Genomic DNA, 144,179 nt, shown 5'->3' with positions numbered 1-144,179 from the left:
CTCCAGCTCGTCTGCGCTAATCGCAGGTTTCAACCAAAAGGACCTGCCATTATAGCATTCCAAAAAGGAATCCCATACCTGCAAGTCCGCCCGATGGTCCTGGCTCAATCGAATGAAATGGTGCGGAGCCTTCACCCTAGACGCCTGCAAAAAACCCTCCCCATGGGCATAATTCTGCACGCAAAATTCAGCTTGCCTAACAGTGACTGCAAGTCCCGTAACTGGATCTTGGACCGTCGCGCAGCCGAAGCCACGGCCGCCCAAAGGTCCACCAGCTTGTCGCTGGGCAAGCGGCATTCCATCCGACCAGAGTCGATGACAATGCCCAAAAACTTCAGAACCGTGACAGGTCCTTCCATCTTATCCTGAGCCAATGGAACCCCAAAAACCCGACAGACATGCTGCAAGGTTGACAACAGAATGCGACAAGTCCGCTCGCCCGGCAGACCAACCCCAAAAAGTCATCCAGATAGTGCAGCACCGAACGAAGGCCAGACAAGTCCTTGACGACCCACTCCAAAAAGGAGCTGAACATCTCGAAGTAGGAGCAGGAAATCGCGCAACGCATCAGGAGGCAGCGGTCCGCAAAAAATTGGCCCTCCCAATGACAGCCCAGTAACCGAACACTGTCCGGATGCACCGGCAAGAGACGAAACGCCGACTCAATGTCGGTCTTCGCCAAAAGCGACCCCTTCCCGAACTCCTGAACCCACCGCACTACCTCATCGAAAGAAGCATACGAAACAGTGCAGAGGGCCGGATCAATCGCATCGTTCACCGACCCCCCCTTTGGATGAGACAAATGGTATACAAAAAATTGTGGCGCTAAAATGTAAATATTGATATAACACTGAAAGTCTGTATCGAAAGTGTAATCGGGTGAAAAGTCCATATAAATGTGAAACCGTTGACAAATGAATGATCATATGCAGTAAATGATTCCAAATACCACGGTGATTCAGAGTAAATCAATTGTGTGAAAACAACCACCACCAGAAGGGGAGGCTTACCGGAGGTATTGAACCCAAATAAGCGTACGCTTAGAGGGTCAATAAGAGCTGAAAATGAATTGATGAAAGACACATCAACAGGATCTGGATGTATGATCAGTAGGATACCCCGAAGACATCACTTGAACCAGGACAGGGGGAAGTAACAGCGACTTGGAGGTGACTCTCAAAGGATCAGACCATATCCAAAGTGCGTAAAGGAAAACGAGAGGCACATAGTGTAATACCGTAACAACTTTGAAATTTAATAACGGTTAAAAACACTTAGGCCCCGCTACAGAAAAAGGGGGAGTGGCTTAATGGCGGTGGAGTAGAGGCACACTAGCTCCAGAGCTCCTCTTACCTCCGTCCGCCTCCCGACCAATATTGGAAGCCAAGTGAATACCCACAGCCTCGACCTAAAAACGGCGTTTACAGCGGGAGCGGCCCAGGCGGGTGTTGTCGGTTACGAGCGGCGTGCACCTGGGATGAAGAAGGAGGAGGTGCTATCCAAAGTCCGCGTCCAGGCTGAGATTCAGCAATATTTCCCACAGACCAGAGCAGCTGCAAGCCGGAATCGATCCGCGGCACCACGTGTCACTACAAGTGCGGACACACACACATCTAGCGTGTCAGGGAAGTGTGATACGGAGACACATCGAAAACTGTTTTACAGCAAACAATTGAAGCAATATGTAACCAACTGATGAACCCCCCTATCTCTCAGCCCCTTGAATTTGAGAGGTTGCATAGAGCCTTGGGGCCTCCATCAGAAAATTTGAACAGGCCAAGAGATGTAATTTGTTGTTTCCATTATTTCTCACATAAGGAACTTATAAGTCGGAAGGCCTGGGCAGCAGGAGAGATCACATTTGAGGGGTCCCGGATACAGATATTGCCAGATCTCTCCCGCGCCACTCTACAGAGAAGGGCAATGTTGCGTACAGTACTGGACAGAGTTAAGCAAGCAAGAGGGACTTATCGATGGGGGTACCCAATCGCGGTTATAATAAAAAGGAACTCACAGACATTCCATCTACAACAACCCCTAGAACTCCCAGAGATGTTTAAGTTTATGGAGATAGAGGCGATAGAGGTACCAAATTGGCTACAACACCTACCAGGGATCTCAAGAGGTATAGCCAAGCCTATAGGACCGAGGAGGCCAGAGCGGAGAAAGGAGAGTGATATAGTTCCTCCTTAAAGAAGAAGGCCAGGTTGTATACTCTATCTTTGCCTTTCTCCCCCTTTTTTTTTCCTTTTTGGTGAATGTGCTTCATTGTTCCCTAGATAAATATGATTCCCTGTGGAAGGGGCACCCCCCCGGTTTTTCTTTTTTTTTTTTTTTTTGCCCCTCGTTCTCTCTTTTATATATATTTTTTCGCTCCCCCCTTCCGTTTTATAGATGAGTATGAAGAGGGCACTCCTTCCCTGTCCTGCCATGCCCCCGTGCCCAGACCATATGAGGGAGGCCCATCCACTTAATTAATTAATCAATTTTTTTGGAATTTTATTTCTTTTGTTGGTTTTTTGAATCACTGCTCTCCTTAGGAGGAGGGGTGGGTTTGGAGGTTTAGGTTTTAAAATTCTCCCTTTTTTTTGGACGAGAATTCATAAGTCCCCCATGATTGAGGGACACTACACGGATGTAGATATTAAGTTTGAATATATATGCACTAGAATGTAGGGGTACAGATAAGGTACCTCAGAATGTGATTATGTGACATATGGTGTTTTTTTGCCTTTTTTTGGGTCTTTTTTATTTTTTCACCTGTGTGATTATTACTTTCATTTTTTATTTTATTGGATCATGGTGAGATTAACCGTGATAATAAGAAGTAGCACTATGCACAAAGTGACACAATGTAATGCGTTGAAATATATATAAACACATTATGCACTAGGCCTGGGGTTAGGGGGGGGGAGGTTTCCCCCCTCCCCACGACCCCCGGCTGACCAAGGAGCACAGAATACACTTATAGGGATGGAGCTGGGAGATAGTTGGGTAAGGGCTGGGGGGGGGGCTGGGGGAGGGGAGGGGAAGTGAGGGTCAGGGGGACAGAGGATGACGAGGAGGAGGGGAGGAGTTAGTAGGGGGGGAAAGAAAAAGAAAATTCAGGGACAATATAGCACATGAGAGTAAGGAAGGAAGGAAGGAGTAAGAGAAAAAGTGGAAATTCTTCAAATCTGGTAGAAAAGAAGACTGTAGGGTAACAAAGATGGTCGGGGGGTGGGGGGAGGGAGAGGAGTAGACTGGGGTGTCTTATTTTTTTGTTTTATCTTTATTTTCTTCATTTTGTATGTTTAAGCTGTCTTTTTTTCTTTTTCTCCTTTTTTTTTTGGGTTTGTGCCGAGCCACCCAATTGGACCAGTCCCCAGATTAGGTTATTGCCCACCAGACTATTGGGGGGGGTTTAAAGTGGGCAACTTCCCTAGGGGGTAATTAGAAGTGGGGGGGGGAAACGGGTGGGTAAGTAAAAGTAGAGTGGGGGGGGGGGGGTTAAAGGTTTTTTTTTTTTTCTCTCCCTTTCCCTACTGGGTTTTTCGGTCCTTCCTTCCCCCTCCTCCTTCCCTCAACGCCGGAGATGGAGGGATTAAAAATAACCTCCATGAACGTTAAGGGACTTAACGTTCCTGAAAAACGCAGGATGTTGATGAATGACCTGCGGATAGCAGGAACAGACATAGCCTACATTCAGGAGACGCATTTTAAAACGGAGGGGTATCCCCTATTGCAAAATAGGTTCTTCCCATTAGCTTATCACGCAGGAAACCAGGAAGCAAAATCCAAAGGGGTCTCTATATTGATATCAAATAGAATCCCTTGGACTTTGGAAGATAGATATCAAGACCCAAAAGGAAGATACCTCTTCCTGAAAGGGACGATAGGAGGAATTAAAGTAACTCTAGCTACGGTCTATCTACCTAATGTGCATACCTTTACGAGGAAAATCTTGAAAGAGTTGATGGAATTTTCAGAAGGGAAATTAATCCTGGGAGGAGATTTTAACATCCCCCTGAACCCAAAAATGGACACCTCGAAGGGAACCTCGTCTACCACAGAGGGGGTTAGACGGGGGGTCTTGCGCAGTCTTTACGAAGTTCAATTGGTGGACGCATGGAGGACGATGAATGGAGAGGAAAGGGATTACACTTTTTACTCCAATCCACATCAGGTGTATTCTAGGATAGATCTGTTCATGATCCCCCACTACCTGATCTCCTCTGTGGTAGAGGTATCCATTGGTAGTATAACATGGTCGGACCATGCTCCGGTCAGTTTACGTATCATATTGTTTAATACAGGGCCCGCCCAGGAGAGAAGGTGGCGACTAAATGAAAGCCTTCTGCAGAATAAGGAAGTGAGGGAAGACGTCGCTCGGGAAATTACAGAATATTTCCAAATAAATGATACCCCCGGGAGCAATCCAGGGATGGTATGGGAAGCGCATAAGGCGGTGATTAGGGGGGTCCTGATTAGACATGGAACGAATTTAAAAAGGAAGCGAGAACAACAGGTTAAAAACATACTAGCAGAAATTCAGGAACTGGAACTCCAACATAAAAAATCACATACCCCCCAGATAGGCAGAGAACTGAGCCACCTGAGAAGACAGATTACAGATATCTTACGGTATAAAGCCAAAGCAAGCATACAAAGAGGAAGGAAAATAAACTATGAATTTGGAGATAAGTGCAGTAAATTGCTAGCCGGGAAACTGAAAGAGAAGAGCCAACAGACATATGTCCCACAAATCAAGGGGAAGGAGGGTCAATTAAAACGGAAACCAAAGGACATAGTGGAGGAGTTTGGTAGATATTACTCCTCTCTATATAATCTGAAACAGTCATCAGTAGTGCCATCAAAAATAGAAGAATATCTCTCAGCAACAGAAGTAGCTAGGCTCTCACCAATTGCCCGGGACAGTCTAGAAACCCCGATTTCGACAGAAGAATTAGAGGCCGCATTAAAAACTATGGCGGACGGGAAAGCCCCAGGCCCAGATGGCTATACAATAAGATACTATAAAGAATTTGGAACATTATTGGGAGGGCAGTTAACAAAGCTCTTTAATGAGGTGGGCCAGATAGCTGCTTTCCCGCCGGACTCTTTATTGGCCCATATTACAGTTATCCACAAAGAGGGGAAGGATCCGGCGGAGTGTAGCAGCTATAGGCCGATTTCGCTACTAAACTCCGATTTAAAACTTTTTACGAAAGTATTAGCAAGACGAATTCAGGTTTGGCTACCCGAGCTAGTTGATAGGGATCAAGTAGGGTTTGTCCCCACAAGAGAGGCAAGAGATGGCACAATAAGGGTTCTCAACTTGGTGCATGGGGCGGACGACGGGGATATCCCTTGCGTGTTCCTAAATACCGATGCCGAGAAGGCCTTTGATAGAGTGAGTTGGAAGTTCCTGTTTTCAGTGCTGAGACATGTTGGGATGGGGGAAAATATGTGAAGATGGATTGGGAGTGTATACACGGACATACGTGCGGCAGTGAGAGTGAATGGGATATTTTCCAAAAAATTTCAAATTACAAATGGAACGCGCCAGGGATGTCCCCTGTCGCCGCTACTATTTGTGCTATCTCTGGAGCCCTTATTAAACAAAATACGCCAAAACCCAGATATACAGGGTATCCAGATAGGGGAGGGGAGACATAAAGTAACAGCTTTTGCAGATGACATGCTGTTTACAATATCAAACCCACATGTTTCTCTTCCCAATCTCGTCAAAGAAATAACTAAATTTGGAGAGTTCTCTAACTTAAAAAGAAATCAAGCAAAATCTGAAGCAATGAGCGTGTCAATGACATCTCAGAAACGGGCGATTATACAACAAAACTTTGGTTTTAAATGGAGGACCGCACTTAAATACTTGGGTACCCTGATCCCAGCAAACTTAAAAGAAGTTTTTAAAATAAATTTTCCACCGCTTTTTAACTCAGTAAGAATATTACTTGAGAAATGGCAACATGGATTTCATTCATGGTTCGGTAGAAACAACATAATTAAAATGAATATCTTGCCAAAAATTACATATTTGTTTCAAACTCTGCCAACGAATATACCGCAGACCTTTCTCCGACAAATGGAGTCTCTTTTGATGAGATTTATTTGGGTGGGGAAAAAGGCAAGGATAAAAAAAGAGGTGATGAGGGTACCCAGGTGCTTTGGGGGATGGCAGTTCCAGATATCGCCAAATATTATCAGGCGGCACACCTGACGAGATTAATAGACTGATTGTAGAAACGGGCACTATAAAAGGTGGGTAGAAGTTGAACAGCAGTCTTGCTCAATAGCACTAAGTAGGGCCCCTTGGTGTTATAAAATATTACCAAGCAAGATGAGGAAACATCCCATAATTGGCCCAACGCTGTTAATTGCAGCTAAAATATGCAAAAATCCAAAATTTTCTACAAAATGTTCCCCCCTGTTTCCCATATTGGGGAACCCAGGATTTATACCAGGCACAGGAGGAATAGTTTTTAACAAACTCAAAGAAAGGGGCAAGGTGCAGGTATCACACTTTTTACAAATAAACACATGGCCATCAATAGAGGATTTGACGAGGAGAGGGGGGAATTATGAGTTAAGTGCCTGGCAAGCACTTCAATTAAGTTACTTCTTAAGATCCTTGGGACAACCATCTAATTTTCGGCGACAATTAACTAAGTTTGAACAATATTGTGATGAGGAGGAACCAATACAAAGAGTAAGTTCAAAGATGTATAGAATACTGAATACCCCTCAAGAAGACTTTGAGTTGCCGGGATTGGGAAAATGGGAGAGAGATCTGGGAAGAAATTTTTCACAGACCCAACGTAAACACATAATACATTTAGCATTACAGTCCTCAATTTCCACACGTATACAGAAATCCAACTACAAACTATTGACCCAATGGTACTATACACCAGAAAAGCTGCACAAATTTAGCAAGGAAAATTCAGAGTACTGTTGGAGATGTGGGCTGGAGCAGGGAACTTTATTACACATTTTCTGGTCATGTGCAAAAGTAAGAGATTACTGGAAAGAAGTCCAGAGAATTGTTCAAAAATTTACGGAGCACCAGATTCCGGATGATCCGGCCTTTTTCCTGCTCCATTGCTCACAAATCCCAATGCGAGAATATAAAAAATCGGTGATATGTCATCTGATAAACACGGCCAAGCAAGGGATAACACTACAGTGGAGAGATAGTATACCACCATCTATTGCGAGATGGCTTAACAGAGTGAGAGAGACTGGAGCTATAGAAGACTTAATACTCTCAGCTAGGAATAAAAAGGAACAATATGTAGAAACATGGACAGGGTGGAATCAGTATATGAAAACGGAAGAAGGGAAGAGGATGTTAGAGGAATAGAGAAAGAGCAGAATTTGCTATGATGGGAATAAACTGAGAGGAGTTGAAGAGGAGAAATGAGAGGACATATCCGTCTCCGGCGGGGAGGGGATGGGAGGAGGGGGAAGAGAAGGGAGGGGGGGATTGGTTTTTAGGGGTTTTCCACCCTTTTTTTTTTTTTTTTTTTTTTTGGGAGGTTTGTTTTGATTATTAGAATAAAGGGGAGTTAGGTAGGGAATAAGGAAGGTTAAGGGAACAGAGTATGTATGATGTAATACAGTGGTTTGGAGGAAATTGGAAAGCAGGCTTCGGATAGGAAGATGGGTAATATAGGAATAGGGGAGGGGAACCAGGAAGGTATAAATCCGAGTTCTCTCTCCTTTATTTTTTTTTTTTTCTTTTTTTTTTTCATATTTAAATCTTTTATTTTATTTTTCTTTTATGGTAAGGTTCACAGAAGGTTAACATATCTTATACAATGGATACATAATCATATAGTTCTTATCACTACACACTTATGATGGGCTAGCAGATAAACAGGTGGGGATTCAGAAACTTAAGAAGAATAAACCATAAGCAGTACCTCCCCGGTCCTCTTGCTCTGTTCCCATGCCCGCCTGCTTTTTATCAGTAACTTCTTTTCCCGTTTCCTAATACCACTGTATTGACCTCACACTTCTTCCTCCCCTCTGTTCCCTTGTCCATTCCTATACCCCACCTAACCCCCCCTTAAACCTAGAATCAACATAATCCTCAACAAAACAAAACAACAAAAAAAAAAAAAAAAAAAAGAGAAAACCCCGCCAACCCCCTCCCCTCCTCTCCCTCGCCGGAGACGGACGGATCCTCCCTTACTTCAACCCTTCGGCCTCTCCCATTTCACTTCTACCCAAAAAGGATTCTTCTCTCCCCTATCTATTCCTCCAGTAATCTCTTCCCCTCTTCCGTACTCATAAACTCATTCCAACCTGTCCAAGTTTCTACATACTGTTCCCTTTTGTTCCGGGCTGAGAGGATCAGGTCTTCTATAGCTCCAGTCTCTCTCACTCTATTGAGCCATCTCGCAATAGAGGGTGATCTACTGTCTCTCCATTGTAATGTTATTCCATTTCTGGCAGTATTTATCATGTGACATATCACCATCTTTTTGTACTCTCGCACTGGGATTTGTGAGCAATGGAGCAGAAAAAAAGCTGGATCCTCCTGGATCTGGTACTCCGTAAATTTTTGAACAATTCTCTGGACTTCCTTCCAGTAATCTCTTACTTTTGCACAGGACCAAAATATATGCAGCAAGGTTCCCTGCTCCACACCACATCTCCAGCAATACTCTGAGTAGCCTTTAGAAAATTTATGTAACCTTACTGGTGTATAATACCATTGGAACAATAGTTTATAATTGGATTCCTGTATTCGCGTAGATATTGAGGAGTTTAGTGCTAAGTGAATTATGTGTTTACGTTGAGTCTGTGAGAAATTTCTCCCCAGATCTCTTTCCCATTTCCCCAGTCCCGGCAACTCAAAATCCTCCTGAGGGGAATTCAATAGTCTATACATCTTTGAACTCACTCTTTGTATTGGTTCCTCCTCGTCGCAGTATTGTTCAAATTTTGTTAGTTGTCGCCGAAAATTAGATGGTTGTCCCAGGGATCTTAAAAAGTTGCTTATTTGAAATGCTTGCCAAAAGGATAACTCATAGTTCCCTCCTCTCTTTGTTAGGGCCTCCAATGATGGCCACATACCAGTTTGCAGAAAATGTGATACCTGTACTTTACCCCTTTGTTTTAATTTATTAAAAACTGCTCCTGCTGTACCTGGTATGAAGCCTGGGTTCCCTAATATAGGGAACAGGGGAGAACACTTCGATGAGAATTTTGGATTTTTACATATTTTAGCTGCGATTGACAACGTTGGGCCAATTATGGGATGTTTCTTCATCTTACTTGGCAATAACTTATAACACCAAGGGGCTCTACTTAGTGTTATTGGACAGGTCTGCTGTTCTACCTCAACCCACCTTTTATAGTGTCCGTTTCTACACCAGTCTATCAATCTCGTCAAATGTGCCGCTTGATAATTTTTGGCAATATCCGGGACTGCCATCCCCCCAAAACACTTGGGTAACCTCATCACCTCTTTCTTAATTCTTGCCTTTTTCCCTGCCCAGATGAATTTCATCAGGAGGGCACTAATTTGCCGTAGGAAGGCCGATGGTATCAATATCGGCAGTGTTTGAAACAAATACGTAATCTTTGGCAAGATGCTCATCTTGACTATATTATTTCTGCCGAACCATGAATGTAGTCCATGTTGCCATTTCTCAAGTAGCATTCTTATTGAAGTAAGAAGAGGTGGAAAATTTATTTTAAAAACTTCTTTTATGTTTGCTGGAATCAGGGTACCCAAGTATTTTAGCGCAGTCTTCCACTTAAAACCAAAGTTTTGTTGTATAATTGACTGTTTCTGGGGTGACATTGACACACTCATTGCTTCAGATTTTGCTTGGTTTATTTTTAGGTTGGAGAGCTCTCCGAATTTAGCGATTTCTTTGACGAGATTGGGAAGAGATACGTGAGGGTTTGATATAGTAAACAGCAAGTCATCTGCAAATGCGGTTATTTTATGCCTTCTCCCCCCTATCTGTATACCCTGTATATCCGGATTTTGGCGTATTTTATTTAATAAGGGCTCCAAAGATAGCACAAATAGTAGCGGTGACAGGGGACATCCCTGGCGCGTTCCGTTTGTGATTTGGAAAGTTTTAGAGAACATCCCGTTAACTCTCACTGAGGCACGTGGGTCTGTATAAACACTTCCTATCCACCTTAACATATTCTCCCCCAGGCCCACGTGTCTCAGTACTGAGAACAGGAAATTCCAGCTCACTCTGTCAAAAGCCTTCTCGGCATCAGTATTTAGGAACACGCAAGGGATGTCCCCGTCAGTGGCCTCCTGCACCAGATTAAGAACCCTTATTGTACCATCTCTTGCCTCCCGTGTAGGAACGAATCCGACTTGATCCATATCGACTAGCTCGGGTAACCATACTTGGATCCGTCTTGCTAATAACTTCGTAAATAGTTTTAAATCGGAGTTTAACAATGAAATCGGCCTATAGCTGCCGCACTCCGCCGGATCTTTCCCATCTTTGGGAATGACTATAATTTGAGCTAGTAATGCGTCCGGCGGGAACCCAGCCGTCTGGCCTACTGCATTGAGAAACTCTGCTAACTGCCCTCTCAGCAGTGTTACAAATTCTTTATAGTATCTTATCGTATAGCCATCCGGTCCCGGGGCTTTCCCTTCCTTCATAGTTTTTAACGTTGCCTCTATTTCTTCTATCGAGATGGGGGTGTCTAAACTAGCCTGAGCTATTGATGGTAACCTAGCTAAGTCCATTGCTGAAAGATATTCTTCTATTTTGGGTGGGGCTACTGGTAGCTGTGCCAAATTATATAGATAGGAGTAATATCTCCCAAACTCCTCCACTATCTCTTTTGGCGTACGTTTTAATTGTCCCTTCTTCCCCTTAATTTGCGGGACATACGTTTGTTGACTCTTCTCTTTCAATTTCCCAGCTAGTAGTTTACTACATTTGTCTCCAAATTCGTAATTTATTTTCCTTCCCCTTTGTATTATTGCTTTGGCCTTATAGCGTAGGATCTCTGTCAACTGCCTTCTCAGGTGGCTCAATTCTCTGCCTGTTTGAGGGGTATGTGTCTTTTTATGTTGTAGTTCTAATTCCTGGATCTCTGTTAGTAGATTTTTAACCTGCTGTTCTCGCTTCCTTTTTAGAATCGATCCATGTCTGATAAGGACCCCCCTGATCACCGCTTTGTGCGCTTCCCACACCATCCCTAGATTACTCCCGGGGGTAGCATTCATTTGGAAATATTCTGTGATTTCCCGAGCAACATCTTCTCTCACTTCCCTATTCTGCAAGAGGCTTTCATTTAGACGCCACCTTCTCTCCTGTGCAAGCCCTATGCCAGATAGTGAGATACGCAGGCTAACTGGGGCATGATCCGACCATGTAATACTACCAATGGACACCTCCTTCACAGAGGAGATCAGATAGTGAGGTATCATGAAGAGATCTATCCTGGAGTACACCTGGTGGGGATTGGAGAAAAAGGTGTAATCCCTCTCTTCCCCGTGTAACATCCTCCATGCATCCACCAGCTGGATTTCGTACAGTCTACGTAGGACCTCCCGTCTGACCCCCTCTGTGATAGACGAAGTTCCCCTTGAGGTATCTATCTTTGGATTCAGGGGGATATTAAAATCCCCCCCCAAAATCAATTTGCCTTCTGAAAACTCCATCAATTCTTTGAGAGTCTTCCTCATAAAGGTATCTTGATGTACATTAGGCACATACACTGTAGCTAAAGTCACTTTTGTTTCTCCTATCTTCCCTTTTAAAAAAAGGTATCTCCCTTTTGGGTCTCGATAGCAATTTTCTAATGTCCATGGGATCCTATTAGAAATCAAAATAGAGACCCCCTTGGATTTTGCTTCCTGGTTCCCTGCGTGGTAGGCCGAAGGGAAGAACCTATTTTGCAATTTTTTTTTTTTCTATACGGCCTGCTTACCTGATGGTTTCCTTCAGACTGTATGTTTGATAGCAATATGTTAAAGCATATAAGATATATGTTATGTGAATTCTCTGTAACCCTGATTATTTAAAATAAAGAAAAAGATTTAAATATGAAAAAAAAAAACACTTAGGCCCCATACACATGATAGAATCCATCCGCAGATAAATCCCAGCAAATGGGTTTCTGCGGATAGATCCTATGGTGTGTACACGCCAGCGGATCTGTTTCCGCGGAGAAATCTCCTCTGGGATGGATTCCAGCAGATCGGATATTTGCTGACATGCACAACAAATCCATCTGCTGGAATCCATCCCAACAGATGGATCCGCTCGTCTGTACAGACTCACCGGATCCATCCGTCCAAAGGGATTCCCCGCACGCGTCGTAATGATTTGACGCATGCGTGGAATTCCTTATATGACAGCGTCGCGCCCGTCGCCGCGTCATAATCGCGGTGACGGCGCGACACGTCATCGCCAGAGGATTTCCGCGCGGATTTCAATGCGATGGTGTGTACACTCCATCGCATAGAAATCTGCGGAAATCTTTGAGAGCATTTATCCGTGGAAACGGTCCGCTGGACCGTATCCGCGGATAAATTCTCTCGTGTGTATGGGGCCTTACAGTTTCGATGAATAAAAAGGACATCAATAAAAAATTGCGCATGGCAGCAGCAAAGTCCTGACGCGTTTCGCAATAGTTTGCATCATCTGGGGTAAAACTCTGCTGGTGCCACCATGCTTAAATATAAAATATGACCCCACCAAGCCATTTCCTGGGAGCTCACCCAATCCGAGATCACTTCCGGGTTAGTACATTAAGTAATGAACATGTCCATAGGTGATTGCTGACCTAAACACAAATATAAATGTAAAACCAAGAGAGCTACAAAGGTCTAAAAAGCTCCTCTCCTTTCAAGACTGTAAAAATAAAATAAAAGGGGGAAACATTTTTTAATAAGGATGGTCGGACCGAATGTGTTGACATTATGTGGTATATATGGTCATGTGACTCATCATGTGAGTCATGACCCCACATCTTGGCCAATGAAATGAGGACGTGTGGATCACAAGTGAAGTGACCCCACGTCAGCTTCTACCATATAAATATACGCCGTAAGATGTAATTGTTGAAATCCCCATATCTTACCCGGGGATGTGGCTGACCAGCGTATGAAAGGGGCGTGTCTCCGACGGGCCGCATCACACAGCACGTCCCACCGAACCGCCTGTCTGGGGACGTGTGTACACTACGTCCCAGACTAGATGGGCGGAACGGGGCGTACACATGGCGGCTCACGTCACGAGACACGTCGCGCCACGCTCCAAGCTGGATAAAGCAAAGCGGAGCGCGCGCACGAAGGCTCGCGTCACGAAACGCCTCCCCTTACTACGCATGCATGAGACTGAGCGCACTCTGCAGTTCAAGGTGGAGAGCAGGGGAAAATGGGGGCGAGACCATACATCCCAATGTAAACGGACAAGATGGTCAAAACAAAAGTTTTATGGACCTGATATAAATCAGAAGAGCGTCCAAAGAGCACTATTGGGTATATTTTGTTTATAGTCACTTGGGATGAACCAAAATAATTTTAATTTTAAACATATAAGCTTATCTATGATTGATAACTAGACAAGCATATGAATAATGGACTACAAAGCTGAAAAAAAAAAATAGATGTTGATCTAGATGTCCCCATGCAATTATGTTTAATAAAAACACAGGGAAAAGGGGGAATTTTTTGCACTAGAAAAATCTAGAAAATATATATAAAAAAATATATATAGTCCAGAAAGTGACCTCAAATTGGACGAACCCCTATATCTATAACATTTGTGCAGGATTGTAATGCAACATACATGTATTATTAAAAATAAAAACATGTTAAAAACATATTAAAAAACATGTTATTGGTATATTTTAAAAAGGGAGAAAAGAATAAGATGATAATAAAAAACAAAGGAATATTAATTCCAAACTGACCAGTATACCTATATCATGGAGTGGCATTTAAAACATAAGGTAAGGTGCAGGCATCCCTGGGATGCAAGGTATGGCATCCCTGGACTGCCACTCCAGGGGCACTATCTCCACAGGATTTTCAATGGACCCGGACCCCCGGCCTGGACCAGCAGCACCCTTCCCAGCCAGGAAGGTAGGAGCTCTGAGAGATTGGGGAGAGCCCACGCCAATAGGCTACTCCCATCACTCCCACCTAATCACATTCGGGAAATACTAACCGCTCCCCCCAAGGGGAAGGAGGAGCAAGGGTTCTCTCCTGAACAACTTACTGGGGCAGGCACCACCAAATCCAAGCCAAAGGCCAGGGGCCCGGCCCCTCAGCTTCGACCTCACGTTTCTCCGTCCAAATCAGAAGCCTTCCACCTCCACGCCAGGAGGTTTAGCATCTGCCAACCGCCATCCCTTTCCACCTCGCCGTGTACTCAGGACGGTTAGCATAGCACCACCTACTGGCAACTGATAAGAACAGATACTACACTTGATCTTAGCCAAAAGGCCGAGAAGCAATATATGTATATCGTTTTGGAGTATTCCATACAATTCCTTATCCCTATCCAAGTTACTTAAAAATAAATAATAATAAAAAAAATACCCCTAGAGACTGTTCATTGAGCCAGTTGGAGTGACTGTTGCTGTGTGCCTGGATGCCTCTGCACTACTTGGAAAATAATCCCGACAATTTATCAGCTGCTCCTATGGAGGTGAGTGCTCCACTTATTTCAGCATAAGGGGGCCTTGAGAAGTAAGAAAGTCCCAAGCAAAGTTTTGTAGGATAACAGAATTGTCACATGTCTGTATTTGAATATTAGGCATCCCAAGCTTTTCAATTGTTTAAGGAGGATCAAGATTGCACCCACATTCTCCTTTTCAGTCCATAAAATCTTATAGCATTGTCCATGAGAATGCACCTAAACTTGTCTGAAGTCATCACTGTTTATAAACCCGGAAGGAATCTCCTAGATGGCAATTTAAAGAATGTGACCCAATGTGATTTCCCAACAGCTGATACTATAATCTGCTTCTGTGCAACTGCCAAGTATATATAGCATCAGGAGCAATATTTGTGCTATCTTAGAAACCATCTTTGCACCATCTGTTTGACAATTCCTAGTGTCTGAAGCAAACCACTGATGAATGAAAATTGACATGAACTGTCGCTTGTATTTCTTGATCTGTAAAAGGAGTGATTTTCCCAGCTGTCACACTAGGTTTACGTGACACATTTTACTGCTCCCATATTGCGTTACTTTTTTTCCTGGTATGTAACTGTTATGCCGCGTACACACGATCCGACATTCCGACATCAAAACCGTGGATTTTTGTCCAACGGATGGTCGCTCAAACTTGTCTTGCATACACATGGTCACACAAATGTTGTCGGAAATTGCGAACGTCAAAAACGCGGTGACGTACAACACTATGACAAGCCGAGAAAAAAGAAGTTCAATGATTCCAAATTATGTTGAATTGATTCCAAGAATGCGTAGGATTTTTGTGCGTTGAATTGTGTACACACCGTCTGACTTTCCGACAAGAACTTTTGTTGTTGGAAAATTTGGAACCAGCTCTCAAACATTTGTTGTCGGAATGTCCGGCAGAAAATGTCCGATGGAGCATATACACGGTCGGATTTTGCAACAACAAGAGCACATCGAGCATTTGTTGTCGGAATGTACGATTGTGTGTACACGATATTACTGTATGTATTCATCTGTATTAATTGTTTGAATAAAAAGGATATTAAAGGAGAATTTTATTATCAGCAACATCAACAGCTTAGAGCAGCATCAATTATAAGCCTTCATTCACACTTGCAATTAGGGGCAGACTATGAATTCCTGAAACTCAGTGGGGTTTATACTGTTTCTGTAAGCAATTAATTGCCCAATCCACCATGTAATAGAGATGAACTAAGGCGGACACAGGTTAGTAGGACAGCATGGGTTACAACAATGGCTCCCTCCATAGATACAGTAGAGGCACGAGCATAGCCACCCAGAGACAGGAAATGTGTTATTAGAAGGATTACCAGATGAAAATAAAGGGAAAAAATATGAATCCAGACACTTTATTCATTTTGTTAAAAACAAACCTATAATGAAAACCTACCTGCATGTTAGGTACCCCACCTACCCCTTTGGCTTTTAATGTCCCATCACTTCCCCAAAAATGTCAGTAACAATTACTAAATACCCAGTATTTCTGTTAATTGTGCATTCTATAGTACAGCCGCATCCTTAATGTGACAGTACTGGGGCCAAGAGATTGGTCTATCAGGTCCCATTGCATTCTGGGGACCCAGGGGGACCAAAGTATAGATACAGTTGCAATAAAAAGTATGTGAACCCTTTTGAAATGATATGTATTTCTGCACAAATTCGTCATAAAATGTGATCTGATCTTTATCTAAGTCACAACAATAGACAATCACAGTCTGCTTAAACTAATAACACACAAATAATTAAATGTTACCATGTTTTTATTGGACACACCATGTAAACATTCACAGTGCAGGTGGAAAAAGTATGTGAACCCTTGGATTGAAAGTGGAGGTTCACCCGGAAATGTTAATTTTTAACCTTATGCCGCATACACACCATCACTTTATGTGATGAAAAAAAACGACACTTTCTGTGAAGTAAAAAATGACGTTTTTGAAACCTCAATTTTCAAAGACGAAGTTGCCTACACACCATCGTTTTTCTCACAATGTTCTTGCAAAGTGAGGTTACGTTCCACCACGTTTTACCATTGAAGCTTGCTTCATAAGTAGCTTCTGGGCATGCGTGGATGAAAAAACGTCTTAGAAAACGACGTTTTTTGCTACACACGGTCAATTTCTGTGAAGTAAAAAGTGCACTTTTGAAAAACGACACATAAAATTAAAGCATGCTTCAATTTTTTTTGGTCGTTTTTTACAAGACATAAAACGACGTTTTTCCCCACACACAGTCAATTAAAGTGACGTTTTTAAAAACGTCATTTTTTTTCATCACATAAAGTGATGGTGTGTACGCGGCATTAGATTCATGCTCATTTTGTCTAGGGGAATCGGCTAGTTTTTTTAAAATCGAAGCTGTACTTACCGTTTTAGAGAGCGATCTTCTCCGCCGCTTCCGGGTATGGGCTGCGGGACTGGGCGTTCCTATTTTGATTGACAGTCTTCCGACTGTTGCATCCATCGCGTCACGATTTTCCGGAAGTAGCCGAACGTCGGTGCGCAGGCGCCGTATAGAGCCGCACCGACGTTCGGCTTCTTTCGGCTACTCGTGACGCGATGGATGCAACCGTCGGAAGCCTGTCAATCAAAATAGGAACGCCCAGTCCCGAAGACCATACCCGGAAGCGGTGGAGAAGATTGATCTCTAAAACGGTAAGTACAGCTTCGATTTTAAAAAAACTAGCCGATTCCCCTAGACAAAATGAGCATCGATCTAAGGTTAAAAAATTTTTTTAGGGTGAACTCCCGCTTTAATAACTGGTTGAACCTCCTTTGGCAGCAATAACTTCAACCAAACGTTTCCTGTAGTTGCAGATCAGCCGTGCACAACGGTCAGGAGTAATTCTTGACCATTCCTCTTTACAGAACTGTTTCAGTTCAACAATATTCTTGGGATGTCTGTTGTGAATTGCTTTCTTGAGGTCATGCCACAGCATCTCAATCAGGTTGAGGTCAGGACTCTGACTGGGCCACTCCAGAAGGCGTATTTTCTTCTGTTTAAGCCATTCTGTTGTTGATTTACTTCTATGCTTTGGGTCGTTGTCCTGTTGCAACACCCATCTTCTGTTGAGCTTCAGCTGGTGGACAGATGGCCTTAACCACTTCAGATCCGCGCTATAGTAAAAATACGTCTGCAGCGCGGACCTGAAGTGCCAAGTGGCCGTGTTTAAACGGCCTGCCATTTCTCTGCTGAAAGCGCGTCCCCGCGAGCGCGCTTCTGCAGAAAACTGTGTTGGCCGTGTCCCTCGGACACAGCCAATCACAGATCGTGCTGAATGGCCAATCACAGCGGCCATTCAGCACTCGATCTAGCTGTCCAATGAGAGATGATCTCAAATGTAAACAAATGAGATCATCTCTCATCGCCGGCTATCTCTCCTCACACACAGACCGCGTGTGAGGAGAGAGAGATCTACAGTAAAGATACAGTGAAAAAAAAACCTAGTGAGTGACACAAACACTGCCCACAGTCCCTGCCAGTGCCACCTTCCAGTGCCATCAGCCAGTGCCACCAGCCAGTGCATTCTCATCAGTGCCACCTGCCCCTGCCATCAGAGCCACCTGCCCCTGCCATCAGAGCCACCTGCCCCTGCCATCAGTGCCACCTGCCCCTGCCATCAGTGCCACCTGCCAGTGCCGCCTGCTCGTGCCATCTGCCATCAGTGCAATCTGCCATCAGTGCAATCTGCCATCAGTGCCACCTGCCAGTGCAATCTGCCATCAGTGCCACCTGCCAGTGCCATCTGCCCGTGCCATCTGCCCGTGCCATCTGCCATCAGTGCCATCTGGCATCAGTGCCATCAGTGCCATCTGCCCGTGCCACCTGCCATCAGTGCCACCTGCCATCAGTGCCACCTGCCATCAGTGCTACCTGCCATCAGTGCTACCTGCCATCAGTGCCATCTGCCCGTGCCATCTGCCAGTCCCATTTGCCATCAGTGCCACCTGTCAGTGCCATCAGTGCCACGTGCCATCTTTTGTCATTGCCAACGATGGCTAAAAGATCTTTTTCACTTAAGGAGGCATCCGAAATTATTGCGGCCGACGAGAGCAACGGGGAGCTCTGCGATTCGGATTCCTTCGCAAGGTCAGACGCCGAATCTGATGTTGACTATGAGCCGGTAGTTAGCAGTCAAGAGGAAGAGGAGGAAGAGGAAGAAGAGGAAGAAGAGGAAGAGGAAGAAGAGGAGGAAGAGGAGGAAGACGAGGAAGAGGGTCCGCCCGCCAGACGAAGGCGTATTGCTAAGGAGGCAGTGCCATCCACCAGCACTGCTGTGCCATCCACCAGAACCGCTGTGCCATCCACCAGAACCGCAACACCTCGTCAAGCAAGGTCACGTACCAGTAGGTCCCATGCCAGCCTTCCCTATTCCCTTCAGAACCCCTTGTGGCTTCCTCCTAATTCAGGAGAAGCCAACATTCCCCCTTTCACTGCCCAGCCAGGAGTCCAGGTGGACACAGAAAATTTTGCCCCAATAGATTTTTTCAATTTAATTTTTACTGAGGACATGCTTGCCTCAATTGTTTCCCAGTCCAATCTCTATGCCGAACAATTTATTTCCAGTCACCCCACATCCTATTATGCCCGTCCCTTCCAATGGAGACCCCTAACAGTGGAAGAGTTTAAAAAAATTTTGGGCCTTGTATTCTGTATGGGACTAAATCATAAAAGCCAAGTACGATCATATTGGTCAAAACGCCCCATCTACCACATGCCCATCTTTTCCTCAAAAATGCCCAGGTCCAGATACCAAATGATCATGCGATTCCTACACTACAGTGATAATACCCAGTGCCCTCCCCGAAATGACCCAAATTTTGACAAACTTTATAAAATTCGGCCACTACTTGATTATTTTTCCCAAATTTTCCCCCAGTTGTTTACCCCGGACCAAAACATATGCGTGGATGAGTCCCTTATAAAATTTTCTGGCAGGCTCGGCATAAAGCAATTTATTCCCTCCAAAAGGGCCCGCTATGGAGTGAAGCTCTATAAATTGTGTGACCGAGCCACCGGAAATACGTATGCCTTCAATGAATACGAAGGAAAGGACAGCCAGCTACACCCCCCTAATTGCCCAGACTATGTAGGAACCAGCGGGAAAATTGTTTGGCAACTCCTAAACCCACTCATGGAGAAAGGCTACCACTTGTATGTGGACAATTTCTATACAAGTTTGCCCCTTTTTCGAAACCTGTATAGAAAGAAGACACCAGCATGTGGCACAGTACGGACGAACCGGAAGGGCTTTCCTCAAAGCCTCGTCACCAAGAAGCTAAGAAAAGGGGAGATGGCGAGTTTACGGAATGAGGAAGTTCTGGCCGTGAAATGGAGGGACAAAAGGGATGTGTACGTGCTTTCTACCATCCACAACAATACATGCGTTACCATCAGAAGGAGGAATGGGCAAATCCAGAAACCTAAATGTATCCACCAATACAATAAGTTCATGGGGGGTGTCGATTTCAATGATCAAATGATCGAGCCCTACCTTTCCACAAGACGATCATACCAGTGGTATAAAAAAGTTTCCATTTACTCATTCAATTTGGCCATATACAACACCTACGTATTATATCGAAAATCCACTCCAAGACCCAAATCCTACCTTTATTACCAGGAGGAAGTCACCACTGCCCTTTTATACCCCAGCAACCCACCAGCAACCATTCGATCCGATGTGGTAAGCCGACTCTACGAGCGCCACTTCCCAGATAAAATCCCTCCCGGACCAACAGGCCGAAATTCCCAAAAGAAATGCCGGGTGTGCTCCAAAGAAGGAGTGAGAAGGGACACCCGTTTTTATTGTGCCCAATGCCCTTCCCAACCAGGCCTCTGCATAGTTGACTGTTTCCGCCGTTATCATTCCTTACTAAATTATTAGTCATTTCCTGCCATTTACCTTTACACCCCTTATGCCTCTGCTTGCTCTGTATTTGACCCTGGCTTGTTATTTGACCACGCTTCTGCCTACCGATTCTGTTTATACCTCTGCCTGATATGGAACTGACCCTGGACTGTTATTTGACCACGCTTCTGCCTACCGATTCTGTTTATACCTCTGCCTGATATGGAACTGACCCTGGACTGTTATTTGACCACGCTTATGCCTACCGATTCTGTTTATACCTCTGCCTGATCTGGAACTGACCCTGGACCGTTTGACCATTCTTTTTGCCTGCCTCTTGGACTGATCTTTTACCCTGCCAGTGGACTAGTGGGATTCATAGCACAGGGGTCTCACATGTGAGGGGATCCAGAATTGTTTTTCTGGATGAAGAAAACTATTGTTTTTGTTTTCTCATTCCAGATTAGGGTCTGGTTGCCCGGAGGCTTCAAAGAGATTTGGGTGGGAGAAGCCTCTACCCCTGTCCCCATTCTGTCCTGAACGAGGCCCTACTTCTGCCTGCTGCCTGTAGGACCTATGCCATCATGCCTGTTGCCTGGACAATTGCATTTTCTTTTGCTGACCAAGTCCCTGCCTGCTGCCTGGACCAGTGCTATCCTCCCGTGGACAACTGCGCTACTAAAACCACAGGTACATTTTTTGTTTACCCTTTGCTTAGCATAATGTATTTTGGGGTGTAATTCTTGTCATGTGTATGCTATGTGTCCCTAGAACACCTGTTGGTGTTCCTTGCATGTTGGGCCTCTGTATGTGGTCAGGCTGTGAAAAAGTCCCACACATGTGGTATCGCCATACTCAGGAGGAGTAGCAGAATGTATTTTGGGGTGTAATTTTTGCTATGTACAGGCTATGTGTTGGCAATATCTTATAAATGGACAACTTTGCATAAAAAAATGGCGTTTTAATTTTTTTCCCACATTTTCCAGAAACGTTTGGAAAAAAATGAATCGTTCAAAAGACTCATTATGCCTCTTAGATTATACGTTGGGGTGTTAGCTTTCCAAAATGGGGTCACTTTGTGGGCATTTCTATTGTCCAGGTGCTCCAGGGCCTTCAAAAGTGTAATAGGTAGTCAACAAGTTAGATGTGTAATTTATGCTCCTAGAACACCTGATGGTGCTCCCTGCATATTGGGGCTCTGTATGTGGCCAGGCTGTGAAAAAGTCCCACATATGTGGTATCGCCATACTCAGGAGGAGTAGCAGAATGTATTTTGGGGTGTAATGTTTGCTATGTACAGGCTATGTGTTGGCAATATCTTATAAATGGACAACTTTGCATAAAAAAATGGCGTTTTCATTTTTTTCCCACATTTTCCAGAAACGTTTGGAAAAAAATGAATCGTTCAAAAGACTCATTATGCCTCTTAGATTATACGTTGGGGTGTTAGCTTTCCAAAATGGGGTCACTTTGTGGGCATTTCCATTGTCCAGGTGCTCCAGGGCCTTCAAAAGTGTAATAGGTAGTCAACAAGTTAGATGTGTAATTTATGCTCCTAGAACACCTGATGGTGCTCCCTGCATATTGGGGCTCTGTATGTGGCCAGGCTGTGAAAAAGTCCCACATATGTGGTATCGCCATACTCAGGAGGAGTAGCAGAATGTATTTTGGGGTGTAATTTTTGCTATGTACAGGCTATGTGTTGGCAATATCTTATAAATGGACAACTTTGCATAAAAAAATAGCGTTTTCATTTTTTTTCCACATTTTCCAGAAACGTTTGGAAAAAAATGAATCGTTCAAAAGACTCATTATGCCTCTTAGATTATACGTTGGGGTGTTAGCTTTCCAAAATGGGGTCACTTTGTGGGCATTTCCATTGTCCAGGTGCTCCAGGGCCTTCAAAAGTGTAATAGGTAGTCAACAAGTTAGATGTGTAATTTATGCTCCTAAAACCCCTGATAGTGCTCCCTGCATATTGGGGCTCTGTATGTGGCCAGGCTGTGAAAAAGTCCCACATATGTGGTATCGCCATACTCAGGAGGAGTAGCAGAATGTATTTTGGGTTGTCATTTGTGGTATACACATGCCATGTGAGAGAAATAACCTATTACAATGACAATTTTGTGAGGGGGAAAAAATAAATAAAAAAAATATTAATTTTGCAAAGAATTGTGGGAAACATCAAAAACCTCATCATGCATCTTACTAAATACCTTGGAATGTCTACTTTCTAAAAAGGGGTCATTTGGGGGGTATTTGTACTTTCCTGGCGTGTTCAGGGCCCCAAGAAATTAGATAGGCACCGGTACAACAGGTGTGATAATTTTTTTATGATTTGCACCATAGCTCGTAGACTCTCTAACTTTCACAAAGAGCAAATAATATCCACTAATTTGGGTTATTTTTACCAAAGATATGTAGCAGTATAAATTGTGGGCAAAATTTATGAAGAAAAATTAATATTTTGCTAAATTTTATCGCATAAACTAAGAAAAATGAATTTTTTTTCAAAATTTTCCGTCTTTTTTCATTTATAGCGCAAAAAAAAAAAAGTCTAGAGGTGATCAAATACCACCAAAAGAAAGCTCTGTTTGTATGAAAAAAAGGACAACAAATTCATTTGGATACAATGTTGTATGACTGAGTAATTAACATTCAAAGTGTGAGAGTGCTGAAAGCTGAAAATTGGTCCGGGAACGAAGGGGGTTTAAGTGCCCAGTAAGCAAGTAGTTAAGTTCTCCTGCAATGTCTTGATAAACTTGGGAATTCATTTTTCCTTCGATGATGGCAATCCATCCAGGCCCTGACGCAGCAAAGCAGCCCCAAACCATGATGCCCCACCACCATACTTTTGGGATGAGGTTTTGTTGTTGGTGTGCTGTGCCTCTTTTTCTCCACACATAGTGTTGTGTGTTTCCAAAGGCGGCTCTCTAATTAGGCAAATTAGGTGGTCGCCCTAGACCTTGCCTCCAAAGGGGCCCCGCGGCCGCCTAATTTGCCCATACCGCAACCTCGATGATTCGCCGGGACCGTCCTGCAATGTGATCCAGAGTCCCGGCGAATCAGAGTCCTGCAATGCCCGCAGCTTGTGCAGGGTGTCTCCGTTCCCGCACACTGCAAACTCCACTCCACTCCACTGTGCATTGCAGCGGGCCCGGCATCTGATTCTCTCCCCAGCTGCTTGACACACACACAGTGCAGTGAGTGCCCTGCGGAGCGGAGCGAACTGAACCCACTCCTCCTCATGTGCTGTAATGATTTCCTGTGTACAGAGGAGGAGGAAGGAGGCACACCACGAGTGCGCTGGTCTGACCATCTGAGTAATTTAAAAGTGAGTCTTACAGAGGAGGGAAGGGGGGCATGATGATGAAGAAGAGGGTGAGGGACAGGGACAAGCAAAGTGATTTGGAGCGATTTTGGTGGAGAGGATATCCATCCATCCTCCCCCTCGATCCAATTCCAGCTCCATCCACCCCCCATCCCATCTCCATCCACCCCCCATCCCAGCTCCACCCCATCCCCCCTCATCCCATCCCGGCTCCATCCAACTCACCCCAATACCATCCCGGCTCCATCCACCCGCCATCCCAGCTCCATCCACCCTCATCCCATCCCGGCTCCATCCAACCCACCCCAATACCATCCCAGCTCCATCCCAATTCATCCCCATCCACCCCCCATTTCATCCTGGTCCAATCTACCCCCCATCCCCATCACAGCTCCATCCACTCCCATCCCATCCATTTCCCCAATCCAATCCCAGATTCATCCATCCCCCATACCATCCCAGCTCCATCCACCCCCCATCCCACCCCGGCTCCATCCACCCAGCCCCAATCCCATTCTGGCTCCATCCATCCCCCCGATCCCATCCCAGCTCCATCCACCCAACCCCATCCCGGTTCCATCCATTCGCCCCGATCCCATCCCAGCTTTATCCTTCCCCATCCCCCTCATTCCCATCCCTACTCCATCCATTGTGGCAGGTTAATGGGGGAAAGCCACACCGACGCACTAGTCTGCTAAGTGCAGGGGGGTGACACCAACCCTAGTGATGCCACTGTGTGCTAGGGGGCACTTTAGGACTTGTACTACAAGGGGGCTTGGATATGATATCCACCCCCAGCACGTCTTCTCCCCTCCCAAAGCCCCTCTAGGACATATTCTCCCCCCCAAACAGATGCTCTTTGCCACAAAGAGGGTAGCTCTAGGCACCCCACAAGAGATGTGGATAAATGGGGGCACAGTGGCTGAAATTGATGGGCGCAGTGGCTGCATTTGATGGGTGCAGTGGCTGCATTTGATGGGCACAGTGGCTGCACTTGATGGGCACAGTGGCTGCTATTGAGGGCACAGTGGCTGCGTTTGATGGACACAGTGTCTGCACTTGATGGGCACAGTGTCTGCACTTGATGGGCACAGTGTCTCCACTTGATGGGCACAGTGTCTGCTATTGAGGGCACAGTGGCTGCATTTGATGGGCGCAGTGGCTGCAGTTGATGGGTGCAGTGTCTGCACTTGATGGGCGCAGTGTCTGCACTTGGGCAGTGTCTGCACTTGGTGGGCAAAGTGGCTGCACTTGATGGGCACAGTGGCTGCTATTGAGGGCACATTGGCTGCATTTGATGGTCACAGTGTCTGCATTTGATGGGCACAGTGGCTGCACTTGATGGGCACAGTGGCTGCACTTGAGGGGCACAGTGGCTGCATCTGATGGGCACAGTGGCTGCGTCTAAAGGGGCCCAGTGGCTGTAATTGATGTTTTTATTTTTGAATTTTTCAGTTTGTTTGCACCCCCCCAAGAATTGTGAGCACCAGCTGCCACTGATCTCTTGTATCATGTCTGCAGCCTCTGACCATCTTTTATATCATCTCTGCGCAGTCTCTGACCATCTCTTGTACTATGTCTGCAGTCTCTGATCATCTCCTGTAGTATGTCAGCACAGTCTCTGCCCATCTTGTGTATCATGTCTGCAGTCTCTGACCATCTCTTGTATCACGTCTGTAGTCTCTGACCATCTCTTGTATCATGTCTGCAGTCTCCGGCCATCGACTGTATCACGTCTGTGACTCTCCCACTCTACGGAAGGTGCTCCTGAGCCCCCTCTACATTAGAGTTCCCATTTTAAATGCAAATTGGAACTCTGTGACGTGAAGGGGAATGCAGTGGACTCTGATATAAAGGTAATCTTTGGTCACCAGAGCTCCCCCTCCCTTACATTAGAGGTCCCCTTTACACCAGTCTGCAGGTTCCCCCTTAGATCATGATCTGCAGAATTCCCCTTTATATCAGAGTTCCCTTGCACTGCAAGGGGGAATCATGCAGACTCTGATATATGGGGGAACTCTGTGCTGGCTGGGTTATATTAACCTGCCCTTCATGTAAATAGACAAATATGCGTGTAATATATATGTAATATATTTGATTAAAGTATTGGTTAGAGAAAATTCTATAAACTTTGAATTCATAGTTCATAGAATTGAAAACTCTTAATATGTGCAATTTATACAGTTTTTATTGCTTGAATTATTTTTCCCATTATGGGCGATTGGGCGTCAGTGGGGCCTCATATCTCAGATTTGCCTAAGGCCTCACAAAGCCTAGAGCCGCCTCTGTGTGTTTCTTCCAAACAACTCAACTTTGGTTTCATCTGTCCACAGAATATTTTGCCAGTACTGCTGTGGAACATCCAGGTGCTCTTGTGCAAACTGTAAACGTGCAGCAATGTTTTTTTTGGACAGCAGTGCCACTTCCTCTGTGGTATCCTCCCTAGAAATCCATTCTTGTTTAATGTTTTACAGGGATGTTAGCATATGCCAGAGACTTTTGTAAGTCTTTAGCTGACACTCTAGGATTCTTCTTCACCTCATTGATGAACAGCAAGGCTTTCGGAGATACTTTTATAAGTCAACAATTCTTAATTGTAGGTCTTCTGAGAGCTCTTTTGTGTGAGGCATCATTCACATCAGGCAATGCTTCTTGTGAAAAGCAAACCCAGAACTGGTGTGTGTTTTTTATAGGGCAGGGCAGCTGTAACCAACACCTCCAATCTCATCTCATTGATTGATGGGCTGACACCTCACTCCAATTAGCTCTTGGAGATGTCATTAGTATAGGGGTTCACATACTTTTTCCACATGCACTGTGAATGTTTACATGGTGTGTTCAAAAAAACATGGTAACATGTAATTCTTTGTGTGTTATTAGTTTAAGCAGACTGTGATTGTCTATTGTTGTGACTTAGATGAAGATCAGATCACATTTTATGACCAATTTGTGCAGAAATCCATATCATTTCAAAAGGGTTTACATACTTTTTATTGCAACTGTAGCAGCACTAAAGACAAATTTAGGCACTGAAGGGAACATAGCACTGGGTTGAGGTGGATTTGGGTGTTTTCATTGTTTTCCATTGTGCCTGTTCACACCCTGTAGCAAGAAAAAAGTACATGAGCTTATTTTGATCCACAAGCTTTAAGCTTTTTAAGTATTTTTTGCCCCAATAAACTTCAATGGGAGCACCTGAAAAATGTGAGAAATCACACAAATGCTCAAAAGCTTCTGTGCAAATGTTAAAAAAAACAATCCTTTAAATTAATCAAAGACACTTAAGTGAAAAAAAGACACTTAAAGCGCGGTTCCAACCACAATTAGCATCATGTCCTTTCATCATGCGTTTTTATAATATAAATCCGGTCACTTACTATTTTACAATCCGCCACCACTCTGCATAGTTATTCAAAAAAGATAGTTTATAAAACTTTGTCCACACCATTGTCATTTTGCTTGTGGGCATTGTGAAGCTCACAAGCACTTACTTCCTGGAAGTCTTGGATGGGGAGTGATAATTGGACAGCGCAATGCATCCTGGGAAATGATGACACACATTTCCCAGGAGCATTAGAGGGAGATGATGTCAGAATCCTAGGTGATTCCAAAGGCAGATTTCGTGAGACAGCATAGCAACAGGCATTTCCAGATGAGTAAAACATTTTTTTTTCTTTTTTAGGTCTAATGAGCACAATAATGCAAAAAAAAATTTTGGGATGGAAACTCCACTTAACGTAACTCCACGTAAATGCAGCATAAGGCAGTAGGAGCATTTTTGTATATCAGGAATTCTGTGTGTGAAAGTCGGCATGGGCCGAACACCCCCCCGGTTTGGTTCGCACCAAAACACCACAAACAGGCAAAAAGTTCCAGCGAACATGCAAACCCTATTAAAGTCTATGGGACATGAACATGAAAAATCAAGAGTGCTAATTTTAAAGTCTTATTTGCAAGTTATGGTCATAAAAAGTGTATGGGGACCCCGGTACTGCCCTAGGGGACATGTATCAATGCAAAAAAAAACTTTTTTAAAACAATAATTTTTTCAGGAGCAGTGATTTTAATAATGCATAAAGTGAAACAATAAAAATAAAATATTCCTTTAAATATCGTGCCTGGGGGTGTCCTTAGTTTTCCTGTAAGGTGGCACATCTGTGCGATGTGTAGAACAGGCTGCAGCAATAATAAAATTTCTAAAGAAAAAAATGTAATCTAAACTTGCTCACGGCTGTAATGAGTTGCTGAATCCCGACAGAATTAATGAAAGATCCAGGAAACCAATGGCGTAGGGTCACCCCCAGTCCATACAAGGTCTTTCGGGTCTGGTATGGTTATTAAGGGGAAATCCATGCCAAAATGTAAAAATATATTGGCGCAGGCGCCTCCCCTCCTGAATCATACCAGGCCACATGCCCTCAACATGGGGGGGTGGGTGCTTTGGGGCAGGGGGTTCTGCGCCCCCCACCCCAAAGCACCTTGTCCCCATGTTGATGGGGACAAGAGCCTTTTCCCAACAACCCTGGCCATTGGTTGTCGGGGTCTGCGGGAAGGGGGCTTATTGGAATCTGGAAGCCCCCTTTAACCACTTGCCCACCAGGTAAATTCTGGCACTTCTCTCCTTCATGTGAAAATCACAATTTTTTTGCTAGAAAATTTATCAGAACCCCCAAACATTATATATTTTTTTTAGCAGACATCCTAGGGAATAAAATGGCAGTCATTGCAATACTTTTTGTCACACCGTATTTGCGCAGCGGTCTTACAAGCGCACTTTTTTTGGATAAAAATCACTTTTTTGAATTAAAAAATAAGACAACAATACATTTTGCCCAATTTTTTTATATATTGTGAAAGATAATGTTACGCCGAGTAAAATGATACCCAACATGTCACGCTTAAAAATTGCGCCCGCTCGTGGCATGGCGTCAAACTTTTACCCTTAAAAATCTCGATAGGCGACGTTTAAAAAATTCTACAGGTTGCATTTTTTGAGTTGCAGAGTAGGTCTAGGGCTAGAATTATTGCTCTCACTCTAACGATCGCGGCGATACCTCACTTGTGTGGTTTGAATACCGTTTTCATATGCGGGCGCTACTCGCGTATGCGTTTGCTTCTGCGCGCGAGCTCGTCGGGACGGGGCGCTTTAAAAATTTTTTTTGGGGTTTTCTTATTTATTTTTATTTCGTTTTATAATTTTTTACACTGAAAAAAAATAAATAAAAAAAATTGATCACTTTTATTCCTATTACAAGGAATGTAAACATCCCTTGTAATAGAAAAAAGCATGACAGGTCCTCTTAAATATGAGATCTGGGGTCAAAAAGACCTCAGATCTCATAATTAGACTTAAATGCAAAAAAAAAAATGTCATTTTTTCAAATGACAAAAAAAAAAATGTTTCTTTAAGAGGCTGGGCGGGACTGACGTTTTGACGTCACTTCCGCCCAGCAGAGCTATGAGGACGGGTGAAGGAGATTTCTCCTTCAGTCCCGTCCCCGCTCAGCTGCCGGACACATCGGATCCCCTCCGCCGCTACCGACGGCTCCGGTAAGCGGCGGAGAGCGCGGGAGAGCGGCGGGAGGGGGGGGGGCCCCTCTCCCGCCACCGATAACGGCGATCTCGCCGCGGAGACCGCCGTTATCGTGTACACCACCGCCCCCTGAAAAGATGAATGTCTCGGTTGTGGCAGCAGCTGCTGCCGTTATCGAGATATTCAACTTTAAAAAGGAGGACGTCTTTTTGACATGGGGCGGTGGTCAAGAGGTTAACAAAGGGGCCGCCAGAACCCGACCCCCCCTATGTGAATAGGTATTGGGTACATTGTGCCCCTAGCCACCCCCCCCCCCCCAAAAAAAGTGTCAAATTAAAAACCACAACAGTTTTTGACAATTCTGTTATTAAAAAAGAAAAACGTGTCCATCCATCTTTAATAACGTCACCTGATGGACCGGAAAAATAGAAAAAAAAGAAAAATACTCTGCCTGCATAGGAGGCCTCCCGGCGACTACTGTCTTTTCACTCTAACAGCTCTTATATAGGCAAGGGCGGAGACACCCGCTGATTTAACCAGATGACCCCGCCCCCTCTGACATCACATGACAGAAGGGGCGGGTTCACTCGGTTACATTACCGGGTGTCCCTGCCCTTGCTTATATAACAGCTGTCAAAGCCAATAGACAGCGGTCACTGGGAGGCCTGCCATCAAGGCAGAGCTTTTTTTATTTTTTTCTATTTTTCGGGTCCATTGGGTGGCGTGAATGATGATGGATGGACAACGCAGGACACTTTTTTTTTTCATTTTTATTAAAGGAATTGTTCAAAACTGTCTGTTGAATTTTTTTTGGGTGAATGGGAATGTACCTGATACCCATTTACATAGGGGGAAGGCAGGATCTGGGGGCCCCCTTGTTAAAGGGGCTTTCAGATTCCTATAAGCCCCCTACACGCAGACCCCAACAATCACTGGCCAGGGTTGTCGGGAAGAGGCTTTTGTCCCCATCAACATGGGGACAAGGTGCTTTGGGGTGGGGGAGCAGAGCAAAGCTCCCACCCCCACATGTTGAGGGCATGTGACCTGTTATGGTTCAGGAGGGGGGGCTTGCTCATCCTATCCTGATCTACAGGCTGCATGCTGGGATAAGGGTCTGGTATGGATTTTGAGGGGGATCACACGCTGTTTCTTTTTATTTTGGCATGGAGTTTCCCTTAAAATCTATGCCAGACCCAAAGGGCCGTTTTTTTCTATAGACTGCACTATATACTCTGAACTGTATTATAGATACTATACAGACTGCACTATATACTCAAAACTGTATTATATATATTACACTGACTGCACTGTATACTCTGAATTGTATTATATATACTAAACGAACTGCACAATATACTCTGAACTGTGTAATATATACTACACTAACTGCACTATAACTGAACTGTATTATATACAGTGTCTTACAAAAGTGAGTACACCCCTCACATTTTGTAAGTATTTTGTTCTATTTTTTCATGTGACAACACTGCAGAAATTACACTTTGCTACACTGTAGTGCGTATACAGATTGTATAACAGTGTAAATTTGCTGTCCCCTCAAAATAACTCAACACACAGCCATTAATGTTTAAACCACTGGCAACAAAAGTGAGTACACCTCTAAGTAAAAATGTCCAAATTGGGTCAAACTTACGTTCGTCTCGAACATCGGGACCATCCCTATGTGAAAGTCAACAAGTGCCAAGCATCCACCACAAACAGCAATGTGCCAAACACGTAGGCTGTTTTTTAACCCTTTTACTGCCTATGCCGTACAGACCTACAGAAGTGCCTGCAGGTGGCCAAGTCTGTACGCCATACAGACCTACATTCTTGCTCTGTTATAAGCTCATTGTCACTTCAGTGACCATAAACTTATATCAGAAATGTTCAGCAGAACTGAACAAAACAATATCTCTGATTAGCGGCTAACAAGCTGCTGATCCGAGTTATTTAGCTAAAATTACCCCCCCCCCCCCTCCGTCGCCACTGTCTCTCTACCTGTCACCTGAGGCATCCCCCCCTGCTGCACTTCATGAAATGTCTTCTCTCTCCCCCCCCCTCCCCCCACACTGTCCTTTGCCCACTGCAACTGTCCCTGAGCAGTGGTTTTTACTCTCTAGCTTCAGCGTCCCCCCACCAGCATGGCAATTGCAGAGCTAAACATTTTTTTCCCCTTCAGTTCCCCCCACCCTCGCTCACCGATCCCAGACAGCCCCCCAATGCAGCTCTGCATGCCGACATTCTCGAGAACTGCTGCCCGGGAGATCGGCGAGTGCAGTGTGTCCGGATGGAGAGCGCGCGCGCGGGGGGGGGGGGGGCTGGTAGACATTTGTTTACCATCCTTCTTCCTTTCCTAGCTGAACATAGTGAGCATTCGGTAACGAACGCTTGTATGGCCAGCTGTCACTGTGGCATAGTAAACAGTGGCCCAGATTCAAGAAGCAATTGCGCCCGTGTAACCATAAGTTACACGGCGCAATTGCTTACTTGCTCCGGTGTAACGAGTGCTCCTGATTCAGGAACCTCGTTACAGCGACTGCAACCTAAAATCTGCGCGGCATAAGGCTCTTATGCCTCGCAGATTTTAGGCTGCATTCTTGTGTGTGCCGCTAGGGGGCGCTCCCATTGTGATCAGCGTGTAGTATGCAAATTGCATACTACCACTGATTCACAAACTTGCGCGGGCCCTGCGCAAGCCAGGTACGGTAAAGTATAGCCGCCGCTCCCGGGGGGTCTTTCACAAATTCTGAATGTGAAAAAATTAAAACAATAAAAAAAATGTGGATATTTAAATTTTTGCGTACGTTTGATTTTAACCATTCTACAAAAAGGCACAATGTAAAAAAAATATATATTTGTTATGTATTAACTCCATATAGGTTAAGCTTTTATATTTAGAATGTTGTAAAATGTGCTGTGTTTTTATTTGCTAATAATGGTTTTAATGTATTTTTAGCAAAAATCTTGTTTTGATAAACATTTGTGCAAATACTGCAGGGCCTAAAAAATCAATAGCACTTTCTTTTTATTCAAGAGGTCATATGCTTTCAGAAAATATATGGTTTGGGTGGTCCTTTGCAAACTCTTATGCCCCATACAGACGGTCGTTTTTTGTGATGAAAAAAAAATGACGTTTGAAGTGATGAAAAATAACGACATTTTTGAAACTTCATTTTCAAAAACGATGGAGCATACACACCATCATTTTGAAAAATGATGAACAAAGTGACGGCACTCTAAAGGGGAAGTTCTATTCGCCTTGAGGCTGCTTTTAGCTGGTTACTTGTTAGTAAAAGATGATTCGTGCTTTTTTGTCTGTTAAAGCGTGATGAATGTGCTTACTCCATTATGAATGGTAGTTTTACCTCCCGTCTCAAAACTTGCTTCTGGGCATGTGCGGGTTCAAAAACGTCGTTTTGCCCACACACTATCATTTTCATTGACACAAAAAATGACATTTTGAAAAACGACACAAAAAATTCGAGCATGTTCGAATTTTTTTTTGGTCGTTTTTCTGAAGACATAAAACAACATTTTCCCCACACACTATCATTTTAAATGACGTTTTCAAAAACGTCATTTTTTTTCATCACAAAAAATGACCGTCTGTATGGGGCATTATGCCGCGTACACACCATCACTTTATGTGATGAAAAAAAATGACGTTTTTAAAAACGTCACTTTAATTGACTGTGTGTGGGGGAAAACGTCGTTTTATGTCTTGTAAAAAACTACCAAAAAAAATTGAAGCATGCTTCAATTTTATGTGTCGTTTTTCAAAAGTGCACTTTTTACTTCACAGAAATTGACCGTGTGTAGCAAAAAACGTCGTTTTCTAAGACGTTTTTTCATCCACGCATGCCCAGAAGCTACTTATGAAGCAAGCTTCAATGGTAAAACGTGGTGGAACGTAACCTCACTTTGCTAGAACATTGTGAGAAAAACGATGGTGTGTAGGCAACTTCGTCTTTGAAAATTGAAGTTTCAAAAACGTTGTTTTTTACTTCACAGAAAGTGTCGTTTTTTTTCATCACATAAAGTGATGGTGTGTACGGGGCATTAGGCCCTGTACACACGATCAGTCCATCCGATGAAAACGGACTGAAGGCTGAAGTCTGATGGTCTGATGTGCCTACATAAGTTCAAACTCTGATCGAGTCCAACGCGGTGACGTAAAACATGACGACATGCTGAAAAAAACGAAGTTCAATGCTTCCAAGCATGCGTCCACTTGATTCTGAGCATGTGCGGGTTTTGAACCAATGCTTTTGTGTACTAACCATCGTTTTTTACTGACGGTCAGGCGTCCATCAGTCTGATTTTAAAGCAAGTTTTAAAACTTTGGTCTGAAGGACAAAAGTCCGATGGGGCATACACACGGTAGGTTTGGACTGATGAAACTGGACTCGTTTTCATCAGTTTGGACTGATCGTGTGTACAAGGCCTGAAAGCTGTTAGGCCTCGTACAGACGAGGGGATCACCGCTGGAAACGGTCCGCCGGACCGTTTCCAGCGGAGATTCCTCCTCCAGATTTTGATCCGATGGCTTGTACACACCAGCGGATCAAAATCCGTGCGGAATACATCCGCGGTGACGTGCCGCGCCGTCGATGACGCGGCGACGTGCGCGACGCTGGAAGGTAAGTACTTCCACGCATGCGTCAAATTATTACGACGCATGCGAGGGAGGGGAGCGGACGGATTGATCCGGTGAGTCTGTACAGACGACCGGATCAATCCGCTGGACACGATTCAAGCGGATAGATTTCTTAGCATGCTAAGAAATTTCTATCCGCTTGAAATCGATCGGCCGGACGAATCTCCGCGGATAAATATCCGCTAGGCCGTACAGACGACCGGATTTGTCCGCTGGAACTAATCCGCGGATCAATCCCAGCGGATAGATCCGGTCGTGTGTACGAGGCCTAAGTGAAAAATGAAAACCTCCAGATTTTTAGAGAACACATTTTTGGGTACGTTCGATTTTCACCATTTTGCAAAAAGGTGCAATTATGAAATTTACAAATATTTGTTACTTAGTAACTCGGCACAGGATAATCTTTTATATTTAGCAGGAATTTAGCAGAAATGTTGTAATGGCCCAGATTCAGGTACGACTTGCGCGGGAGCAAGTGTGATTTGCGCCGCGCAAGTACGGATTTGCTCCCAGGCAAATTTGCGGGTGACCCAGAAAGCAAGCTAAGCCTGAAATGTGCCATTTTTGCACGGAGGCAGTTTCTCTGCCCCGGCGCAATTAAGGGGCAATTTTGCTCAGGGAGCAACTTGCGCTCTCATGGTTTTCCCTCAGCAAATATGCAAATGAGGAACTGCCACTGATTCATAAACTTGCGCGTGTGAGGAGCATTTTGCTCCCAAAGCGCGCAAGCTGTTTGGCCGGGGCAAATTTGCACTTTATAAAAGCAGGGGCAAGTTAGCAACAGATGGCCACAGGTCAGCTGGAGAGCAACTACAGCAGCACCAAGACAGACGAGCTGAACAAGCAGAGCACCCACACTTTCTGGATCTCACATCTGTGTGCCAACATGCCAGGGGCAGCTTCAAAATAAAAAAAAGCTCATAATCTGAGCATCAATAAAAAAAAAAAAAAAAAATCTGAGCATAACCAAAAAACAAGCTCATAATCTGAGCCACCAAAAAAAAAAAAAATGGTCATAAATTATTTTTTTCTTTTGGACATCCTTGGCCCAAGGGTGCCCCGGCTCTGGCTCCTCAGACGCCGTGGTGGAGCATGGGGTGGGGGCATCAACCCCTACTTCATCTCTCCTGGCAGGTGGTGGCGTTGGCCAGGCGGTTGAGGACGGTGTTGGTCTGTCCCAACATCCTCATCTGCCATGTGGTGGTTATCCTCAACTGCCGTCGGGTAAGTCTCCCCTCCTCCCGCACAGCAGCAGTGTTGGCCTCCACCGCACCTGCCTGCTCACCTCCGAAGTTAATAATGCAGTGGCATCCTGCTGTTCAACCAGACAGGTCACAATGGCTGCGCAGTTGCCACTAACATCCTCCAGGGTCTCATTCTGTCGGTCCCCCCGGTCAGCATGGTGGGTGAGGGCCTGCTGGACAGAGGAGGATGCCAGGCTGTCCGCCACCCGCCTCAGGTCTCCCACCATCTCCCCTATATGGTGGGTCTGCCGGGCCTGCTCCTCCTGCAGACCCTCACGGAGGCTGGAGGGTACACCCCTAGTTTTAGAAAGAGCCTTCCTTGGAGGAGAGGCTGGGGCACGAACTGAGGGAGCAGAAGGGGAGGGACACTGGAGGGGGGGGACAATGGAGGGAGGGACACTAGAGGGGCTTGCCCTGGAGGGGGATGATGTTATGGTCGGGGGGTGGTGGGTCGGTCAGGGATGGTGGGATCCATCCTCCTGGAGGGACACTGCTTCCTCCAGATTGAGGATAACGGCCTCCTCCACCACTTCCTCCTGCCTAGATGGACTCTGGCCGATATCCTCCTCCACCAACATGCCCAGGATCTGCAGACGGCCTGACTGCACCCCATGATGTTCTGGGGATGGCGTGGGTCGCCCTACAGCCGACGACAGCCCAGCCTCATCATCAACATCTGTGTATGACACAAAACAAAAATGTTGCTGGAGCAACACACTTATCATATGTTCCCTTCTACCCCCTCCCATGATACACAGCGGATATGAGAAACAAAAACGTGTTACATGTTCCCTTCTACCCCCTCATATGTTCACTTCTACCCCTTCCCATGATACACAGCAGATATGAGAAACAAAAACTTATTACATCTTCCCTTCTACCCCCTCATATGTTCACTTCTACCCCCTCCCATGATACACAGCAGATATGAGAAACAAAAAACTTACCAGTCCCCAAGTCCCCAACAGTGGAGTCATAGCCTGGCAGTCCCTCCACCTGCTCCAGCGCTAAACTCTGAGAGATGACCTCCTCCTCCGGATTGAGTCGCACAGAACAGGCTGGTCCTCCTCCGGTGCCCCTGCTGTGCTTTTTAATGAGGACAATTTTGTCCCGGACGCGACGCCGCATGTCCGTGAACTTTTTCAGGATGTCCATCCAAGTCCGGTCCTCAAAGCCCAGGGCATTGATGTCGAAGGTTATCGCCTCAAATATTGCCCTCCTTTGGGCTACGGTAGTATTTTGGCATTCAGCGCCATACAGAACAGCAGTATGGCGCGTCAGTGCCTCCAGCATGATCTCCATCTCCGCTGCCACAAAATTAGCCTTCCTCTTTTTTTTTTTGGCCGGGAGGTGCCATCTTGCAGCAAAGGGCAAAATTACCTTGCTCAGGGGGGGTGGGAAAAGCAGGATGTAATTTTGCGCAGAGCAAATCAGCTGCTCTTCACAGGTGTAACTAAAGGGCAAATCTACCTGAATCTGGGCCAATGGCTTTAGTGTATCTTTAGCGACAATATTGATTCGATAAACATTTGCGCAAATAACGCGGATCATGGAACTCTAGCTTGTACCCTGAGGACACTGTGGCGATGACCCACTTGTCCTAAACATCGTCCTGCCAGGCGTTTGCAAAATGCAGCAGCCTTCCCCCCACTCGACTGAGCAGGAGCATTCATTCATAGGGAAGTTTTTGGGGTCTGTTTAGACCTTGAACCCCAAGTTCTTTTCTGCCCTTGGGCTTGGCTCTGGACTTCCAATAGTGTTAGACTGGGACGGCCGTTGCCGCTGCCTGGAGACAAAGGCCCAGATTCACAGAGAGCAGGGTGCACATTACGCCGCCGTAGTGCACACACTGTACGCTACGCCAACACAGCACAGAGAGGCAAGCATTGCATTCAGCAAGCCAGTGCTCCCAACGCTGCGCCAGCGTGGCGTAGGTTTCGAGGGCGCACGTCGGGGTTCCCCTTTAAATCCGTACCAGACCCAAGGGTCTGGTATGCTCTTGGAGGGGGAACCCATGCCGTTTTTTTATTTATAATTTGGCGTGGAGTTCCCCCTCAAGATTCATTTCAAACACAGTGCCTGGTATTGGCATGGATCCGAGTCGGATCCCTGTTCATTGAAAGTCGGACGTATGTCGGCTTCAAGTGGCAGGGCAAAGTCGGATCCAAAGTAGTACTAGTGTGGTGTCGCCCAGTGTGAACCCAGCCTTACTACCTAACTGACCAGATCAATATCCCAGGAGTTTAATTGACGTGATGCTATACTCTGATTAAAAAGTGTTCCTTTAAAAATTTTTGAGCAGTGTACATCAATCCTATATCTATTCTTATTGTAAGAGAATACAAGAAATACATTTTAGGTTTAGGTTCCCCCCCCCTTAGTTATCCGCCTAATAGTCCTCTCTTGCTTCCGTGTCTCCAGGAAGGACTTCCTCCCGTGTGTTATGGCAGGATCCTTCCAGCACCTGAGCCCTGACCCAAGGCAGGACACCCCCCCCCCCCCAGACTAGGGGGCACCCCCGAGGGCCACCGACATCCTCCTTAGCACTGTTTTTGAAGTGGTCTCAGCCCCCTGCCAGCCTACCTCTGAGGATTGGCTGAGGCTCCATAAATATTCAAGGCAGATCCTTCTAACCTCCACTCACTAATTTTAGAAGATTCTCCAACCTTCTAGACCAGAGGAAGGCACCAGAGACCTGCCAGGATGAGTCACCCAGCCCTGGCCTCTAATAACCCTGCCCCAATTCCCTGGCTCAGGTTTTTCCTGGCCAGAAACATATGCTTTTCTCCTACCCTACTTCTAGCACATACAAGGGTGCTACATAACAGTGCTTGCATTAGTACAGCGATCTGTCAGTTTTTTTGTTCAGCCTACTGGACTGAATGAGAAAAAAATCCCTGTGTGTATCAGGCATTGAGGATCGTTTTCCAGAAGTGCCTTGATGTGCCAGTTTTCAAAACTGGAGCAGTGATTATCTGAAGCAGTATGCATGCCAACCAATCAACTATATTTCATTTTCAAAACTTAAAGGGTTAGGCAGCCCATAGATTTGCTTTTCTTTTCTACCTTCACGTGGGGAACCTCCCTGTGTGGCTATAGCAGCTGGCAGTAATTGCATGTTGTAATATCCAACAGGATATTTGTATTCAAGTTGATCAATGGCTCGATTTGGGTATAATAAGTCTGCCCATACATGGATCGAATCTCGTCCGATCCCTACTGAACCGCCCGAATTTCAATCAATGAATAGCTGGCTTTAGTTCACCGTTACCGAAAAAAAATTGCCTATGTAGAGCGCTACCCCCGCAGGAGCCGCTGGGGAATGAGGTACAGTGCCTTGAAAAAGTATTCATACCCCTATAAATTTTCTATTTTGTCATGTTACAACCAAAAACGTAAATGTATTTTATTGGGATTTTTATGTGATAGACCAACACAAAGTGGCACATAATTGTGCAGTGGAAGGAAAATGATAAATGGTTTTCAATTTATTTTACAAATCAATATCTAAAAAGTGTGGCCCCCTTTACTCTCATACCCCTAACTAAAACGTAGTAGAACTGATTGCCTTCAGAAGTCACCTAATTAGTAAATAATGTCCACCTGTGTGTAATTTAATCTCAGTATAAATACAGCTGTTCCGTGAAGCCCTCAGAGGTTTGTTAGAGAACCTTAGTGAACAAACAGCATTATGAAGACCCACAAACACACCAGACAGGTCAGGGATAAAGTTGTGGAGAAGTTTAAAGGGGTTGTAAAGGTTCTTTTTTTAATAACAAACATATCATACTTACCTCCACTGTGTAGCTCGTTTTGCACAGAGTGGCCCCGCTCCTCGTCTTCTGTGGTCCCTGAAAAAAAGCAAATTTTTATAAATGGCTTACCTGTAAAATCCTTTTCTTGTAAGTACATCATGGGACACAGAGCGGCATAGTTATTACTATGTGGGTTATAGAGCCTACCTTCAGGTGATGGACACTGGCACTCTTCAGACAGGAAGTCCCTCCCTATATAACCCCCTCCCCTATGGGAAGTACCTCAGTTTTGTAGCAAGCAATATTAATCCCAAAAAATTCCCCAACAAGAGGGGTGGGTGCTCTGTGTCCCGTGATGTGCTTACAAGAAAAGGATTTTACAGGTAAGCTGTTAATAAAAATCCCCTTTTCTTTATCGTACATCACGGGACACAGAGCAACATAGTAATTACTATGTGGGATGTCCAAAAGCAATGCCGAATGAGGGGAGGGAGGCCTATAAAAGAAGGACCAATAGATGCCAATCGGACGCAGGGATCTTAAAGAGCGGCCTGCAGGACCACCTGGCTGAAGGCCAGGTCCCCGCGCCTCCTCACGTCCAACTGATAAAATCTTGTGAACGTGTGGACTGATGACCAGGTTGCTGCCCTACAGACCTGGGCCATGGAAACCTGGTGCTGAACTGCCCAAGAAGCCCCCAAGGCCCTAGTAGAATGAGCCTTAATAGAAGCCGGAGGATCTTTGCCCTTCAGGCCATAGGCCTGAGCGATTACCTGCCGAATCCACCTGGCTAAGGTGGCCTTCGACCCTGCCTGACCCTTTCTGGGCCCATCTGGTAAAATTAACAGGGTATCCATCTTCCTGACCTGGGCTGTAGCCTGTAGATAGATCCTAACAGCCCTTACTACATCTAAAGAATGTAGTAACCTCTCTTTTCGTGAACTAGGGTTGGGAAAAAAAGACGGAAGAATTAAGTCCTGGTTTAGGTGAAAACTCGAGACCACCTTGGGCAAAAAAGTAGACAGCGGTCGTAACACAACCCTGTCCTTATGAAAAACCAAGTACGGTTCCCTACAAGAAAGAGCTGCCAGCTCTGAAACCCTGCTGGCAGAAGCCATAGCAACCAGAAATACTAGTTTCCTAGACAGAAGGATCAAGGGAATCTGGCCCAAAGGGTTCAAAGGGCTGCCCCTGCAGGGCCGACAGGACCAAATTTAAGTCCCAGGGACATAGCGGAAGTCTGACCAGAGGATTAATCCGCAGGGCTCCCTGTAAAAAAGTCTTGACCAGAGAGTGAGTGGCTAATGGCCTCTGGAAGAGAACCGATAAAGCTGAAACCTTGCCCTTAATGGTGTTGACAGCCAGTTTCATGTCTACCCCGTGTTGTAGAAACTCCAGAATTCTACCAATGACAAATTTTACGGGGATGCCACCCCCTAGCCTCACACCAAGTGACGTAGGCTTTCCATACTCTGTAATATATTTGCCTAGAAACTGGCTTTCTAGCACTGATTACAGTGGAAAGCACTGGATTAGAGAGCCCTCGCTTCTTTAAGACATAGGATTCAGCCGCCAAACTTAGCGACCGTAAGACAGGATGGAATATCGGCCCTTGAGACATAAAGTCTGGCTGAAGCGGTAGAGGTCAGGGATCTCCGATTGACATCTTGACAATCAGGGAGTACCATGACCTTCGGGGCCACGCTGGAGCCACTAGGATTATGGCCTTGCCCTCTATCCTGATCCGACAAAGGAGCCGGGGTAATAGCTGTGATGGCGGGAAGGCATATATCAGAGAGAACTGGTGCCACGGGCATACCAGAGCGTCCGTTCCGCAGGCCCATGGGTCCCTTGTCCGGGACACGAATTTGGGCAGTTTCGCATTCAATCTTGATGCCATGAGGTCTACATCCGGAGTTCCCCACCTCTGACAGATGTCCTGGAAGACCCCTGGGTGGAGGGACCATTCCCCTGGAAATAATTGTCGTCGGCTGAGATAATCCACCTGCCAATTCTGTACTCCGGGGATAAATACTGCCGATAGGCATGGGATGTGGGCCTCTGCCCAAATGAATATCTGATCCACTTCTTTCTGGGCAGACCGACTTCTCGTACCCCCCTGGTGGTTTATATATGCCACCGCCGTGGCATTGTCTGACTGTATCCTGACAGGGGTTCCCCGCAGTCTGGTCATCCAAGCCCTTAGAGCTAACCGAACTGCCCGAATCTCCAAGAGATTGATAGATAGAAGCCCTTCTGTGCTTGACCATCTCCCCTGCTGGGATAAGTCCCCCAGGACCGCTCCCCAGCCTGTTAGGCTGGCATCCATTGTGACTATCTTCCAATCCACTGGGCTGAAGGAATTTCCCTTTTTCAGGTTCGCGGGTGCCAACCACCAGCCTAGACTGCCCCGGACTAACAGGGAGAGAGTCATGGGTAAATCCAAGGCCTGAATCTCCTTGTTCCATTTCGACAAAATCGCACCCTGCAAACTTCTTGAGTGGAACTGAGCATAGGGTACTGCCTCGAATGTTGCCACCATCTTTCCCAACAGCTGCATACAGAGTCGAATAGTTGGTTTCCTTTTGCTTAGCACTGATAGTATGACAACCCTTAGGGAGTCGATCTTCGCTTGTGGTAAAAAGATCTTCTTCTGGCTTGTATCGAGGACCATACCCAGGTGATCCAAACTCCTGGTTGGCTGCAAGGCGGACTTGTCCTTGTTTATGATCCAACCTAAGGCCTCTAGGTACCGGACAGTGGTTCGGACTGATCGTCTTAGGCTGGAGGCTGATCGATCTATCAGCAGGAGATCGTCCAAATATGCCAGAATTAGTATTCCGTGGGTTCTTAGATTTGCCAGCAAAGGAGCCAGGATCTTTGTAAAGACCTTGGGAGCTGTGGCCAATCCGAAGGGGAGGGCCACAAACTGAAAATGGTGCTGACCTATCGCAAACCACAGGAACCTGTGATGACCTGGAAATATTGGGACGTGAAGATATGCGTCCTTTATATCTATGGATGCTAGGAAGTCTCCTCCATGTAAGGCAGCGGCTACCGAACGAATGGACTCCATCCGAAAGGTCTGAACGACCAGGAATTTGTTTAGGCCCTTTAAGTCTAAAATTGGCCTGACATCCCCGTTTGGCTTCGGAATTATGAACAGATTTGAATAAAATCCTAGGCCTCTTTCTTGAACAGGTACTTGGTCCAAGAGGCGCTCTAAAGATGCCAAAAGTGATGCCCTTTTCTCTGGATGGTTTGGCACGTTCGACCTCAGAAACCGAGGTGGAGGAATATCTTGAAACTCCAGCCGGTAACCAGAAGAGACCGTGGAGAGGACCCATTTGTCGGGGACCCTCTCTTCCCAGGCGCCTGAGAATAGCTGGAGCCTTCCCCCCACCCAAGAGGATGGGGGCGCCCCTTCACAAGGACGACTTTGGGGTGGGCTTGCCCGGCTTACGGGCCCAGGGTCTCTTGTTTCCTGGAAACTGGCCCTGCGATTTGTTGTCATTGGCCGGACGGTTTGGCGGCCGTCGATAATGCCTGGGGTTAGAGGACCCCGGTGCTGGTAAAGCTGGACGTTTGAACGTGGGGCCCCTAAACCTCTTCTTTACAGGCAAAAGAGTGCTCTTCCCACTTGATATCTTCTGTATGTACTTGTCCATATCCTCACCAAACAACCTTTCACCATGGAAGGGAAAACCTGTCAGGAGCCTCTTGCAAGGAGTCTCAGCTGACCAATTCTTCAGCCACAGGAGCCTGCGCATATGTACAATAAACATTGAGAGACAGGATGCCTGCTAAATAGAATCCTTGATTGCATCTACTGCAAAACAAAGGGCTCTAGGCAGACCCGCTAATTCCCTTGCCTGTTGGGCTGGAATGTCCTTTAGGACCTGCTTGGTTTGGTCCTTCAAAGCCTGGCACACACCTATGGCAGCTATAGCCGGCTGTACCACTGCCCCTGCTGTGGCGAAGGAAGATTTCAACAAAGTCTCCAGCCGTTTGTCAACCGGGTCCTTGAACATCTGGACATTGTCGACCGGGCAGGTTAACGTCTTGTTCACACAAGATATTGCGGCATCTACCGCTGGGACTGACCACTTTTTGGAAAACTTTTCCTCCATAGGGTACAGTACCGAGAATCTTTTAGGGGGAAGAAAGACCCTATCTGGTTCTGCCCACTCTTTATACATTAAATCCTCTAAGAGAGGGTGAACCGGAAAAAAGGAGTTAGTCTGCGGAGCCTTTAATGATCCTAAGGAGGATACTGTACCCACCGGTGGCTCCGGTAGGGGTAACTTAAAAGCCGATCGGACCATGTCTGCCAAGGACTGGATCCACAATTTCTCCGCTTGGGAGGCTGAAAAAGGCTACTCAATGGTAGACTCCTCTGACTCCACCCCCTCCATGTCCTCACCCTGGTCACCTAGAAATTCCACTTTTTATCTGACGAAAGATTTTCCAAACCTGGGGACTGTAAAGTAGGAGAGAGGGATCTAGTCCGCTTTTTCCCTGGTAAGGAAGCAGCAATCAATGCCGCTAATCTAGTTTCCAACCCCCCCAAGGTGGAAGCCAGAGCCTCTTCTGTCACAAAGACAGGGGCTAGCTGACTAGGGCCTGCTGCAGCACCAGATAACTCCAAAGGCTCACTCTGGAGGCCCAACTCTGATTTCTCAGGTGATGGTGGTGTTGCTGAGGCCTGGCCCAGATCCTCTGAGCCCGATGGGGACCCCTTAGGTTTCTTTGCAGCTTTTGCCCCTTTGGCAGAGCCTGCCCCCTTGGGAGCCATGCATACAACCCAGAGGTACCCCCTCAAAACTGTACCAAAAAACAGACAATACTGGGCTTTATTGGGCCCCCAAAAATAGGTATCTCCCTCAGTAATAAACTGCTAGTACCTTTGGTGGAGCTGCTTGCAGGCAGAACTCTACGCACCTGAGATCTAGTGTTGCGCCTGTTTGGGGGAGGAGGCTAAAGGGAAGTCTTGCCGCAGCAACGTGTTTAGACTTGAGCGGTCAGCCCCTGAACTGGTGTCCGCTAGAGTGTCCTGTCCACCAAACCTGAAACTCGTGCAGGAGTGAAGTCGGCATACAGCTGACCGACCCATCGCTCTGTGTGTCCTTCCAACCCTGGGCGGCCCACTCACCGGCTCTTATGCTCCTGCGAATGGTCTGCGTCGCCGTGAGGAGCGCAGACACGCCGCCCCCCCGTGCCTGCGACAGGTATTTCTGGACACGCGCACGTGCACGAGGACGCCACGGTCGTCGGCGGAATGCCAAGGAGGAACAGCACCTGCCAGGAGAGGAGACACCGCGCAACAGGGGGGACGCAGGCACACTCAGGCCAACCAGGGATGGTAACAGGCCAGTAAGCTTTTTTCTTTATGCTTGGTAAAAAGGAAGGGGTACAGTAGGTGTTTGTGATATTGTGCTTTTAGCACGACAGCGTCGCGCTGATACTCGGCGACAGGGTGCCGAGATCTCGCCGACATCTCACACTCACTGGAATAGTGACAGCACATCCCAGCAAGCGCGTCATAGAAGCGACGGGAGATCCGACTTGGATTCCCGCCAATTCTACACGTGTGCGGCGTTTGTTATGAATCCTGAGGGGGAAGTCCCCGCCGGATTTTAAATAAAAATCCGGCATGGGTCCCCCCCTCAGGAGCATACCGGGCCCTTAGGTCTGTTATGGGTTGTAAGGAGAGCCCCCCTACGCCGAAAAAAACGGCGTAGGGGGTCCCCCTACAATCCATACCAGACCTGTATCCAAAGCACGCTACCCGGCCAGCCAGAAAGGGAGTGGGGACGAGCGAGCGCCCCCCCCCCCTCCTGAGCCGTACCAGGCTGCATGCCCTCAACATGGGGGGGTTGGGTGCTCTGGGGCAGGGGGGCGCACTGCGGCCCCCCCCACCTCAGAGCACCCTGTCCCCATGTTGATGAGGACAGGGCCCCTTCCCGACAACCCTGGCCGTTGGTTGTCGGGGTATGCGGGCGGGAGGCTTATCGGAATCTGGGAGCCCCCTTTAATAAGGGGGCCCCCAGATACCGGCCCCCCACCCTAAGTGAATGAGTATGGGGTACATCGTACCCCTACCCATTCACCTGCAAGAAAAGTGGTAAAAACACAAATAAACCACACAGTGTATTAAAATATTTTATTTTTCTGCTCCGGAGGCCGCCCCCTGTCTTCTTTATTAGCTCTTTTACCAGGGGGGGCTTCTTCTTTGACGTCTTCGGGTGGGTGGGGGCCGCCGTCTGGTTCTCTTCCACCGCCGGGGGGGGGTGGCTTTTAAAAAAGCCCCCACCCCCCCGGCGGGTTTCCTCCGGCGTCTTCGGCGGGGCTCTTCTTCTTCCGCTATCCCGACGGGTCTTCTCAACTCTCCGGGGTTCTCCTTCTGTCTTCGCCGCTCTCCGTTGTTGACTCGGCGCACCCCGGTTCTTCGTCTCGCTGTCCGGTGTCTTCTTCCGTGCTGTACGTCTTCTCCTTCCGTGCTGTGATGAGTTCTTCTTCCGTGCTGTGACGTCATGTTCTTCACTTCTCTCCTTCTCCCGATGTTGCCACGCCGGTCCTCCTCGCTGAAATGACGGATGCGCGCCTTGCATCGGACCTATATAGGCCTCACAGTCCCATCATGCTCTGTACCTACCCATGTGATACCCACGTGGGTAGGTATCACATGGGTAGGTACAGAGCATGATGGGACTGTGAGGCCTATATAGGTCCGATGCAAGGCGCGCATCCGTCATTTCAGCGAGGAGGACCGGCGTGGCAACATCGGGAGAAGGAGAGAAGTGAAGAACATGACGTCACAGCACGGAAGAAGAACTCATCACAGCACGGAAGGAGAAGAAGTACAGCACGGAAGAAGACACCGGACAGCGAGACGAAGAACCGGGGTGCGCCGAGTCAACAACGGAGAGCGGCGAAGACAGAAGGAGAACCCCGGAGAGTTGAGAAGACCCGTCGGGATAGCGGAAGAAGAAGAGCCCCGCCGAAGACGCCGGAGGAAACCCGCCGGGGGGGTGGGGGCTTTTTTAAAAGCCACCCCCCCCCGGCGGTGGAAGAGAACCAGACGGCGGCCCCCACCCACCCGAAGACGTCAAAGAAGAAGCCCCCCCTGGTAAAAGAGCTAATAAAGAAGACAGGGGGCGGCCTCCGGAGCAGAAAAATAAAATATTTTAATACACTGTGTGGTTTATTTGTGTTTTTACCACTTTTCTTGCAGGTGAATGGGTAGGGGTACGATGTACCCCATACTCATTCACTTAGGGTGGGGGGCCGGTATCTGGGGGCCCCCTTATTAAAGGGGGCTCCCAGATTCCGATAAGCCTCCCGCCCGCATACCCCGACAACCAACGGCCAGGGTTGTCGGGAAGGGGCCCTGTCCTCATCAACATGGGGACAGGGTGCTCTGAGGTGGGGGGGGCCGCAGTGCGCCCCCCTGCCCCAGAGCACCCAACCCCCCCATGTTGAGGGCATGCAGCCTGGTACGGCTCAGGAGGGGGGGGGGCGCTCGCTCGTCCCCACTCCCTTCCTGGCTGGCCGGGTAGCGTGCTTTGGATACGGGTCTGGTATGGATTGTAGGGGGACCCCCTACGCCGTTTTTTCCGGCGTAGGGGGGCTCTCCTTACAACCCATAACAGACCTAAGGGCCCGGTATGCTCCTGAGGGGGGACCCATGCCGGATTTTTATTTAAAATCCGGCGGGGACTTCCCCTTCAGGATTCATAACAAACGCCGCACACGTGTAGAATTGGCGGGAATCCAAGTCGGATCTCCCGTCGCTTCTATGACGGCTCTGTCTCCATCGCGGCAAGCCAGCTCGGCGCTGGCTCCCGCGATGGGGCTCGTAGGTGCTCAATCTCGCTGAGAAAGAGAGCGAGATTGACACAAAATCGGGTTCACCTACTGTACACCAAGATAGCCTAACAGACACTAGAACCAGCCAGGGGAGATGTATGGGTGCGGAACCATCCTGCCTCAACAGACATAGTGGTGGGATTGCCCATGCATAGCAGCAAAATACAGGCTCACCCATAGTCCCCTCAAGGAGGACCTGCCGACGGACCAAGTCCCGCAGGCCCTTCCACTTACCTGTCCACGCTGCAGGGTATTGCTAAAGCAAGAGGCTTTGCCTAGAAAAGAGGTTTGCCTAGAAATGTATGTTATCTTCCTGGAAAGTCGCTTCAGTTAAGACAGTGATCCGACTTCTGAGGTGACTTCCATTGAAATCAATGGGTACAAATCGCCTACAAGTCGGATTGAAGTAGTACAGGAACCTTTTCTGAAGTTGGATCGCCTTGAGTATTAACACCGCTCCCATTCACTTCCATTGTTTTTCTCTACAGCGCGACTTGGGACGACTTGAGGCGACATGAAGTCAGATCGCAAGTCGCCCCAGTGTGAACCGGCTCTTACGCTTTTGGTTGTAATATGACAAAATATGGAAAATTTCAAGGGGTGTGAATACTTTTTCAAGGCACACAGAATTCTCCACCACACACTGGAGTCAAGAATTGGTCCTTGCAGCTTTTTTGTATTTCATTAGGGGTATTGAACTTGGATAGGATTTAGGGTATTATGGGATGCTCACTTGCTCAGCAAAGAATTCCTCTGGGACACAACTACCGGTATATACAGTCTGTATAAACACTTCTCCTTCTACCTCCAGCACAATCTTGCTTGTAGAACAACTCCCATGACCAGCTGGCACTGTTTGAATTATCCAACAAAGGCTCAACTAGATCAGTAGCAAATGCCCTTTGCAAGCAGGGCCCGCAGGCCCCTTGGTAGTGTAGCAAGAAGAAAGTCCTAGTGCACAGTTGTCCTCCTGTGACTACTGATCCCAGTACCACCTCTTCAGGCACTGCCAGCCCACCAGGCTGCAGCTGCCCCTTAAACTAGCCTTCATGGCTAAGATTCCACAGTCCTCCCAGACTGACTCTGAATCCATCCCAGACTGCTTGCACCCAGTCCTCTCAGGCATGCCTCTCAGTCCTCTTGACTGCAAAACTGACCAGCCCACCTGGCTATCTTCCTTCCTGGAGATTTGCCCAGCAGTGCTCTCCTGCTGTTCTCCACTTGCTTATGTGCCTCCAGTCAGGACACCTTTGTGTGTTGTGAAGAGGGTCCCGTCCGCACCCAAGGTCACCCCCCCCCCAGACAAGGTGGCAAGCAAAAAATTGCTCAGGTGTGAATGGTGCATTAATTTAAGTTCTAATACAATAAATTCAACATAAAGCTATTTCTGTCCCTGGGAGCAGTTCAATGGGACAATCGTATGGGCAATGAGAAGGCAACTGATCTGCATTCTTTTTATCACAGACATCCTGGAACTCGTAGTACTGTGGAGGCAGCTTGTCATACGACTGGGCAGTTACCACATCAACCTGTGATTCCTCAAACAGTGGAGAACTTGTTTGACAAGGTGCTCCCCAGGTAATGGAGCAGTGATGTATTATGGCCTAGGCCGACAAAGCTCAGGCCTAGGGCGGCACTTTTCGGGGGGGAAAAAAGCGCCCCCCCCGCCACTGCACGTTTCGCCACTAAACTCCGGTAATTGTTCAGACTGGGATACGCTGGCGCGGTCACCCGGGACATCCGCCGCCCGGGGTCCCACAGCGTCGATCAGCTTTACAGTGCAGCCGCCAGCCGTCCCTCTCTCTCCGCTGACATCGCATACAGTCTTCAGCTCCTCCCCCTCTTGGCTCAATGTTCCTGTGTAGCTAGGAGGAGGAGCCGAGGAGAGACACAACTTCAGTGAGAGAGTAACCAGGAGGGAAGGAGGGGGCAGGCAGATAAGAGGTGAACAAATTAAGTGATGGGAGAGAAGAGGATGTGCTGGGGAGGGATTTGAGAGGATTCCCCCCCCCCCCCAGCACATATCTTCTTCTCTCTCAAATCAATCCCCAGCACATATCCCCATACCACCCTCTCCCCCCAAATTAAAAGATGCTCTGTCCCTCTGTCCTCATCCCATCCTGTCCCTCTGTGCTCATCTCATCCCTCTGTCCTCATCCCATCCTGTCCCCCTGTGCTCATCTTATCCTGTCCCCCTGTCCTTATCCCATCCTGTACCTCTGTCCTCATCCCATCCTGTCCCCCTGTGCTCATCCCATCCTGTCCCTCTGTGCTCATCCCATCCTGTCCCTGTGTCCTCATCCCACTCTGTCCCTCTGTGCTCATCCCATCCTGTCCCCCTGTCCTCATCCCATCTTGTCCCTCTGTCCTCATCCCACCCTGTCCCTCTGTCCTCATCCTATCCTGTCCCTCTGTGCTCATCCCATCCTGTCCCCCTGTGCTCATCCCATATCCTGTCCCCCTGTGCTCATCCCATCCTGTCCCCCTGTGCTCATCCCATCCTGTCCCTCAGCGATCCACCAATCAAAACCTCCTCCAGATACCCAAAGCCAGATACAAGTCCAAAGGAGATCGAAGATTTGCAGTCCAGGGACCTCGCCTGTGGAATGCACTACCAACCACCATCCGACTGGAGTCGGACCACTTGGCCTTCAGGAGAAAGATTAAAACCCATCTCTTCTGAGGTCAAGGGGTTCCTTACCCATGAAATGGATACAGCGCCCAGAGGCGATTCAGTTTGCATGTGTTGCGCTTTACAAGTCTCTCTCTCTCTGTCCTCATCCCACCCTGTCCCTCTGTCCTCATCACATCCTGTCCCCCTGTGCTCATCCCATCCTGTCCCCATCCCATCCCTCTGTGCTCATCCCATCCCCCTGTGCTCATCCCATCCTGTCCCTCTGTCCTCATCCCATACTGTCCCCCTGTGCTCATCCCATCCTGTCCCCCTGTGCTCATCCCATCCCCCTGTGCTCATCCTGTCCCTCTGTCCTCATCCCATCCCTCTGTCCTCATCCCATCCTGTACCTCTGTCCTCATCCCATCTTGTCCCTCTGTCCTCATCCCATCCTGTCCCCCTGTGCTCATCCCATCCTGTCCCCCTGTGCTCATCCAATCCTGTCCCCCTGTGCTCATCCCATCCTGTCCCTCTGTCGTCATCCCATCCTGTCCCCCTGTGCTCATCCAATCCTGTCCCCCTGTGCTCATCCCATCCTGTCCCTCTGTCCTCATCCCATCCCCCTGTGCTCATCCCATCCTGTCCCCCTGTGCTCATCCCATATCCTGTCCCCCTGTGCTCACCCCATCCTGTCCCCCTGTGCTCATCCCATCCCTCTGTCCTAATCCCACCCTGTCCCTCTATTCTCATCCCATCCCCCTGTGCTCATCCCATCCTGCCCCCCTGTGCTCATCCCATCCTGTCCCCCCTGTGCTCATCCCATCCTGTCCCCCTGTGCTCATCCCATCCTGTCCCCCTGTGCTCATCCCATCCTGTCCCCATCCCACCCTGTCCCCATCCCACCCTGTACCCCTGTCCTCATCCCACCCTGGTAGAATTATGAGTAGAAAAACAGGGAATGCCCAGGATAGAAAATGTTAAATTACGTAAATAGCTGAAAGTCTCACGATGGTCAGCCTAAAACTTTAGTTTAAGAGGAACAATCTTGTGGGTAACAAGTGTAGCACCTGGTTATTTTCCAGAACCGGTGCTATGTTAAATTTAGAGGGGGGTCAGAGGGTTAGTTAACTCTGACCATGTTGATTTGCTCAAATTTGGGTCTCTGTCTCAGCTTTGGCTGTGCTGTGGGTCCATTCTGTTGTTTCTTGGGTGCTGATCTCACCCCAGGTCGGCAGGTGGCAGCAGTGGAGTCAAACATTGGGTGCTCTAGCCCAGCAGCCTATCAGGGAGGTTTGGCCTCGCTGTGCATGCTGGGAGAGAGTATTTATGAGGCAGACGCCATCTTCCTGGGCTTCTCCTCGTATGGCGCCCACCTTTAGGGTAGCCACTTCAGGCCGCTCCGGCAAATGGCCTTCCGGGCCGGGGTTGCACGTGCAACGCAAGGATCCTGGCTTTGGGACCGCGTTGGCCCCGGAGCAATTGATCTGCCACTTGGGGACTTAGTAATCGACTGGGTCCCACCTGAGAAGGTCCTGGGTCGTCCGTCCAGCTTGGAGGAGGCCGTACGGTGGAGAGTCTGCCTGAGGAGTACCAAGAGAGGCTTGTGTTCCGATAGGGGCCTGACCATCCATCGGGGACCAGGGAAGCCAGACACTGAGAGGCTGGATGTTGGCCACCTGTCAGTCAGTACCCTAATTCAAAACTACCTGAAGGAGATCCAGGTGCCAAGTCTGCTAAAGAGGATTATTTTCGCTGTTCATTTATCAGGAGGGTCTGTGGCAGAGACTTTTTCCTAAGGTTCAAGTGACACTCTGGCTGCCAGACTGGTGAGAGAGGCCTGTCCAGGTGCACTACACCCACTCTGGCTGGAGTGGTGAAAGAGACGTTACATGTGGGAGCAGGACTGTTTCCCTATTTCTGACATCTGGATCTGCTATCTTCATTTCTTCTAAACCTCTACTCTTCACCAAAGTTTTATTGTTTTTACCCGGCTGGGTAATAAAGAGCACAGAAAAAGACACCTGTCGTGGACATTCCGTTACTACAACTTCTACCAAATACCCCTAGACATCAGAGAAACACAAGGTAACATGCCGCCCAAAACAAACCAGCAGCTCCTTCGGGGGTAATGCTAAACAAGTCTTGAAGATGAAGGTCAAAATATATTAAAAAAAATAAAATAGGTTGATAAAGGTCATCAACCTTCTCCATCTCAATAAGGCAGGTTTGATTCTCATTTGAATATTATTGCTTTGAGCAAATTCTAGGACCATAAGGCCCCTTTCACACTGGGGCGTTTTTCAGGTGCTTTAGCGGTAAAAAAAGTGCCCTCTAAAGCGCCTGAAAGAAGCTGCATCTGCAATCCCAATGTGAAGGCCTGAGTGCTTTCACACTAAAGCGCCTGAAAAACGCCCCAGTGTGAAAGGGGTCTTAGCGTTAAAAAAAGAGCCTGAAATAAGCTGCATCTGCAATCCCAATGTGAAAGCCCGAGTGCTTTCACACTGAAGCACTGCGCTGGCAGGGCATCAAAAAAAGTCCTGCAAGCAACTTCTTTGCAGTGATTTAGGAACGTTGAATACACCGCTCCTAAAGCCCCCTTCCCATTGAGGAACGCCTGAAAAACGCCCCAGTGTGAAAGGGATCTTAGCGGCGCTTTACCAGCGTTTTTCGGGCGCTGGCAGTGTGAAAGGGATCTGAAAGCACTCGGGCTTTCACATCGGGATTGCAGATGCGACTCCTTTCAGGCACTTTACAGGCTTTTTTTTTTACCGCTAAAGTGCTTGAAAAACGCACCCGTGTGAAAGGGGCCTAAATCTCCCCCAGGGTCCTGCATAGTAAAGCATGAAATGTTATGGTCCTCAGTGATTCAATGATAGGTTTAAAGAGGAAGTAACCCCTCTCTTAAAAAAAAACTCTGCAAGACAAAGGCATAATGAGCTAGTATGACTAGCATTCTAGCTCATTATGAATTACTTACCTGAGAACGAAGTCCCCGCAGCGGTCCAGGGACACCTCCTCTGTCGCCGCCATGATACCCGGAGTGACTTCCGGGGTATCGCTGCTCCGGCGCTGTGACTGGCCGGAGCAGTGATGATGTCAGTGGTTATCAGTGCAGCCCCATCAGTGATGCCAATCAGTGCACATCAGTAATAACTGTCAGTACCTTCTCATCAGTGCCCACCAATTCTGCCTATCAGTGCTGCATATCAGGGCTGCCTATCGGTGGCCATCAGTGCTGCACATCAGTGCCCATTAACTCTATAGATTAGTGCCTCCTCATCAGTGTCGCCTCATCAATGCCCATTAGTGCAACCTCATCAGTGACTGTTTGCACAGCCTCATCAGTGCCCATCAGTGAAGGAGAAAACAAAAGTGACCGTTTGCACAGCCTCATCAGTGCCCATCAGTGAAGGAGAAAACAAAATTGTATAACAGAAACTAAGAAAAAAAAAATTGCGGTATTGCAAAAAATAAAAACCGCAGCGGTGATCAAATACCACCAAAAGAAAGCTCTATTTGTAGGAAGAAAATGATAAAAATGTAGTTTGGGCACAGGGTTGCACGACCGCGCAATTGTCATTTAGTGTGATAGCGCTGAAAGCTGGCCTGGGCAGGAATGGGGTTAACGTGCCTGGTATTGAAGTGGTTAAATACCACCAAAAGAAAGTTCTATTTGTGTGGGAAAAAAATGTCATTCAAAATGCGACAGTAGGTACTGAAATGGTTAAAGCTACTGAGTCACAAGACAGTGAATAGGACAGGAAAGTAGCCATGTATGAACCTGTCAGGAGAGCTTGGCTTATGTGCACAGTCAGCACAGGGTGTATGGAGTATTAGTGAGTAATGACACAGTGGGGTGTGGTATGACGCCCTGGGCTTGTCTCAGCCGGTTACTAGGCATTCGGGGGCTGGCAGCTCCTCCAAACAGTTCTCCTGTCAGTCACTAGCGCCGCCATCTTTGTTTACCGGGACACTGCACGACAGGTAGAGGGGGTGGGGCGCGAAGCCATTTTGTCTCTAGCTCAGTATCGCCGTGACTGGTTTGCAGGAAAGACTTCGGTCAAGAATAAATTCTGGAAAAAAAAAAACTCTGGCAGTAGAGGAAGAAAATAAATCATCACAATGCTATTTAACGTTAAATAACGTATAACTACAAAAAGAGAGGCGACTTGGCTCTTAGCCTGAATAACACGGAACACCCTTAGAAATACGAGGTGAATAACTGCGTCAGTCCCAAATGAGCGCTAACTATTTCGCCCACAACTAACATGGCCGCCGGCAGCACGGGAGCCCCGTGACGTCACCCGCCTACCAGGGAAAGGCGGGGCACCGGGACGGTTGTGAGTTGACGTCGTACGCTCCTTCTCTCGTACCCAGGGTGCAGTGCGGCACGGAGGAGGGCATTTTGTGGTGAGGGAGTGAGAGCGGAGGGGTTAGCAGGAAGAAGAGAACACAAGATGGCGGCCTAAGGAAGGAGCGGAGGGGCTGCGGCTGTGACACAGGGAGGGAACACCATACACAACCCGGCGTTACTGAGTCCGGGAGGCTCCTCAGAGCCGTACATCGCGCGGACGGAAGGAAAAGCAGCCACCGTGAGGGGAGCGGGGACACCGCCAACTGAAGACAAACAACGAACCCTCCCTCCTCTCCGGGAAGCGCCATCGGCCCCTTTCGTGCCATTCCAGCACGGCTACGACTAGACTCATTGTCTCCTGTAACTCTTACGGATCATGGCGAGCAGCAGCGGCTCTAAAGCCGAGTTTATTGTCGGTGGGAAATACAAGCTGGTGCGGAAGATCGGATCTGGCTCGTTTGGAGATATTTACCTGGCGATCAACATCACTAACGGCGAGGTAACGTGGCCCGTATTGCGCGCTCTGAGGGGAGCGCCCTCTGCCGGCCGCTTGGGGGAGTGAGGTTATAGCCCTGTATTGGGTGGTCTGAAGGAAGCGCCCTCTGCCGACGGCTGTGAGCGATATGGCCCTCTATAGGGGGGGGCTAGCTGGCGAATGCGCCCCCTGCAGGGAGGCTTACAACCATGTATACGTTTTATGGGCCTGGGGGAGAACCCTCTGTAGGTGCTAGGGAGTTGTAGTCTGGTGGTGCTTCTCTCTCTGTGGGGGGGGGGGGGTCTGTATAGGTTGGCCGGAGGGCAGTACCCCCCTGTCAGCATGCGCAGAGGGGTCACGGCTCCCTACAGGGTAGCCTGCTGTGAGGGAGGTTATAGCCCTGTACTCAATGGCCATGATAGGGGTTTATAGTGAGAGCAACCCTCTTTGGGCTGCTGGTGGGTAATATCCTTGTATAGGGTGGTCTGAGAGGTGAGCCCATATCAGCTGATGGGGATTATAGGGTGGTCTGGTGGGAGCTCTCTTTTCTGGGGGTATTCAGCCCTGTATGGGGTGGTCTGGTGGGAGCTCTCTCTTTTCTGGGGGTATTCAGCCCTGTATGGGGTGGTCTGGTGGGAGCTCTCTTTTCTGGGGGTATTCAGCCCTGTATGGGGTGGTCTGGTGGGAGCTCTCTCTTTTCTGGGGGTAATCGGCCCTGTATGGGGTGGTCTGGTGGGAGCTCTCTCTTTTCTGGGGGTAATTGGCCCTGTATGGGGTGGTCTGGTGGGAGCTCTCTTTTCTGGGGGTAATTGGCCCTGTATGGGGTGGTCTGGTGGGAGCTCTCTCTTTTGTGGGGGTATTCAGCCCTGTATGGGGTGGTCTGGTGGGGGCTCTCTTTTCTGGGGGTAATTGGCCCTGTATGGGGTGGTCTGGTGGGAGCTCTCTTTTTCTGGGGGTAATCGGCCCTGTATGGGGTGGTCTGGTGGGAGCTCTCTCTTTTCTGGGGGGTAATCGGCCCTGTATGGGGTGGTCTGGTGGGGGCTCTCTTTTTTTGGGGGGTAATCAGCCCTGTTATGGGGTGGTCTGGTGGGGGCTCTCTTTTCTGGGGGGTAATCAGCCCTGTATGGGGTGGTCTGGTGGGAGCTCCCTCTTTGGACTGCTGGTGGCTCATAGCCTTGTATAGGATGGCCTGAGGGGAGAGCCCCTGTTGGCTGCTGGGGGTCTTCAGCCCTGTATAGGGTGATCTATTTAGAGTGCCAGCTGCTGAAGGCGGGGGAAGGGGTGGTATGCGTGACCCTAATGTTCTGTATGTGACATTGTGTGATCTCCTTCAGATAAAGGAGTCCAGGTAGAAGTGGGGAGTACATGAGTGCTGGTATATCGCATACACAGGCTATAGGGGGTTATTCTATAAAATACTGCATATCTAGGATGAAGGGTTGGACGCTGCAGCATTGAATGTGAAATAACCTCTTGGGAAGAGGGATCATTCACTATTTGCATGCATTGTGGTGTTCAAACATTATTTCTATTTACAATTCTAGTAGTTTGTATGATCCATACATCATGACAAGGGGTAAGAAAAGATGCTAGAACTATATCCCCAGTAGTTATTATAGGGAGGGCAGAATGGGCCGCTGCTTGGGGCCCCAGACTCCAAGGGATCCCATGGGGATGCTAAAAAACATTGACATGTCAGTGCTCTTCATAAGTGACTTTTTGGCTTTGCAGGTCTGTAGACTTGTGTTTAGGAAGGTAACCAGCACTGACAACCTGAGTCAAGGTTTCCTTTAGGTGATGTATCTGTGCTTGCTCTCTCTACCTAGAAGCATTGCCACAATATGATCTGCCACTGTCATAGAGGTATTCTTTTACAATCCAGTGTCACAAAACATTTGTCTATGCACCCTGACATACATGCGATCTAACATATTGCAGATTGGTAGAGGGTCCACAAATTAAAAACAGTGATTGTGAAAATCGATTCCTTTTTTTTTTTTTTTTTGACACAAGTTGCATTTTGAGCCATGGGACCATAACATAAACACTAAAATCTGGTAGTATCCTACTACTTCTGAACCTTCCTAATCATAGATGTTTTCTTATGCTTGTCATACATATATTCTGCCATATTTACCCAGCATAGCCATGCACTGAGATGTCTGGAGTGGACTGTGATGTGTGTGACCAGTGCTAGGAGTGACACTGCTATGTACGTGGGCTCAAGACACATCTTTTTAGTGCTGAATCCTTTGTGTAGAATAGCAACCAGATGTTGTGTAATGAATGTACTATGCCCCTGTTAGTAGTTATCTATTTTTGATCTGTGAGTAGGTCTAGTTTGTGGAATTGTCTTCCTGTTTGTGGATGGTTTTGGTTTGCCCATATTGTGTATTCCCTAATGCAACCTTTTCAACACAGAGGAACCCTTCAAATAGTTCTCTGGTCCCTGGGAACCCCTGCTTAAAATTGGAAATCTACAATTCATGATACCTTGGTGTGATGGTCAGTGGGAAGAATGGTCCTTATACCTCCTAACAGCTAAAAAGATCAATGGTGTCAGTGGGAAATGATCTGAGAGGCAGAAATTTCCCAATGCTGAAGGAACCCCTAGCAACCTCTGGAGGAGGAACCCTGGTTGAGAATCGCTGCCCTAATGAATGTGTGTGTGTGGTCATAGCAGTGGGTTGTTGGTCAGTTGTCTATGGTGTTTGACAGTATTTTTTTCCCCAGCCCAGTGTTTTAGTAATGTATGCCATCATAAGAATCTTGACCATGTAGGCCTCATTTACACTGGCGGTCCTGCTTTTCTAAACGCAGGAGATGCTATCTGTAGTTGGAATGCGCATATATATAATTTATTAAATATAGAGAGAGTAGTTTGTGTTTATTTTTTGTGCTCGTTCACACCATACATGAAAACTGATGGGTGAACTGCACAGATTTCACTTGCAGAGACATTGGTTTCAATTCATTTTTCATGTGTGGGTTGGCCACAGTGCAATTATTATTTTTTTATTTTTTTAAAAGAATTTCTGTGCAATCTCTAATCTCGTACACTACAATTTACATTGGGATCGTACCTGAACTGCACATATGTGAACCAGGTCTGATGGTATCAGCACCTGTATCGGGCAACCCTATTGAGAAGTATAAAGGGCTTTTCTACTTGGCAGTTTCCTTTTCCTACAATTGGATGTTCCTACTTTAAAACAGGTTTTGGCATGTTTGAATGCATTTGGCCACGTATCTAATTAGATTCCGGACACACAAGCTTGTTTTTAAAAAAAAAGACTACTGACTGCAGCTAAATGCAAATTCATTACCTGCAAATGACATCCTAAATACATAAGACAGGTTTGTCATTGTGAATAAGGCCTAAACTGTGTCTATTTTTCATTTAGGAACACTGATTATTTTTCATTTTTCATAGATTATGAAGGTAAATTGGCTCCATTATGCCAACAACCTTACCTGAGTCCATTTTCATTGGATTGCTGAAACCTTTTCTTATCATCATTGGCTAATTATATATATATATATATATATATATATATATATATATATATATATTTTTTTTTTTTTCTCCATATGCTCATGAAGCTTGTTGACTAAAAAGTCTGCTAGGCCCTGGTTCACATTGGTACGGTTTGACATGTCAAATCGGTGGTAATGGCACAGTCCTAATCAGTGCGGCACCGCACCTATTTAACAAAGTTTCTGTATTTGCGATTTTCAGGGTGAGATTTCCATTGACGTCTGTGAAATTGGGACTTGCATGCAGGAGTGAAATTGTGTGAGTTCAGCTGAACTGGCATGGCTTCAATCCCGCAGCTCAGTGTGAACCTGGGCTTAATATTTAGGATGTGTGTGTGTGTGTGTGTGTGTGTATAAAATACATGTGAAGTGTTAATGCAAATTCCAGGAGTTTTTTGTAAACATAATTGTCTTTAAGGCTGCATTCACACCTGAGCGTAGCGTTTTGCAGCGTTTTTTTACCACGATTTTGTACAGGTCTAGGGTCACCAATGTAAAACGCCCAAATACGCTCAATTCGAGCGACAAGGGTCCAGAACTTGTTTGGGCTTCAGACGTTCGGCGTCAGGCGTTTTGTAGTGGAGATGTGAACCATCTCCATAGAGAATAATGTATTTTTCCCCCTCTAGCGTTTTGGGGCATCGCGCTTCAGGCGTGAATGGGCACCAAAAGCCAGGTAATTTTAGTACATACTGGCTATCCAAAAGTTGTTTTTTTTTTGTTTGTTTTTTTTTGTGACATTTTTCACATCAGGGGATTAGACTGGGCATGTGTCAGAGGTGGAAGGGCAACCTGATTATTTTTCTTTTTTCTTTGTGACCATGAATGCTAGAAACCCTGCTGTTGTCTTTATTTGTATGACATTGAAAAGGTAATGAGAACAAAACATGCTGTAGTTTTGGAAAGAGTGGTATTTTGTGACATTCTGAGGTAATGCTCGACTCATTTAAATTTACTTGTATTCAAACGGAACAAAAATAAAACCTTCACTAAGTGGAAAATATTAACATTTAAGGCCTCCTGTACACTGCTGCTGGTAAACGGATGTTTAAAGCGGAGGACCACACAAAGTGAACCTCCATTTTTTTTTGGAACACCCCCCCCCCCGGTGCATGCGCAGTAGGGAACCAGGCAGTGAAGCTGCAAGGCTTAACTTCCTGATTCCCTCACTGAGGATGGCGGTGGGGGCAGCTGAGAGACGAGCGATTCTTTGGCTGCCGACATCGCGCGCACCCTGGACAGGTAAGTGTTCATTTATTAAAAGTCAGAAGCTGCAGTATTTTGTAGCTGTTGGCTTTTATTTTTAAGGTGGACCTCCGCTTTAAGAGCAGTTGGGCATTTTTTTTTCAACTTATCCTGAACTCTCCTGTTATGTTGGTAAATTTAAACAGGGTCGTTTACAGTCGTTTCTAGGCACAGGCATGTACTTATTTCTGCACACCCGTGACCAAGATTCAGGCGACAGTCTTCTGACGGCTGAAGTTTCTGACCTGGTCCAGGTTTTGCAGGATTCCCAGGAATAATTTTGGGATCCATCCAGATGCCTGACCAGCAGCTGGCTAAGCCTCTCGGTACACTGCTGAGAAACTGAGCCAGCTGCTCCAATGAAGTGCTAGAGCAGGGATATGCAATTAGCGGACCTCCAGCTGTTGCAAAACTACAAGTCCCATCATGCTTCTGCCTATGGGTGTTATGCTTGTGGCTGTCAAAGTCTTGCTATGCCTCACGGGATTTGTAGTTCTGTAACATCTGGAGGTCCGCTAATTGCATATCACCGTGCTAGAGGATAATCAGAGATGGTCTTGCTCAGTGAAGACCGAGAACTTGACAGTCAGCAGCCATGTGATCATTCAGTTATTGGTCTTGGGCTCCATTCACACTTTGTAACTCCTGTTACGGCTTGCAATTTTGTGTGGGTGATTTTCACCCGATTCTTCGTGTCGCGCACGGGTCAGCCAGTCCACTTAGTTTTTGCTCTGTGTTTGTTGCCCAAAAGAAGCTCCTGCTCCCCTGCCTCACTTTTTTTTTTGGAGGCCAGCATTTTTTAAAGTCCCATGGCCATCGTGTCAAAATCGCACCATGTTTGGGGTGCTGTCAAGTAGGGCCGAAACTAATTGATTATGAAAATTGTAAAAGATTAATTTCATAATCGATTAATCGGCCAGTAACATAATGGGGTTAAAAAAAACTAAAATTAGCCTTTTATAGTACAAAAAAGCAAATCGCTACTGTAAATATTTCACTGTCCCACAGTAAAAAAAAATGAACCCCTTATAATAGGGATTATTTGCTCTTTTTGTACTTATTTTTTTTTTATTATTTTTTAACCCCATTATGTTACTAAACATCTCAGGCCTGGGTTCACACCTGTTTTTTGGTGCTTTTTGCAGAAACACACTACAGTTCATTTACATGTTTTCCTATGGGACACGTTCACATCCATGATTTTTTTTTTTTTTTTCCAGCTGCTGCGTATTTGGAAAGGGCAAGGACTTTTTAACGCAAAACGGTGCTATTTTTTATTTTTTGGTTCAATATACTTCAATGGAGAAGCTGCAGAAAAGCATGTAATGTGTTTTTGCGGCAATTACAATTGGCCCAAAGAAAATGTAAAAATTCAAATTTTTTTTTTTTTAAGGCTATTATCCGATTAATCGAAACAATCGGCCAACTAATCGATTATGAAAATAATCGTTAGTTGCAGCCCTACTGTCAAGTATGAATGGCACCCATCACACTTTGCGAATTTTGTACTGATTACCACACAGTGTGGAATTGCAAGTATAATCGTGGCAATTTCATCTGTGATTCCTAATCGTCTCGGAGGGGTGTGTAACAGCTGCCAGGTAAAATTTTGAGTTTTCTTTTATCCCACACTTTTCCTTTAACCACTTGCTTACTGGGCACATAAACCCCCTTCGTGCCCAGGCGAAATTTCAGCTTCCGGCACTGCGTCGCTTTAACTGACATTTGCGCGGTCGTGCGACGTGGCTCCCAAACAAAATTGACGTCCTTTTTTCCCCACAAATAGAGCTTTATTTTGGTGGTATTTGATCACCTCTGCGGTTTTTATTTCTTGCGCTTTTTATTTTTTGCGCTATAAACAAAAAAAGAGCGACAATTGAAAAAATATATATATATATATATTTTACTTGTTGCTATAATATCCCAATTTTTTTTTTTTTTTTTTAAAAACTTTTTTTTCTCAGTTAAGGCCGATACGTAGTTTGACGTATTTTTGTAAAAAGAAAAAAAAATCGCAATAAGCGACTGGTTTGCGCAAAAGTTATAGCGCCTACAAAATGGGGAACAGAATTATGATTTTTTTTTTTACTAGTAATGGCGGCGATCTGCGATTTTTTTTTTTTATTTTTTTTTGTTTTAAATTGGGACTGCAATATTGCGGCGGACGTATCGGTCACTTTTGACACAAATTTGGGACCATTCACATTTATACAGCGATCAGTGCTATAAAAATGCACTAATTACTGTATAAATTTGACTGGCAGGGAAGGGGTTAACACTAGGGGGTGAGGAAGGGGTTAAATGTGTATCCTGGGTGTGTTCTAACTGTGTGGGGGGCGACTGGGGGAGGTAACCGATGCTGTGTCCCTATGTACAAGGGACACAGATCGGTCTCCTCTCCTCTGACAGCACGTGGAGCTCTGTGTTTACACACAGAGCTCCACGTCCCTGCTGTGTTCCCGACAATCGCGTGTACCCGGCGGACATCGCGGCCGCCAGGTACACGCATCGGCACTTCAGCGATGCGCCGGGACAGTCTTTACCCGCTGCGCGCCCCCCAGAGTCTCGCACGGGTAATTCACTTTAAAAGACGTCCACTTGGCACCTGAGAGCCGCGCTGTTGACGTCTTTTGTCAATAGCGCGAGTCTCAAGTGGTTAAAGGTGGCCATACACTAAAATATTTTCAAATGAACAATTTGTAAAGATATTCTTATCAGTGCATTCTATGACCAGATGAATGTCATTCAAAAGTACTTAAAAAAAAAAAAAAATATATATATATATATATATATATATATATATATATATATATATATATATATATATATATATATATATATATATATATATATATATATATATATATATTCTCTTTGCTTTTAAAGAGGTTCTAATGGTAAAATTTTTTTTTTTTTTTTTTGTACCCTAATGCATTTTCTGCATTAAGGTAAAAACCTTTTGATAGTGGCTCCACCCCCCTTAAGGACCGGAAGGATTTTTCCCCCCTTAGCTGCTGACTTTTAATATAAGAACACTTACCTGTCCATGGAGCCTGCCCTCAGCCGAAGCTGACCCATCCCTCGGTTCTGTGTGCAGGCACCAACATCTTTACGGCTTCACATTCTGTTTCCTACTGTAGCACATGTGCGAGTCGCGCTGCATGCTCTAAACCAGGGGCGCCCAACCAGTGGCCCGCGGAGCCCTCTGATGTGGGCCCCAACCTCCTGCTCTGGAATGGTGGGTTGGCAAGCCCAGATCGGAGGTTGCGACCTGCCATACCACAGCATCGGTGTTGTGAATAAAGCTGTTGGTAGAGGAAGAAAGCGGCTGCAGAGCGTCATAAACCGATACTTCCTCTACAGCGTCGACTTTTGCCACTGGTGGAGTCTATGGCTAAGTAGGATACACAGGTGCACTACGCCAGGGTTTGACAAATTTGCTTGGAATCTAGGAGCCAGCTAAAAAAGTTAGGAGCCAGAAAACGCACCCCGTCCCGATGAACTTGCGCGCAGAAGCGAACACATACGTGAGCAGTGCCCGCATATGTAAACGGTGTTCAAACCACACATGTGAGGTATCGCCGCTATTGGTAGAGCGAGAGCAATAATTCTAGCTCTAGACCTCCTCTGTAACTCAAAACATGCAACCTGTAGAATTTTTTTTAAACGTCGCCTATGAAGATTTTAAAGGGTAAAAGTTTGTCGGCATTCCACGAGCGGACGCAATTTTGAAGCGCGACATTATTAAAAAAAAAAAAAATGGGGATAACTTTACTGTTTTTTTAATTAAAAAAAGTGTAACTTTTTTCCCAAAAAAGTGCGCTTGTAAGACCGCTGCGCAAATACGGCGTGACAAAGTATTGCAACGGTCGCCATTTTATTCTCTAGGGTGTTAGGATAAAAAATATATATAATGTTTGGGGGTTCTAATTGGAGGGAAGAAGATGGCATTGAAAAATGACATTAGATTTGCTGTTTAACTTGTAATGCTTAACTTGTAATATGGCCACCACCAGATGGCGCCAGCTCACATCTGGTGGTAATAACTTGTTATACCAACGGCTCACCACCAGATGGTGCCAGCTCACGAAAAAATTTTTTTTTTTTTTTTGCCCACCTTCCAAGTCAAGTCACCAGGACACTATTTCTAGTCGACCTGGCGCCCAGGATTTGTCGAGCCCTGCACTACGCTGTACCCGCGGTGTGGGTAAACTGCAGCACATCAGTGTGAAAGCAGTCTTGGGCCCTTTTCACACGATCAGCATGAACAAATGGGACCCTCAATTCACCTCTATAGAGCAACAGATGTTTACGCCTGCCGACCTCCAATCCGAAAAACAGAAGGGAATTCTTCCCCTTTCATCTGGGCGGATCAAAGGGCCTATAGAGTAGCCGTGATCTCAAATTTCAATGAGTTGGCTGTTTGGATGACACTGGTATCATTGATCATTGGGTTCTGATTGCGTGAAAGGCTCCCTGCTGTCGCAATACACTACTACAACGGGAGAGATTCCCCATCCACACTCTTGTCTGGGACGGCGTCATATGACCGCACCCCAGAACCGCTGCATATGCGTGCCAGCGGGGTCATGCCGTGTTCTTATGACAGTGCAGCTCCGATCTTGGTAAAGAGCGGGTGATGTGTATCTTTACCTATGTGATCGGCTGTGTCCAGTCACATGTAAACAAGGATGTGCCGTTTTATTGGTTCTACTTGGCTCACACTGAATGTGTGGCAAGAAGAGCTGATCAGCTGCATCTCCTCACAGGGGAGACCTATACAGGTAATCGGGGAACTGATCATCGGTGCTCTGATTACAGTACAGCCTCAGCAGTATCAGTCAGTGCCCATCAGTGTGGCATATTAGTGCCCATCAGTGTCGGCTCATCGGCGCACATCAGTGAAGCATAAAATGTACTTATTTACAAAATGTACTGACCGAAACGAAGAAAAATGTTTGTTTTTTCCAAATTCTTGTTTTAAGCAAAAATAAAAACCCAGCAGTTATTAAATACATCCAAAAAAAGCTTTGTGTGATAAAACGATAAAAATTTCATATGGGTACAGTGTAGCATGACCGCGCAATTGTCATTCAAGCATGAGGGTGCTTAAAGCTGATAATTGGTCTTGGCAGGAATGGGGTATAGGTGCCCTGTAAGAAAGTGGTTAAGGCAAGTAAAACTAATGAGACATCTCGCATCTGACTTCCAAAGCCTAGACTCATCCTCTGACAGTAAATTATTCAAACTAGTAGGTAAATAGATTTGTCATCGGTAAAACTGCAGGAGGGAGGGGCCAGGAGCACTGGCGAGGGACCTGAAAAGAGGATACTTGCCTGCACAGAGCAGGTAAATATAACATTTATTTTTAAACAAAGAAAAGACTTTAATACAGGGAATGCCAGCTTTTGATTATGTAGTTAGTTTGGGCCAGCTTGTGAGGCCCCAGGTGTTGACGCTTCCTACAGCATACTGCACTGTTGGAGAAAGCAATATATTCTTTCACTAAATACAAAGCTTCTTCTGGCTGATTGGAAGGTTGTGACATCAGCCCGCCTCTCTGACTCTAAAGAAGCTTTATGTTGCACATCCAGCGGCCTCACACAATCTGAAAATCGGAAGTAAAATTTGGTCCGAACAATCTGCAGATTTGTGGATTGTTAGTACGGTGCTTTTGACAGCCGATTCCGTTTTTTTTTTCTCCCACAAAAGCTGGATGTGCAGACTATAATTTTTTTTTTTTTGTGTGAACTCAACGTCCGATTTTCATTTAATTAGTATGTTTTTTTTTTATCTGAAAATTGTAAAAGCAAGACTGCATGCTCAAACAAGAATGCATACACAACTATTCAACACCTGTCACTTCTGCAGTTAAAAATGTGGTTGCATGAGTGTGCACACCCTCTTATAACTGGGGATGTATCTGTGTTCAGAATTAAGCAATCCCATTCAAACTCATGTTGAATAGGAGTCGGAGTACACACCTGCTATCAGTTGAAGTGCCTCCGATTAACCCCAAATAAAGTTCAGCTGTTCTGGTTGGTCTTTCCTGACCTTTTCTTAATCACATTCTACAGCAAAAGCCATTGTACGTAGAGAGCTTCCAAAGCATCAGAGGGATATCTTGTTAAAAGGTATCAGTCACAAGAAGGGTACAAAATTTCCAAGGCATTAGATATACTATGGAACACAATGGAGACAGTCATCAAGTGGAGAAAATATGGCACAGCAGTGACATTACAAAGAACTGGATGTACCTCCAAAATTGATGAAAAGACAAGAAGAAAACTGGTTAGGGAGGCTGTCAAGAGGCTTACAGCAACATTAAAGGAGCTGCAGGAATATCTGGCAAGTACTGGCTGTGTGGAACACATAACAATCTCCCATATTCTTCATGTGTCTGGACTATGGTTTAGAATGGCAAGACGGAAGCCTTTTCTTGCCAAGAAAAACATTCAAGCCTGGCTAAATTTTGCAAAAACACATCTGAAGTTTCCCAAAAGCATGTGGGAAAATGTTTATGGCCCGATGAAACCAAGGTTGAACTTTTTGCGCCAAACGTATCTTTTGGAATTGTGGCCAAAAACACTGCACATCACCAAAAGAACACCATACCCACAGGGAAGCATGGTGGTGGCATCATGCGTTTGGGGCTGTTTTTCTTCAGCAGGGGCTTTAGTCAAGGTAAGGGGATTATTTACAGTTCCAAATATCAGTCAATATTGTCTCAAAACCTTCAGGCTTTTGCTAGAAATCTGTACATCACGAGGAACTTCATCTTTCAGCATGACAATGACCCAAAAGCATACATCCATATGAACAAAGGAATGGCTTCACCAGAAGATTAACGTTTTGGAATGGTCCAGCCAGAGCCCAGACCTTATTTTTACTTCCACCTAAAAGATTTTGGTTTGTGCTACTGAGTTGTACAGTTTATAGGTCACATTAAAGGTGGGGAAAAGTTCTGAAATGATTTATCTTATTTTTATACATCACTGAAACCTGACATTTTAACAGGGGTGTGTAGACTTTTTATCCACTGTATTTGAAGTCTAGCTCAAGTGACAATGGCTTCTTCTATAGATAGTGGAAAGATGAGTGTACACAAAGGGACAGGAAGTGTTGTTTTTAGGACGGCCAGGTGACAATACTGGGGAAAGCCTGAGGAAAAAAAAAACTTAAAGGATAACTTCACTTTTGGGAACATGTTGCATGTGCCCATTGCTGCAGCCACTGCTCATTCTCCCTGTGGCAGCAGTATTATTATTATACAGGATTTATATAGCGCCAACAGTTTGCGCAGCGCTTTATGGGGAGAGGCTTCCCGTTTAGCTTTCACTTTTTGAAAACCATACGGCCATGCAGAGATCTGCCTACAGGACTGCGTCATTCATATACACAGCTCTGTGAATAAACCAACTCCCGACATCCTTTGCAGGTGCCTACTTGTAGTTTTCTATTCTTCCCGTCAGAATGTAATGGCTTCCTTTTGTAGGGGCAGGCAGACATATGGTCTGCAGGAGACCTGCATTGTATAGCGATCTGCTGATTGCTAGTGCAATGCTTTACATGCTCCTGCAACAAAAAATTATAAATGCACACTTTGCATTTTTTTTTTTTTTATAAAAGTGAACTTGTCCTTTAATTCAGTCACCACATCTAAGAATTGGTAAACTTTAATATACTCAATTTTTTTTATTTTTATGTTTAGATATGCTTTAATCACTAAAATTACAACCTTGTAAACTAGAAGTTTAAGCATTTTCTGGTCCAAGGACCTTTTTCTTCCAGATAATGGTGTATGTATTCAGTTCTTTCGAATCGGGCTTAAAGTGGAGGTTCACCCAAAAACCTTTTTTTATTTTTTTTTTAACATTAGATTGAGGCTCGTTTTGTCAAGGGGAATCGAGTTTTTTTTTTTTTTTACAATCGAAGCACTACTTACCGTTTTAGAGAGCGATCTTCTCCACCGCTTCCGGGTATGGGCTGCGGGACTGGGTGTTCCTACTTGATTGATTTTCCGAAAGTAGCCGAACGTTGGTGCGCAGGCGCCGTATAGAGCCGCACCGACATTCGGCTACTCGTGACGCGATGTATGCGACCGTCGGAAGCCTGTCAATCAAATAGGAACGCCCAGTCCCGCAGCCCATACCCGGAAGCGGCGGGGAAGATCGCTCTCTAAAACGGTAAGTACTGCTTCGATTTTAAAAAAACTACCCGATTCCCCTTGACAAAATGAGCATCAATCTAAGGTTAAAGTGGGAGTTGACCCTTTTTTTTTTTTTTTTTAGGCCTAAACACACTCTCAGAATATGTGATCATATTTTGTGATCATTGGCATGCTGCTTTTGAAAGCCAATTACGATTTTTTTTTTTTTTTGTCAGACAACTGGATGTGCAGGCTCAAAATCTTTTGTCTGATGTGACCACAGCGTCAGATTTTCTGATCATTTTTCGGGCAAAATAAATAAATCTGCAGAGCAAGACTAGGTGCGCTCAGAAATGAAAACACGTACAAAACAATTCAATACATTACGTCACTTCTGACGTACGAACACTTTCTGAGAAGTAACTTCTTCACTTTCGATTTGAAACTAGCACACAACAAATTGATGGGAATTTGCCCAATAATCTGATCGTGTACAAGGCTTTTGAACAAGTTAAGACCATTTTGGGCCTAACTGGGCTCGTATGAACTGTTTGTATCCTCGGCTACATTTTTGTCACTTTTGGATAGCTATGGCTAAACTGTTGTAATCGGCTTTGGAAATCTGTGTACTAACGATTATATTAATAGACGATCGATTTAAAAGCGGGTTTTTTTCGTCGGTTTTTTTTTTTTTATTTAGCGTGTGGAGCGGCACTCAGCCACTCACTGGAAACTTTGTAATCTGTCAATAGAAAGCTTCCTCTGAGTGGCTGAGGATAGGCAAGCAAATGACGTCTTGATCTCCGGCAATCGGAAGAAGCTTTGTATTCATTTTATAGAATACACAGCTTCCCGTAAGTCGCTGAGTGCTGCTCAGCCAGAATATATTTTTTGTTTCAGCATTTTGGATAGAAGGTTCCCACCCCACTCCTCGAACACAGCACAGCTGAGGCTCTACATACAGTTAACAGTGTGCCTAGCAAGCATGGTTTATTTGAGCTGGCTTGGCCCAAACAAGATGCCAGCTTCACACTGCTGTGCTGCGGTTTGACTGCAGTGCAGGTGTAACCGCAGTTTTGGGCATTTACCTGTGGTTTTAGCTGCAGTCCCATAGACTTATAAGCCACACTTTTTCTTAAAGTTCTCCAAAGATGTAACGTGTTTTTAGAAAACATGGCATAAAATGCATGACCTAATAGAAATTTTATGGGACCACTGGAAAAACACGCAAAAAACAGCGGGTACACCCACGCTGCAGCCAAATCTCAGCAGTGTGAACGTTTTTAAAGACATTAAGGCCCTGTTTACACCTTTTGAAATTTAGGTGCATTGTGTTAAAATAAAAATACTGCTTGCTGCATCTTTAATGCACTTTAATCAAATCACACGTCTTATAGAGATTAATGGTAATACACCTGAAGCACACTGCACAGATGTGAACTGTCTAAACGTGTATTTTTGGCTTAAAATACTTGTAACAAGCCTCAGCAGCCAGTGTGGCAGCCAGGCAACAAGCATAATCATACTCTAGTTGTTGTTTCTTCAGTCTGAATGTTAAAAGGGACGTAAAGGCAGCGCTTGTTTCGGAATCGTACTTGCCTTGGTGGATGCAGCATTGGTCCGATACTCCATCTGTCCCCCAGCTCAATTTGTAAAACGATGGGATATAGAAATATTCCTGAACTTTTGTTTTATATCATGGTTACTAAGAAAATTGCTATCTCAGCTTGCAGAGCTTGGATTTATTGAATGAGCTTACCAACATTTTTAATATTGCAGATTATACAGCCTCATGCTACATAACGAAGCTCAATTTCATGCCAATCAAAACTAAATGATTAATGTATCTTTAAAGCATTAATGTATCTTAAAGCGAGGTTCTACCAGCGATTTTTTTTTTTTTTTTGGTCAGCAGCTACAAACACTGTATCTGCTGACTTTTAATAAGGACACTTGCCTGTCCTAGGTGCCCGTGATGTCCGGCCCTCCGAGGCCAATCCTGGCAGCGCCCAGCACCGCCATCCTCACTGAGGGAAACTGGCAGCGGAGCCTTGTGGCATCACTGCCCAATTCCTACTGCGCATGCGTGAGTCTCGAGGCGCTTTGTGAATGGGCGGCTGCTTTTTGGGATACAGTTCCCTGAAGGCAGCGTTCCCCAGAAAACGTGGGGAGGATGAGGATGAAGACCTGCCACGGTATGGGAAGAGGCAGATTGATTTTTTTTTTGGGGTGGATATCCACTTTATAATATACTATTATCTATCGCTCTCATATCCACCCTGTTATATTCTCTTGTGTATTGGCCCTTGGTGACATTACTGCTACAATTGCTTTTATATACAGGTTTGTCTCCCCAGTCTATAATTTCTCACAATAATTTAGAAGACTTTTTTTCTAGAGGACTGCTCATACAAACTCTCCACCTAAAAAATCTTTTTATTGTATAGTTGGATGTGCTTAACCTTTCCTGAGCAATGCCATATCAAGTACTCTTCCTCTTTCCCTGTTAAACACCTTGGTGTAACCGACACTGAGCTGCTTGCAAGAATTCTGAGCCTATCAGGAGTCTTGTGCATGCTGGGAAATGATTCACAAGTTTTTCTTGGAAGCGCAGTGAGTAAGATTACTATGTTCCAGTACATAGTTTGTCCCTAGATAGTAACTATGTACAGTGGATATAAAGTCTACACACCCCTGTTAAAATTGCAGGTTTCTGTGATGTAAATGAATAATTTACATCACAATTTGAACAACATACTGAAATATTTTAGGTGGAGGGAAGTAAAAATTGAAAAAGGAAATATGGCTTCATAAGTGTGCACATCCTTAACCACTTGCTGGCCACCTGCCGTTGTTTGACAGTACGGCACTGCTGCACAAATCGCCGTAGCTATATGGTGGGCCCTTTTTAGGAGTATAGGGGGGCATGCGCCAGCTGTGTGACATAAGAGCCAATGCGTGTGGCCGGTGATTGCTCCTGAGAAGGAAATAACGGAGATCTGTCGATGTAAACGGACTGATCTCCGTTCTGTCAGGGGATTAGACAAATTGTCTTCCTAGTGCTTGGGAACGGCAATCGGTCTCCTCCCCCAGTCAGTCCTATCCCCCCACAGTTAGAAACACACATAAGGGAGCATCTTTAACCCCTTGATCGCCACTAGTGTTAACCCCTTCCCTGCCAGTGACATTTATACAGCAATCTGTGGCTTTTTTTAGCACTGATCGCTGTATAAATGTCAATGGTCCCACAATAGTGTCAAGTGTCTGATCTGTCTGCCGCAATGTCGAAGTCCTGATAAAAATTGCAGAGCGCCGCCATTACTAGTATATATGGGGGGGGGGGGGGGTATTTATTGTAATATAAAATTGCTTTTTTTTTTGTTTATATTGCAAATGCCACCAAAAGAAAGCTCTCTTTCTGGGTGGAAAAATGCATCAATTTTGTTTGGGGTACAGTGTTGCACGTGCAATTGTCAGTTAAAGCAATGCAAAAAATGGCCTGGTCAGGAAGTGCGTAAATCCTTAGTTGAACTATAATTTTTTTTTGTCCAAGCACATTTCGGTTTTATAACGGCACTGTTTTTGGGTACAAGCATCTGCATGGCACATCTTGACTTAGCAATATTTACCCACTCTTCTTTGCAAAAACACTGCAAATCTGTCAGATTGCGAGGGCATCTCATGTGCACAGTCCCCTCAGATCACCCTACAGATTTTCAATAAGATTCAGGTCTGGGCTCTGGCTGGACCGTTCCAAAACTTTAATCTTCTGGTGAATCCATTCCTTTGTTGATATGGATGTATGCTTTGGGTCGTTGTCATGCTGAAAGATGAAGTTCCGCTTTGTAACTGAAGGTTTTGTGCCAATATTGACTGGTATTTGGAACTGTTCATAATTCATTCTACCTTTTACTAAGGCCCCTGTTCCAGCTGAAGAAAAACGGCCCAAAAGCATGATGCCACTACCATGCTTCACTGTGGGCTTGGTGTTCTTTTGGTGATATGCAGGTGTTTTTGCGCCAAACATATCTTTTGGAATTATGGCCAGAAAGTACAACATTGGTTTCATGAGACCAGAACACCTTTTCCTACATGAGACTTCAGATGTTGTTTTTGCAAAAAACTTGCCAGGCTTGGATGTGTTTTCTTATGGAAAAGCAAAGTCTTGCCACTCTACCCCATAGCCCAGACATGAAGAATATAGGATATTGTCACATGGTACCACACAGCCAGTACTTGCCAGATATTCCTGCAGCTCCTTTAATGTTGCTGTAAGCCTCTTGGCAGCCTCTCTGACCAGTTTTCTTCTAATTTTCATCTTTTTTTTGGAGACGTCCAGTTCTTGGTAATGTCACTGTTCTGCCATATTTTCTTCACTTGACTGTCTTTACTGTGTTCCATGGTATATCTCAGGGCTCGACAAAACCCGGTCGCCATGGCGCCTAGAAAGTGTCCTGGCGAGTGGGGTCTTGGCTTGGAAGGTGGACATGGGCACCATAGTTCCATAGGACCGGCGCTCCGAGGACTAGGCCGAAGCCTCACCTAAAACATCCTGCCCGCAGCTCGCTGTGGGCAGGATGTTGAGGCCGCGGCTTCGGCCTAGTCCGCAGAGCGCCTTTTCCCCAGGATCGCGGTGGACTAGGCCGAAGCCTCGCCTAAAAACGTAGGACCGGCGCTCCGTGGACTAGGCCGAAGCCGCGGCCTAAAACATCCTGCTCGCCGCGATCCTGGGAAAAGGCCGCGAGCGGCATCAGGCCGGATGCCGCTTGCTGCCTTTTCCCAGGAGCGCCGGTCCTATGGGATGGAATGTACAATTTTTAATTTTTTTATATAGAAACAAAACGGTAGTGCCAAGTGTTATTGCAAAGGCTTTCGGAACTCCGCAACCCTACTTGGCAGTGCATGCATACAATTATCACCACACCAGTACCAGAATTGGACATTTAATGTAAAATATATAATAAGTCTTTAAAAAGTATTCTTTCCAAGGGTGCCTTCTACAATCCTTCTCTGTCAGAATTAAAATGCATTTATATATATATATATATAACAGCAGGGTTGACAAATTTGCTGGGAATCTAGGAGCCAGCTAAAAAAGTTAGGAGCCAGAAAACGCGCCCCGTCGAGCTTGCGCGTGAGCAGCGCCCGCATATGTAAACTGTGTTCAAACCACACATGTGAGGTATCACCGCGATTGGTAGAGCGAGAGCAATAATTCTAGCCCTAGACCTCCTCTGTAACTCAAAACATGCAACCTGTAGATTTTTTTTAAACGTCGCCTATGAAGATTTTAAAGGGTAAAAGTTTGTCGGCATTCCACGAGCGGACGCAATTTTGAAGCGTGACATGTTGGGTATGAATTTACTCGGCGTAACATTATCTTTCATAATATTAAAAAAAAATGGATAACTTTACTGTTTTATTTTTTAATTAAAAAAAGTAATTTTTTCCCAAAAAAGTGTGCATGTAAGACCGCTGCGCAAATACGACATGACAAAGTATTGCAACGATCGCCATTTTATTCTCTAGGGTGTTAGGATAAAAAATATATATGTTTGGGGGTTCTAATTAGAGGGAAGAAGATGGCAGTGAAAATAGTGAAAAATTACATTGGAATTGCTGTTTAAATTGTAATACCAACAGCTCACCACCAGATGGCGCCAGCTCACAACTTTTTTTTTTTTTGCCCCCCTTCCAAGCCAAGTCGCCAGGACCCTATTTCTAGTCGCCATGGCGACCTGGCGCCTGGGATTTGTCGAGCCCTGTACTACAGTCTCAAAGTTCCTTTTTCTTAGTTGTACTGCAATGACTTCTGCCCTGGCACCGCATGCATACTCACGGTTAACCATCCTCTGACAATTAAGAGTTCTACCCGGCGATAAACTTTTACCCTTTAAAATCTCCATAGGTGACGTTTAAAAAATTCTACAGGTTGCATGTTTTGAGTTGGAGGAGGTCTACAATTATTGCTCTCGCTCTAACGATCGCGGTGATACCTCGCATGTGTGGTTAGATTACCGTTTACATATGCGGGTGCTGCTCACGTATGCGTTAGGCTCGCGTTTTCTGTCTCCTAACTTTTTTAGCTGGCTCCTAGATTCCAAGCAAATTTTTCAAATCCCTGGTATATCTAATGCCTTAGAAATTATTTTGTACACTTCTGATTGGTGTGTACTGATTTCTATTTAACATGAGTTTTAAATATAATTGCTTAATTTTGAGCACGGCTACATCCCCAGTTGTTGGAGGGTGTGCACACTTGTGCATCCACATAATTTTTTTGAAAGTTTGTTTTTCAATTGAGTTGTACAGTTTTATAGGTCACATTAAAGGTGGAAAAGGTTCTGAAATGATTGTCATGTATGGAAATATAATATTGGGGGGGGGGGGGGGGGATTGTGAAAGATGTTGCGCCGAAATTGATACCCAAAATTTCACGCTTTTCTAGTTGTGCCCGCATGTGGAATGGCGACAAACTTTTACCCTTAAACTCCACAGACAAAGTTTAAAAAGATTCTACAGGTTGCATGTTTTGAGTTGGTGGTCTAGGGCTAGAATTATTGCTCTCGCTTGTGTGGTTTGACCACTTTTTTTTTTTTTATTATATATGCGGGCGCTGCTCACGTAATGAGTTTGCTTCTGCGTGTGAGCTCGTCGGACGGGGAGGTTTAACAAAAAAAAAAAAAAATTAAGAAAATGCAGAGGTGATCAAATACCATCAAAAGAAAGCTCTTTTGCGGGGGGAAAAGGACATCAAATTTGTTTGGGTGCAACATCGCAATTGTCAAAGTGGCGAATTGCAAAAAATGGCCCGGTCATTAGGCAGCCAATTCTTCCGGGGCTGAAGTGGTTAAGAGCATTGGGTGGAAGTGACGTTTGACATCGCTTCTGCCCTGCAATGATATAGAGATGGGTGGGCCATCTTCCCCTTCACTCATCTCCATACCCAGGCAGGGACAACATCCGATTTGCACAGGTAAGCAGCAGAGGGCACCGAAGAGCGGCGGGAGGGGGGGCTCTCTCCCGCCGCCGCAGAGACCACTTGTATCTGAAAGCAGACTGCCTTCTCTTGAAGAGGGTACCGGGGCTATGGTAGCTTGCTGCTGCTTCCATTTACGGCTCAATTATCAGCAATTTATATCTTTAGGCAATGTGCCGAAAACAGTTTTCGGTGATATGTTTTGGTGTTCGAAATTGTGTGTGTGTATATCTATCTAGCCGATACTAGTATCGGGACCGATACTGAGCATTTGCGCGAGTACTTGTACTCGCGCAAATGCTCCCGATACTTTTTTTTTTTTTTTCCCTAGAGGGTGGGGAGGGGGCAGAGCAGTCAAAGACCAGGCCAATTATATAGAATTTTTCTTGGCATAGAATAGTTTCTAAATATTTACAGGTTGTGTTCAGTGCCTGCCTACAGTGCAGTTACTGTGTATAAAAGTGCTAATCCTCAGGTACAAGGTAATGTTCGGTACTTCAAGAATAAATGTCTGTCAGATTGATGCTTGGTGCCCTGTGAATGACAGCCAAGCACTTTCCCCAGCTTTGTATGTACTTTCATTCAAGGATGCCCCCGTGAGTGTGACATAGGTGTCATGGCTGGTATTTTTTAGTTTTGTTTTATCTATTTTTTTTATTGTTCCTATGCATCAATAAAATGTCATATGTACATATTAATGCCAAGTTCGCCCTTCAAAAAATATTAAATGCACATGTTTGCAAGAAAAGTGCATTTATTTAATTTACTGGAGCCTGCAAGGAGGGTATTGCACCCATGATCAGCAGGTGCAGTGTGTGGCTCCTGCACAATCTTTCTTTAGCTTTGCCCCTGTATCCCCTTAGGGCAGTGATGGCGAACCTTGTACCCCAGATGTTTTGGAACTACATTTCCCACAATGCTCATGCACTCTGCAGTGTAGTTTAGCATCATGGGAAATGTAGTTCCAAAACATCCGGGGTGCCAAGGTTCGCCATCACTGCCAGTGTCTTTCAGTTACAAAGCTATAGGAAAACTGAATGGTGAGCGAGCTTGGCAGCGGTTTCAAACTACAATTATGTCTGCTGTGCTGGCAAACCGCAGTTTTTTTCATTCACAAGAATTTGTGACTGAATGACGCGCTGCCTACACACACATCCACTCTGTTTTTAAAAGCGACAGTGGGTGGAGCATCCCAGCTCGTGGCCACAGAAAGGGGAGTGTTGGCAGCGAAGGTGGGTGCTTTGGAGCATATCATTTTGCATCCCAAATATGGGTGTAACATGCTCCTAAGGCGATCTTATGCTTAAAGGGGAGTTCCAGCCTTATTTTTATGTTAAAAGTCAGCAGCTACAAAAAGTGTAGCTGCTGGCTTTTAATAAACATACTTACCTGTTCCATGGTACAGCGGGAGCCGCCGGGAGCTTCGTTCCGGTCCCCCCCTTCACTGCCGGCGCCTCCATTGCAACTGTGGGCACCCGGCCGTGACAGATTTCGGCTTCATGGCCGGGCACTTACTGCGCATGCGCCAACGCCGCAGCGCTCCCTGAGTGTACAGGCGATCGCCTGGGACCTGTCGCGTGTCCCAGATCGCCTACATGGAGGTTCCACTAAAAGGCGATGTGACGTATCGCCTTAGTGGTCCCTGGACGTAAGGAGGAAGAAAATGACATGCCAAATGTGGCATGTAAGGGGGCGAGGAGTGGATTAAGCGGAAGTTCCACTTTTGGGTGGAATTCTGCTTTAAGTGTATTTTTGCATTGTGCCGTTTGGTAATATTGATATCTGTGGGGTGTAACCCTCCCTTACTCTTTCCAAAATATTGGGGGTGGGTGCCTTTTTTATTTGTATCTTAACCCTTTCGCTGGCAGAACTTTTTGCACACAGTTTAACATTTTTTTTTTTTTTAGGTCTCAAGTTTGGTTACAACCCCAAGTAAAAAGCTGTAGTTAAAATGTTCATGTTGCACAATAATTGGTGGAATATCAACTGCAAATATTCAGTAAAAAATACAACATTTTTACAAAGACTGGAGTTTAACTTAAGTCGGCAGCTACAAAAATTGTAGCTTCTTTTTTTTGGTAAACAGCCACTCTCCTGTCCCACGATCCAGTGATGGGCTCACTCTATCCATTCTCCCCTCTTGTCTGTCTCCGGCACCAGCATGTTAACTGGGCACCTGGCTATGACAGCTTGCAGCTTCCCAGCTGGATGTCCACTGTGCATGAATGGTCCCGTATTCTTCTGGGACCTGTCGCATGACCCAGAAGACTGCAGGGAGGGGGGAGGAGAACTTCCGCTTTGGATCACCTAGTCGATCACTCTGGAAGTGAGAATCGGATGCCTGCTCCCCAAAAGTGCCATCTTTGTTTACATTGCCAGATCTCCGTTCTCTCCTTAGGAGCAATTGCAGGTAGCCCATGGGCCCGCCATACAGCTACAGCGATTTGTGCAGGAGTGGCAAACTATTAAAGTGTTACTAAACCTAGTAATATGAAAATTGTTCATCTGCCACCCCCCCCCCCCCCCCACAGTGCCCACAGCTTATAGATCATCTTGTTGGCGTGCAGAAAAAATTTGGACCAGTGCACAAGGCAAGGATAAGCGAGTTTGGGGGTGAAGGAACTTGACTGATCTGCACCTCAGCCTGATAGAACGCCTTTGGGGTGAATTAGAGCGGAGACTGTGAGCCAGGCTTCTCATCCAACATCAGCGCCTGACCTCACAAATGCGCTTCTGGAAGAATGGTCAAACATTCCCATAGACACACTCCTAAACCTTGGACAGTCTTTCCAGAAGACCTAAAACTTTTATAGTTGCAAAGGGTGGGCCAACTTGATAATGAAGCCTAAGACTGGGATGCCATTTAACCACTGCCCGCCAGCCTTCATATGACGTCCTTGATTTGTGTGGGGATATCGGAATGATGCCCGCAGCTACAGGAATCATTCAGATATTGTCTTTTTCAGCCGGCGATTCCCTACACCGTAAAAAGATCATAGCGGCTGTTCCGCCGCTTGATCGTTCTTGCGAGAGGGGAGGTCCCGCCTCCGGTCCTTCTACCGACTCACCGCTGCTATTGGTGAGTCGGAGAACAGATCCGCCAGCCCCGGATGTTTGCCATAGAGATTTCCGGCCGACCAGATGGTCGCCGGAGTCTCTGATAGCCGGAGGCCGGGCGCAATGTTATGACGTCACATCCAGCCTCTTTTATTTATTTATTTATTTATTTATTTATTTTTGCTTCTTGGGGCTCTTTCACATGTTGAAAACGGGACATACATTGGTCCCTATGTGATTGCGGGTGTCGGTGGATAAACATCCGCTGACACCCGTAATCACCCACCTCCGATTTTGCGGACGGAAGAAAATCCTATTTTTTTTCTTCCGTCTATGGATTGGATGAACACGGACATACGGTCCGTGTTCATCCGATCCCCCCCCCCCCCCCCATAGGGGAGAGCGGTGAAAAGACAGGGCGGTCCCTGCACAGTGTGCGGGGACCGCCCTGTCAGCCGACGGCTCAGCGGGGAATTTACGGAGGATCCCCGCTGAGCTGACAGGCACACGGAGGTGGATCATTACTGATCCGCCCGTGTGAAAGGGCCCTTAGCCCAGAGGTGAGATTTGGGGTCTTATTGACGTAGGAGAGAAATGTAAAAATAGGCCTGGGTGGCAAGTTTTCAAAGTTCATGTGCGTGTAAGGACAGGCGTCCCAATCAGGGTGGATTTGATTTAAATCAAGATTTATATCACTAGTAAAATAGCTTGATTTAAATCGACCCTTTTTTAAATCCTAATTTTAGAGCATCTGTCATCTCTGTCCCATAGTGGCTCCTCCTCTGACCCGCTGTTGACTCAGTCTCATTCACTTTAAGAAGACGGCTGGTGATGCCCAGTGACACAACAAGGTGAGGGACATGGTGGCAGCAGGTGAGTGGATGCCTGCTAACAGGCGCTGCCATGATTGATCTGAAATGACAGGTGCTCTTTAAATGTAAGGACTTGCTGGTAGTTGGAATCTTTATTTGCAAACAAAATGAAGGTTTCCTATTTAGAATAAGCTGTCAGGTTAGTAAAACAGTGATATCGGAAACCTTTTACAAAAGTTTTATTGTCATAAACCGACAGTACAGGTTCACTACAGTGATATATAACATACAATGTACAGAGCAAATCCGGACTCAAAAGCCCACATCGACATACCTGAAGCAAGATCTTATGCTATAAAAAAAATCTGTAGAACAAGATGACCTAGAACCCGGGCATCGCCCGGATGTCTGTAAACCTGTAGAACAAGTGTGCAATTTACAACATCAGAGGAAAAAAAAGGTTGGCATCCTCTAGAAAGAGTACAAAGAGATAACAGCCAGAGAAGAGACCGTGAAGGAGTGGAGAAAGAGAGTAAAGTGGAGTACAGCGAGAAAGAATGGAAGGTGAAATGGGGAGAAAGAAATAACGGGGGGATAGAAGGTCCACGGGGTGCGCGCGAGAGGAGACCTACATTGACAGTAATGCGGTGTCAAACCTAGAAGGGTGGTAGTATGTGATCCAAGGCTGCCAAATCCTGAGAAATTTGTTGTGCGTATCAGAAAAAACAGCCGTTTCTCGGTAACATGACATCGTTCGGGCGGTTTTTGACTGCCTCAAAGCTAAGTGTGGGGGTTTTCTATGCTCTCGCAATCGTCAACCGAGCTGCAGTAAAGAGATGCTGGGCCAGTTGCCTCTCTGGACGCAGTAATTCCACGATGGGTTTACGTGCTACATAAGGGTCCATTTTAATGTTAATCTGAAATAGATTACGAAGGAGAGCGTATACCCTAACCAATGGAATGTAAGAATATTCCTGACCTTTGTTTTATCTCATGCTTACTGTGAAATTGTGTGAATGCATCAATGCAGTGCATGTTCTCAGCTTGCAGAGCTTGGATTCATTGAATGAGTTTACCAAAAATGTAAATATTGCAGAATATACAGCCTCATGCTACATAACCAAGCTCAATTTCATGCTGAATAAACTATATAGTAATGCAGGGCTCGACAAATCCTGGTCGCCATGGCGACCAGAAATAGCGTCCTGGCGACTTGGCTTGGAAGGTGGGCAAAAAAAAAATGTTGTTCCATAGGACCAGCGCTCCGCGGACTAGGCCAAAGCCGCGACCTCGCCTAAAACATCCTGCTCGCCGCGATCCTGGGAAAAGGCATCTGCCGCTCGTGTCCTTTTCCCAGGATTGTTGTGGACAGGATGCTTTAGGTGAGGCCACGGCTTCGGCCTAGTCCGCGGAACGCCTTTTCCCCAGGATCAGTAATGGAAGAGCTGGGGACTTCACAAGGCCGTAGAGCCGCGGCCTCAATTACCGGACATCACGGGCCCCTTCCTCCCCCACCGCTCGATCCCGGGGGGGGGGGGGGGGGGCGCGGCCTTGTGAAGTCCCCAGCTCTTCCTTGTGTGAGCTGGCGCCATCTGGTGGTGGCCGTTGGTGTTACAAGTTAAACAGCAATTCTAATGTCATTTTTCACTATTTTTCACTGCCATCTTCTTCCCTCTAATTAGAACCCCCAAACATTATATATATTTTTTTATCCTAACACCCTAGAGAATAAAATGGCGATCGTTGCAATACTTTCTGTCACGCCGTATTTGCGCAGCGCTTTTACAAGCGCCCTTTTTTTTTCCGAAAAAATTACATTTTTTTTTAATTAAAAAATAAAACAGTAAAGTTATCCCCATTTTTTTTTTTTAATATGAAAGATGTTACGCCGAGTAAATACATACCCAACATGTCCGCTCGTGGAATGCCGACAAACTTTTACCCTTTAAAATCTCCATAGGCGACATTTAAAAAAAATCTACAGGTTGCATGTTTTGAGTTACAGAGGAGGTCTAAGTCTAGAATTATTGCTCTCGCTCTACCAATCGCGGCGATACCTCGCATGTGTGGTTTGAACACCGTTTACATATGTGGGCGCTGCTCACGTATGTGTTCGCTTCTGCGCGCAAGCTCGTCGGGACGGGATGCGTTTTCTGGCTCCTAACTTTTTTTGCTGGCTCCTAGATTCCAAGCAAATTTTGTCAAACCCTGTAGTAATGTATCCTAAATAGAACACTTTCCTTTTTATAGATGGCTTTTTTACTCCAAAAGCATTTTAGCAAACCCCCCCCAAACAAGTTTTAAATTGTTTTTTGTTTGTTTTTTTTTCATTGATTTATATTCACCCTGATCCCAATACCTTTGACAATATAGTTTGTGTATACGTTGGAGCTGCACAATTCGAGGGCATAACATCTTTCACGTTCTAAAAAAAATACTTTACTGGTTAGATCAGCCAATCTGCATGCACCTAGCCCTATCAGGTGCATGCAGATAGATTCCAGAAAGCAGCATGGATGGAGGGTAAGTCACACAAATTCAGTGGGTTACTGTGCCCCCCCCCCTACAGACTTTATTTAAACTCCTTTTTAAAGGGAAACCTGGCTGAGGCTCACAAGCTGGCATTGAGAAAATGGATTGACAGTGACTCGGGGTGGATGAGAGTTACATAGTGGAGATCCTCTTCACAATGTAACTCTCATCCCCACACAGTCATCCTCATCCATCTTCACAATGCAACGCAATCATATTTATCCCCACCCAGCACCATTCATCCATCTCTCTCCAACACATCCCCTGCACCATCCATCCATCCCTCTCCACTGCATCCCCTGCACCACGCACCCATCCATCCCTCTCCAACGCATCCCCTGCACCATCCATCCCTCTCCACTGCATCCCCTGCACCACCCATCCATCCCTCTCCACAACGCACCATCCATCCCTCTCCAATGCATCCCCTGCACAACCCACCACTCTCCAACGCATCCCCACCCACGCCCAGAATCATCGATCCCTCTCCACAAGGCATCGGCACCCATGCCCAGCACCATCCATTCCACTCCATAAACAATGCATCCCCACCCACCCCTCCCCACAACGTATCCCCACCCACACAGCGCCATCCATCCCTCTGCACAACACATCCCCACCCACGCTTTTCTGCAAATATCTCCTTAACCATGTAGGTTGAGGAGATATTGCAAGCACCTACAGGTAAGCCTTATTGTAGGCTTACCTGTAGGTACAAGTATACCCTGAGGGTATACAACCGCTTTAACCACTGAAGACTGGGAATATACTAGAATGGCTGCAGTTTTGAAGTTGTTCTGACCCAGTATAATCTTGCTGTGGCAACGCCGCTCAAATCCCTACGCTTGCCCATTTAAAAAAGAAAAAAAAAATGTCTGCGTCAAGAACATTATTTATGATCACTTTCTACCTAATATATCCCACCAGATTTACATGCCATTGGAAAAGAGATGATCACTGTTCTTTCTTTCACCTGTCTGCAGTCATGTTATGAGTGATCAGTGGATATTTTATATTTACAATTTGTAAAGGTTGATGGGCATATATGTAAACCTCCAACTATACTAACTCAACACTGTGGCTGTTCTGAGGGCCTGTACTTGGGGTATCTGTATATATTTTTAGGGTTTTGCAGAGATCTTCGTAAAGGCTCATTTTACAGTTGTGGTAAAATAGTTGAGCTCTCCAGCTCTAGTCTAACTTTTGAAAGTTTACAAGAAGTATGCGCCAAGTCAAGCTTTGTTTAGAAATACAAAAGTCAAATAATGGCACTAACCATTGTTTCTTGTTTTGCAGGAAGTTGCTGTAAAACTTGAGTCACAGAAAGCCCGTCACCCACAGTTGTTGTATGAAAGTAAACTATATAAGATTTTGCAAGGAGGCGTTGGCATCCCACACATCCGGTAGGTCATCTTTCCAAACCTTTGTCCTGTTTAAATATGTTTAGCTTTTGATTGTTATATTTTTAATGTGGGTATAGCCACTGTCAAATCTCTAGTTAGTTGTTTGCATAGGGCTCTAGTATGTATGTATGTATGTTAAAGCGGAGTTCCAACCACACCACAATTAGCATTTTTTAAATGCATGTCCTTTCATCCTGCGTTTTTATAATATAAATCTGCTCACTTACCATTTTACAATCCGCCGCCGATCCGCATAGATATTAAAAAAAGATAGTTTATAAAACTATATCTACACCGTTGTCATTTTGCTTGTGGGCATTGTGAAGCTTACAGGCACTTCCTGGAAGTCTTGGATGGGGAGTGATAATTGGACAGCGCACTGCATCCTGGGAAATGACACACATTTCCCAGGAGCATTAGAGGGAGATGATGTCAGAATCCTAGGTGGTTTCAAAGGCAGATTTCGTGGGACCGCATAGCAACAGGCATTTCCAGATGAGTAAAAAATAAATGTTTTTTCTTTTTTAGTCGTAAGCTACAGTTTAAAGCAAAATTGTTTTTTGGATGGAACCTCCACTTTAAGCTATTAATACAGTGCCATTTGGGATAGGAATAAATGGGAAGGTCCCCTAATTTAGCTGGAATTTTCTTTTTAAATGGTTCTTCAGGCATTGTCTGAAATGTCTTTAAAGCGGGGGTTCACCCTATTAATAAAAAAAAAAAAGTTTTTTTTTCTTCTAGCATAACATGAGGCATAGTAGCGCGAGCTACAGTATGCCTGTCTTTATTTTTTTAGTCCGGTACTCAGTGTAATCGTAGCGACAAGATTACGACCCCCCTCGGGGAATGGGCGTTCCTATGGAGAGGCAGCATGATTGACGGCCGGCTCTGGCACGTCACGCTTCTCCGGAAATACCCGAAATAGGACTTGGCGCTTCACGGCGCCTGCGCATAGTCTGTGCGCAGGTGCCGTATAGCGCCGTGAAGAGCCGAGACCTGTTCCGGCTGTCTTCGGGGAGCGTGACGTGCCAGAGCCGGTCGTCAATCACCTTCCCTCTCCATAGGAACGCCCATTCCCCGCGGGGAGTCGAAATCTTGTGTCTACGATTACACTGTGAGTACGGGACTAAAAAAATAAAGACAGGCATACTGTAGCTCGCGCTACTATGCCGAATTTTATACTAAAAACATGTTAAGGGTGAACCACCGCTTTAATAAAATATTCTGTTCCAGGTTATTTATTTTGTTTTAGATGATTTTACAACCAAACTCAGGGTAATGCATCCAACAGTGCCCCCCTTTAAAAATAGTGTTTGGGCTTACTACAGTTCATTTTAAGCAATAGTTATTGTAAATTAAAAAAAAAAAAATATATGTTTCTAAAAATGTATTAAAAAAATTATAAATTCAACATGTCAGTTTTTGGTGGTTTTTACTATTGATTGCGGCAAACCTTTTAATCCTCACTAACCATCTAAATATTTTACAGAAAGATTAGCGAATACATAATTTCTTTATTACAGAAAAGTTTAAATGGTGAATGTGACATACCTGTATACCAAACCACTGCAGGTGAATTGGTAACTGCTTCCCATCTGCCGCGTGTGTGTGTGCGCGCGCACACACACACATCCCAGGACCATGGCTGCAGCTGCCCAGTCACTTCTACAGGGTGTGGAAAGTCTGTCATGGATCTTCAAACTATGGCCCTCCAGTTGTTCAGGAACTACAATTCCCATCATGCCTAGTCATGTCTGTGAATGTCAGAGTTTTACAATGCCTCATGGGATGTGTAGTTCCGCAACAGCTGGAGGGCCGTAGTTTGAGGATCCCTGGTCTATGTAAACCGATTTTTGGTTTGAGCAGCTGTTTTTGAGGACAGAGGAGAGATCTGGGATCTAAAATAACCTCAGATCTCTCAGTAAAGAGTACCTGTCAATACCGGTGCTATCACAAAGGATTTTGCCAAAAAGTAAAGGGGGAGGATTCATTGAATGATAAAAAAAAGTTAACGTGTGCTTTTGTATGGTCCTGCAGTCTTCTGGGACCTGTGATGTGTTCCAGAAGACTGCAGGGGAGAGGAGGGAACTTCTGCTCAATTTGCCTAGCCGTTCCGAACAGAAGCGGGAGCAGGTACCTGTCCAGTAAGAAAAGATAGAGATGTTCTCCGTAGACTCGCACAAAGCAGGGCTTCACACGGAGGACAGAAAGCTATACAAGTGTGTGTGTGTGTGTGTGTGTGTGTGTGTGTGTGTGTTTTTTTTTTATTTAATTGCATTTTTCATTTTTGTACCAATAATACAAACTTGAAGAAACAAAACCCTTCCCAAATACCCTTATATATAGAAAGGTTTTCAAGACTGTCAACAGGCCGTCACCGGCCAAACAAGTCCACGCGCTGGAGGGGTCTAAACAGTTGGTGATACTATAGGTTCTGTTTGTTATTTATAAAAAAAAAGTCGTACTTGCCTCCACTGTGCCGTTCGTTTTGCAAAGAGTGGCACAGATTGTCCTCTTCTGGGGTCCCACAGCGGCTCTCGCGGCTTCTCCCTGCAATAGATAACCCTCTTTGGGAGGCTCTATCCCGAGGGGGTTACCTTGCGGGCGCTACTGTGTACATAGCCACCGAGTGTATGACTCGCCCTGCCCCCCGTGGCCGCATCATTGGATTTGATAGCAGCAGGAGCCAATGGCTGCGCTGCTACCAATCTATCAAATGAAGAGCCGAGAAGCCGCGGGGAGAGCGAGATGGGATTTTACGCCCATGGAAATTCGGGGTTCAGGTAAGTAAAACAAAGGGGGGGGGGGGCTGGGGGACACAGCAAGGTGTTTTTTCATCTTAATGCATAGAATGTATTAAGGTGAAAAAACACATATGCCTAGTAATTCAGTACAGAACCAAAATTGCCTATTTAAATACAAAAAAGTCTACCTTTTTTAATGCAGAGGAATGTATTAAGGTAAGACTTTTGGCTTTAGAACCACTTTAAAGTGTGCCTATCCTGAAAATGTGTTTGAAACAACTGCACAAATATTGTGCGACATAAATTGCACAACCACTATTCTATTCTCAAGGGCCTTTGCTATCAGAACATGTTTGGGGATTCTAAGTAACTTTCTAGCAAAATTACTGTTTTTCTTTTTGTGAGAAATGTCAGAACTGGCCTGGACAACAAGTGGTTGAAATTGCAGGAATATTGCCGTACACCTGTAGTGACTGGTAAATGTCACATTTAGAGCTGCAACTATTATTTTCATAATCGATTAGTTGGCCGGTTTATTGTTTCGATTAATCGGTTAATAACCTTAAAAAAAAATACAGATTAGAAAACATTGCCGCAAAAGGATCATGCTTTTCTGCAGCTTCTCCAATGATGTATATTGAACCAAAAAAGCAAAATGCGTTAAAAAAAAAACAAAAACAAATTCCTTACCCTTTCCAAATATGCAGCAGCTGAAAAAATCATGGATGTGAAGTGTGTCCTGTAGGAAACCATGTAAATGAACTGTAGTGTTTCTGCAGAAACACCCAGGCCTGAGATGTTTAGTAACATAATGGGTTTAAACTAAAATTGGTATAAAAAGAGCAAATCGCTACTGTTGTAAGGGGGTACATTTTTTACTGTGGGACAGTGAAAGTAATATTTATAGTAGCGATTTGCTCTTTTTGTACTAAAAAGAGCTCATTTTAGTTTTTTTTTAACCCCATTATGTTACTGGCCGATTGATCGATTATGAAAATGGTAATCTATTTCAAAATCGATTAGTTGTAGATTAATCTATTAGTTTCGGCCCTAGTCACGTTCACTACTTAAAGCGAAGGTTCACCCTCAATAGAAACTTCAGCTTTTTAAGACCGGCACAATAACTACATGTAAATTCCGCTATCACTAATTTTTAAAATGATTCCAATACCTTGATTCAGCAAGACAATACCAGTCACTTCCGGGTATCTCCCGTGGGAGTGGGCGTGTCATTTTGTTTCCAAGCGCCCCAGTGTTTTCTGGGACTAGATCGCAATGTCTCCTGAGAGCACAGCGTCATGCTTCCCAGGAGACGAGTCATAAGGCAGACTTGCAAAATCTCGTGGGATTCACCGCTTCCCAGAAGCATTTTCTTGTGGGCTTCACGCTGCCCACAAGCAAAATGGAAATGGCCAAAAGAGATTTTTATAAAGAGACATTTCATTCCGAGGGAGAATGCAGGCCACTAGGAACATGAAACATGTGAGTACAATTTAAAGAACAGCACAAGAGTTAAATGAACGGGAAAAAAAACGTCAACCGCGAACCCCCGCTTTAAATATAACCATAAGAGAATCATTTTTCACAAAAGCAAAAATGTTCAAACTTGAGATGACCCTAAAGCCATTAAAGTTTTTCTTTAAATCACTGATAGGTTTGTTTACTGGGGAGGTAATGATGAGCCTCACAATTCTGCCAAGTGCATATCTGTAAGATAATACAGCTATCCCCTTGTTCAGCTTCACTGATTTTTCTTTATTGGATCAGAAATGGCAGTGAAGTAATGCCGATTTACTGTCCAGTAAGCAAGCTGCAACACTAAACCAGGAAATGGTATCGCATGCCTGGCTGTTCTGCTGAGCAGATATGCCTTAGAGTGATTGTAAACCCTTACATATACCCAGTGAAGTGACTGGCCTCAGGTGTTGGAGAGAAAACCCATCCTCCTACATAAGTTGTACCTGTTTATTTTCAGTATTTTTTTTCTACAGCCGTTCAAAGTGCAGAATGTATAACGCTTGTCTGAGCATTCAGAAAAAGGAGGCGAAGAGCTGAAATTGGATTGCTCAGTGAGGAGAGCTAATTGGAGGGAAGGCACTCATCCCCCTGAACACAGGAACAGAGCTGAGGCTGTCAGATGGAAGAGGAACAAAGCAGAAGACAGTAATGACACTTGGTGCTCATAATTGAGACAAGTAAACACTATAGATGACTATGCCTTGTTCATAGTTCATGTCCTGAGGTTTACAACCACTTTAAGACTTGGCGGTACAGAATTGCAGATCCTTTGGCAGATAAGAATGTGCACACATATGGCATCTATTCTACATGCCTACTAAGTTGTTTCTGTTGCTAAGATATTCTCCATATCTGAAACAAGCTTTGAACCAAATTGCTTTTCCAGTGACCTGTTGGGAAGTTTCAGCAGGGCTGAATCTAAGAGCCGGTTCACACTGGGGCGACTTGCGATCCGACTTCATGTCGCCTCAAGTCATCCCAAGTCGCGCTGTAGAGAAAAACAATGGAAGTGAATGGGAGCTGTGTTAATACACACGACTCAAGGCGATCCGACTTCAGAAAAGGTTCCTGTACTACTTCAATCCGACTTGGAGGCGATTTGTACCCATTGATTTCAATGGAAGTCGCCTCAGAAGTCGGATCACTGTCTTAAGAGCCGGTTCACACACAGGCGACGCGACTTTGGGGGCGACTCGGCAAGGCGATCTCAAGGCGTCTTGAGAGGCAACTTGCAAAATGACTTCAGTATTGAAGTCAATGCAAGTTGCGTCGCTCCTATTAGAACGGTTCTATTCACTACAATGGGACGCGACTTGTCAGGCGGCTGTGTCGCCTGACGAGTCGCTCCAGTGTGAACCGGGTCTAACTGAAGCGACTTTCCAGGAAGATAACATACATTTCTCAGGCAAACCTCTCCTGCCCCCCTCCCTCTCCCAGAGCTGATTGTTGTTTTATTGGCCACTGGAAAGTCTCCTGTCCTGGAGACGACTTCAAGTTGTGTTGTAAATCGCCCCAGATCGCCCTGTGGTTCATGTTCATGTCGTGTCGGAGTCGCCTCTGAAAGTCGCGCTGGAAGTCGTGTTGCCCTAGTGTAAACCGACTCTTGTAAAGTACCAACATTAAAGTGACCTTGTCAGTACAAGGCTACTTTTTTCTGAAAGCAAGGAATATACATACTTTTTCTGTTAGCCGGATTCTTGAAACTCCCTAGCAATGCTGCTTCCTAGCCTTCTTTTTGCAAGCATGCTTTTGGATGCTATTGACTGTGTTGGGGTGACATTACTCCTCCGCAGCATCCTGTCAAGACTGCTATCATTGTGGGCAGGAATGGAATTGCCAGGGCTTCTGATGAATATACTCGTGCACTACGCATAGTGACAGCTACTGCCGGTGTCTGCTGCTGGGGAGAGACATTGCCCCACATTGTGTGCATGTTCTGTTTAATTTTCCATGGAGGGAAAGTTGGTAGGGTATTTCCCATTATTGCTGCAGGCAGAAGTGTCCAGGGTTGTTGTTTTTTTGCAATACGCCACTGCGTTGCTTTAACTGACAATTGTGACATTTTCCCCCCCCCACAAATTGGGCTTTCTTTTGGTGGTAATCATCATTTTTTATTTTTGCGCTATAAACAAAAGCGTCAATTTTGAAAAACAATTTTTTTTTTTTTTTTTGCTTTAATACCCCCCCCCCCCCCCCAAAAAAAAGATTCATCAGTTTAAGCCAATATGTATTCTACACTTTTTTTTTTTGGTAATGCGCAATAAGCATATATTGGTTTGCGTAAAAGTTATAGCGAATACAAAATAAAGGATATATTTATGGCATTTGTTAGGAATGGGGGTGATCAGCGATTTTTAGCGGGGCTGCGGCACACAGATCAGACACTACTCTCACACTTTTTTGTGCCATGACGTTTAAACGGCGATCAGAGCTAAAAATAGCCACTGATTACTGTATAAATGTCGCTGGCAGGGAAGGGGTTACGTTTTTATGGCTTAGGGGGGGAGGGAGTGGACTGACTTGGGGTAGAGAGATTGCTGTTCCTGATCCCAAGAACAGCAGCTCTCTCTACTTCACCGATAGATTGGGGATCTGTCCGTTTACATTGACAGATCTCCGTTCTGGCTCTCTGAGGAGCAGCCGCTGGCCATTGCGCATCGGCTCTGGCATTTCACCACAGGCCTCCTAGAGCTCTTGAAACCGCCGACTTACACCTACGGCGATTTGCGCAGCTGTGCCAACCTGCCTCAGTATATCGGTATAATGATGGCAGCTGGTCGGCAAGCGTTTAAATTGATATTGATCAATAAAATCTTTAAACAATCATGCAATAAACAGGACAGGAGGAGGGGTGGGGGACACAAAGAAAATAAAGGATGTAATTAAATATAACCACTCCTTCCATCAATTTTTTAGAATGCGCGATATAGAGAATCGAAAGTTTGGACACCCCAGGTAAAAATTATTGTGCATAACTAAGCCATGGAAAGATGGAAAAATCTCCTCCAAAAGGCTTAAAATTACAGATTAGACATTCTTATAATATGTCAAAAAAAGTTAGATTTTATTTCCACACTTTCAAAATTACAGAAAACAAAAAATGGTGTCTGCAAAAGTTTGGGCACCCTGCAGAATTTATAGCATGCACTGCCCCCTTTGCAAAGCTGAGACCTGCCAGTGTCATGGATTATTCTCAATCATCGTCTGGGAAGACCAGGTGATGTCAATCTCAAAGGTTTTAAATGCCCAGACTCATCTGACTTTGCCCCAACAATCAGCACCATGGGTTCTTCTAAGCCAGTGGTTCTCAACCTGGGGGTCGGGACCCCCTCGGGGGTCGAATGACAATTTGCCAGGGGTCACTGAATCCTGGGCTGTTTCTGAAGCCTGCACCTCTCTCCCAGCCTTTTCGTGTCCATCCAGCAGGGCTGTCTCCCTGGAGCTTGTGGAAGCCCAGCTGGGCTGTTCCTGGAGCCCGTGGCTGCCCACTCAGCCTCTTCGCATTCTGTTCCTGGCATGGGTGGGGGGCAGAGACTAGAGGTCAGCTGACTGGTGAGCAATGTGAAGTGGGAGGAGCTGGAGGAGACCCTATCTTCTGATTTCAGTATAGGTGTCACTGCTGCAAGACACCACAGAGCTTGAGACACAGTGAAGCCAGAGGCACCACAGTGAGTAACACTACCTGTTAGAGTTGCTATTAAAAGTCCCCACTACAGTTCTAAGATCACTAGATGACCTTGATCAAGAGCACCTAAGTTGGCTTATCAGAACTCCCAGCACTGCCACTCATCCCATCCCATCCCATCCCCCCACCAGCACTACCACTCATCCCAACTCCCTGCCAGCACTGCCACTCATCCCAACTAGCATTGGCACTAATAGAATTAATACCACTAATACCACATACATGGGGAAAAAAGAGGGGGAGGAAGAAAGAAAAAGGGAGAGAAAGAATAAGAGAAATAACAGAAATGACAAGAAACATGGCTAGAGAGAGGGAAGGGGGAGAACAAGAAATTAGGATAGAGAGAGATAAAAGGGAAAGAAAGGAGAACCATGAAAAAGAGTGGCACATCCCAAAATGTACCATACAGGGTTTTAATACTGTACAAGTGGAATTGACTCAGGGAGCACTAAATGTACATGGGTTAGGGGTACAAATTACTTGTCTTGCCTTAGGTGCTGACAACCCATGCTACAAAATTTATTTTACTGTAAGGGGTCCCCACAATATGGGAATTTTTTATCAGGGGGTCACAGGACTAGAAAGGTTGAGAACCACTGTTCTAAGCAGTTGTCTAGAAAACTGAAACTGAAAATAGTTGATGCTCACAAAGCTGGAGAAGGCTATAAGAAGATAGCAAAGCGTTTTCAGATGTCAATATCCTCTGATCAGAATGTAATTAAGAAATGGCAGTCATCAGGAACGGTGGAAGTTAAAGCAAGATCTGGAAGACCAAGAAAAATATCAGACAGAACAGCTCGCAGGATTGTGAGGAAAAATGGATTCAATAAAATTTCAGCAAATTTTGGATGACAACTTGATGCCATCTGTGAAAAAGCTGAAGTTAGAGAGGATGGCTTCTACAAATGGATAATGATCCTAAACGCCTCAAAATCCACGGGGGATTACATCAAGAAGCGTTAACTGAAGGTTTTGCCATGGCCTTCACAATCTCCTGACCTCAACATAATTGAAAATCTATGGATAGACCTTAAAAGAGCAGTGCGTGACAGACAGCCCAGAAGTCTCAAAGAACTGGAAGACTTTTGTAAGGAAGAATGGGCAAAGATACCTTAAACAAGAATTGAAAGACTCTTGGCTGGCTACAAAAAGCGTTCACAAGCTGTGATACTTGCCAAAGGGGGCAGTACAAGATATTCACTCTGCAGGGTGCCCAAACTTTTGCTGACGCCATTTTTTTGTTTTCTGTAATTTTGAATATGTAAATGATGGAAATAAAATCTAACTTTTTTTGACATATTATAAGAATGTCTAATCTGTAATTTGATGCCTTTTGGAGATTTTTCCATCTTTCCTTGGCTTCGTTATGCACATTAATACAAATTTTTACCTGGGGTGCTCACAACTGTGTATGGTTACAGCATTACCCCCCAAAGCCATGCATAGGCCATTTGTAGAACCTATAGGGTGTGGTGGTTGGGTCTTTAGGTTATACATCGGAGCCCAGGACCATGTTTTGTTTGGCCAGCAAGATATTTTTTGCACATTTGTTTGCATTACTTTTATGCTGGTAACCGTTTATAAAGGATAAGTTGCACATATTTACTGAGTGATGGTGAAGTTTGAACTACGAAAGTTTGTACCACTACTTTTTTCCTGGGTATAGTATTCTTGTTGCATCCTCCACGACATGGTGATTTTATCAGTAATGACATACCCTAAAAAAAGTGGGTTTAACTGCACATGGAAAATCTAATGTGTATATAATTTCTAACTCCATTTCAGTACCACACTAGTTTATGGTACATCCGGAGAAGGTAAAGCAGATTTTCCTGGTCTCTACCACATTTAGGATCAATGCACACTAGGAAAATTTGGCAGAACTGCTGTAAGAAAAAAAAATCTGCATTAAATGCCTGGGCGCATTTTTGTTTTATAAGCATCTTCCCTTAAAACACTAAAAATACTTAAATGCTTAATGCACCCATGTGCTGTTTAGGCACGTCTGTTTTTATTTTATTTTTTTTCTTGCCCAAAAGCTCCCATCAAAAACGCATTTGTAATCCATGTGGGTTTTTTCCCCCAGCCTGCTAATGGTCCTCTGTGCCTGTAAAACCCAAATGTGCAATGACACATAGGTTAACGTACAGGTGCAGCTCATATAATATCAAAAAGTAATTTTATTTTCAGTAATTCAAAAAGTGGAACCCATATTTTACAAAAATGCGTTACACATAGAGTGATATATTTAGAGCATTTTTTGTTTACTTTTGATGATTATGGCTTAAAGCTAGTGAAAACCCCAAATTTTGTATCCCAGAAAATTTGAATATTATGCAAGACCAATAAGAGGATTGTTAATACAGAAAGATTGGCTTACTAAAGTTTTCAATATTTTCATTATAGTGTGCACTCAATACTTGTTCGGGCTCCATTTGCATGAATTACTGCATCAATGTGGCATGGAGGCGATCGGTCTGTGGCACTGAGGTGTTATGGAAGCGCAGGTTGCCTTGATGGTGGCCTTCAGCTCATCTGCATACCGTGTTTCCCCGAAAATAAGCCCGGGTTTTGTATTAATTTTGGCAACAAAAGACACTAGTATTTTCGGGGTAGGTCTTGCCATATAATGGTCTGTCTTCTCTCTCCCGCCCCCCTCCCTGCCTGTCAGGAACCCCCAGTGTGAACTGAGTTAAAATTCTTGTAAAATCCTATACTCTACTCTATTACAGTAGTATATAATGTACAAATTGTGTTTCTGTAATTGTGCCAAATACCTTCATTATAGCGCCGCTGTACACTTCTGTGATGAGTGTATGATTTTACAAGCATTTTAAACTAGGGCTTATTTTTGGGGTAGGGCTTATATTGCAGCCCTCCTGGAAAATAACGATGGGTCTTATTTTCTTGGAAATGCGGTAGTTGTGTCTGGTGTTAAACTCTTCCTTTTGGCAATACCCCACAGATTTTCTATGGGGTTTAGGTCAGTTTGTTGGCCAATCAAGCTGTGATACCATGCCAAGTCCTGCTGGAAAATGTTGGCATCTCCATAAAGATGGTCAGCAGAGAGAAGCATGAAGTGCTCCTAGAATTTGCGGACTTTGGACTTGATAAAACACAGTGCACCAACACCAGCAGATGACATGGCTCCCCAAACCATCACTGTAGCTTATGCAACTTGGATTTTGTGCCCCTCCACTCTTCCTCCAGACTGAGACCTTGATTTCCAAATGAAATGCAACCTTTTCCATAGTCCGTGATAAGGAAGTGTTGCTACTAGAGGGTCATGCGAACTGAGGGTCATGCCCTGTTATATGGCAATTTGTGCATGCACAGTGATTGCTTTATTTATTTTTTCTGTACTGCAAAATTCCTTCAACCTGCTAGACGCTCCTAATGGTGCTTTCCATACTTGTTTACAACACTAAGCACATTTGTAATATTAACACATTACATGGTATATAGTTGACCATGCGGAAACATCAGCTTGTTTCCTATAACATTAGATGCCAGAAAAAGTACTCTACATGTATAAAGTATTCTAAATTTAGGGCCTCTGTTTCCACATCACACAGTTGGATATTTCAGCTGTTCACTAATTTTGTATATTTGTTTACATCTAGGTGGTATGGACAAGAAAAAGATTACAACGTTCTAGTCATGGATCTGCTTGGGCCAAGTCTTGAAGATCTCTTCAACTTTTGTTCGCGCAGGTTCACAATGAAAACTGTGCTTATGTTAGCAGACCAGGTAATTTTTTTTATTTTTTTTTTATACCTGTTCTAGAGATGGGAGATATGCTAAATCTGGTCTTTGCGGAGCACCTTCATCTCCCACTGTGTATAAAATAGAGTAAAATGGGTCTGATGTGTATAAGCAGAAGAAGCTAGAAGACAGCTGCAGCCAACGTTTCAAGAGACGTTGTGTAACTGTAATTTTGATTATGCACAAAAGCCTTGTCCTCAATAGTCAATATTTGCTAATCAAGTTTGGCTGGAAGATGTGCTTATAGTGGTTGCAACCTGTGCACCATTCAATGGAAAATGGGTGCCAATAGGGACTGCCATTGTACTCTATTGCATAGGCTATATTTACCCTAGTACATATATCAGTCCTCGTGCTCAGGATTGAATATAGACACTGGGCTAAAAGCAGTGTGACTGCATTAATTGCCAATGGTGAGGCTGCAGATGGTGACTGATCAGGCTGTATTGAAGGACTGACCCTTAATTTTGCTTCAAAGTTTATTTAAAATTATTTTGTTTTTTTCCCCCTGAAACTTTCCTTTTTAAAATTAAGGTGCATGTTCTACTCCGATAAATATGGTATATTTGTGCACTAAATCATTAAAGTGCTTTTATTTATGTTTAACCACTTAAAGACCTTAGGTGTTTTTCAGATTTGGTGTTTGCAAGACTAAAACAGTTTTTTCTGCTAGAAAATTACTTAAAACCCCCAAACATTATATATTTTTTTTTTCTAACACCCTAGAGAATAAAATGGCGGTCATCGCAATACTTTTTGTCACACCGTATTTGCGCAGCGGTCTTACAAGCGCACTTTTTTTGGAAAAAAATCACTTTTTTGAATTAAAAAATAAGACCATAAATTTGGCCCAATTTTTTTATATATTGTGAAAGATGATGTTACGCCGAGTAAAATGATACCCAACATGTCACGCTTTAAAATTGTGCCCGCTCGTGGCATGGCATCAAACTTTTACCCTTTAAAAATCTAGATAGGCGACGTTTAAAAAATTCTATAAGTTGCATTTTTTTGAGCTACAGAGTAGCTCTAGGGCTATAATTATTGCTCTCGCTCTAACGATCGCGGCGATACCTCACTTGTGTGATTTGAACACCGTTTTCATATGCGGGCGCTACTCGCGTATGCGTTCGCTTCTGCGCGCGAGCTCGTCGGGGCGCTTTAAAAAATTTTTTTTGTTTTCTTATTTAATTTTATTGATTTTTTTTACACTAAAATATAAAAAAAAATGGTCACTTTTATTCCTATTACAAGGAATGTAAACATCCCTTGTAATAGAAAAAAGCATGACAGGTCCTCTTAAATATGAGATCTGGGGTCAAAAAGACCTCATATCTCATATTTAGGCTTAAATGCAAGAAAAAAAGGAAAATTTGTCATTTAAAAAAGACAAAAAAAAAATTGTCTCTTTAAGAGGCTGGGCGGGACTGGCGTTTTGACGTCACTTCCGCCCAGCAGAGCTATGAGGACGGGTGGGGGCCATCTTGCCCTCACTCAAGTCCTCACTCTCCAGGCGGCAGCATCGGATCTCCTCTGCCGCTACCGACGGCTCCAGTAAGCGGTGGAGGGCGCGGAAAAGCGGCGGGAGGCCCCTCCCGCCACCGATAACGGCGATCTCACGGCGAATCCGCTGCGGAGACCGCCGTTATCGTTTACACGGCCGCCCGCTGAAAACATGGATATCTCAGTTGTGGCAGCAGCTGCTGCCGTTACTGAGATATCCATGTTTAAAAAGAGGACGTACATTTACAATACGCGGGTCTGGAAGTGGTTAATAACTGCAGTGTGAATACTGAGTGACATAAAATTGCCACGCCCATTTTATTCACCAGGGCCTCTGCATAAAACATATGTTTGGAGGTTGTAAGTAATTCTCTAGTGAGAAAATTCAGATTTTTACACGTATGAGAAATGTCAGCATTGGCCTGGACTGGAAATGGTTAAAGTGGAACTATTGCAAAAAAGACATGCTGCTTGCAACAGTACATCAGTGTGTCTGATATTCCCCAAAGATGATCTCTTTAAAAGAGTAAGTACTTGCCTCTCCGTTGAAGAGAAATCTTGAGAAACAGACTCCCAAAAGTGTCCATCTCCTGTACTCTCTGCTGTGCTTGGTGCTTCCTCTTGCCGATCTCCATGTCACTACAGGACCCAGTATTAACAATGAAGTTAGCTGAAGGAACCGCTGAGTACAGCTAGGGACACAGGAGAGGAATAATCCCAGAAGTATCAGTATCTTTGCAGTTTTTCAGGCAAGATTTTTGTCAATGGAGTGTAGTCCAGTAGCTCCGGTAGCTGGAGAGGCAAGTAGTCTTGTTTTACAGGGATGTCTTTTAAAGCGGTAGTAAATAGAGGTAGACCGATATATCGGTCGGCCGATATTTCGCCATTTTTGTGAAATCTGCATCGGCCGATTTTTGTGAAAGAATCGGCCGATTAGCAGCTAAAGTATCCGCCTGCCCTGCAGTACTGACCCCACTCACATGTATCCGATTCCTACATCTGCACGGCGACCACAGAAGGGATATAGATTTCACTGGCATCGCGCCGCCAGCCGTGCCCCGCCCCCTCCCTCGACTTGCTGTATTAGGGACAGGGAGAAACAAACAATCATTGGCTTACAACTGCCGCCTGACTAATGTAACTCCCCCCAGCAGTAATGTCTTCATTCCTTGCTGAGGCGGAGCCTGCTGACATTACACCAAGTTCTAAACAATGATTGGCTGATCAGCTCATCAGCATGCACCTAGCCTATTAGGTGCATGCAGATAGAATTGGATTATGATACCAGCATGTATGGAGGGCAAGTTGCCCAAATCATGTGCTACTGTGCCCCCCTGCAGAATTTATTAAAACTCCTTTTAAAAGGGAAACCTGGCTGAGGCTGGCATTGAGAAAATGGATGAGGACGACTTTGGGTGGAAATGAGTTACATTGTGGAGATCCTTCTCACAATGTAACTCTCATCCCCACAGTCATCCTCATCCATCTTCACAATGCAACACAATCATCTTCATCCCCACCCAGCACCATCCACCCCACTCAAACGCATCCCCTGCACCATCCATCCCTTTCCACAACACATCCCCACCCATGCCCAGCACCATCCATCCCTCTCCACAACACATCCCCACCCACCCCTCTCCACAATGCATCTCCACCACCACCCACCCCTCTCCACAACGCATCCCCACCCACGCCCAGCACCATCCACCCCTCTCCACAACACATGGCTGTGGAGGAGGCGGGTACAGAGAGAGGTGGCTGTGGAGGAGGCGGGTACAGAGAGAGGTGGCTGTGGAGGAGGCGGGTACAGAGAGAGGTGGCTGTGGAGGAGGCGGGTACAGAGAGAGGTGGCTGTGGAGGAGGCGGGTACAGAGAGAGGTGGCTGTGGAGGAGGCGGGTACAGAGAGGTGGCTGTGGAGGAGGCGGGTACAGAGAGAGGTGGCTGTGGAGGAGGCGGGTACAGAGAGAGGTGGCTGTGGAGGAGGCGGGTACAGAGAGAGGTGGCTGTGGAGGAGGCGGGTACAGAGAGAGGTGGCTGTGGAGGAGGCGGGTACAGAGAGAGGTGGCTGTGGAGGAGGCGGGTACAGAGAGAGGTGGCTGTGGAGGAGGCGGGTACAGAGAGAGATGGCTGTGGAGGAGGCGGGTACAGAGAGGTGGCTGTGGAGGAGGTGGGTACAGAGAGGTGGCTGTGGAGGAGGTGGGTACAGAGAGGTGGCTGTGGAGGAGGTGGGTACAGAGAGGTGGCTGTGGAGGAGGTGGGTACAGAGAGGTGGCTGTGGAGGAGGTGGGTACAGAGAGGTGGCTGTGGAGGAGTGGGGTACAGAGGTGGCTGTGGAGGAGTGGGGTACAGAGGTGGCTGTGGAGGAGTGGGGTACAGAGAGGTGGCTGTGGAGGAGTGGGGTACAGAGAGGTGGCTGTGGAGGAGTGGGGTACAGAGAGGTGGCTGTGGAGGAGTGGGGTACAGAGAGGTGGCTGTGGAGGAGTGGGGTACAGAGAGGTGGCTGTGGAGGAGTGGGGTACAGAGAGGTGGCTGTGGAGGAGTGGGGTACAGAGAGGTGGCTGTGGAGGAGTGGGGTACAGAGAGGTGGCTGTGGAGGAGTGGGGTACAGAGGTGGCTGTGGAGGAGTGGGGTACAGAGGTGGCTGTGGAGGAGTGGGGTACAGAGAGGTGGCTGTGGAGGAGTGGGGTACAGAGAGGTGGCTGTGGAGGAGTGGGGTACAGAGAGGTGGCTGTGGAGGAGTGGGGTACAGAGAGGTGGCTGTGGAGGAGTGGGGTACAGAGAGGTGGCTGTGGAGGAGTGGGGTACAGAGAGGTGGCTGTGGAGGAGTGGGGTACAGAGAGGTGGCTGTGGAGGAGTGGGGTACAGAGAGGTGGCTGTGGAGGAGGGGGTACAGAGAGGTAGCTTTACAACCACCTCTCTGTACCCCCCTCCTTAAAATGACTAAGATTGTATTTTTTTTCTTTTTTAATGATTATGAGGTGGCGCTGATGGGCTGCACTGGTGGGCACTAATGAGGTGGCACTGATGGACACTAATGGGCTGAACTGGTAGGCACTGATGAGGGGTGCACTGACAGGCTGAACTGGTGGACACTAATTAGGTGGCACTGATGGACACTGATAGGCTACACTGGTGAGCTGCATTGGTGGGCACTGATGGACACCGATATGCTGCACTCCACCTCTCCACCCTAAACGATAACCTCCTCCCCAACCTAGATTTTCTGAGCTAATAAAAAAAAAAACTGCCTAAAATATCGGCCGCAAATATCGGCCATCGGCCGCCCCAATTTGGAAATATCGGCATCGGTATCGGCCAGAGAAAAACCCATATCGGTCGACCTCTAGTAGTAAACACTGGTCACTTGTACCTACAGGTAAGCTTATAATGAAGCTTACCTGTAGGTACACTAAATATCTCCTAAACGTGTACTGTCTAGGAAAGGGGGTGTCAAACTCAATATCATGGTGGGCCACATCAGCATTATGATTGCCCTCAAAAGGGTCGGTTGTATCTGTAAGATGAGATGTCCAGTGCATCCGCCTCCAATTTACATCAGATGTCAAGAGCCGCCCACCCCACCATCAGAAGTTGAGTCCCCTACTCTCCCTTACATCACAGTGCACCCCCTTTATGTTGCTGCTGAGAAGAAGCTGGATGCATTGCTTGAAAGTAGGGTCTGGAGTAGGACCAGAGGAGGGCTGGAGCTCTGGAAGGGCCACATGAAATGGCCTGGAGGGCCTTGTGTTTGACACCTGTGGTCTAAGAGATATTACTATTTCTGCAGTCAGTGATGTCACCGGTGCATGTTCACTGCACTCTGTATTAAGGGCACACTGAATGTGCTGTCAATCCAGAGCGTTGTGCCATGGCTCCTGGGCGCATGTGTGGGAGTGACAACATTACGGCTCAGTCATTCGACTGGCTGGAGTCTGCAGACCTGTAAGGAACACTGGGTGAAGGTGTTGGCCCTGTCAGAAGTAACAGGGGGCTGCTGGCGGGATATTTTTTACAGGTAAGCCTGTCATAATGTGCTAGTATGCTGTGCTTTAAATGTGCCTTATTTCATTATGGTTTTTGTATGTAAATTTTCTGCACGTTGACTTTTTTTTTGTATATTTAGATGATCAGTAGAATTGAATATGTACACACAAAGAATTTTATACACAGAGACATTAAACCAGACAACTTTCTAATGGGCATCGGACGTCACTGTAATAAGGTTAGTATAATTTGTGAGCCCTGACTTTTTTCCTTTGTACAAGTATAGCTCATTTTCTGCCTGCTTTGTTTCAGTCTAGTGATGTGTAAAATGTTTTTTATCTTTAACATTGGACCTGCCTTGTTAGGGAGCCTCCTGCATGTCTTCAAACTTTGTAACTGTATATGCTTACATGTTGGAGTGTCCGTCTCAGGATTTGCCAACATAAGCTAAAATTTTCTTTTTTTTTTTTTTTACTAAGCAATTAACTGATGGTACACACTACAAAAAAAGCCTCACATATAAAGCATGTTACTGCTTAACTTTCCTCTCAAATTCTGGTATTCCTTGGTTCTGCATAGATTGATGCCACTTTCCAGAAGTCCCTCTACCCTGGGGCCTTTCGAACACCTTTTTTTTTTTTTTTTTTCTATTTCTTTTAGATTTATACACCCATAAGCTATTTTCTTGTGGTGTCACCTGTGTACGTATGCCTGGGTTTTGTTAAAGTAAACCTTGTGATTTAGAAACAAAAGGGCTAATTTTTTTTAGAGTTTGCTAGTTTCCTGGCTTTCATTCTTATCCATGGCTTTTTTTTACTTGGTAAAGCATTGGCATGGCACAGCCTGGTAGCCAGTGAAGTCAGAATCCCAAGCCTGTACTATACTTAAACATCCTATGAATTGGAAAATTCATGCAGATTGACTGTCTAGGAACTTGTAATTTCTAAAAAAAATATCGGTGCCAGTTCCTTCTCTCACAGGTTTACTTTATGCTCAGCTGAATGTGCACAATACTGGTGTCCACCATAAAGAAAATTTGTCTGATTACATAGTGAGCATTAATCACCAGGCTCATGAATACTATTCCATGACGGCATATTGGCATCTGTTAAATTTTTACTTTACCAAACTGGCCTTGGTGGAAGCAGTGGTCTTTTTATGTTAATGTACAAGTTCTGGGACGGAGGGGAATAGAAAGATGGCCCTGTTCACAAAAATGCAGATTTATATTTTATTTCCAATAGAACAGTCACACATAGTTGGGTTGAAAATAATTTTGAAGATATGTCTTACTGTCTAGATGGAGATTTGTTATGAATTCTTTTACTGCTATATTGTATACTTTTAAATGGATCTTTTATAAAATGTATACTGCTGCTTTAGTTCATAGGAGATTGTTAGCTTTGCATGGTCTTTACATTTTCTTTATCTCCAGCGTTACATTTACTGATCTAACATAACATGCTTCCTTGACAGTATCAATATGTATTAAGCGGGCAGACAGGCAGCAATTGGCAAATCAATAAGCATGCCGTGCATAATTAGATTTTAAACCGGGGACTATTATACTGAACAATTGTATACATTACTTTTTTATGGAAGCAAGATTGCCAATTGTGTGTTTTTTTTTATTTATTTTTTTATTTTTGTAGCTAATGTTTACCTTTGTTTGCCTGTATGAATGCCAACTTGAGGCCAGACATGAACTGGGTTCTAACAGAGGTGCTTCAGCCACCCTTAACATACCCCAATATTTTCTTGGCTTTTCTGTCATTATTTTTTTATTTTATTATTTTGTATGTGAAATATACCCTAAATGACAACTATCTTAAAAAAATACTCCTTTCCATTAGACAATTTTTGTCTTATCTAAGACTTACTAAGATTAGAATTAAGGTGCACTCCAGGCATTTTAGTAGGAACAGTCCAGATTTCTATTCTCACCTGTTCTATCCCTCAACTATTCAGCATGAGAGATTTACATTATGTAGTCTTCAAGGTATTGAAAGAAACGTGGATCTGGCCCATATGTTTAAACCTACCAAATCAATCATGTGCATAGTTTGTTCAGGGAAAGGTGTAATTGTGAAGTTGATGTTGGATTAGCGTTAGCTGCCATGTAGAGTTCAAGTAGACTGATTTTACAATCCCCCCCCCCCCCCCCCATATTGCATGCAGTTTCACATGCTTGTGTACTTTATGCACTGTGTGCTATAAAGAGCAGCGGGGACATCGAGGATGGGAAAAAAAATGCACCATTACCGTGGGTTTGAAAACTTTGACCAGAAGATTACGTTCAGATTTGAATAGGTTGGTTCTTTAGAGGATAACTGCCCCCCCCTTTTTTTTTAACAATTTAATCCTGTTCTGCCCATATGGACAAACGCATACCTTCCTCATTGATCCAACAGTCTTTGCTGCGTGGCATCACACAGCCTTTTTAGTGACAACGTTCTTGGTGTGCATACAGGCCATAGCCCCATTACTTTCTAAGGGTAAGCTGTACTCTGCTGGACCCCAGGAGGCCATCACAAATAGAGCTTTCCCATTAAAATGTATGTGACTGAGGCATGCATGCACTTTGTGGTACCGGGCAGGACAACACAGTGAAGATAACTGTGTTGAAGAGTAAGCTAAGCAAGTGTCCATGTAGGTAGCTTTCAGGGCAGTGGGGGAATGGTATAGTTATTTTAATAATGCACATGTTCTTGGACCAGCAGATATGCCATTAGATATTTTGTTTGAGAGATTTTCCACCTATGTACAAGGGTTCACTCTGGGGTTACTACTACATAGGATCTCTCCACTTACATTTTCTGACCCAAACTACTTTTGAGGCAATGTATATAACTTTTCCCTAACCAAAGTAGTTGATGTAACTGCTAAATATGAAAGCTTGGTAAAAGGGCATGTTAATGTTTTTTTTTTTGTCTAATGGTGGTGGTTATTTTTATGATAGTTGTCCCTTTTAATAACTGATACAATAAAAAAAAAAAATCCCCCCCCCCCCCCCCCTTTTTTTTTTTTCTTCTTTCCCCTTTCCCTTTGACTATTTTTGATCAAATAGTGTCCTCTGTTATTTAAAAAAAAAACTAAAAACAAACCTGTGCACACCTCTAATAGAACCATCTAATCGCTGACGCATAGGTTGTCGGCAGTTAACTTTAATCCTGCTTGTGCTTACATTTCTCCACTTCTGGGTTGTGAAGAATAAAGCCGGCCATAGATGGTGCAAATTTTCTTTCATGCAACCATGGGTTGCAGGACAGAAAACCACTTGATTCCCCCATGAACAGTGTTGGTGGAGGAATCCCTCCCATTGAGCTATTGTGTTTTGTGAAAGGCTTGAGAAATCTGACATGCTGGTTTGGTACAATGTGCCTGCCCATCCATACATGTTCGAATCTCTGACCTGTGTTGGACTGGCTGAGTTTTGAACCATCTATTGCCGGTTTAAGCCTTTGCCCATTCCAGAGTGTAATACCTGGAGTCTTATCGACCCATCACCAGGATATATTTTGTCCTGCCAAGGCATATATCTGCAAATTGTAACACTTACAAAATTGCTGTTTGCATAATGGAAGAGCAGAAGGATGATTTAAAGGTACCTGCTGATGGCTTTTGTGGTCTGCACATAGATTGTAATGGTAAAGCTGAACTCTGGGAATTGGGGGAGTGGGAGAAACCTATACATTTTGCAGTGATAATTAACTCCTCGTCTTGTCTAGGGGATAGAGCTGCACGTTTCTGGGGAAAAAATAAGATTTGCAGTTTTTTTTTTTTCCCCCCTTGGAATAGATAACGATTTTTGCGGCATAACATCTTTCACATGCTGCAAAAACTTGAAACCAACAAGTGTCAGAAAAAAGTTTAGTCTTTAAGTGGTTAAACTTCCCTCATTTACAGACTGATCTAAAGAACCAAACGTTACAATGGAATGTTGTGATACTTGGCAGACTACTTGCTTTAAGATCGGGAGGGGGGAAAGAATCATGAACTAGATTCTGAACGATTAATTGTGCAGCTCTACTAGGATTATGAATGAGGTTATATATTTGCCTTAGTCCTTTCTTTCTTGGCCGGTTCCCCAAAAGCCTTTTGCTGCCCAACCAATTGAAACTCTTGACATCTCGTCCAATGTATTCGAAGACTCCCAAGGCCTACTCGCAACCCGAGATTGCCATACAGTGGAGGAGAGCGTTTGATGCAGGCTTAATGAGGAATAAGGCAAGTATATTGCCACCTTCATCATTCCCTAGGCAACATGAGCAGTTTAACCCTCACTGCAAAGGTGGTAACTTTTTTTCTTGCCTAGAGTTCAGTTTTAAGTCGCACACTTCTAATTTTCTAAACCTGTAAGTATAGACCTTTTTAAAGTGATTTGTAAACTATCACCTTGTAAAACAACCTATTCAGTTTAAAATAGAAATGAAAGGCAAAACATTTCTGTATAGATATAAAAAAGTGAAAATAAAAAAAATATATTTTTTATAAGTCGTCGCATTCCCCATGTTCTCAGCTGCATAAGAGCTAAGCAGATGAGAATCGGCACGCTGTGAGCTTCCCAGTGAATGGCTCTGCAGCGGGCGAGTGTCAAGACAATTTTGATCATTGGAGTGTACACTGAGTTCCCAGCTTGGCTAGAGAACTGACTGCCAGGTGTGGTCAGTTTTTAATAGGCAAGCAAGGAGACTAGTGGGATTTCTCATAAAGGAAGCAATACAAAGAGAACAGGACACGTTCTCATAAAAGTACATAGTACAGCAGGCACAAATCAGGAATTTGAAGTGTTGGAACAAACGCTTTAACTTCATTATGGCACACCTTTTTAGAAAACAAAGTTTAAAACATTTATTTAACTCCTGAAGTAATGCTTTTTGGCTTGACGCTCCAGTGAAACTTTTTTTTTTTTTTTATTAAATAGATGTATTCTTAATTTTGCCTATGCTATGAGAATTATAAAAAAGGTGAAAAACTTTGAATGCTCAAGCATATTTGTCTTGTAAATATGCAGAACGCAAGCCTATTCTTGGTTTTTGCTGTCTGTTATGACTACTACAACCTCCAAGTTTTTTTTTTTTTTTATATAATCCAGTAGAGGTGCTATACACAAACTTTATAAACCACAGCTTTCACCAACTTTTTATTTTGTTTTTAGTAGAGCAGCGATTTTTTTATACTTTTACAATAACCTCAACTTCCCAGCTCTATTCAAAGCTTGGGGGGGGGACCTGTCAGTTAAACTAGAAGATCGGTTGTTTAACCACTTAAGACCCGGACCTTTAGGCAGCTAAAGGACCTGGCCAGTTTTTGTGATTCGGCACGGCTTTGCTTTAACTGACAATTGCGTGGTCGTGCGACGTGGCTCCCAAACAAAATTGGTGTCCTTTTCCCCCCACAAATAGAGCTTTCTTTTGGTGGTATTTGATCACCTCTGAATTTATTTTTTATTTTTTGCACTATAACAAAAATAGAGCGACAATTTTGAAAAAAACGCAATTTTTTTTAACTTTTGCTATAATATCCTCCAAAAATATATAAAACTATATTTTTTCCTCAGTTTAGGCCGATACGTATTCTTCCTATTTTTGGTAAAAATCGCAATAAGCGTTTATAGATTGGTTTGCGCAAAATTTATAGCATTTACAAAATAGGGAATAGTTTTTATTGCATTTTTATTAAAAAAAATGTTTTACTACGAATGGCGGCAATCAGCGTTTTTTTTTTTTTTTTTTTTTCCGTGACTGCAACATTATGGCAGACACTTCGAACAATTTTGACACATTTTTGGGACCATTGTCATTTTCACAGCACAAAATGCATTAAAAATGCATTGTTTACTGTGAAAATGACAATTGCAGTTTGGGAGTTAACCACAAGGGGGCGCTGACGGGGTTGAGTGACCTCATTTGTGTTTCTAACTGTAGGGGGGTGTGGCTGTAGGTGTGACGTCATTGATTGTGTTTCCTTATAAAAGGGAACACACGGATCAATGACGGCGCCACAGTGAAGAACGGGGAAGCTGTGTTACCGTGGGACTCCATCGGCGATCGGGTCCCGCGGTAACGGAGCTTCGGACCGGGCCGCGCATCCACGGCAGGGCACTTAAAGAGGATGTACGTGCTTGTGCCCAGCCGTGCCGTTCTGCCAACGTATATGTGCAGGAAGTGGTCCTTAAGTGGTTAACATGGTTCCAAATAGCTATTTGTAATTTGTGAAACAAGCCTAGTGTTTTCTGCAGGGGCTTTTTTGTTCATTGAATATTTAGTCTTTAATGATAACTGTGCAGGCTTACTTGAAGGATTTAGACAAGAAAAAAACTGATGGTTACGGCCTTGTCAATGGGCTAATTTTTCTTTTCGTACGGCCCCGCTGTGTAATGAGTCTTTAGGAGATGGTTATCTAAATAGTAGGACCTAGAAGACACAATGTAATTAAAGCGGTAGTTCCCCCTCTAAAAAAATTGTTAACATTAGATTGATGCTCATTTTGTCAAGGGGAATCGGCTAGTTTTTTTAAAAACGAAGCAGTACTTACCGTTTTAGAGAGCGATCTTCTCCGCCGCTTCCGGGTATGGTCTTCGGCACTGGGCGTTCCTTCTTGATTGACAGTCTTCCGACAGGCTTCCGACGGTCGCATCTATAGCGTCACGATTTTCCGAAAGTAGCCGAACGTCTGTGCGCAGGCGCCGTATAGAGCAGCACCGACGTTCGGCTTCTTTCAGCTACTCGTGACGCGATGGATGCGACCGTCGGAAGACTGTCAATCAAGAAGGAACACCCAGTGCCGAAGACCATACCCGGAAGCGGTGGAGAAGATCGCTCTCTAAGTACAGCTTCGTTTTAAAACAAAAACTAGCCGATTCCCCTAGACAAAATGAGCATGAATCTAATCTTAACAATTTTTTTTTTGAGTGGGAACTGCCGCTTTAAGTCTGCACAGTTGTTTGACAGAATATTCAGGTTTAAAAAAAAAAAGATATGGCTAGAGATCTATATATCTGTCTCCACATATAATCGTTGGCTATTTTGACCTGCGCCATCCCATTTTTAAACTGCTCAGCCAGTGAAGACAAATATTGCTTGACTTTAAAATTTGGTGATTTCCTAAATCGATAAGATACTATTTCTAAAATCATCCCCAGAGATGTCTTTCTGAAAAATGCAAGTGTTTAGAAAATTGGAAGTGTGCAACAGCAGCATTGGAGTGCTGGATTTGTATCTATGGGGCAACCATAGACTGGTAAATGGACCCACGCTGCTCTCTGACACGATGCTTAAAGGAAACCTGTAGTGCCAGAATATGAAGGTTTCCAGTTATAACCAACCCCTCATTAAATCCTAGTTAACAGGTTAAAATTTAGTTGAATGGCTTTAATATTTTGTAAGGCACCGAGTGGGAGTAAGTATGCAGATCTCTTCTAATTTTACTTTAGTGTTGTGGTCTGCATGCCCATTTCAGATCAATGACTTGAAGCAAACTGAACGCAACAATATAACTTCCAAGAGAAAGCTCAATAATGTGCAATAGTGATCATTAAATTCCTATTCAAACAAGCATGCCAATGTTTTCTGCAGTATTTTTATTTGCAGTCTGCATACTAGGACATGAGCCATGTATGCTACATTCAAGGCATGCCTCTGGTGATTATCATGGTGTAGTTTCAAGACCTCAGGTGGCTGCTGCTGTCTTAGCTGGTCATGTGCCGTACTGTGGCAACTGCACCACTCCCACAGGATAGGTGCCATAAAGAATCCAAAGATGGCTAAGCGACTAGCATTGGATATCCAGCAGTTGCAGCCTCCATATTTTCACAGCTCAGGTTTCCTTTGAGTTCCTTCAGCGTGGAGTCTTAACCTTTTTTTCTTTTAATTACCCAATGTTTGTGTTTACCCCTATCTTTCCCTGACATTTTCTCCCCCCACTCCTTACTTCATTTAGCCCTCACTATTGCATTTTTTTGTTTTTCTGTCAAAGACCAGTACCCCAGTCTGTTGTATTTTTCTTAAATTTTTAATCTCAACCAAAATGTGGATCTATTTTTTTTTTTTTTTTTGTGTCACTTTTATGTATATATTTAGTGTAACATATTTGGGTTATAAGGCAAGTTACATTCCCACTAAACAGCAGTTAACATTACTATTTTAGGAAATGTAATTGGCAGGACTTCCTGGTAATCTTGTTCCAGTTATCAGACATTTTTTCTTTATATTGATAAGAATTTCTGCTCCTATAGCAACAAAGCCCTGCATGCTTACTGTACTCTTTCAGGTGACAAAATGCCTTACACCTCTTCCTTACTGAAGATTTTCTGCTAAATCATTTGGATGGATGATTGAGGAAGGGCATTTTGGGAAATGAAGAAATCTCCACCTACTTAACTTCCATAAAGGATGAGCCCTTTGTTCATTTGCTATAGAAGGCGTAGGTGTGTTCCAGTCCTTATATTGTCATTTGGGTACTGCCATTTGGTAACCAGCAAGTGGATAGTGTCATGACCTTTAATGACCTCTTCTTAAATCTAACATTCACTATAAATCCGTTTTGAATTTGGAACTAAAATTTAAGTGACCCTTAGCTGCCAAGTGGAAAGAGGATGGCATTTGACTCCCCTGTTTTTTTTTGTTTTTTTTTTTATCGCCTCGGTGTTGCCTGTCTGCGCCGGCCATTGTTGCATTGTAAGCAATACTGTTTGATGCACTGCCACCCTCTATTGTCTGTTCAGTGTTTCGAATCTCCAGTGGGGAAGAGGAAAAGAAGCATGACTGTTAGTACTTCTCAGGACCCATCTTTCTCAGGATTAAACCAGGTCTGAAAACTGTCTCCTATTCCAACTTCCACCCCAAATTCATGTGCTTTTCTTATCCTTGGTTTTTCCCTTCTTTATTTTAACCAAACAATCTAGGCCTTGCACAAGCACCTCTTATGTTGGCATTATTCAGACATACTTGGCAAACATGTAACATTACTAAGAAATTTTCTTGGCCTTTTCTTTACTCAGTGCTGAATGTTTGCGTGCCTTTTTGATTTCCATTGGTTTTGCTTTTATTTTTTTGTGCAACTAGCATAAGAGCATGCTTCTGAGATGAGGAAACTGTAAACCATTTTACATCCTTATTAGGCCTCTGTCAACCATGTACTTTGGATCCTTGTGCCAGTATCTTAGCCTCTCTGGCACAGTTGCATTTGTTGTAACTAATTATTTGAATAGGTTTTAGCTGCATATCTCAGCAACACGTTTACCATGTGTATATAAAAATACACCTGTCGGCAGTGTTTTTCATGTGCCCATCTGAGTAGTTTGGACTAAATGAACATTCTGTGTTGAAGTATTGTAATGATGTGGATTTATTTGATTTCAAGCCTGAAAGTTGGCATGCAATTGTCAGTTAATACAGTGGATTCATTTAGTACTTAACCCAGTTAGGATTTTGTCAATGAAATAATACGAATTGAGAAGGAGGGAAAACAGGCCTTCATTGTTTTGGCAGTTGATCTATGGCCTATTTTTTTTTTTATGGTGTTTGGCTGTTGCAACATTGTTGTGTGTACATGGTGGTAACATTTTTGTCAATTCAATGTAGTTATACTTTTCGAACCCCTGTGGATGTGTTAATGTACCAATTAAGAACTCGTATATAGAGCAAGACTTTTAGGTTATATAATGTATTGTTTAAACAGTTGGTCTTACTGCTATGGTGCTGTATGCGTTAAGGTTGCAGTGCTTGTAGCTCAACACTGAGGCTAGCCCTTGGTAATCTCACACTTAAACCTTGGATAGAAGAAGGCCAAGCTGCATGGTTTTATCCTTTTTGTTGGTACGTGTCCTTGGCAGCTTGTAGGAAATATCATCTGTGTGTGGTCAGATGCTGTTTACAGTTTTCATTAGAAATTATTTATTTTATTTTTGGTTTTGTTATTTTCATGTTGCTGTAGTGAGAATGCAGTATAAGCTCAGTCATTGCATGTCTGTGCATGTTCCTGATAAGTTGGCACAAATCTAGAGTTTCAGAACTTGAGGCATTGAACATTGTGAAGGCAGTTACTGCCTTTGTCTAGCTGAAGAACTTCTTTCAAGTATACCTTTTTTTATTTACCATTTATTTTAATTTGCATGCATAAGCGAGCATTCTTGCCTAGTCTTTGTAGTTGTAGGCCGCATGGTTAAAAACACTATCATACGTGATAACGGGTGCTAGTTCCTGCTATCTTGGCTCAGACAGCCAGTTTCAGTAAAAAATTGAATTTTTAAATGATTGGCGATTTTCTAAATTTGAACACTTAAAATGTGCCATGCATGGACATATTGGACATTTCAGTGATGCCTACATGTCCGCGTGCCTGACCATTCATTTTGGTGAAAGTGTCATAAGCCAAGTGTTTACTGTAGCTTTAAATTATTGCTACCCTTTTTCAATTTAAAGGAATCTTCATTTTATGTATATATTAGTCACTAACCAGCTGAATGTAAAGCTTTTAATCTCGCCTTCCAATAACTTAAAAAATCAGATGGCAATATATGTATATAATTTTTTTATTTTAATGGACGGTTGTTGTGTTGTGATTAGAGCATGTTCTAATTTTCAAAGATTTTGATTTGTACTAGTGATCTATGCTCTAACTTAATTTTTTTTTTCTTCACAAGTTATTCCTTATAGACTTTGGTTTGGCCAAAAAGTACAGAGACAACAGAACAAGGCAACACATACCATACAGAGAAGACAAAAACTTGACTGGCACAGCTCGCTACGCTAGTATCAATGCCCACTTAGGAATTGAGCAGAGGTAATGATCTCAGTTGAGTAGTCAGAATTTTGTGTTTCGAGAGTTTGATAGAAAATCCCTTTTACAATTCTTGGTGGTTAAAGTGTAATTTCACCTTTACAGAAAATCTGTAAGGTGATCTTACACAGATACCCCTGCCCAGTCCCGCTGTACAGGAGTCCTGCTATCATGCTCTGTCAGGGACTAGAATGCCGCTTCACCAGAATTTGAAATGCTCCTGGCTTTCTCTTCTGTCCTTGCAGTGCTGACAGGACAAGCTAGACAAATTCTGATTGGTCAGCGCTGTCCATGTGACAATGCTAACAAATTAAAATGATTCTTGTCCGTACACACTGAGAGGTATATAATAAAGATTAAGCTGCAGGGATTTCAAATCCTCGGACCGGTGAAGCATTGTTCTGGTCCATGACAAAGGGTCGTGGGACTAGAACGGGGCAGGGGATCCAGTGCAAGTTCACCTTGCAGATTTTCTATAAAGGGGAACTTGTGCTTAAACATGATTGTTTTGTGGCACTGGTGTGTTCTAGGTTCCCAGCTAAATTGTGAGCCCCTTTCATACAGTCTGTATTTTTTCCCTGTGTACTCAGTGCTACATAGCCATGGGGGAAATAACCAGTTTTTGTCCAGAACTTTTTTTTTTTGTTTAAAGTGTTTAAGAGTGCAAGTCATTTGTAATTTTGCAATCACTGTAATAGAACATTTTAACGCCAGGAAGTATAGCTATACTTTGAGCACTACAGCTCTAATATACTGAAGCCACACTGTTTGTCCGTCTTGGCTGTGTACTGGATTTTGGAGAGCAGAAAGTCTCATGAAGGAGGCTTATCATGAAGTTGAGGTTTTCATGCTTTTCCAATGTCCTATCTGTGTGGTGGTTTTGAAAAGTTCTGATTAACTGAAGTCTAACATTTGCTATAACTTTGAATCTAATTGGACTGGTCATGTTTGACCTCAGTGATGTGTATCTGAACTACTATATTGAATGATTGGTAACTTTAACCCTATTACAACAATGATTAATGGCATTAGGATGCAGTGTACAATTTAGTAGGCTGGTAGCTCTGTACCAAATGTAATGTAAAGTCTTCTTATTGTGTGTTTCCTTTTCAGTCGTCGTGATGATATGGAGTCTCTAGGATATGTACTAATGTATTTCAACAGAACTAGCCTTCCTTGGCAAGGGCTGAAGGTAGGTCATGTCATATTTTGCAGGTAACCTCACAGGTAGATGAAGCAATGCCTTCTGCTAATTTAATTTGACTATCTATGGTTATCTACAGTATATGAAATGGTCATTAGGTGTTAAGGACTGGATTTAGAAATGGTGTGGTAGAGATAGTTAGAATATGGTGTTAGAAAGCAACCATTTATCTGTTTAAAAAACATTTGACCAGAAATTGGGGCTGGTAGAAGTGGTAGTGACCATGAGCATACTTAATTTAGCAAACCTGACTACCCCTTTCCTTAAAATTTTTAAATCCCTCTTGTGTAAGGTTAGCAAGTACTCGCAAAAAGGCTAAATCATAAAAAAATAAACAAAGCAGTGCCCAAATGTATGTCTTCTGCAGAGGTAGCTATAAGGTGCACATATTTTGTCTGCTGAATATGGTTCAACTTTTCATTGGGAATTATTCTTCCAGTTGTACAATCTTATAGTGAAAGAGAAGCCTGACTATTCTTAATGTTCCCTTCCCCTTCTCTACCTATCCTGTCTAAAAAAAATGTGTATTTATCTGTTTAGTCTGGTCATGTGAACTGGCAGCTCTAGCTCCCCTGAGTCGGTGACTGGTTGCTGCAGGAGAGGAGGGAGCGTTGACATCGGCTGTGCTATAGGAGCCTCTGGGTGATGTGACGTCTTGCAGACTTTTATTTTATTAATTTATTTTTTAATACACGTTAGGCAGGATGGGTAAGGACGGTTAAAGTTTTGTATTTTCTTCCACTTTAAAGTTCAGCTGAACTTTAAAATTTGCTATGTAATGGGCACAATTAACATTTCCAAACATTCCCTAAGTAGTAACCTGAAAAAATGTACCCTTTTTGTTTGAGGTTTCCCCTGAAGTATAGCTGTGCACTTTGTGGTACACGGGGCATCTAGGCTCTCCTGTGTCTACAGCCTTGCAGCTGCATATCTGCAATGTGAGATGTAAAACTCTGCTGTCTGACTTCTAGTGTCACTGCTTTCCTGCTCCCTGTTCTTGCTAGAGGCTCTAATGTTAGTAAGTGATGCACAAACAGTGCAGAACAAGGCATGGTTAGACAGTAATGGGGAAAGATCGGCTGCAGAGAGACAACAGCCAATGCTGCTAACTAGTCATTTGCCCTATGTCTGCAATTTATTCATAGCTGCTACAATTCAGTTCCTCTCTAACTGTATTGGGGTGAATGTGTGGGTATATAGCATAGGAGTTGAGCGTAGGATCGGTGGCTTTTAGATGTTAAATTTTTAGCAGCCAATAGCACTATATTGGTGGTTTTCATGCATTTGTTTCTTTATAAAAGCAGTGCTGCAGCCTTGACTCCCAAGAGCCTGCCCTCACACAAGAGGGGATTAAACCAGATTGGTGCACCAGTTTGTAAATCCACACAATCGGTGCTATATGCGTCAAATGTAAAAGTGGTTGTAATCCCTTACATATAGCCACTGAAGCGATTCGCCTCAGGTGATGCATAGAGATGAAACCAAACCTCCTACATAATTTGTACCTGTTTAACTGCAACCTTCCTCTGTAGAGCCTTCTAAAAACACAAAGCGCAAAATATATTTCTCAGCAGTAGAAAGCTGGGGGTGGGGAATCTGTCTAGCACTGCAGAGCTGGAGTGTAATCTGATGGCTACGTGGAGGGAAGGAACACACCCTGTACAATGATTCATAGAAGAAAACGTGCAGAGCCTCTGGGTCACCTGCTGTGTGCTGGAGGGGGTGGCTGTCTCATTGCAGGCTGTTCAATTGGCTTAGAGTTCCAAGAGGAACTAGACTCTTGGTGCTTTAGTTTCAGAATAGTACACACTAAAGAGGGATATGCTTTGTTCATTTTTCATGTCTGAGGTTTACAACCACTTGAACATGTCAGAATAAATGTAAATTAAGTAAACTGAAGCAGCAGAGTGTTGAAACATTTGTGAAAGACACCAGACAGCTAAGTGCAAGTTAATGAAGTAGAGGAGGTAGCTTGCGGAATTGTGCTTAATTGGGACACTAGTCTATTACAGCACATAGTTTATATAAAAGATTTGGCTATTGCAGGACTCGACAAAATCCGGCTGTCCGGTCACAATTGCGACATATTGTGACCTGGCGCCCGTGGAAGCTTAGGCCTGCAGAAGGCCTCAAAGCCGCAGCCTAAATTACCGGCGGGCCCGCTGCGATCGTGCGGTGTGGGCGCAAGGAGACACAAAATCCTGTGTCTGCGTGCGCCCCCACCCAACACGGCGCGCCCGCCGGTAATTGAGGCTGCGGCCTTCTGCAGGCCTAAGCTTCCTTCTGGTGCCATCTTGTGGTGGCTGTTGTCATTACAAGTAAAGCAGCAGTTCTAATGTGTTTTTCACTGTTTTCACTGCCATCTCCTTCCCTCTAATTAGAACCCCCAAACATTATATATATTTTTTTATTCTAACACCCTAGAGAATAAAATGGCGGTCGTTGCAATTCTTTCTGTCGCACCGTATTTGCGCAGCGGTCTTGCAAGCACATTTTTTTGGGGGGGGGGGGATACATTTTTTTTAATTAAAAAATAAGACGCCAGTAAAGTTAGCCCAATTTTTTATTTTTTTTTACATTGTGAAAGATAATGTTACGCCGAGTAAATTGATACCCAACATGTCACGCTTCAAAATTGTGTCCGCTCGTGAAATGACAAACTTTTACCCTTTAAAATCTATAGGCGGCGTTTAAAAAAAAATTCTACAGGTTGCATGTTTTGAGTTGGAGGAGGTCTAGGGCTAGAATTATTGCTCTCGCTCTACCAATCGCGACGATACCTCACGTGTGGTTTGAATACCGTTTACATATGCGCGCACTACTCACGTATGCGTTCGCTTCTGCGCGCAAGCTTGACGGGGTGCATATTTTGGCTCCTAACTTTTTTAGCTGGCTCCTAGATTCCAAGCAAATTTGTCAAACCCTGGGCTCTTGTCACCTTGCCCCATGCGGTCTCAATGCAGACAGGGCAATTTGGCTTGTTTCCTATGGTATCAGTTTGCGGCATCCAATACTTTTGTGTGTGAAGTAGGTTTTGATGTCACCGCATCAATAGAAATTAAAGCGTAACAAAATCTTATCTACAGCCAAGGAAGCCGCCATCTTGTTTCATCTGCAGTTGCCATTGTGCTGCTGCATGTGTGATCAGTTAAGACACCAGCCATGTGATGGCTGGACAGTTCGGTTGAGAGCCTAAGCACATGGACAACTGTGACTGTTCTCATTGAAGGCATGCATTTGAGCCTAGGTTCACTCCTATGCGGATATGAGAGCTGGGTTTTCCACAGGCACAGCAGCCCATTAATTTCAATGGACTGCTGTGCCTTCTCAAACGCAGGGGATGGGCCCCTGCAGCATTTCAGAAATCGCTGCCCACACACTGTGCGTTGTGCGGTTTCCAGTGTGGGTTTGATTGTCCAGTGTTGGGGTTAATGGCATCCACATGCATCAGCGCATTTTTCTGTGGGAAACGGGTAAAACGATGGGTTTAGCTCTGCTTTAAGTGTCACTTGTGGCCTTTCCAAAAAGTTCTAACCAGGGGAAAAAGTTAATCATTGTGATGTTTTTTTAACATTTTTTAAAGATCAAAAGACAAGAAAATTAGGACCATTCAACAGGGACATTCTCTAGCGAGAACTATGTTGGGTAATTTGGGTCATTCCTTGAGTTCAGTTTTCAACATCAGTGGCTATAGAAAGCGGTTATTTTATAGAAGGACATTTATCAAAACTATAACCAATCCACTTTGATCTTCAGCTTGTTCAGTTGAGAATTGAAAGCTAGGAGCAGTTTGGTTGGCATGCTCTGCTCCTCCAGGTTCTGTCCACTCAAGTTTTTTTTTTTTATAAATTCCCCTCAGTGTTTACTGGGCATGTTAATTAGGCTGTTGAGCATTTTCTTCTGGAATGTTTTTTTTCCTTGTACAAATGTATAAAATGACCTGGTTCCACAGGCAGCAACCAAGAAACAGAAGTATGAAAAGATCAGCGAAAAGAAGATGTCCACTCCTGTTGAAGTTTTGTGCAAGGTAAACCTACAGCTTATTTTAAAATTATGGTTATTGCAGTGTGGCTGTATTTAATATGGCATTTTAAGAATGTACCCATGCCGGTTAGCAGGGTGACTGTTTTTACATTACACATTTGTCAAATGCTCGTCTAAAAATATTTTAACTTTTGATTTGACAGTGGCGATCTCTAATGATTACGCTGCATATTGGCTGATGACCCTTCTCATTTCTTTGCACAGGGATTTCCTGCAGAATTTGCCATGTATCTCAATTACTGTCGTGGATTGCGCTTTGAGGAGGCACCAGATTATATGTATCTGAGGCAGCTCTTCCGAATTCTCTTCAGGTTAGTGTTTGCTTCTTTTCGTTTTTAAAATCCTAGATGTTGATGGAATATATATTTGTGGCTGGTTATTAAAGCGGAGTTCCATCCAAAATAGAACTTCCGCTTATCCTAACCCCCACCCCCCCTTCTGGTGTCGCATTTGGCACCTTTCAGAAGTGAGCAGATACCATTCTAATGCAGGTAGTTGCTCCCACTTTTGGCGAAAGATCGCCACAGTATCCGTGGCGATCTACGCCATGCCTGACCCCCCTCCTCCGTCCTCCCCGCTTTCTTTTGGGAAACACACAGGTCCCAGAAGACAGCAGGGACCAGTCGGAATGTGCCGCCATGCGACTTGCACATCTGCAGTAAGGAAACGGGCTGTGAAGCCACAAGGCTTCACTTCCTGATTCCCTTATTCAAGATGCTCGCTCCTCCAACCAGAGCCGAGGAACGGGTCAGTTTTGGGTGAGGACATCGAGGGCACCCTGGACAGGTAAGTGTCCTTATTTTAAAGTCGGCAGCTGCAGTAATTGTAGTTGCTGACTTAAAAAAAAAAAAAAAAAAAAAAAGTATTCTTAAAGCGCAACTCCGCTTTAAGAAAAACTGATTATAGCAAATAAGACATCTAGTTTAATTATCCACACTGTCCAAAAATTGTCCATGCTTTATGCAGGGTTACCTGGTGAACAGTTTCATGCTTATCCTCTGTGCCTGACAGTTGGATGATATTCTACTAGAGACAGACAGGGCATGCACTATTTTCCACAGTGTAAATGTGTTAAGACATGGTTGAGACTTTAGGTATTGGGCTTAGTTTTATTATACTCCCCTCCAACTTCAAAATAATGAATCCATATTGTTTGTGCTTTCTTTCAGAACCTTGAACCATCAGTACGACTACACATTTGACTGGACAATGCTCAAGCAGAAGGCAGCTCAGCAAGCAGCCTCCTCCAGTGGGCAGGGCCAGCAAGCCCAAACCCCCACAGGCAAGCAAAGTGACAAATCCAAGAGTAACCTGAAAGGTTAGTAGCCAAGAGCCAAGAGACGTTTCAGGGAAAACAGTAAATTCTTAGGAAAAACAAACCATTGAAATATTCATAACTGATAGTGTTAGATCGAGGAGGTGTTATGATACCAATTCGGCTTATTAATGGAGAAAAATTTAAAACATTAAAGACGTCCTTGGAAGATTTGACTACTAACTTTAAATTCAGATTTCCTTATTTGTGTATCAATTTATTTATGACAATCTCTCATCTTCTGGGATTTTGGGTCATCTTAACTGCACCTCTTTCATACGTTTAACTCCCTTTTCCAATTGTGGGCACCAGTTTCTGGTGGTGTGAATGTGAAGGCTTCTTGGTTCACATTCCTGGACCTAACACTTAAAGATTGCTGGGAGTTCAAGCTTCCTTCTTGCTGTAAACTCTACAGCTACCTTCCCAACCCTTGGTCCTTCTGATGCAAAAGGGATTTGTTGCCTGATTCGGGTCCCTTTTGACATCCAATTATTGGTAAGGAAATGGTGATGGTCTTAATACAAAAATCGCAGGAAAATTGTGACAGCCTTTTTAAGCGTGCATATTCTGTACAGTTTTAATTATCAAAGGTTGATAAATCCAAATTATAGATAACAGCTTGAAGGAAAATTAGATTTCAAAGCTGAATTTTTCATTTGGAAACTGGCGCCCTTCTCAGTCACTGACCTATGGGGGACATCTTGTTTGTGCGCAGGCTTGACCTATGACAGTAACTAAAATATGCTTCATCAAATGCAAGTCACCATTTTTGATAGCTTTGATCTTGACAGATCTCATGAGCCAGCATACATGGACTTAAGTGTTACGTAGAGCTCCTAACGTGGTTGAGGAGCCTAAGCTGCCAAGACTTCTGCATTTAAGGCAGGCATTTTGTAGCTCGTTCACTTTATTTTATTGGACAGCTCTACTTCAGGGCTGTTTAGGCTCTTGATTAAAAAGCATCAAAATGTGTGATGGCTTATTTAAACAGGGCACATTCTTTTAAAATGATCCATTCTCCCCATTGTGGCATCCTTTGATTACTGCACATATACGCACAGTCTGTCATGGTTTTCCGAACTGACAAAATTGGTGGCTTTATTTTTGGCCTGTAATTGGCTTCATTAAAAATGTATATTTAACAATTGCATGTTTTCAAAAACAACCGCAATTACAAGAAGGTTGGGACGCTGAGTAAAACCAAATGCAATGATTTCTCACAAAACCATATTCAAAATCGAAAATAGAAAACCTAAATTGTTTAGACTGAGATAATCTACAATTTTTGGCGAAAAGGTAATTTTGAAATTGATGGGTGCAAATCTTCTGAATTTTTTGGGGACAGGGCACCAGCTGGCAAAGCAAGTGGTACCAACAAGGAAGAGCTGTAAGAACATTTTGCAACTAATTGGGTTAATTATCAACAGGTCAGTAACATAACTGGCTTTTTAAAATGCCATCATAGAAAGTCAGTGTGTTCAGGCTCTCAGGAGGCACTGAAATAAACATGATTCTGTGATGGACATGCTTCCAAAAATGGAATGTCTCCAAAAACCACTGTCTGTGAACACAGTTTACTGTGCCAGCCAAAAATGCAGGTACAAGGTAAAGCTCTATCATGCAAAGAAGCTATATTCTGAACATGATCCAGAAACGCTGCAATCTTCTATGGGCCAAAGCTCATTTAAAATGGTCTGCTGCAAAGTGGGAAACTGTGGTTAGACTAATCGAAATGTGACATTCATTTTGAATACCATGGGCGCAGCATTCTTCAGACTAAAGAGGGACCTTCCGGCTTGTTGTCCCCACTCGCACAAAAAAACTCTGCTATAGAGTGCATTAGTGTGTATGGAATAGACCTCTTGCATGTCTGGAATGGCATCAATTCTGAAAGCTATCCATGTTTTAGAGCAACATATATATATGTTCAGACAAGAATAGGAAAACCTTTCTCTCCCAAAATGCCTACTTGTCGATTTCCAGACATTTACGGTATGGTGTTACCATGGTAAACATTTAACTTTTTTGGAATTGGGGTTGTACTTTGCCATGTCTCAGCTTTTTTGAGATGTGTTGCTGCCGTCAATCTAAATATTATTTTTCTTAACGGTTCATTTTCTCAGTTTAAACATTTATTTTATTCACAATTGAAAACCTATATGGGTTTATGAGATTAGCAAATCATTGCATTCTGTTTTTATGTAGATTTGAGTCACAACTTTTTGGAGAATTTGGGGTTGTATGCATTTCCTAAGCAAGACCAAGATATGAACTCCATTGTTTTTACACATTCTTCAGAACTGTATTGCTTATTTCAAGACCATGGATGACTGAGCTTGGACAACTTTATTAAACATGTTGCTGTTTACAGGTCTTCAGCACTGCTGGCGAACATCAGTGAAGCTATCCGCACACAGGGAGGATGTGGAAATCTGACGTATATTGTAAATGTAGTGCCAGGGCAATGTAGTCAACCTTGCAGTATGTTTTAGCTATTCCAAATTGTCTTTTAAGAGGAAAATGCCAATGTTTATATTCTTCCCCCATCTGTTGTGATCTTTATCATGTGCATTACAAGTCCTGTTCCCTTCTCAAGCGCCACTTAGGGCACTCGTACTACATTGTCCTTTGAATCTAACAGTGGTTTTGGAGGTTGCGTTATTTCCACAACAGAAATGGGAAATTGCACTATAGAGCAGGCCTCAAATACATTATGATGGCACTAACACCTTGGAACTACAACGTAAGGCTATGTAGAAAAGTCACTTATTTTAATTGGTTTAAAACAAACCCTTTATGGTCCGTGTTATGCTGGCCATACACTATATACGAAAAATCGTTCATAACCATTTTCGAAAAATGAACATTCAGTTGTGAAAGCAAACAATGGTGCCATCATGTAATATGATAAATCGTTCAGTGGACATCAAATTTTTTTTTTTTTTTTCATATATAACTAGTGCAAACAGTTTGGACTGGAAATACATTAACCTTCCAATTTATCGTTCAGCAGAACGTTTCCAAACTCGTTGTTTTTTTTTTTTTGGCTCAAAACGTCCCAGCCGATTACCGATTTGTGCCTATTAACTGGCTGAAAAACTAACGAACTGTCTAAATACCTGAAGTTTTGTTTTGTATAGCGTATGGGCCAGCATTAGTTTGTTTTTGCTTGCTGGATCGGTTAATTAATAAACCTTGTTTAATTCTTATTTGCTTATTGCACTTGTAGTGCACTTTAAGGATTAGCTTCTGCATTCATTTTGTATGTAGAAGGAGTTTTATTTAATGGACGGTCAGGTTTTTGTTTGGACTGACGCAGAGTTCTGTTTCCAGTCATCAGCCATTCACTCACCAGGAAACCTGTATTGCTTGGTGTGTTATGCTTATGCTGTGACATCCAGCGCTCTGTGATGTGAGGGATAGAACTTCAGTCAGTGTTGCCAAAGCAGTCATGATTCATTACTCAGTGTTAATTGCACCCTTTGAAATGAATAGATAAAGATGCTGGGTAGTTGGACTAAGATAACTGATGCTGTTAATGGAAAATAATTTGATGCTTTCTTGGAGATATTTGCTATAGTTCCACCTTTGCTGCACTATATGGTTATTGTCTGTTGATCAGTGTATCCTAGCTACTTTGTTTTGTTTGCTTTTGTGTCCATGTCTGCAGACAATGCTCCCCTTTATATTATTAATGTAAAGAAAATGTACCTACAGGCAGCCTGCTGATTGCCTAACAGGTTGTCACGTGTTTTTTTTTTTTTTTTTTTAGTTATACAAGTAACACTAAATACTGCATGAACAGTTTCTTCATAGTGTGTGACTACACTGTCCCTATACTGGGATGATGTTAAAGGTTCGCTTTATTTTAGTGTGCCTTTTTAGAAGGCTTTGCCTGCTTTTCATGTGCTCTCCCCCAGCAACCATGTTCATGCCTTAACACTTTTGAGAACAGAATGCATATATATAGGGTGTGTGGGTCTTTAACTCAACTCTCTAGTTTGGAGCAACTCTGTTGGTGCCCAATGACCTATCATCGCAGATGGCTCATGGCCAACTACTGGTGATTAGGAGCTGGTAGGCATGGTTCCCAGTGAAGTCAGCACTGTTCAACCACTCAGTGTGGCATGTTCAGAAGCCACACCTACTGGCTTCAGGCATCATGGCCCATTTATTGCTTCATCTGGTTTAAAGGGGTAATAATAAAGCTCTTTTTACAGTATTTTGAAATATGGTTTTGTAAGGTCAGATTCACTTTGTGCCTAGAGCTGGCTATAGATGGATCAACATGCGGAACCAGTCACATTTCCATCTGCGCGTGGCTGCCCTGCAACAGAAGTTGGTAATTTGAGCGATTAATCTGCCGAAGGGACATGCTGGAAATCTTTTGTCAATCGCCAGCCTCAGTTGCTGATCAGTGTATTCTGACAAATTTCCACTGTCAAACGATCTGGTGTTCTGTAGAAGTGCTTGCACATGTGCAGGATGGAGCCGTAATCCTAGCTGATTTGCCGATCAGCTGGAGTGACGTAACCAGGACTCAAGCACACATCGTAGGAGGTATCCTTCGATGGGAGGTGCCATTTCACGGGCACAATTGAAACATATGCAAAGAGCGGAGGGAGATCGTAATTCTCACATTGTGCCTCGCTGTTGCGTGTTGTCACTGTCCGGTTTTGTCGGTGAAAGGGCGAGTAGCAACACAGACAAAACCAGCCCTTCAATACAGCCACTAGGGGGGGTGGGAGGGGGTGCGTCGCTTATCAACAGCGGCATGGAGGATTCCTCCATCCACCAAATTGTATGTGCATGGAGGAATCTTCTTCCCCTTTTTTTTTTTTTTTTTTTTTTTTTTTTTATTTATATTGCAGCCCACAGTCTTAAAGCAAAAACTACCAGTCTATGGCCAGCTTCAGAATATGAATTTCAGTCTAGATTTTGTTATTGACTTAGTTGCTAGTATTTCTAAAATGTTTCTTTCCTACAGACCATGTTTAATAATGTAACCATAAAATTGGGTTTATTGCCCTTGGTCACTGTTCTGTGAAACTGATATAACTTACCAGTTTACAGACGCTTCCACACATTTCAGTTTTGGTCTTGCTTGTGATATTCATTTTTGTCATGTTTATTTTTTTTATTTTGCCTCCTATGACTTAATAAAACTGGTGCCTCTGTTCCTCTTCCCAACAGGATTTTGAATTAAAATAAAAGGAGCTGACATCGCAGATCCTGGCACGAGCTGGACCCATCACTCCCTTAAAACCTAGAGATTTTAGTTCATATGTACACTTGGCAGTTGTTGTGGGAGACCATTTACTTGGTGTAATACGGAACTTAATTTCAGTCTAAACTGGCTACTATCGGCGTCCGATGTGCCGACCAGTAGCTGCTGTTAATAATTGTGAATATCACTAAAGATAGTGAAACATGGTGTCCAGTTTTTTTTATCGCAATTTTTTCCCTCATGAAAAAATGGGACAGGTGGTTCAATTATCTGGCGGCTGACAGTGGTAGAAGAAATTGTGCGTATGCCAATTATTTTTTTCCCCCCCTATGGTTAACCTCTCGAACCTTAACACAGCTTACTTCTTTGACTGCAGAAGAGCAACGTGAAGTGGTTTCCTAAAGACAGTTGCGAAGACCCTTGTCTAAAAGAAACAGTTCTCCATTGTTCCTATATATACAATTTTTTTTTTTTTTTTTTTTTTTTAAGTTGTACACTTAAACATTCTTAGCCGTTGCACTGTTTGGTCTACCTGTTGTACACTGGTATTCCTGCAGTGAGTGAGTAACTAGACATTGATTTTGTTTCCAAATGTTTGTCACTTTGTATGGTTGTTATGGCGACCACATGGCTCCAGGTTATTAGGACCTATTGGCACCGCAGATTCTCTTTGTAGAGAATGCTTTGGATATAGCAGATTACATTCACGGCGAGCTGCCAATTGTTGATAATCTGAAACCAATAAACGTCCCTAATTTAACCAAAGATTGCGATTTTAAGCCGATCATATGACTGAGCTTTCCTTGTTTTTAAATAAAAGGATGACTCCATTGCAGACCTGAAAAAAACATAGCAATTCTAGTCTTTATAAAATGGGAAAATTACTTGTACAAAGCAAGCTGCAACATTTTTTTCTTTCTTTTTTTGTCACACATCTAGTTAACATCTTAAAACCTTAAAAGCTTGTTTAAGTGGCTTAGAAAATGTAATCACTGTAAACATGATCTGGGCTATCTTTGTTTTTATTTTGAACTATTTTTGTTTGTTTACAAGTTCATTAAAAACTAAAAAAACTAAATGTTTCTGTACATAAACCAGATTTTATTTTAATTTTTTGGAACATTCTCAGATTCCATTGGACTACAAAACATGTAGGTTTCATCACATAACCTCTTGACAGTTATTTGTTTTTGCTTTGTTTCAACGCCTTGATTTCTATGTTACAAACAAATCATTTTGTAATGAATTGATCACGCTCGCACTGCTAAACAATATCTTCTGTGGTTTAGACCTAAAGTGCTACTCCATTTAAGTGAGTGTTAAAGTTGGAACTAAAGGAAAAACTTTTTGTTTTACATTTTTGATAGAGTAATGAAGGGTTATAACCCGTCAGTTTATTTTTTGCCATCTGTGTACCATTAGGGAGATTTATCTTCAATTCCCTCCCCATAGCCAAAACGAGAAGTTAAAGGAAATTATGCAAATTTTAGGAAATCTCTTGGATCCCCAAATCACCAGAGCTAGTGTCCCCATTTGAACATTTCCCCAATATGACTTTTTTGAGGACAACACAATTTGGGATTCTTTTACTTTTCACTTTAATGCTTAATGGTACACAGGACCAACATGTAAAGGGAATCTCCCTTGGCGCACACACCAATTAAAACTGACTGGGGTTCTAATCTATCACCACTCTATTCAAGCCTTGTTTTCTTCTGGGATGCCAGCAGCAAGATCCACCATAATAAAGCCTTTCCTTGCCAGAGTCTAATTTCTTCTATGTTCTGTGAAATAAATGACAGGTACACAAGGTCACGAGAAGCCTCTGGGCAGTTTGACCCTGGCATCTAACCTTTAGGTGGATTGAGCTTTTCGAAGGTGTTCCATTCATTTTTGGTTCTGACTTAATACGCATTCACTGAAACTGGTTTGGCTGTTTCTACATGACTTACGGCTCTGTTTCACATATTGGGAGTGCCGCAGCATTTTGTCATAAATATTTTTTTTATATATATTTAATTTGACATTACTTTTCAAATGTTTTGGGCAGGTGTGAAGAAATGCTGTAATTTAGGAATGCTTTCAAAAATAAATATTTTAAATTGTTTGTTTTTATCAACTTTCAAAATGAAAAGTGGAAAAAAAGCTAAATCAATGCTTAATGTGACTACACTTTGACTTCAAACCAGCATCAATTCCTGCACACAAGTTTTGGGGAAACTGTGCGGGTAGGTTGTTTCAAACATCTTGAAGAACCAACCACAGATCTTCTGTGGCTGTAGGCTGCCTCAAATCCACCTGTCTCCATGTAATCCCAGACTGACTCAATGTTAAAAATCAGGGCTCAAACCATCACTTCCAGGACTCCTTGTTCTTATGCTGTAAAGATCGCTCTTGGTGACATTGGCTGTATGTTTTGGGGGGCGGTCCATCTGCACAATATATTTGGGGCCAATCGCACACCTCCCTGATATGGCATGAAGGATAAGGATCTTCCTGTATTTTCTCAGCATTGAAGACACCATTGGTCGGGCAACACTGAGGACCACTAGTAGACACAGTGGTTGACCAAGGAAACCGTGCAGCAGATGAAAGAATGATTACTTCCTTTCAACAAATGGTGCCGTCTGCATAGAAGTGGGCTTCATGGAAGAATTGCACCAAAAATCCATACCTCTGATGTGGAAACAAGGCTAAGTGACTCGACTATGCATGAAAACTTAGACAGTGGATGGCAGAAAACCGGTAGCTGGTGCTTTGGACTGATGAGTCAACATTTGAAAAATATTTGGCTGTAGCAGGAAGCAGGTTGTTTGTATAAGGGCTAGAGAGTGATACAATGAGTGTCTACAGGCAACAGTGAAGCATGGTGGAGGTTCTTGGGGCTGAATTTCTGCAAATGAAGAATGGAGATTTGGTCAGCATCAATGGTGTCCTCAAGAAATACAGGCAGATGCTTATCCATCTTGCGATACCATCGGGGAGGCATGTGATTGCCCCCAAATTTATTCTGCAGCAGGACAGTGACTCCAAACATACAGCCAATGTCATGAAGTACTGTCTTCAGCATAGAGTCCTGGAAGTGATGAGTTGGCCCCCACCGAACACTGATATCAACATCGAGTCTGTCTGGCATTGCATGAAGAGAGAGAGACCGAAGGATTTGAGGCAGCCTACATCCACAGAACTACCTGCAGAGTTCCTTTAAAAACTGTGTGCAAGTGTATCTAGAAGAATTGGTTTTGAAGATAAAGGTTGGTCATGCCGAATATTTGGCTTTCTCTTCTGTTTCCATTTGGTTAAATGCTAAAATAAACTAATAACACTTCACTTACTAAATACAGAATTTTTTTTCACACCTGCCTAAAACCTTTGCACAGTACTGTGTAGAGAATATATATATATATATATATATATATATATATATATATATATATATATATATATATATATATATATATATATATATATAATATATATATATATCATTTTTTGCACGTCAATCCCAGAACAAGATATGCTGGTTGGGTCTGAACTTATATTTTTGTTACATGCATCTCTAAAACCTTCTGTGGCTGGAGTTAGATCTATAGTGTATATACAGCAATTGGCCAGTTTTGGGATTCATTTTAAAACACAATGGTTGTATCGTGTTCTGTGAGCCCCCCTGGATAGTACTCTGTTGCTCTATTTGTGGGTGTCACGATCTTTACAACAGGTGAATGTGGGGTGGTTGCTTTCCATGCAAAATTCACAAAAATATACAAAGTGCGCAGCAATTATGTGATTTGTAGGCATACTTATTTGTTTTGGACTAAGGCTGAACAGAAGATCCCTCTTGTATGCATTGTTCATTAACTCTTATTGTCCTTTTTTATATTGCCAATGGCATCTGCTCTGTTGGCTCACCACTTATCACTTTATAATGAACAGATATTGAAGCATTCAGCATGTAAACTGTGGTTGGGCCTGTGTTTTCAAACATATAACACATGTGAGAAGGTTTATTTATTTTCCAGGTTTAATGGAATGAGTGCTACAACCTGCCCAGTTTTAATAAAAAAAATTATTTGAGCTTATGTTAAAGTTCAGTAATCTGTTTTTATTCCTATGGATGGTTTTTTTTTTTTTTTTTGCCATAAAGAGATGGCTTGCATACCTGACCCACTGTAGTGTTCAAACTGGGAGACACACATTATGCATGTAACTAATTCTGGGAACTATTGAACGATTATAGTGACCCCCAAATATACTCAGAAGAGCAGTGCTTTTGACCAGCTAGTCTGGTTACTGACTATTTTGTTTCTATGCCCAGCTCAAAAGAATAAAGATCAGAATTCTGGTAATTGAACTGTGGAATCCGTTTATTTTACTATGCCACAAGCGATACAAAATGTGAGGCTGTCATGTCATCTGTTTAGTAGTTAGAGGATACATTTTTAAATTTCAGCTTGTGTATGAATGGATTTTATCCCTTCGTAAACTTAAAGTTCACATATTGTCAATGTTTTTAGTTTTGAATAGAGTAGTGAAGATTGATAAATTGGGTTTTTGTAATTCCTGTTGTACTGTATACTTCATGTTGTGGAGATTTCCTTCACTTGGATGTGTGGCAGGAAGTAAGAATACATTTCTGCAAAGAGAATTGCCTTCCTAAACAGTTGTGACTGAAATGGTGGTTCTCTTTGGCAGATATCCCTTTATTTCCTTTTCAGTGGCAACTCAATATTTTTGGATATTCTCTACCATCCAAAATTGGTGACGGTGCTCATCGGGATGATTATGGTGAATCCCCTCCAGGGGCGATAGGGGTTCTAATTCTTGCTCTCTATCCCAAACTACTTGAAATGTATTGCATATACTTTGACAACTTGACTGACCGAAGGTTTTATCTCCTTCCTGACTATTGTGTTTTTTTTTTTTCCCCCATTAAAAAAAAAATTATATTTTTGACTGTTAAAAAAAAAACCTATCCAATCAAATTTTGTTTATAGATTTAGACAAATGTATTCTACTACATGTCTTAGGTAAACAAAAAAAATACCAATAAGTGTATATTTGCGTGAAAGATTTATAGCCTCTACAAACTATGGTGTGTGTGGCTATATATTTGAAAATGTATCGCTTCTGATGTACTGAGGACCTAAAATGCCAGGACAGTACAAATAACCCCCTTTTGGAAAGTAGACAGTCTGACATTTAGTAAGAGGCATGACATTTTTTGTCTTCCTTTTTTTTTTTTTTGGTCAAAATTGTTTGTTTAGGAAATAAAGTTACTTTTTTTTTTTTTTTTTTTTACATCCAGTCATTTGAGTAGTTCAGTGTAACGCTACTACTCCTGGATGGGTGACCAGGGATTTATTTTTTATTTTACTGTTGTAGATTGTAATATATTTTAATAAAACAAGCCTGAACAATCCATTCAACTGTTATCAAATCAGCCTGGCCATTGTACTTGCATACTTGATAGATATAAAGGAGATTGTATGGCCAGCTATATACATTTGATTACTAAAGTGTTACTAAACCCTACATTCACTATATCTGTTCTCCCACAGAACATGGAAATGCAGTTATTTTACTGAATATAAACTGCTAAATGCCTTTCTCATCAGCATTATATATCAGTCTTGTGACTTCTGTCAGTGTCTGGTTAAAGCTTGTAGGAATTTTTATTCTTCCCCTGACTGTCCTATGAGGCTGCAGGACCGCTGGCCATCTGTCTGGACAGTGCTGATTGGCCCTGTGCTGATGCACCCTTTACATAGAAAAAAAACTCTTGAGCAGAACAAACCAAACTGTTCATGTGCAGATTGTCTCCTAGTGCTCTGGTCAATGGGCAGATGGTTTGGGGACAGTGTACAGCCTTTTTACACAATGCGGGGAGGATTAACACCTTTGGTTCCATAGCGAGTATAACAAGTGTGCTTGTTACGGCATATACATACACACATTTTACGGTTGTGGGTTTAGTAACACTTTAAGCAAACTTTATTGCTTATCTTATCAGGACGTGTTTATTTTTTTATTTTTAATAAATATATATATGAGATCTGTTTTGTCCGTTTTAAAACAATGTCTTTTTAAACCTGGTTTCTGTGTTTTTACTTTGGTATGCTGTAGCCATATTTGTTCATTATATAATACACATACTCTGCTATGTAATGCTACGTATTTGTTTTTTTGTGTTGGGGTTTTTTTTTTTCATTCTTGCAATACAAGTTAGGCAATCCTGGTCAAACAGTGGAACACGTGGTTTTTTATTTATTTTTTTATCTTTGCAAAGGTTTCCTTAGAGTTCATGTATTACACTAAAAGGTCCTTCTACAGGCTGATCTACTAATCTTGATTTTAAATAGGGGAACATGGAAGAGCAAGCTTGGTAAAATCTCATCAAAATTTCAAGGTAAGCAGGTGCAATTGGGTCATTCAAGTTAAAGGTGCTTAATTTTAAATTCTTTCTAATTTTATAGTCTGATGCAGTACAGACACCACACCCCTCACATCCATTTAGCTGTACACACCTAAACCAAAACTTGCACTGCATTACACATAAATGAAACATCCTACTTGATTTCCTTTTAAGTGGAGTTTTCATCAAAAAATGCCATTCTAGTGCACATTAGACCATTTATTTACTCGCCTGGAAATGCCTGTTGCTATGCGCTCCCACGAAATCTACCTTTGGATTCTCCTAGGATCCTGACGTCAGCTACCTTGGCTTCTCAGAACGCTAATGCTCCTAGGAAATGTGTGTCATTTCCTAGGATGCTGTGCGATTCATTGAAGATTTTGTCGCCATTTGAGTCCCCCGGCTAGTTATTATTTATGGGTTGCCATCACAACGGCGTGCACTTCCGCCGCTGGTTGTGATGGCAACCCGAGTTGTTGATGGCGCGGCGCTTCTGTCTTGCGCATGAGAATGGGGCAGGACGGGCGGCCCTATAGCACCCGTCACCATAGGAATGCCGGAAGTAATTGCTTGTGGGCTTCACAATGCCCACAAGCAAAATGACAACTATCTGCACGCAATTTTTATAAAGCGTTAGATCGGAATAAGTATGCGGAGTGGCGGCGGATTGGAAATTAGTAAGTGACCGTATGTATAGCCTGACAAAGACATGAAAAATGTGGTTGGAACCCCACTTTTGAGTTTTTTTTTTTTTTTTTTTTTAATTTATATTCAAATTCTGAGAGCTGCTGCCCCAATGCTAGGATAATTTAGTTTGGCAGTTATTAGGAAATCATGACCCACTACTAAAGGGTGAATGTAATATTGTTTTTATAAAGTGCGGTATGGAGACTGCCCTTTCCTACAAATGCTAACTGACTGTCATGCTCATACTTTAAGATTTTAGTTTTACTGGCTAATTGCTTTGTAGCTCAACTGTGCTACTAAAATTGTTAGAGAATAATTGCTAAAAGTAGTATTCAGTTGCTAAATGGATACAATATTATGCTCTGGATAGTGAATGCAACACAAGCACTATGTAGATGGATATCTCCTAATCACTCCTGTATTGAATTGTATTGTAACTGTACTGTCTTCCCTGATGTTGTAAAACACTTGCGCAAATTGTTTGCGCTATATAAAACATGTATAATTTTGTTTTACAACAAAAAAAAACATGTTGGCCTTATACAGTAATTTTATGCCATTTCCATGATCCATCACTAATAAAGCCCTAAATACAAGAAGTAAAAACAAAAAATATCCACACTGATGAATGATGGCGTTAATAGCAACACAGCTCTCTGGCAAAAAGACAAAATAACAAATCAAAGTGCAGCGCTAAGAATTTATAAAGTCCCAATGTTGAGAAAATTGCATCTCAATAAAAACAGACAAATATATGTGTAGGGCTACATCAAAGAAAGCGATGGGAAGAATCAGTCACCAAGAAGGAAAGGTTCACACTGAGTCTTGCCCTAATGAGTGGACTACTTAATCAAAAGCAGTCCAACACACTTGAAAATCCTCCACTTAGATTTCACCATACACATAAACATCATTGCGCAGTATTACTGACAAGTACATTTATTAAGAGCACAGCAAAGGCCAGAATACTCGCAAACAACGCAGTAAAAAGTGCATTCAATTCAATAAAAATGATCAACGTTTCCATCCAGTGTGATGGCCGGCAGTCGAGCTTGGCAATGTCGCATAACCCAACTCCTCGGGTACCTCGCCTGATCACGACCAAACTCAGTGTGAGGAGTTTGGTTAGGATTACTTCCCAGCACTTTTCTTTTTGTGGACCTACACCCATTGAACTATTTTTATTCAGATGTCATATTTTCTCAACATTGGGACTCTTTATTCTTGGTGCTGCAATTTAACCAATAAAGACCTGCAAAATTCTCCAACTCCTGACCATCGCGGCTATACTTTTATTTTTTTTAACCTGTAGAACAGTAGCAAGCGTTTTTGTGTGGGTTTTTTTTTTTGTCCTACTTAAGCCCGGGCCACTTTTTGCGATTCGGCACGGTGTTGCTTTAACTGATAATTGCACGGTTGTGAGACGTGGCTCCCAAACAGAATTGATGTCCCCCCCCCCCTTACAAATTGAGCTTTATTTTGGTGGTATTTGATCACCCCTGCAGGTTTTTTTGCGCTATAAACAAAAATATTTACTTTTTGCTATAATATCCCCCCCAAAAAAAAATTCCCCCAGTCTTCCAAGTCAGCCCTTGAGAGGTGTTGCTCCTCCTCACAATCAGGAAACACATTGCCACAAATTTTTCCTCCCTTTAAGAGGCGGTTCCTCAGGTCCCTGGTCAGTCTTGGGCCCCTTTCACAGTGGGGCGTTTTTCGAGCGAAGCCTCATCTGCAATCCTAATGTGCTGGTAAAGCACCGCTAAGACCCTAAAGTTTTAGGGCGTTTTTGCAGTGCCTCTGTGAAAGGGTAAGCCGTTTTTACAGCGCTTTCAATTAATTTCAATGGAGAGGGGTGTTTTTTGGAGCGTTTTTTTTTTTTTTAGCCGCAAAAAGCTGCTCCAAAGATGCTGCTTGCAGGACTCTGTGAAAGGGTCCATTGAGATGCATGGAGAGCGTTTTATGAGCGTTTTAATAGTGCTATTTTTAACGCTAAACCGATGAAAAAACGCTTCTGTGTGAAAGTGGTCTTAGTGTTTCCTCAGTCCGGAGGAGACCTGTTGCCAAAAGGACCTGAGGGGGCTTCATCTCTGAGGCTGACCAGGGCAGGGGTCCAGCTTGGGCAGCTTTTTTTTTTTTTTTTTGTGTGTGCAAAGGCTGCAGGCGACAGCATTGCACAAAAGGAGCCATGTAGGGTCAGAGTGGCAGGGGGTCAGTGGACCTTACTGGAGCCGTGTTGCTGGCGTGGAGGACTGCTTTGTGGCCACGGGCAATCCACCTTATACCGCGTACTGGAGGTGTCCTGGGTTCGGATATCCTCTGTGCCCAGGCGTGGAGAGAGGCGCCAATACAGTGTCCCCTTGACGGCATCAGCGGGGGGTGTTTGACCCGGAAGACGCAGGGCGTCATTTCCGGGGAGGGATGAGGTCCTTGGCGTGCGCCGGGGAAGTCACAAAAAGCGATTTCCTTTTTAGTGACGATCCAAAGGAAGTGTGGAACAAAAATCCGAAATTGGATGCACCACTTTCCAAAGTCTCTAAAAATTCTTCATTCGCTTTTGAAGACATGGGACACTTAACCCCCGGACCATATTGCTGCCCAAAGACCAGAGTACTTTTTGCGATTCGAGACTGCGTCGCTTTAACAGACAATTGCGCGGTCGTGCGACGTGGCTCCCAAACAAAATTGGCGTCCTTTTTTTCCCCACAAATAGAGCTTTCTTTTGGTGGTATTTGATCACCTCTGCGGTTTTTAGTTTTTGCGCTATAAACAAAAATAGACAATTTTGAAAAAAATTTATATGTTTTACATTTTGCTATAATAATAAATATCCCCCAAAAATATATAAAAAACATTTTTTCCTCAGTTTAGGCCGATACGTTTTCTTCTACATATTTTTCGTAAAAAAAAATCGCAATAAGCGTTTATTGATTGGTTTGCGCAAAAGTTATAGCGTTTACAAAATAGGGGACATTTTTGGGACCATTGTAATTTTTTCAGCGATCAGTGCTATAAAAAAAATGCACTGATTACTGTAAAAATGACACTGGCAGTGAACGGGTTACCAACTAGGTGGAGCTAAGTGTGCCCTAGGGAGTGATTCTTACTGTAGGGGGATGGGCTGTGTGTGATAAGACAGTGATCACCTCTTCCAGGAAGCTGTGATCCCTGTCATTACTAGGCAGCGCGGGGAGATGCTTGTTTACATCAGCATCTCCTCGTTCTTCCTCACCTTTTTAAGATGATCGCGGGTATCCCCACGGCGATCGAGTCTGCGGGACCCACAGTCGGGCTTGCATCCACAATGCCGCTTCCTTTAAAAGGGACTTGTAAAAACATACATCCTTGTGCCCAGGAGTGCCATTCTGTCGACTTATAAGTGCGTGCGGCGGTTGAAAAGTGGTTAAACACACTGAAACCAACACTTGCACTAGATATAAAACTTTTCTCTTCCGTTCATAGACGGACACAGCATCCTTTGACAGTAGGGTTATATCCGCTTCCCTTTAGGAGAGTTTAGGCAGAAAAAAAGCACTTAAAGTGTTAACACATTCCTCAGTGCAGCTCCTCCCAGGGGGCGTGGCCCCCCGGGTTTAACCCACCACCTGTTCTAGCAGCCTCAGTTTTTTCCTGCCTAACAGGAGAGTCAGGCACTCTCTGGAGTCTTGTACTCTGGAGATTTTTTTCGTGCGATTTTTTTTTTTTTTCGCTTTTATTGTTTTTGTTCCTGCATTTTTAAATCCTGTGATTCTTCTATCAACAGCCGACTGGGTGACAGGCTGGGTCCTCGACTCTTGTAGTCCCCCCATGTTCGGCCATCGAGCGTGTGCCGGCCCTCAGCTCAGCTTTGGGACGTCCACGACAGGCCCCGTTGCTCCAGGGGCGGCCGGGGAACATTTTGTTCTAGGGCACACATATGACCGGTCTTTTATGGCTTTGTCACAGTGTGTCTGGCCGACAGCCATGCCGTTTAGCGGACGTTGGATCTGTCTGGGATACCTCCAGCCGGTGGTCGCAGGATGGGTAAGTAGTGGCCTCTTGCTCAGGTAAGTGGTCTGGCTGGAATTTTCCCCTGGGGAGGTCGACTGAGGGTTTGCCCTGCTTTGCTCTCTCCCATTTTTCCCTCCTTCCCAGTTTCTGGGTGACAGCCGTGAGGTGGGGGGCCCGCTTGGGGGGGGCTCAGTCTGAGCTGGGGGCTGCTACTTCTGTGGGTGCTGTGTTTTTCTGTGCTGCCATGTGTGCGGGGGTCCTGTGGGCCTATGTACTGCGTGTGTCACTGGGGCTTTGCTGTGGTGTTTTTTTTTTTTTTTTTTTAACTCAGTTTTCGGGTGCCATTTTGCCGCTGACGGCGGTGTTATATGGCGCAGTTGTAATTCTCCTATGAGCTTCTTCAAACTCAGAATGGTTGGAGGACGTGTATCACGTGGCAGTCTCTCCAAGAGTTCGGCTGTTTTCTGTATTGTCCAGAAGTCAGTGTTGATTCTGTCTGAAGGACTGGAACACCTGGGACTAGCTCCGAGCAATCAAGCTGTGCCTTGCCAGGTGGTCCCTGGTTCTACAGGGCCGACCGCTCAGGATCCAGTCCGACAACGCCACGGCCGTGGCGTACGTCAATCATCAGGGAGGCACGCGGAGGTCGCGCACATCCTTTCGGTGGGCCGAAAGGTCCGTTCCGGCTCTATCGGCCAGGTACATTCCGGGAGTACGAACTGCACTAGACCATGGAGAGTGGTCTCCCCACCCGCAGGGGTTTTAGGGTCTGTGCCAAAAGTGGGGCACTCCAGACGTGGACCTTCTAGCGTCCCGCCTCAACCAGAAGGTGCCACGATCGTGGCCAGGTCAAGAGACCGGTGGGGGGGCGCGTTGGTGGCTCCTTGGGGTCACTATCGCCTAATTACACCTTCCCTCCTTGGAAGCCTCTTCCTCGCCTGCTGCGCAGAGTGGAAGCCGAAGGGATTCTATTAATCCTGATTGCCCCAGATTGACCGCGTCGCTCCTGGTACGCGGACCTGGTGCGTCTGGTGGCAAACACCCCCTAGCGTCTTCCCCTAGGAGTTGATCTTCTGTTACAGGGTCCGATTTCTACCCTGTTTTACAGCCACTGGCTTTAGTGTCGTGGCTGAGAGCCAGGGGCTGAAGGACCGAGACCTATTGGGCTCGATGGTCTCTACCGTGCTGCCTGCATGGAAGTCTACCTCACGTAGGATTTACCATCATACGTGGAAGGCCTACATCTGTGTGTGAGGAGATGGAATGGCACCCTCATACATACGTGGTGTACAGGATTCTGCTGTTTTTACAGCAGGGAGTGGATCAGGCTGTCGCCTTAGGGACGGTTAGGAGTCAGATTTCTGCTCTGGCTGTTTATTTTCAGTGACCCTTGGCGTCGCACTACTTGGTGCGTACGTTTGGTCAGGGGGTCTGGCATGTGGCCCCTCCGGTGCGCCCTCCACTACCCCCATGGGACTTGAATTTTAGTCCTTTCGGTGCTTCAGGATGCTCCCTTTGAGGACATTCAGGAGTTTTTTTTGTTGAATGTCACAAAAGGTGATTTATTTCTGGTAGCAATTACCTCGATCAGACGAGTGTCTGTCTGAACTGGCGGCCTTATCTTGCAAGGCTCCCTACTTGGTCATCCATAAGGATGGGGTGGTGCTGCGGCCGCAGCCGTCTTTTCTCCCCAAGGTAGTTTCGGCTTTTCACATTGATGTGGACATTGTTCTTCCATCCTTATGTCCTCGGCCGAAATACCAGGTGGAGGCCACTTTACATCCTCTGGATGTGGTTCGGGCCTTACGGGTGTACTTATCTGCTACGATTCCGTTCCGGAAGTCGGACTCACTGTTCGTGTTGGTGGCTGGTCCTACAAGAGGGCCTGGCAGTCTCGTCGGCCACCATTTCTAGGTGGAGCCGACGGATTGTGCTTCAGGCCTATTCCCTGAAGGGGCGTGCGCCTCCCTTTCGGGTTATGGCGCATTTGACCAGGGCGATCTGGGCCTCTTGGGCTTTCCGGCATCATGCCTCTGTTACAGGGGTGTGTAAGGCAGCGACCTGGTCGTCGGTCCACACTTTTTCAAAGTTTTACAAGGTGGATGTGTGTGTGCATCTTCTGATGCCTTTATGGCCGCAGGTGTTACAGGCGGCAGTTTATGGTTGGAGTTTCTCCGTTGAGCAACTCCGGTTTTGTTTGGGGTGTAACCTGGTTTGCTGTGTTATTTTCCCACCCCTCGAAAAAAAATTGACACTGCTTGGGGACATCCCTACTGTCAAAGGATGCTGTGTCCGTCTATGAACGGAAGAGAAAATAGGATTTTTGTACTCACCGTAAAATCCATTTCTCTGAGTTCATAGAGGGACACAGCACCCACCCCTCCTTTGTTTGTACTGCTTGTTACGAACTGAGGCTGCTAGAGCAGGTGGTGGGTTATACCCGGGGGGGCACGCCCCCTGGGAGGAGCTGCACTGAGGAATGTGTTAACACTTTAAGTGCCTTTTTTTCTGCCTAAACTCTCCTAAAGGGAAGCGGATATAACCCTACTGTCAAAGGATGCTGTGTCCGTCTATGAACTCGGAGAAATGGATTTTACGGTGAGTATAAAAATCCTATTTTTTTTTTTGCGCAAAAAATACTGGCTCTAACTGATACTTTCCACATGCACTGTAGTGCATGTTACTGTATTCACAGCGCTTCGCCTTTTCCGCCTTTTTTTTGTTACAGCCTTATTTCAAAATGGATTAAAGTGGAGTTCCACCCTCTTTTGCAACTCCTCTTCATCCCCTGCTGCTCAGTCCCCTTAAACGAATTTGGTATATATATGTATATATATATATATATATATATATATATATATAATTTTTTTTTTAATAAAACTGTTTTTTTTTTGTCTTATAAATCTCCTCCCGCCGCGGCGAGAGCCCTGAGCGAGTAATGCCCCCTCCGCAATGCCTCCTGGGAGATGTTTGGCATGAAGCCCAGAAGGCAGTTGTTTGCTGTGCACTGATTTCCCTAAGCCACGCCCTCCTGTTTCTTATTGGCCATTCATGCCTAGAGGGGTGGCTGATGTCCTGTCCTCCCTTTTACCATGGAGCCGGATGCTAGTAAAGCTCCACTAGCCACTTCTCACCGCCGATCAGCTGCAGCCAGTAAACCGATTTGGTTTACTGGCTGCAGCTGCGATTTGGTGGGGTGCGATGCAATGTGCTGGGGCAATACAATATAATTTGGCGGGGGCGCTGCTATGGAGATGCGATTTGGCAGAGGGGGGGCAATGCGATGTGCTGGGACAATGCGATTTGGTTGGTGGACAATACGATGTGCTGGGGCGATGCAATTTGGCAGGGGGCGCTGCGATGGAGATGCAATTTGGCTGGCATGCAATGTGGCGGGGGGGGGGGGGGGGGGGGCAATGCAATTTGCTGGGGGTACGATGCAATGTGCTGGGGCAATATGATGTAATGGGGCGTTAAGGTGGAAGAGATGCGATTTGCCGGGGGCAATGTGCTGGGGCGATGCGATGGAGGAGCGCACACACACAGAACAAGATAGATTAATAGAGATTATATATATATATATAATTCTCTATCTCAATCATGAATAATATTCTTTGAGCATGCAGTATATTTCCGGGTTCCTGCAGGAAGGAGAGGTTTGCATAGATAAGGACAAATTCCTCTAACAATGCCGTTGCTATGGAAACCTGACATGAAACCTATTACACCGCTTGTGCAGCACTGAGCGTGTGCGAGATCTGCAAGCATGAAATCCAGGAAGTAATACAGTCTGGCTTCAAATGGCCGCGGTCTAATGCTAGTTTATAACCTTTCAAAATGCTGTAATAACCTAACAAAACGGACCTTAGTTTGCAGACTAACTTTAATAAAATACATTAAGCTTGTGTATTATTGGGGTATTTTTATTTAAAAAGTGTAATTTTGGCCGGAACTCCACTTACAAACAATACCCGATGACAATGTAAGAAAAGTGTTTGAAATCTTTGCAAATTTATTAAAAATAAAACTACCCTTTGCCATGACACTCAAATTTTGAGCTTGGGTGTATCCTGTTTCCACTGATCATCCTTTAACCACTTAAGGATCGCCTTCTGCACATTTACGTCGGCAGAATGGCACGGATGGGCACAGGCACGTACCTGTAAGTGCCCAGCCGTAGGTCACGCGCCCGCCCGCGACCTGGTCTGAAGCTTCGTAACCGCGGACCCGATCGGTCACAGGAGCTGAACGGGGAGAGGTAAGTGTAAACACACCTTCCCCGTTCTTCACAGTGGCAATGTCACTGATCGTCTGTTCCCTGATATAGGGAAAGGCGATCAGTGACGTCACACATAACCTCTACAGCACCCCATAGTGGTTAATTCCTAAACGGCAATTCTCATTTTCACAGTAAACAATGCATTTTTATAGCACTTTTTGCTGTGAAAATGACAATGGTCCCAAGAATGTGTCAAAATTGTCTGTGTCCGCCATAATGCCGCAGTCACGAAAAAAATCGCTTATCGGCGCCATTAGTAAAAAAAATATATTACCAAAAATACCATAAAACTATCCCCTATTTTGTAAACGCTATAAATTTTGCGCAAACCAATCGTTCAATGCTTGTGAAAGGTGTGAAAAGGCATAAAGGAGCCCTGGACAAAAAAAAGCCAAATAGCATGTGTTCTGCAGACGGCCCACAGTAAACATCAAAACATAGGGTTTTTTCATAGAAGTCCCATGCCCCGAAGCAATGTCCTATTTAAAACCATACAATATAACTCATGCTGCATGTCTGAGGGTAAATCGGTCTGACAACAGCAGATTTCTCAGACGTATTTCTTTGGAAAACTCAGCACTTTTAGAACCTTCAGTTTCCAGAGGCCAGAAATGCCACACATCCTCTCTCTCCTGATCCTTTTCAGGATTCAGAAGCAAAAGTGGGTATTAGTGCAGCAAATATTGAAGGCCTCTCCACAGCCTAAACAAGCCCCTATGGGCACCAAACTAAGCCCAGAAAAACTTTTCCCATGCACGCACACAGTGTGCAATTTTGAGGATTAGCCCCGTCTTGACAGGATTTGCACTTTAAAGTGGTTATAAAGTCAGGTTTTATCTTAATGCATTAAAGGGACACTAAGACCCCATTCACACCGGAGCGTTTTGTAGCTTGAAGCCAGAAGCTCCAAAACGCTGGAGGGGAAAAAATCTATTCTCTATGGAGATGGTTCACATCTCCACTCCAAAACACCTGTAGCCAGAAGCTCCAAAACGCCTGAAGCTCAAACAAGTTTTGGGACTTTTTTTTTTTTAAGGCAGATTTGGGCGTTTTTCTGCTTTTTTATATTGGTGACCTTTTGACCTGTACAAAAAAGCTGCAAAAATTGTGTGACTTTCTGCCTGAAAACGCTATGCTCAGGTGTGAATGGGGCCTAAAGGTTCCCGTTTAAAAAAAAAAAAAAACCTATTATACTTCCACTGTGCAGCTTGTTTTGCACACGGTGGCCCCGATGTTTGTCTCCTGGGGTCCCTTGGTGGTTGTCTCGGCTCCTCCCCTGCATCTGCTAACCCCCTTCATGGGAAGTGCTCTCCCAAGGGGGTTAGCTTGCAGGCGCACTCCCGTGATACAGCCAGCGGCCATAGCCGCCGACTATCATACGGCCCCGGCGCACCAAGTCATTGCATGTGATTAACAGCAGCGCGAGCCAATGGCTGTGCTGCTATCAATCTAGCCAATCGATGGCCAGACTCGGAGAAAGAGGACGCGCACAGCAGATTCAAGCTCAGTTGAGTAAAACGGGGGGGGGGGGGGGGGGGTTGCTGTCATTGCCAGGTTTGTTTTGCACCTCCATGCATAAGATAAGCTTTTTGTGTGCAGCAGCCCCCCCTCCCTAAAACTTGAGCTGCATCTCTATACAGCGATGTCCAGGAGTGCCTTGGTTGTCAGGGACTCTCCCTCCTTTATTGGCTAAGACATAGCGGATCCATTGGCTCCCACTGCTGTCAATCATGGGCATGGGGCCGAACTGTGACTGAATGGATACATGGAGCTTCAGCTTGGGTGCCCCCATAGCAAGATGCTTGCTGTGGGGGCAAAACCACTGAACAGAGCAGGTAAGTATGACATGTTCGTTATTTTAATAGAGGGGGGGGAAAAAACGAGATTTTATCATTTTTGCTGAAATTTATCTTATGGTAAAGGGTATTTTAAAGTCTTTTTGGTTAAAGATGACAAACCATGTTATACTTGCCTGCTCTGTGCGGTGGTTTTGCACAGAGCAGCCCAGATTCTCCTCTTTTTGGTGCTCCTGGCTCCTGTTTCCCCCCCACAGCAAGCAGCTTGCTATGAGGGCACCCAAGCCACACAGCTCCCTGTGTCCAGACACTGAGCCGCTGCCTGGCCCTTTCTCTCCTCCTTGGCTGACTGAATTTCACAGCAGCAGGAGCCATTGGTGCTGGGCTCCTGTCTCAGACAATGAGAAGGGGAGTCCTAGGCAGACGAAATACTTCATATTCCCATCGCACACATTCCTGGATGAGCTCTGGAATTTGGGTGCTGCAGCAACAACCAGCTGGATACTGGTTCAAGTCATAGTAAAGATATTTGCCAGCACACCATGGAACGACATAAATAGCGTCCAAACAGATGATTTATTGCATGATCACAACACAAGTGCAACGTTTCAGAGTCATGCAGGACCCCTTTGAGACACTCCTGCAACATCGCTGATCTAGAGGGACCTCCGGTAAGTATTAGGGGGGCTGCTGCACACAGAAGACTTTTTATCTTAATGCATTAAGATCTAAAAAAAAAAAAAGTCTTCTTACAATCACTTTTAAGCAAAAATGGATTGTGCTCTGGTAGTGTGCCCTTTTTATTTCTCAATGCATACCTTACAGTTCCTAATGACGATGTTCCCTCTTTTAAGGTGGTTATAAAGGCAAACTTTTTTTTTTCCCCTAAAATAAAGTTCTACTTGCCTGCTCTGCACAATGGTATAGCGGTCTCTTGCCACCTCTTCTGGAGTTCTGTTCCAGCGTTCTCCACTCTTCCTTCTCTAAGTGCATCTATAGACAGAGCACCGCTTGGTTCACTCTTGCTCCCACCTAACATGATCTGATTAGCAGCGAAAGCCAATGACTCCCACTGCTGCCTGTTTCCTGAGAAGATTGCTACTATAGACGGGCAAAACTGGGTTGAGAGAGGACTACTGGGACATTTTTTTTACCTTGATGCAGGGAATGCATTAGGGTTAAAAGTCTTCACCTTGGAACCACCTTAAGGATAGAAGGAAAAATGGATGGGGCAAAATGCCATCAAATTCCTGAGAAAAATCTTCTGCCCTTTGCCAGAAAGTTGTCAATGGCTAGAAAGTTTACCAACTTGACAATGACCTAAAGCACACAGCAAAAATGACCACACTGAAGGAGAAAAAGTTGGACTGGCCTAATTAGAGCCCAGATTTAAACCCCATTGAAAATCTGTAGAATGACTTGACTGCAGTCCACAAACTGTCACCATCAGAGAGTGGGCAAATATGGAAAAGTCTAGATGTGCAAAGTTAGTAGGGACATATCTCAAAAGGCTGTAATTAAAGCATAAGGTTGTTCAACAAAATACTGACACAAGGGGCTGAGCCTTTTTGCAACTCGGTAATTTTTTATTTTCTTTTTTTTCCTTTTGACATGTTGGTGTTTTGGATCTTTCACTTGGATGTTATGAATGTCACTGAGTAAATACAAGTGTATAAAGCAAACTGTGTCTGTCTTCATTTCAGGCTGCAAGCAACATGTGATTATTTTAACCACTTGAAGACCAAGCCTTTTCTTGCATTCTTTTTGTTTACAAGTTTTAAATCAGTATTTTTGGCTAGAAAATTATATTTATATGTAAACCTTATATATTTTAGCAGAGACCCTAGGGAATAAAATGATGATGGTTGCAATTTATGTGACGTGATATTTTGCGCAGCTTTTTTTTTTTTTTTTTTTTTTTTAACTACATTTTTTTGGGGGAAAAAATAGTTTAATTTAAAAATAAACAATATAACCCAATTTGTTTGCATGGTATGAAAGATGATTCGCCAAATAGATGCCTAACATGTCATGCTTTTTAAATTGCGCACGTGGAATGGCAACAAACTATGGTACTTAAAAATCTCCATAGGCAATGTTTTAAAGTGGTTGTAAACCCTTTACTACCACTTTTAGTTACAGGTAAGATTATATTAAGGCTTACCTGTAGGTACTGTGAATATCTCCTAAACTTGCACTGTTTAGGAGATGGTAACTGTATCCGCATGTGCCTACGTCATCGCACATGCGCACTGAAGAAACTGCTTGCTCGTGTTTTTTTTCAGTAGCTGTGCTGTGACCGGCGGTACCAGAGCACATGCCTGGGAGTGACATCACTGCGGCCAATCACAGGGCTGGCGCCCACGAACCCGGAAATAATAGTCATTTTCCTTTCCTGATAGGCTCCATGGCAGCAGGAGTCCCTCCCAATGCTTGGAGTAGGCTAGTTACGGAACACGGCTGAGAGCCCACAGCTGAAATTTATAGGGAGGGGTCCTATTAGGTAGTTATGGAGGCAGGGCCAACCCACACGTATGCTGCCATGGAGCCTATCAGGAAAAGAAAATTTTGGTAAGTATTTGATAATAAATTTTCCTTTTTCCTGGTGCCTACCCATGGCAGCATACTTCCCTCCCTTTCTATAGTTCTTAAATGTTTGAGTCTAGTTACAAGAATGGTGTATGAGGGGACTGACTCTTTTATAGAGTTGGTCCTGTGGGTTGATTGGGTCGGAGTCACGACCATTGGTATGCTGCCATGAGTAGGCACCAGGAAAGAAAAATTACGAAAAGGTAAGTATACAATTTTCCCTTTTCTTTGGGGCTACTTTTGTGCCTCGCTCCTGAACCACACAGTGTGTGTCCATTGGCACGCAGAGCACGGCTCCCTCCCCCATTGCTATCCTCACTAACGAATGGCTCCTGCTGTAGTCTCTCAGCCTACGAGAGGGAGAGAGCAGAGAAATTTTGTGGACAGCACTGGATTGAGATTGGACTCGGGTAAGAGGTGGGGGTGGTGGGAGGAGCTGCACTCCTTAATGCAGACAATGCATAATGGTAAAAAAAAAACCTTCAGCCTTTAGAACCTCTTTAGTGTGCTCTTAAAACTCAACCAAGTGAAGTTGGTCAAAAGCTTAAAGCGAAGTTCCACCCAAAAGTGGAACTTCCACTTTAAGTACTCCTCATTCCCTTGCATGCCACATTTGGCATGTCATATTTTTTTGGGGGGGGTGGGTTCTTTGTTTTGAAGGGGACTTCATGTCCCACTTCCTCTTAGAGGGCTGCCTAGGCGACTCCTCCTCTACCCCTAGGCGGCCCCTCCCTCTAGGCGATCTCCTGGGACATGTGACAGGTCCCAGAAGATCGCCTATCCACTCCGAAAACGCAGCGTGACTCGCGCATGTGCAGTGCGCACCCGGCCATGAAGCCAAAAGCTGTCACGGCCGGGTGCCCACAGTTCCAATGGAGGAGAGGAGCGGGCCTCTGTTCAGCTGCATCACTGGACCCTGGAACAGGTGAGTGGCTGTTTATTAAAAGTCAGCAGCTACAAAAAGTACAGCTGCTGACTTTTAATAAACTAAAAATAGCCTGGAACTCCGCTTTAACAACGACAAAATGAAATATGCTTCTTCTATTGACGTGTGTTCTGGAGCAAAAGAACCTTACTGTCTGAAAATTGTTGTTTTTTTTTTTTTTTTTTTTTTTTTACTGTTCATGTAATCCTTTTTTAACCCTTTCCCTCTCTCTCCCCCCTCCTTTTTCTGCTAACCTCTTTCTGCATTCCTTAGTGTAATTAGGAGTCTGCAGCAAGACATAACTGGTTCAAGGAACTGGCTTTTGTCTGTAATACAGGCCTTTGAACAAAATGTAAGACTTGTAATATATACTGCTCGATTTCAGTTGATGCTGCAGCTAAAAAACAAGATGGTGGATGTGACATGTATGCTAAACATCTGAGGTATACACTAGATATAGGAATACAATGTTTGAGTAGGGAAAATGTCCTGTACAGTGAGCATCGAAAATTTGGGCACCCCAGGTAAAAATGTTGTATTAATGTGCATACCAAAGCCAAGGAAAGATGGAAAAATATCAAAGGCATCAAATTACAGATTAGACATTCTTATAATATGTCAAAAAAAGTTAGATTTTATTTCCATCATTTACACAAAGTTACCCCTCGCTGGCAAAAAACGTTTTTGACTTGTGTACCAAATGTCCGCGGTTTTTATCCTGCATTTGATGTGTGTTTTGAACACACCTCAGATTTAGGTTCGCAAATTACCGTTAACTTTAAATGGGTATACAATTCTCTTAAGATCGACATCCTCCCTAGATTTCTCTACACCTTTTAAACAATACCGATCCAGGGGTCTCGTTAATTTTTTTTTTTTTATACATTTTTTCTAAAGCCATTCTGGTCTGCTATATTCCAGCTTGATCACGAGTAAGGAATAGCCAGAGAACCAAGAGGCAGCTCTCCTTTCTATGATCCCAGGATCGATCAAAGCCATTAAAATGGGAATGTTCCGATTCCTGTTGCGACCAGGGAGAGCACTGATTACTAGACGCTGGAAATCCCAAATAACACCATCGATACGGGAATGGGTAGTGGAAGTGAACCATATAATTCGCATGGAAGAGATGGCAGCCATAGCAAATGATTATCATCCGAAGTTTAGTAAAGTATGGACCCTTTGGATAGAATATCTTGATTCTCCGTTGCACTTGTGTTTTATAGCAAATAGAAACTGATGCCACATCTCTGAAAATCATACTTGGCTGTTTGCTAGAAATAAACATTATAAAACAAAGTGGGAGAACCGATATTGATATAGATTACTGTTTGTCGCAAATGGCAAAATTGTTCTGTAGGACGCTACTTAAATTTTAGTTTTTTAACCATCCTCGAGGGTAAACCTTTTTATTATCAAGTGATTTTCATTTTAAGTTTTGCAGTTACTGAAGGATAAGAGGGCGTGCGACAAATTATACTTATGATTGACATACTTGTGTCTTGCAAATGTTGTCATGGTTATTCTGTAAAAGTGCCACACTTACCTTTTTTTTTTTTTTTTATAAAAATTCATTAATTTTGGGTGGTGCACATGGTAGTTCAAATGCTGTGTTTGATCTGCATTTGAACTGCAGGAATGGAAAATA

The 144,179-nt window shown here is 44.3% G+C and overlaps 1 protein-coding gene and 1 pseudogene across 6 annotated transcripts; one reads left to right on the top strand and one right to left on the bottom strand.

The window, feature by feature from the left end:
- Positions 1–14,334: 14,334 nt before the first annotated feature.
- Positions 14,335–14,470, bottom strand: LOC120933940 (annotated as a pseudogene).
- Positions 14,471–53,856: 39,386 nt separating this feature from the next.
- Positions 53,857–123,622, top strand: CSNK1A1 (casein kinase 1 alpha 1). 6 transcript variants are annotated; one of them, XM_040344516.1, is made up of 11 exons: positions 53,858–54,391; positions 81,975–82,081; positions 93,652–93,778; positions 99,424–99,522; positions 108,010–108,093; positions 109,930–110,069; positions 111,180–111,258; positions 115,223–115,297; positions 115,519–115,625; positions 116,484–116,632; positions 121,823–123,622. In XM_040344516.1, exons 1-11 carry the CDS (start codon positions 54,269–54,271, stop codon positions 121,828–121,830), a joined length of 1,098 nt encoding a protein of 365 aa, XP_040200450.1. In that variant the 5' UTR covers positions 53,858–54,268; the 3' UTR covers positions 121,831–123,622. The 6 variants fall into 6 exon arrangements, with proteins under 6 accessions (XP_040200451.1, XP_040200450.1, XP_040200452.1 ...); XM_040344518.1 differs by having other exon boundaries at positions 53,860–54,391; positions 116,484–116,596; XM_040344517.1 differs by lacking the exon at positions 121,823–123,622 and having other exon boundaries at positions 53,857–54,391; positions 116,484–116,637.
- The last annotated feature ends 20,557 nt before the right edge of the window (positions 123,623–144,179 follow it).

Source organism: Rana temporaria, chromosome 3 (genome assembly GCF_905171775.1).
Source record: "Rana temporaria chromosome 3, aRanTem1.1, whole genome shotgun sequence".
Classification (NCBI taxonomy): Eukaryota; Metazoa; Chordata; class Amphibia; order Anura; family Ranidae; genus Rana; species Rana temporaria.
The sequence above is the reverse complement of the archived record's forward strand: the minus strand, read 5'-3'. Positions and strand labels throughout refer to the sequence as shown.

Bases quoted from the DNA above. Each gene is read 5' to 3' on its own strand.
- CSNK1A1 (XM_040344516.1), top strand. From the start codon at position 54,269: ATGGCGAGCAGCAGCGGCTCTAAAGCCGAGTTTATTGTCGGTGGGAAA. The intron at 110,070-111,179 runs GTAATGATCTCA...TTTCCTTTTCAG, and splicing joins CACTTAGGAATTGAGCAGAG to TCGTCGTGATGATATGGAGT. The intron at 115,298-115,518 runs GTAAACCTACAG...TTCTTTGCACAG, and splicing joins CTGTTGAAGTTTTGTGCAAG to GGATTTCCTGCAGAATTTGC.